Source organism: Rhinopithecus roxellana, chromosome 13, assembly GCF_007565055.1.
Source record: "Rhinopithecus roxellana isolate Shanxi Qingling chromosome 13, ASM756505v1, whole genome shotgun sequence".
NCBI lineage: Eukaryota > Metazoa > Chordata > Mammalia > Primates > Cercopithecidae > Rhinopithecus > Rhinopithecus roxellana.
Genome location: NC_044561.1, coordinates 70,568,505 through 70,710,226, shown reverse-complemented (window position 1 = coordinate 70,710,226; position 141,722 = coordinate 70,568,505). Strand labels below are relative to the sequence as shown.

General features: G+C 54.5%; 1 protein-coding gene across 1 annotated transcript; it reads right to left on the bottom strand.

The window, feature by feature from the left end:
- Positions 1 to 6,440: 6,440 nt before the first annotated feature.
- BHLHE23 (basic helix-loop-helix family member e23) lies at positions 6,441 to 7,530 on the bottom strand. Its single transcript, XM_030915869.1, has one exon. The coding sequence runs from the start codon at positions 7,280 to 7,282 to the stop codon at positions 6,557 to 6,559; it is 726 nt and encodes a 241-aa protein (XP_030771729.1). The 5' UTR covers positions 7,283 to 7,530; the 3' UTR covers positions 6,441 to 6,556.
- Between the last annotated feature and the right edge of the window lie 134,192 nt (positions 7,531 to 141,722).

Here is a 141,722-nt window from a genome sequence, read left to right as displayed (position 1 = left end):
CTCACTGGCTCGTGGTCGGTGGGTTTCGGAATCCCAGTCCCTAAAGCTGTGGGTGTGTTCATGTACGGAACACCCTTGCGACGAGTCTCTCGCCAGTTTGCATTACGTGGACCCACCGGGACGCACCTGCCCCAGGAGTCTGCTGGGCTGTGGAGGACGGTTTTTTCCGTGTAACTTTGGTAGCTTTGGTGTCATCTGTGGTCGGAAAGCAGGAAGTGCTGGGGGCCGGAAGCAGCTCCAGATGCCAAGAGCGCGTAGAGGCTCTGGACAACGGCGACAAAAATGCATCCTGTCAGATGCCTTGTGGCCATCAGAGAGCACCGTGGGTCCTGTCTGTGTCTCGGGGTTTGCAGCCACAGATCCGGACTGGCGGAGGCCTCATTAGGACAGCAAGGGCCGCCCACGTGCACGGGGAGATTGGCCTCACGTCAGGGCGAATCAGGGGGTCCCAGGGGAGCAACTGACTGTGGGCTCATTACTCTTGACAAAACCCAGCTTGGAGGCAAAACGAGGCTGGCTAGGAAGAGGTGCAGACATTCTCTGAGGCGCACTTTAGCCAAGATCACGGTCCCGTCCCCTGGGGTCCCAGGTGGGGCAGGCACGCTTGGTAGCCCTGTGTGTCTAGGGCAACAGAGACCACTGGCAGGCCCGTGTGCTGCTCTGCGCTGTTTCTGACCACCATGGCCCCCAGAAACACACGCAGAGGCAGCTTGCCTGCAAGGGTGGCTCTCGGAGGATGCCCACAGATGCCTGGGCAAAGACACGCCAGGGAAGGACAGAGACAGGAGAGTCCACATTGGTGTGCTCAGAGGGGCTCCTTCCATCTATGCCCCTCAGAGGGGCTCCTCCTCTTACGTTAGCTTCAAGGATAATTCTGACTATCTTCCCACTCAGCTACTACACAACAGCTTTTATACATTTATGTGAGTAAATATGCCTCAGGCACGTCAGGTTGGAAATAATACAGCATAAATCACTTTTTACAACAAGTAAAACAGTTGAATCAAAGGTGACTTTGCTAATTGTTTGAAAATTTCTGCATTCGGGGTAGCACAGGTTTTGTCCTTTTGGGATAAAATTTGCAAACACACATCAACTTTCTAATTTTACGAAACAGACTTTGGTTGGAGTATTGGAACACAGTATCCAGGGTTATGAGTTCAAAGAGGTAATTGTTGGAGAAATAATTTAATACATCACAAATCCCTCTATTTCCATCTCTTCAAATGGGATGCCAAAAGCGATTAAAGACTAAAAACATATCACAAGCAAATTCACATTAGAAAATTGCTGTAATCACTCTGCTGGATTAAGCAGGGTTGAGGAGCCTCTGACGGCTGGTTCCAACAGGAGGTCTTCGGAGAGCGATGGGGAAGCCAGAGTGGCTCTGGGGTCGGAGACCGTTTGTGCATTTCACCCATCCTTTCAGGAGAACGGTGTCTGTTCTTTACGAAGAGGTGCCTCTTCTCATGTTCCCATCCTGCAAGGGAAACAGACACGCTCATTTGGTAATGTGAGCATCTGTAAAGCAGGCGGCTGGTCATTGGCTTAACCATAAGGTAAAACAAAGTTCCCCAACAAGTCTAGTGACAGCTGCGCTCAAGAAAAAAAAAATCCCATCGTTGGGATGAAATTATCAGCTAAAGGAAGCTGTTGGAAGCCAGCGTGCCTGGTCGACCAGGGTCTGTGCATGAACTTCTGTGGGCTGGATGGACCCAGTAGCACCGGACAGGCCCTAGGGTGGAGCTGGAGCTGGGGCAGTTCTGCCCTGAGATAGGAGGCCAATTGCCTGTTACTGAAAACCAGGGATGCAGTTTCAGGTGAGTGAATTTCTTAACTGGGGGAAGCAAAGCTCTTTGTAACACACTGGGCACCATCGGAACCAAGAGTGCTAGGGCCATGGTGCCTCACCCAGGAGGTAGGAAAGTCCGTGGCAGCTTGGTTTCAGGCAAGAAACTGCATTTTAAGGGCTGCCTTGTCTGAAGTATGCTGACCACGGGGCATCCAAACGTGCGGAAATGCGGGAGAAGCGTCTGTCTCTTTAAGAAATGAAAGAAGGAGAGGCCCTGTGAACCCCTTGTTTGTTTTTTAACCTGCTGCGACCTCTATTTTTACCCAGCAAGCTGGAGAGTCCCTGGGGAGCAAGGGAGCAGGCATGGCCATCAGTGCATGAAGACATGAGTGGGACCTAGTCAGGCAACCTACGTCTCCTGACCCCAGCGAGGGACTCTTACAGAGCCACTGGGCTCAGAGAAGCCTGTCCCAAGCTTCCACAAATTAGGCTTCACAAAAGGACCCCTTTCCAAAGAGAGGCCAAGCCATCAAGAGAATTAGTCTTGGCCAGGTGCGGTGGCTCACGCCTGTAATCCCAGCACTTTGGGAGGCTGAGGCAGGTGGATCACTTGAGGTCAGGACTTCAAGACCAGCCTGGGCAACATGGCAAAATGACGTCTCTACTAAAAACACACAAATTAGCTGAGCGTGGTGGCACTCGTCTATAATCTCAGTTACTCAGGAGCTGAGGCAGAAGAATAGCTTGAACCCAGGAGGCAGAGGTTGCAGTGAGCAGAGATCACATCACTGCACTTCAGCCTGGGCAACACAGTGAGACTCCGTCTCAAAAAAAAAAAAAAGAAAAAAAAAGATCTGTGAGTCGCTCAAGCAGCAGCCAGCAGGGCCCATACCTTTACTCTGTGGCTACAGGAGGAAGAAGACAGCATGGCTCCCAGACAAACCCCTTGGCAGGGCTGGAGGACCCGAGGCAGTCACTACACTGGACTGACTTTGGGGAGTTCGCCTTGTAATCTGCTGTCTCCTGTTTCCTAGGCTTGGGTGTGGTTGGCATGTGTGAGGCTGGAGGGGTGTGTAGACTCAGTAACTCAGTGGGTACAGCCTCTGCCTTTCCTGCTGCCAGCCCGGGCCCCAGCCCCAGCCCCAGCCCCAGCCCGTACTTTGGAGAAAGGCTCTTTGGAGAAATGCTCGGTGAATCAGGATTGGAAGAAAAACAAGGATGGGGCATTTCCTATTTGCCCAGTTCTAGAATGTACTCCCTGAGTCCATGGCATTTCCCGGTTATTATTAAACAAAGAGAAAGAAGCAAGGAGCACTTTGTATGCTTGGCATTTTCACAGCCGAGAGCTGCAAAACCCGAGGCTGCCAAACCACGCGTGGTCACTGAACATTGAAACGCATTGAAACATGGCTGGTATGAACAGAGCTGGGCTTTAAGGGCAAAACACATGCTGGAACTTGAAGACTTAGTGCCAAGAAAGTAAAACATTGAATAATTTTAAATTTTGATGACACACTGGCATTGTATTTTGGATGTGTTGGGATAAGTATTAAGTTATCAATAAAAGTAATTTCACCTGCTTCTATTTCCTTTTTTAATGTGGTCACTTGAAAATGTAAAATTCGGCCGGGCGCGGTGGCTCAAGCCTGTAATCCCAGCACTTTGGGAGGCCTAGACGGGTGGATCACGAGGTCAGGAGATCGAGACCATCCTGGCTAACAGGGTGAAACCCCGTCTCTACTAAAAAAATACAAAAAACTAGCTGGGCGAGGTGGCGGGCGCCTGTAGTCCCAGCCACTCGGGAGGCTGAGGCAGGAGAATGGCGTAAACCCGGGAGGCGGAGCTTGCAGTGAGCTGAGATCCGGCCACTGTACTCCAGCCTGGGCGACAGAGCGAGACTCCATCTCAAAAAAAAAAAAAAAAAAAAAAAGAAAGAAAATGTAAAATTCTACACACGACCACATTCTCTACGTACAGCAACACTGGTCATAGGGGGTGGCGTGAACACCTTGGTTCTGGGGGCGTGGCCTTCTGCCTCCCACAGTCTGCACATCTCCAACTAGGAGGAATCTAAAGGGAAGCATTTTAGCTAGACCCGGTGGCTCAGCCTATAATCCCAGCACTTACTTGGGAGGCTGAGGCAGGCAGACCACTTGAGGTCAGGAGTTCAAGACCAGCCTGGCCAACATGGTGAAGCCCCATCTCTACGAAAAAATACAAAAATTAGCCAGGCGTGGTGGCACACATCTGTAGTCCCACCTACTAGGGAGGCTGAGGCAGGAGAATCACTTGAACCTGGGAGGCAGAGGCTGCAGTGAGACAAGCCAAGATTGTGCCACTGTACTCCAGCCTCCGTGATGGAGCGAAACTCCGTCTTAAAAACAAAACAAAACAAAACAAAAACAGGGTGAGTGTCTTGAAAAGCTTTCGTGTTTGATTCTTCCCTGAGTGTTGGGAGAAGGGTGGCTCCTGGTGGGTGGTGATGGTGAAGTTCTTTCTGGGTGATCCCCAGCCATTCTCAACACACCTGCAGGAGCATAGCCGTCAGAGAAAAGACGAGCAGACCCACATGTTTCTCGGGAGCCATGGGCTTGCACAGGCACCTGCGTGGGTTCTATTTTGCTGTTTGCCAGATGTGGGCACACGGGCCGTGGAGGGCTGTCTTGGAATGAGAAGATCCTTGGGCAAACCTGAGAAAGGCCAAATGGCACCGAGATAGCCCAGGTGGCTTCACGAGCAGCCACTGCAGAGAAGGCGAGCTAATTCTTCTGTGAAACACTACTCTCCGCTCAGGCCAGGTGAGAGGCATGCAGACTTTTGTAGAACAGTAGAAAAACAGCTTTGTCATGTACAGAAAAGTTTAAATGTAACTTGGATTTTTATTTAAGTTATCGGAATAATTTTTGATTAGTGAAGTGGTTCTTTCATAAACTTATTCTCCACCCAAAGAGGGAAAGAGATTTTTTTCCTCTACTCTTTTCCTTACGATTTCACACATTTGCTATAATAAGTGGTTGCTTTTGGATCAGTTTTAGCATCTCAGAGACTCTTCAGACTCTGGTTTAGAGTGGACACAATTCTCTGAAAAATGAAATTATGGTGAATTCAGCCACAAATGAACACTAAATATGAACACTTGATATTAAAATTTAACCATATTGTTTTTATAAAATAAATGGAAATAAAATGCTTTATTCTGAATATAAATGCCATACCAATGTCTCTGATTTTAACCAGAATAAATACCCCTGTTTCGAATTCCGACAAGCAGGTAATTTATTTAAGATCACGTTGAAATGTCCTAGAAGTGAAGGACATTTGAGTTTCCAGCTTTCCCACTTTATCTAAAAGGGGAAAAACGTTGTCTGGCACTCAGCTTTTCGAATGTGCAAAACTGATAAACTAGTCCGTTAGAGGGGGTAAAAAAGACAATGAAATAAAAGTGGAAATTAGCAGAAACCAGTATTAGGCATATGTCTTTATGAATAAGACTTAACCATACACTTCATTTTACAAGTACAGAAGGCCCTCTGGAATGTATTAATTAAAGTTAAACGCTGTAGACAGGCGCGTTGCAGGGCGGTGGCCCTCTCCCCTTGGCATTACCGACAGCCGAGGAAATTGGGTTAATAAAGCCGGATACCGCGGCGTGGCCGCGGGCACGGGACGCAAACAAACGCGGACAGCTGGGTCCCCGGGAGCGCTCTGCCCGGCTCCCTGGACCCCGATGGCGGCAGAGCTGGGAGCTGCGCAGCGCATCTCCGTTCGCATCGCAGCAGCTTACTCACCCGTAGCCCGGCCTCCTCCCTCCGAAGCGCGAGGGATCGGTGGGGAGGGGGCTTTGCTGGACACCAGGGCTAGACGACGGGGCCCTCCCCTGATCGTCCAGGGTTAGGTAGGGCGCGGGCTGTTAGGACCCTCCTCCACGCAGCCCTCCGAGGCAGAGGGCCCGCAAGGCGGTCTCCATCCAACTCCCCCGCGCGGACGTTCCGGGCAGGGGATGGCGGCGGTGGGGGAGGCCAGGGGACGTTTAGGGGACAAATCCCGCAGACTTCGAGGCAGCCGGCGCCAATGTCCACTTCCCAAATGAACAGAACAGACTCCTACTTGGAAAAGGCCGAAAGCTCTTCGCCCGGGGTCTTCCCGCGCCCGCGGTCCAGCTCCTCTGCAAACGGCCATCGCGGGCTCTCCTCAGGGCTGCGGAGTCTCGGAGTCACGGAGGTGGGAGGTGCGGGCCACGCGCGTCCTCGGGAACAGAGCACTGCCCTGCAGTTTAGCACGAAGGGCCGACTGGAGCGAGAGCGCGAGGCCCACTGCGAGAGGAGCACGAGCCACTAAGTCCGACTTTGCTTAGTCTCCACCCTCCGTGCGCCTCAGGCCAGGACCTCCTGTCCGGAATCTGACCAGTGCCCGTCCTCGCCGGCCCTGGGACGCTGCGGTGGTCTTCTTTTGGGGGCGAGCGGCAGTGCCCGAAGAATGCTGTACCCACCCCGTTCCTAGACTTGCTGGGTCCCGACAATGCCCAGTGGGTGCCGCGAGTTCCGGGGCGCAGAGTACAGCGCCCGGCTCTGGAGTTCAATCCCGCGTCCCGACGGCTTTGGCGCTTCCCGCTGCGCCAAACTGTTCACTGCGCACAGGCTGGAAGCGAGGTCGGGCCGCCTCCTCCCCGTCTGCAAGGTCCCTCCAGGCCTTTCCTGTCCGGGCAGAGCGACAGTCACAGGGGAGATCAGAGGACGCGTGCGGGAGGGGCGCGGGCCCGCGTGGTCACGGCTTCTCGTGACAGTGTTTGCAAAGGGCGGAGGGCGTCCCGGAGAAGGCGGCGCACTTGTCAGGGCAGGGCCCCAGCGCGGCGCCCGCCGAGAAGGGGCACACGGCGGCCTGGCCGAAGGGCGTCAAGGGCGCGGCGGCCACGGGCGCAGCCAGGCCCTGGCCCTGGTTGAGGAAGGCCACCAGGCGCCGCATCTCGTCCAGGGCCTGCGCCTGCATGAGGATGTAGTTCTTGGCGAGCAGCAGCGTGGCGATCTTGGAGAGCTTGCGCACCGACGGGCTGTGCGCGTAGGGGATGACTGCCCGCAGCCCGTCCAGCGCGTCGTTTAGGTCGTGCATGCGCCGCCGCTCGCGCGCGTTGATGCTGAGCCGCAGGGACCGCTGCTCTCGCGGCCGCCGCCGCCCATCCCCAGCGCCCCCCGGCCCGCGCCGCCGCCGCCGCTGCTCGAAGGCGTCATCCTCATCGCCGCTCTGTTCGCCGCTGCTCTCCGCCGCCGGAGCTGGGGCGCCAGGTGCGGGCGCCGTGGGTAGATCGCCGCCCGGGCCCGGAGCGCCGTAGCCGCGGGCCGCTTCGGGACCTCGCGCCGCCCCGTAGGCGAGACCCGCAGCCGCCGCCGCGTAGCCGTGGCTCAGTGCCAGGTACGCGTCCCCCGACAGCGACTTGAGCTCGGCCATGGCCGCGCCGCCTGGGCTCGGGGGCTCGCCGGGAGGGCGGATATTCATGCGGGTGAGCCACCCCCAGGCCCGCCCGAGCCCGCCGCTGCAGCTGCGATGCGGCTCCCGGCTCTGCGCGTCGGTCCGGCCTGCCTGCGAGTCCCAGAGCCTCGGAGCCCGCTGCCTCCTCCGCCTCTTCCTCCTCTCCCACCTCCTCTCCCTCCCAGCCGCGGTGCGCAGGGGGCGGGCTCTACCGCCCACTCGCCCCCGTTTCGGTTTTAAGCCGCGGAGGCGCCCGGTGGGACTTCGCTGCTGTCCAATCAGGGGGACCGGGTGAGCGCCTCTTCCCGGAGCCCGACTCCACCAGCGCCGCAGGCTGATAGGCCCTGGGTGGAGGCTCTGGAGAGGGGCGGCGCGGGGCGTCGGGGTGCTGGAGCGTTCGTACTTGCTTCTCGACGACCCGGCTGCCGCCTCCGGCCGCCCTGGGGATTCCGCACTAAACGCACGCGTCCCACATGGGCACCCGCCTCGGTCAGTCTTTGAGTCCGACCCTAGCGCAGGAGTCCCCGGCGACACTCAGGGGCCAGAGCAGGCGGCGGGCAGCAGTATCACCAGCGCCAGCGCCAGCGCCAACACCCTGTCCCGCTGAGGGGCCGCTTCGGGTCGGGGTCGGGGTCGTGGACGCTGTAGTCCAGCCGCGGCGCAGCGTGTATCCGGAGCCCGCGCACTCCCCACTCCGGGCGCCCTGTGGCCAGGCTTGAGGGGCGGAATAAGAGGGAGTTTCTAGAACCTGTTGAAAAACGCCACGAGCGTTGCAGGCCGGGGAGGGCAGGAAGGTGGAGGGCAGCGCAGCCTGGAGCTCCCCGGGTGTGTCGGGGTAGGGGGGCTCTGTGAGCTGCAGGACGGCCTCCTCCCTGCCAGTCGCTTCCTGGGCATCTATCAGCGAAACGCGTGGGGCTTGGTGGGCTTTCCCGGAGCCTCGGAACCCCTGGGGTCCAACCACACTGCATGGGAATGTGGCCAGCCTCGGACTCGCCTTTTCAGTCCTCTTCCAACCCCACATGAAGACCAGGACCCCAGCGCTTCTCCCAGGTGGGAACCTGCCTGCCGGCCCGGCCAAGTGCTGAGGCTGGAGTGTGCTGAGGGATAATGGTTTCTCCGCTCTTCGCTTGAGTGGGAGACTGGGCCACCCTGACCTCTGGCACGAGGTGGAGCGGCCCGTCGGGCCCTTCTGTGTGACCTGGGCAGAGCCGCATACCCTCTGTTCTCCAGGTTCTGCCCCAGGAGGAGCCACAGAGATGGGGCTGTGTGTGCAGCCCCGGGAGGGGAGTGCGCGCTGCATGTGTGTGGGGTGGATGTGCTGTCTGGAAGGTTCTGGGAACGCAGCAGTGACCGGCCTGCCCGGTGGTTCCCTGCCATGTGCGGGGTGTGAGGAGACAGATGCCTGGATAAGTCGCTGCGGGAAACTCAGGCTTTTGTCCTGGCGGAGGGGAACGGGCCTGAGGCAGCCTCTGCGGGGCCGGCGGCCTGTCTGGCTGCGCCTCCTGTGGCACCGGCCTCACCCCCGGCACACGCTGGCCAGGAGCGCAGGGGCCCCGGGGACGGAAGCGTCTGTCTGAGGCCCTCTCCTGGGCCCCACACCGCCTTCGGGGCTGATGCAGACCGGGGACTGGGGAGACCTGGTGTGGAGGAGGCCGCTGTGTTGGGGCCTGGGTCTGAAGGGTGAGCGGGTGTCCTTGTGGCCACGGGCCGGGGTCGGGGGAGCATTCAGGTGGCCAGAGGCGGCCTGGCACGGGGGAGGGCAGTGAGGGGCCCCGGTGGGTCCGGGACCAGGCCTGTGGGCCGTTTGGATCACTGGGGAGTTTGGTCTTTATGGGAAGAAAGGCGCCATTCGGAGAGCCACCCTGGCACTGCTGCCGGCGCCGTCCGGGGCTGCGGGGCCTCCTCCTGGGCCTGGACTGCAGGGCTGGCGGGGGCCGTGGGGGAAGGTGGCTGCACAGGTCCCCGGAGCGGGAGGATGGGGTTGACCAGGAGGGGAAGCTGTGGACCCAGAGAATGTCGGAGGCCCCCGAGGGGAGGTGCGGGCAGCGCTGGTGGGAGGCCTCGGAGGGGTACGCGGTAATGGGCATCACGAGCGTGGGTGAGAGCAGCTTTTAAAGCATCGGCTGGAGCAGGGTCCTCATTAAAGCCAGAGACGCGGACGCCGTGGGGCTGGGCCGGGGCTGGGCCGGGGCTTTGGGAGGTCCGAGCTCCCCAGCAGGGAGCCAGGGCTCTGGGCCAGTTCCCAGGCCCAGTTGATCAGGAACCTTCAGTAGGATCGACCTCGGTTTGCTCAGACGGTTGGAGGCAGGGATGGGCAGCGGGTAAGGGATGGGGCGCACGACACAGCACCGCGGGAGGCCCTGCTGCGGCCCCTGCAGGACCCGCCACCAATTCCGGGCTTCAGCCCAGCGAGCGTCAGAGGCGGCGTTTTCGGTGCGACGCTGCCACCCGCTGGCTGCCTGGGAGATTGCGGCTCAGAACCCGTGTTTCTCAGGGGGGCCGGGAGGGGTGAAAATGCGCGTTCCCAGGCCCTCCCGGATTCTGCTCGGGGGGACGCTGGGGGCTGTTTCACAGGCGCCCGCCCACATGTTAGGGGAGCTGGAGGAACCTGACGTCTCCGCCCTCGAGTGCCCCTCCGAGCTGGGGTTGGACGTTTGCACAGGAGCAGGTGAGCCTGGGGGATTGAGGGCTGAGCGGGGGTCCCAGCTGATGAAGCAGCCCCGCACCTTGGCCAGCTTCTCGAACCTCCTGTGGTCAGAGACTGTGGAGAGTGGGAAGCGGCTCGTAGGCGTTTACCAGGCCAGCTGCTCATACTTTCTGGCCTCAGTTTCCACATCTGTAAAGTGGGGTCTGTCCACAACCCGTGTGCTCTAGCAACGGCCCTGTGGAGTGGGTCTGCAACTGCGGACTCACTTGTCCCGGGCTGTTCTGAACCAGTGGTTCCGCCGTCCTCCCAGGAGACAGGACCTGTGGCAGGGCAGCAGTCCCTGCAGCGGACCCTGGCTCCCACCGCGCCCTGGCCCTGGGGGTGCCCAATGACCAGGGTGTGCTGTGGCCCCAGTGAGCACCCTGTGGGCGTCACTGCTGTCCGTGCTGCTGGGATTGGGTTGTCACCACTTGGGGAAGGGTGGTCTGGTGGGGCACAGTGGGGGCACCAGGTGGTCAGGCTGGGTGGGAGTTGAGCCCCCGCTGGGTGGCAGGAGAGGGAGGGAGCCCCTGCTGGGTGGGGGGAGCGGGAGGGAGCCCCCGCTGGGTGAGGGGAGTGGGAGAGAGCCCCTGCTGGGTGGTCTTGGGCCAGCCAGCTTCTTGCCTGCAGGGCATGGAGCTAGTAACTGGAACAACCCACCCTGCCCCTCCCAGAGACGGTGCCTCCTCAGTGCTCCCCTTTCAATGCTCCCCTTTCACAGGATGTAGGGTCTTCTAGAGATCAAAACAGGGAGGAGGAAAGAAATCCTACCTGAGGCGCCTGCCCCAACCCTTGGACCCGCACTGTTTGATTTTTAGGGACAAGGCCCAGGCCCTGGGATTTGAAGACTCCACTTTTGCTTTCGTGTTTATATGTGCTGTGTCATATGTTATCACATGAAGTTGATCACTGTGACCATTTTCAGGTGCACAGCCCCGGGGCATTGTACACATTCGCCGGGTTGTGCAGCCGACGCCCCCAACCATCCCCAGAACGTTTGTGTCTTCCCAAACTGAAACTGTCCCCAGTAACCCCTGCTCCCCTCCTACCCCACCCGCTGGAAACCACCACTCCGCCTCCCGCCTCTGCGTTTGACTGCTCCAAGTACCTCAGAAAATGGCCTCATGCGGTCTCTGCACGTTCACGTCCGGCTTATTCCCAGCGTTTGGCCCGTGGGAGCGATGAGCACACCTGTCCAGCTCCTGCTTTCATTTCTTTCAGGGAGTTCTCGCGTGGTCGTCAGAGGTTCCCACAGCAGCTGCACCACCTTACATTCCAACAGCAATGGACAACGGCTCTAATTCCTTCGTATTCTTGCAAACACTTATTATTTTATGTGGTTTTTTTTTTTGAAACGGAGTCTCGCTCTGTCCCCCAGGCTGGAGTGCGGTGGTGCCATCTCGGCTCACTGCAAGCTCCACCTCCCAGGTTCACGCCATTCTCCTGCCTCAGCCTCCCGAGTATCTGGGACTACACATGCCCACCACCACACCTGGCTAATTTTTTTGTATTTTTAGTAGAAACAGAGTTTCACCGTGTCAGCCAGGATAGTCTCAACCTCCTGACCTCGTGATCTGCCCGCCTCAGCCTCCCAAAGTCCTGGGATTACAGGTGTGAGCCACTGCGCCCGGCCTTTTTTTTTTTAAATAACAGTTATCCTGCTGGATGTGAAGGGGCATCTCACTGTGGTTTTGATGTTGCGTTTCCTTAATAATTAATGATGTTGAGCATCTTGCCTTCAGTGTATAACTCCTCCTTTTCATGGTGGTGATAAGTTTGTATTAGAGTTCCTGTGAGTGACACGGTGGTGTCATTCCTTCTGTCATTTATCATGTCTTAACAGTTTTCTTGTCAAGCATCACTAACAAATAGCATATTTTACATAAAATGCATCGATGGGCCAGGCGTGGCGGCTCACACATGTTATCCCAGCACTTTGGGAAACTGAGGCGGGAGGATCGCTTGAGCCCAGGAGTTGGACACCAGCCTGAGCAACATAGTGAAACCCTGTCTCTACAAAAACTAAGACAAAAATATCAGCCAGGCATGGTGTCGTATGCTTGTGGTCCCATCTACTTAGGAGGCTGAGGTGGGAGGATCACTTGAGCCCAGTAGGTCGAGGCTGCAGTGAGCCGTGATCGTGCCACTGCACTCCAGCCTGGGTGACAGAGCAAGACCCTGTCTCAAAAATTAATAAATGAAATGAAATATAAAATCATAAATAAAAATAAAAAGCTGTAATGGCCAGTGTTGGACATGGGACGGCTTCAGCGCGACACTGTCTGAAAGATGCCTGAAGAATATTTCCTTTCAGCCTCCTCACGCTTCTGCTGATTTGGTTTCACAGCCTCAAACATGGGTTTGGGTTGTGATTTTTTTCTGTGAAATGTGCTAAGGTGCGAAGTCCCTCAAAAAATGGAATCGTGCAATCTTTGTCCTTTTGTGCCTGGCTTATTTCACTGAGACTGCGGGTGACTCTGCCCCTACCCCCACTGTTGCTGTGGGTGTCAGGTGGTGAGGGGTGCCTGAGCAGGGACGGAGGCCCCGCCCTGGGGGCTGCTCAGCCTTCCCACACCTGACTCCTGGTGTCTCCTGCTGAGCATCTCTCGGTGGCACTGGAACGCCCCCTGTGCCCCCCACGCCCTCTGCGCCCCCCGCATTCTTACTGAGGAGATGATGTGGCTGTGCCCACCCAGTGCCACTCTGTGGACGTTCACTTCACCTGGGGAAGACGAAGAAGGGGCTGCTCTCACCCCTTTGTTCTCGTTCAAGTTGTTAGTAGAAGCTCCACCAAGCAAGTCACATCATCACAGCACCTGACAGTTTACAGACAGCTTCGTCTCCGACTCCCCTCGCCCCCACCACCGGCACCGCGACAAGCCATTCCAGGGCGACGAGAGGAAGATGTTTTGTTTTGTTCTTTCTTTTCTTTTCTTTTTTCTTTTTTTTTTTCTTTCTTTTTTTTTTGAGACTGCATCTTGCCCTGTTGCACAGGCTGGAGTGCAGTGGCTCAGTCTTGGCTCACTGCAACCTCCGCCACCTGGGCTCAAGGGATCCTCCCACCTCAGTCCCCTGAGTAGCTGGGACTACAGGCAGCCACCACTATGCCTGGCTAATTTTCGTATTTTTAATAGAGATGGGGTTTCACCATGTTGGCCAGGCTGGTCCCGAACTCCTGACCTCAGGTGATCCACCTGCCTCGGTCTCTCAAAGTGCTGAGATTACAGGCATGAGCGACCGCGCCCGGCGAAGAACAGCTTTATTTAGACATAATTCATGTACTGCACACTTCACCTGTTTAAAGCGTGCAGTTCAAAGATTATTAGTATATTCACAGCATTAGGCCGCCGTCACACAATCAATTTCAGGACATTTTCATCCCCCAGAAAAAGCACCCTGCATCCCTTAACCCTCATTCCAATCTCCCCTCCCCCAGCCCCTGGTAGCCACTGACCCGCTTCCTGGCTCTGTGGACTGGCTGTTGTGTACATTGCATGTAAATGGAATCGTGCATATGTGGCCCTTGGTGGCTGGCTCCTTTCACTCAGTATCATGCCTTTTAGGGCCATCCACGTTGTAGGAGAGGATGTTTTAATGCCATGTGGGGCACATATAGGACAGCCCCTTGGGATCCACCACCTGCCAATTCATGTCCCCCCACGGGACATTTAGTGTCCCCAGGGAGTGCTGCTTGGCAGGTCCCCAGGGAGGGTCCTGGCGGGCAGCACAGTGGGCGTCAACACGGAGTGGTTTCTCTCCCCAGACTGCGTCTGTGTTCTGTGTCACCACTGTTACTTGCAGTAATAACTGTCACCTAGAGAGACGACAGGACAGGATGCTGACAGGTGTGAAAACTCAGGAGAGAAACCCAGGTTCTGGTGCGGGCAGCTGGGGCCCTGGCGACGCTCCCTAATCTCCATCATTGACAGGCTCCTGGCCGACTGGGTTTCTTCCCAGTGGAAATGCCAGGAAGCTCCTGGTCACTGCAGGGCACGGGTCCCACTTCTTGCCCATCTCCCGCCATGAGGCAAATCCCCTGTGACCTCCACTCCTGGCAGTGAGGTGAGTCGCATTGATGCAGTGACAGCCGCTGTGCCCGGCCCTCGCCATCCCCACGCTGAGATAGCCCCAGGGCTGAGCACATCTCTGCCTCCAGGAAGCCTTGCCGGCATCCTCCCCCCACAAAGGACAAGACCTTGCTGAGCCTTGCTCTTCTCTACAGCAGTGACCGGAGCAGCCACAGGTTGGCAATTCTGTCTAGTCACATTGCTGTTGCCCGGCTGCTTCTAGGTGTGGAGCCTTCAAATTCGTTTAAAATGAAATGCTCTTAGCAGATTTTATTTTTATTTTTATTTTTTGAGATAGAGTCTCTCTCTGTCACCCGGCTGGAATGCAGTGGCACAATCTCGGCTCACTGCAACTTCCACCTCCTAGGTTCAAGTGATTCTCCTGCCTCAGCCTCTTGAGTAGCTGGAATTACAGGCACCCACCACCACACCCAGCTAATTTTTGTATTTTTCGTAGACATGGGGTTTCGCCATGTGGGCCAGGCTGGTCTCGAACTCCTGACCTCAAGAGATCCACCTGTGTCGACCTCCCAAAGTGCTGGGATTACAGGTGTGAGCCACCACGCTGGGCCTAGTAGATTTTGTTGTAAGAAAACAGTGCTACGTTTTGTTATTGTTTTCGTTTTAACTTTTATTTTAGGTTCCAGGGTTCACGCCAGGTTTGTTACGCAGGTAAACTTGTGTCGTGGGGGTTTGTTGTACAGACTATTTCATCACTCAGGTACTAAGCCTAGTGCCCATAATTATGTTTCGTGATTGTCTTCCTCCTCTTATCCTCCACCTTCCAGTAGGCCCCAGCGTGTGTTGTTCCCCTCTATGTGTCCATGTGTTCTCATCATTTAGCTCCCACTTATAAGTGAGAACATGCAGTATTTGCTTTTCTGTTCCTGGGTTAGTTTGCTAAGGATAATGGCTTCCAGCCCCATCCATGTTCCTGCAAGGGACAGGATCTTATTCTTTTTTATGGCTGTATAGTATTCTATGATATATATGTGTGCTTTTCTTTATCCATTCTATCACTGATGGGCATTTAGGTTGATTCCGTGTCTTTGCTATTGTGACTAGTGCTGTGAGGAACATACGTGTGTGTGAATCTTTATGGTAGAATGATTGACATTCCTTTGGGTACATACTCAGCAATGGGATTGCTGGGTCGAGTGGTCATTCTGTTCTCAGCTCTTTGAGGAATCACCACACGACTTTCCACACTGGTTGAACCCTCACGGGCAGTGTTTAAAGCTTCCCTTTTCTCTGCAACCTTGCCAGCATCTGTTATTATTATTATTATTTTTTTTTCACTTTTAAGTAACAGCCATTCTGACAGTGCTAAATTTTATAAATAAATGTTGGATAAATATGCGGGTGTGTGAATACCTTTTGGGCTTTCCTTTCTTGCTGTCTTCTTTTCTTTTTTTTTGAGACAGTCTCACTCTGTCACCCAGGCTGGAGCGCAACGGCACGTTCTGGGCTCACTGCAACCTCCGTCTCTTTGGTTCCAGTGATTCTTCTGCCTCAGCCTCCCGAATAGCTGGGATTACAGGTGCCTACCATGTCCAGCTAACTTTTGTATTTTTAGTAGAGATGGTGTTTCACCATGTTGGCCAGGCTGGTCTGGAACTCCTGACCTCAGGTGATCCACCCACCTCGGCCTCCCAAAGTGCTGGGATTACAGGTGTGAGCCACCGCGCCTGGCCTTTCTTGCTATTTTCTAATTTTTCATATTGTGCTCAGTCAGCATGGCTCTCATGATGGTCATTTTATTGGATGTAGTTGAAGTTTCCTTTCTGTTCTAATGTGGTTAATCTTTGAAAATGTTCCCTGTGTGTGTGTGTGTGTGTGTGTGTGTGTGTGTCTTAGACAATAACCACCCCAATCCAATGAAGGGTAGGTTCAAATCCTTAAGGCTCTTATTTTTCTGTGTATTTGTCTATCAGATGCTGAGAGATGTGACACAGTTCCTTACATATAACTGAACTGTAACTAAAGCTGAGGGACTGCAAGGAAAAACGGCCTGTCCCTGCAAAGCTATTCTGCTGAGTATATCGAGATTAATCTGGAAATTTTATTCCCTAAGGACATTAATATGATGGCTTCCTTTCTTTGTTAAGACCTACACTAGGCCCAGCATGTGGTCAATTAAAAACTATTAGTACACTTAATTTTTTTCAGAGCAGTTTTATGTTTACAGAAAAATTGATCAGAAAGTACAGGGAGTTCCCAGGCGGGACTCCTCACTGCCTCCCACTTTCCCCTATTATTAACATTCTGTGTTAGTTTGTTACATTTGTTACAATGTGTGAACCAGCATCGATACATGATATTTATTTATTTGTTTGTTTGTTTATTTATTTTGAGACAGAGTTTTGCTCTTGTCGCCCAGGCTGGAGTGCAATGGCACCATCTCGGCTTACTGCAACCTCTGTCTCCCGGGTTCAAGCAATTCTCCTGCTTCAGGCTCCCAAGTAGCTGAGATTACAGGTGCCCGCCACCATGCCGGCTAATTTTGTATTTTTAGTAGAGATGGGGTTTCACTGTGTTAGCCAGGATGGTCTCGATCTCCTGACCTTGTGATCCACCTGCCTCAGGCTCCCAAAGTGCTGGGATTACAGGCGTGAGCCACTGCAGCCAGCCCAGCCAGAGAAAGTTGTTAGTAAGATGGAAGATTTAAACCCAAAGACATCAAGAACTAAACAAAACATAAATGGAAAAAATGTCCCAATGGAAAAATGTCACCCAAGCTTACAGAGCTTGCAGTGAGCCGAGATGGCGCCACTGCACTCCAGCCTGGGCGAGAGTGTGAAACTCCATCTCAAAAAAAAAAAGGAACTTTCTCTGGTTCTATGGTCATTTTTCTTTCTTTCATGCCTTCATTTAAATTGCTTGGATATTGAATAGTTGTAATTATTCCGTTTCCCCCTCTGCTGGCTTGCAAGAAGGACATTGTTGTACAGGTTTTTAGTTGCTACCAGACATCCCAACACACAGACTTGGTGTCTTAAGTTCTTCTATTAATCAATACTTTTGTTCTTTTTGTTACTAATGCGAGAGACTTAGAACTCTTCATACAGGGTTGGAGGGCAAATGAGATTGTAAAAGTCAGGCGGGCGCGGTGGCTCACGCCTGAATCCCAGGACTTTGGGAGGCCGAATTTGGGTGAATCATTTGAGGTCAGGAGTTCGAGACCAGCCTGGCCACCATGGTGAAACGCTGTCTCTACTAAAAATACAAAATTAGCTGGGCATGGTGGCAGGCACCTGTAACCAGCTACTTAGGAGGCTGAGAATCACTTGAACCTGAGAGCAGAGGTTGTAGTGAGCTGGAATCTCGCCACTGCACTCCAGCCTGGGCAACAGAGAGAAACTCTATCTCAAAAAAAAAAGAAAAGAAAAGAAAAAAAAGAAGTCAAATACTTGACAACAATGACATATATTTTATTTATGTATTTATTTATGTATTTATTTATTTATTATTTCTTTGAGATAGAGTCTCACTCTGTTGCCCAGACTGGAGTGCAGTGGTGCAATCTCGGCTCACTGCAACCTCTGCCTCCTAGGCTCAAGCAATTCTCTTGTCTCAGTCTCCTGAGTAGCTGGGATTACAGGTGCATGACACTACTGCTTGGCTAATTTTTGTATTTTTAGTAGAGACAGCGTTTTGCCATGTTGGCTAGGCTGGTCTTGAACTCCTGACCTCAAATGATCTGTCTGCCTTGGCCTTCCAAAATGCTGGGATTACAGGCGTGAGCCTTGGCGCCTGGCCAATGACATATGTTTTAAATCCACCAAGATGTTACTGTTGTTTTGTCCAGATAATATGAATTTGTGTGTACCCACATTTTTATCATTTTTCTTGTTCTTTGCTCCTTTTTTTTTTGTTTTTTTGAGACGGAGTCTCGCTCTGTTGCCCAGGCTGGAGTGCAGTGGCGCGATCTCAGCTCACTGCAACCTCCGCCCCTCCAGGTTTAAGCAATTCTCTGCCTAAGCTGGGATTACAGGTGCGTGCCACCATGCCCGGCTAATTTTTTTTTGTATTTTTAGTAGAGACGGGGGTTTCACCATCTTGGGCAGGCTGGTCTTGAACTCCTGACCTCATGATCCACCTGCCTCAGCCTCCTAAAGTGCTGAGATTACAAGCAGGAGCCACCGCACCCGGCCATTAGTTCTTTGCTTCTTAAATCTCGATGCTTTGATCTTGCACAATCTCCCTTCTGCCTTGAGAGCACCTTTCATATTTCCTTTGCTGAGAAAATGGTGGTGACAAATTCTCTCAGTTTTTCTTTGTCTGAAAATGTTTTTTATTTTTCCTTCATTCTTGAAGGATATTTTTGGTGGACATTAAATTCTACATTGAGTCTTACTTTCGTTTAGATTTTAAAGATATTCTGTTGTCTTCTGGCTTTGTTGTTTTCCACTGAGAAGCCAGAATACCTTCAAAATATTATCAATTGGACTGAGCTGGCTTTTTCTTAAATAAACTTTTTTATTATAGAAAATTTTTGTCTACATAGAATTAGATAGAATAGTAAAAGAAGCCCTCAAACCCAGCAGCCCACAGCCCATTGGTCCTCTAGCCTCTTATTCATTTTTTTTTTCTTTTTGAGACAGGGTCTCGCTCTGTCTCCCAGGCTGGAATGCAGTGGCACAATCATGGGTCACTGCAGCCCCGACCTCCTGGGCTCAGGTGATCCTCCCACCTCTGCCTCCCTAGTTTCTGGGACAACAGGCGTCACCACGTCAGGCTAATTATTTTTTCATATTTTTTGTAGAGATGGGTTCGTTCTATGTTGCCCAGGCTGGTCTTGAACTCCTGGGCTCACGGGATCTGCCCACCTCAGCCTCCCAAAGTGCTGGGAATATAGGTGTGAACCACTGTGCCTGGCCTGTCATGTTCTTTCATCTGTAAATATTTCAGAATGGATCACAGAGTATAAGGACTTTTTTAAAAGCCTGCAGCCACAATACCATTAACATACCTAAAAATGAGCGATGAGTATGGATTTAACCATATTAAGGAATTACAATTCCTATTTCTATTGTCTCATGATGCAAATTATTTCCAGTTTTCAAAAAAGATCAGGATCCAAATGAGGTACACATGTTGTGATTGATTGACATTGTGATTGATTGACATTGTGATTGACTGACATTGTGATTGACTGACATTGTGATTGACATTGTGATTGATTGACATTGTGATTGATTGACGTGATTCTTTGACGTGATTAATTGACATTGTGATTGACGTGATTGATGTGATTGACGTGATTGATTGACATGATTGACGTGATTGACTGACATGATTGACATTGTGATTGACATTGTGATTGATTGACATTGTGATTGACATTGTGATTGATTGACATGATTGATGTTGTGATTGATTGACATTGTGATTGACGTGATTGATGTGATTGATTGACGTTGTGATTGACGTTGCGAGTGACTGACGTGATTGACATTGTGATTGATTGACATTGTGATTGACATTGTGACTGACTGACATTGTGATTGAATGACATTGTGATCAACTGCTGTGTCTTTACGTTTTCAAGAGCTCTGGGTGGTTGTCTGGGGTTCCCTCTCCACCTCATTGGTTTTGTTTTTGTTTTTTGGTTGGGGGTGGGATTTGTTGTTGAGAACCAGCTGATTGTCCTGAACAGCTCTGCCTCTTCTAGTTTTCCAGATTGAATCTCTGTGGTACATGGTAACTGGGGTTCTCTGGTTGCTTTTCATAGTTTCTCTTTGGCTTTCAGCAGTTTTACTAAGATGTGCCAAGGTATGTGTGTATTTACAAAATTAATAGATGATTTTTGAGTAGTTTTAGGTTTACAGAAGAGTTGAGCAGGAAGTTAGAGAGTTCTCACACACCCTATCACCTCCGCAGCTTTCCCCATTACTAACATCTTGCATTAGTGTGGCACTTTTGTTGTGATTGATGAGTCAGTATTGATACATTGCTACTAAGTACAGTCCGGAGTTTACACTGGGGTTCACTCTCTGTTGAACTCTAATGTGTTTTTTTTTTTTGACAATCGTATAATGTCCTGTATCCACCATTATAGTATCATACAAATAGTTTCACTGTCCTAAAAATCCTCTGCTCCTGGCCTGGATGAGGGAAGCTGAAAGGGGGGAAGCCCAAAGCTGGGCATCGGGGGCACTGTGCCTTGGGTGAGTCAGTGTGTTCACTGTAAGAAAACTGGCCTTTGAAAGAGGGATTGCCCAGCGTTCTGAAGGGAGCCATTGACACCCGAACCAATGATGGCCAAAATAGCCAGACAAGCCCAAGAGTGACAGGTCTGAGACCTGCGACGGTTCCTAGCCATATCTTTGGAGGAGCCTCAGGTAACCCTGGACATGGCCAGTAAGAATATTAACTTCCTTCTAGAATGCTTACTCTGTTTTGACCCATTATAATGGGCCTCTGTCACCCCAAAACTGTATGGTCAGGGAGACAGACGGGCAAGCCCACGGATGCCGTTTTCCCTGTCCCCTAAGTTGCTCTTCAGAGACTGGTTTTCCCACATACCTTTCGTATCATGCCTGGATGCCTCAGGGCTGTTGCAGCGACTGCTCTTTTAGGAGATGAAGCCAATAAACTGGCTTTAGGACAACATCTGGGGGTTTTAACCCCACACCAAGTACAAGGAGTCCTAGAAGCTAAAGGACACCAGTGGACGGCAGGGGGACGCATACTGACATATCAGGCTTTGTTGCTGGACGCTCTGGATATAACACTTAAAGTATGCCAGACGTTGAACCCAGACGTTGAACCCAGCTACCTAGTTGCCTGGACCCACAGGGCACCCTAGATCATTTCTGCTTACAAGTTATGAAGCAAGCTTACTCCAGCTGTCTGGATTTAAAGGATGAGCCTCTAGATAATCCCGAGGTAGAATGGTTTACAGGTGGAGGTAGCTTTGTGCACCAGGAAAACAGGAAGGCTATGTATGCTGTTGTCAGTCAACACGAGGTGATTGACTCTCAGGCCTTGCCAGCTTCTACCTCAGCTCAAAAGGCAGAATTACTAGCTCTTATCAGAGCCCTGCCACTGGGAAAGGACTTAAGAGTCAACATTTACACTGATTCGAAGTATACGCCTTTCTGGTGCTTCAGGCTCGTTCTGCTATGTGGAAGGGGCAAGGAGTCCTAACTGCTAAGGGTTCCCCATAAAACATCATTTATCGGCCGGGCGCGGCGGCTCAAGCCTGGAATCCCTGCACTTTGGGAGGCCGAGGCGGGCGGATCACGAGGTCAGGAGATCGAGACCATCCTGGCTAACACGGTGAAACCCCGTCTCTAGCCGGGCGCGGCGGCTCAAGCCTGTAATCCCAGCACTTTGGGAGGCCGAGGCGGGCGGATCACGAGGTCAGGAGATCGAGACCATCCTGGCTAACACGGTGAAACCCCGTCTCTAGCCGGGCGCGGCGGCTCAAGCCTGTAATCCCAGCACTTTGGGAGGCCGAGGCGGGCGGATCACGAGGTCAGGAGATCGAGACCATCCTGGCTAACACGGTGAAACCCCGTCTCTACTAAAAAATACAAAAACTAGCCGGGCGAGGTGGCGGCGCCTGTAGTCCCAGCTACTCGGGAGGCTGAGGCAGGAGAATGGCGTGAACCCGGGAGGCGGAGCTTGCAGTGAGCTGAGATCCATCTGGCCACTGCACTCCAGCCTGGGCGACAGAGCGGGACTCCGTCTCAACAACAACAACAAAAAAAATCATTTAGAAATTCTGAACCTATTAGATGCCACTTTGCTGCCCAAGGAAGTAGCTGTAATGCAGTGCAGAGGACATCAAAGAGGAGACTCTAGTGTGGCTGAGGGAAGCGCCTTTGCAGATGCAGCCGCTAAGGCCACAGTGTCACTAAGGCCACAGCGTGGTTAAGGCCACAGCGTCACTAAGGCCACAGCGTCGTTAAGGCCACAGCGTGATTAAGGCCACAGCGTCACTAAGGCCACAGCGTCGTTAAGGCCACAGCATCGCTAAGGCCACAGCGTTAAAGGAGCCACTTGGACCTGTTGTCATGTCAGTGCCCTCAGCCACGGCAGTGACAGAACCTAGGTATACTAAAGAGGAACAAGAATAGGCTGAAGGCCAGGGTTTAATTCAGGATCCTTCTGGCTGGCTTATCAATGACAACAAACTGTTAATACCAGGTGCTAATCCGTGAAAAATTGTTAAGCATTTGGATGACTCTACTCATTTGGGAAGAGATTCCCTGTTTCAATTAATGTCCCGGATTTTTATAGGAAAAGGCTTACTTAAAACAGTAAAGCAGGTAACTCGGGCCTGTGAATTATGTACCTGGATATATAGGAAAATGCTTACCTAAGACGGTAAGACAGGCAACTCGGGCCTGTGAATTATGCTCCTGAAAAAACCCAAATGACCAATCTTTACCTCCTCCTCTAGCAAGGCCTGTTCGGCACAGGGGAACATACCCTGGTGAAGACTGGCAAACAGACGATACTCAGATGCCCCCACGTAAAGTGTTTAAATATGTATTAGTATTCGCTGACACTTTTACCAGTTGGATCGAGGCTTTTCCTGCCCAGTTTGAAAAGGCAACTGAGGTTGCCTTTTGGCAACTATTTGGCAATTATTTCCTCCTAAAGGAAATAATTCCTAGATCTGGGCTGCCTAAGAGCTTACAGAGCGATGATGGCCCACCTTTCGCAGCGACAGTTACCCAAAACGTATCTTCAGCCCTAGGAATTCAGTACCGCCTGGACGCGTGTGGAGGCCACAGTCTTCGGGGAAAGTCGAAAGAGCTAATCAAACTCTAAAAAGGACTCTCGCTAAACTATGCCAAGAGACATCAGAAACCTGACCGTCTCTATTACCTGTAGCCTTATTACAGGTTCGAATGGCCCCTAAGGGAAATCCGCAGCTCAGCCCTTTTGAAATAATGTATGGAAGGCCTTTCTTAACTACAGACCACCTCATAGACATAGATACTTTCAAGCTACAGAATTATGTGATCAACTTAGGACAAGTGCAAAACACACTCCTTGAATATGGAAATCAAAGACTCCCTTCCCCGACTGAGGAAGAGAATCTGGTTCCAACCCAGCCGGGAGACTGGGTCCTATTAAAAACTTGGAAGGATGGATCCTCAGCAGATAACAGAGTGGAAGGGACTCTATCAAGTTCTCCTTAGTACCCCAACTGCAGTTAAACTTCTGGGAATAAACAGCTGGGTGCACTTATCTCAAATTCAACCTGTCTCTCATAAAGTCCCACAGGCCAACGGAACCCAAGAGACTGATGTTGTTTATTCCCGTGAGCCAGTCAGTGACCTCTGGTTCCTGTTCTGCAGAAATGAGAGGGATGGGTAGCTAAAAAACCTGGATTGGCATTCTACTTTTAGGCACAAGTTGGAATCATGCAGAGAGTGACTTATTTACTGAGTGGGCACAGACTTTAGCTTCCCTACATAATCACATAAACGGTTGAGTATGTGAAGAATTGCCACTTTCCTCCACCTCTGGGTTGCCCTGGCATAGTCAACCAGCCAACCTCAGTCTGTGGGGATTTTATTATGTTCCAGACCATTACCCAGGCTATGAAAGCTTTAGACGCTCACATCTCTGCCATTGATGAGCTGTCAGTCAATCCTTTGTTGGCTTGTTCCCAACAGCTGCCCAGTTCTTGGAAAGCCTTTCTGTTTAGTTTACTTGGAATGATTTTACTTATTTTGCTTTGCTATTGTAGAATATATTGTGGTTGTACTCTTTGTGTAGGAACGCATGACAAGTTCACTCAACATTTTCTTAAATTGGACACTTTTTTTTTTTGTTTTTTGAGACGGAGTCTTGCTCTGTAGCCCAGGCTGGAGTGTAGTGGCCGGATCTCGGCTCACTGCAACCTCCACCTTCTGGGTTCAAGTGATTCTCCTGCCTCAGCCTCATGAGTAGCTGGGATTACAGGTGCACAACACCACGCCTAGCTAATTTTGTATTTTTAGTAGAGACGGGGTTTCTTCATGTTGGTCAGGCTGGTCTCGAACTCCTGACCTCAGGTGATCCACCCGCCTCAGCCTCCCAAAGTGCTGAGATTACAGGTGTGAGCCACTGTGCCCGGCCTGTTTTTCCTTCTTAAATGAGATGAGAGGGATAGAGAATGGGGTTGTGTGTTTCCCTTCCCAACACAGAAGACTGGAGGGACCTAGAGTTGATACTTCCCTTCCTTCAGGTTGGTTAGACTCTGATTAAACTCTGGTAGGTTAAGCTGTGGTAATATAGTTTCTGTTGAGGGCAGAGGAAGAACAGAATGCTCTGGCATATTTCCAAAGTGCTACTGCTCCTCTCCCCTTGTCCAAAGCACAAGTGCATTTTTCTCTGGTGTTTACTTTGGGGATCTGGTGGAGTTTGTGCAGGTAAAACTCATAGAAATGTGGCCCGTACCCTAAGACTGGGCCCTGGAGTTTTTAACTGTCAAGCTTGGCCACACAGCCTCCAGCAATCTGCCAGTGACAGTTTAGGTTTTCCCAACCTGGCAGGCAGTGGTTCCCAGGGAGGTGTCTGCTCTGTGGAGTTGGGATGCTCTGCATCTGTCTGTCATCTCTACAACTTTTTTGGGCAGTGGTTTGCCCTGTGACCTCGTCATCTGTTGAATATAAGAAACATTATTGACTTTCGGTTTGCTCATGTTTTATTATTATGAAAAAATTGACTGTTTCCAACCTTCTCATGCACTAGACTAGAAATTGATTAATTTCATTTATCCTTTTTGGGTTTGTGGGGTTCTTGAATTTGTGACTTGATGATTTTGATTACTTTTAGAAATTTCCTGGCTATTAACTCTGAAATATTGCTTCAATATCAATATCCCTCTGGGATCCAGTTATGAATATATTGGTCCTTCTTCCTCAATCCTTTGTGTATCTTAACCTGTCATCTGTATTTTCCATTTGTATTATCCATACTTCATTTCAGATATTTTCTACTGACCTATTTTCCACGTCACTAATTCTCTCTTCAGCTGAATTTGCTATTAAAGCCACTAAGTTTATAATTTAGGTGCTAGAATTTTCATTTGTTTTTTGTACTTTTTTTCTTTTTGCTGAAATTCTAAATCCTGCTTGTATTTCTGCAAATGCTGTAAGCACAGTTATGTTCCAGTCCTTGTCTCATGACTCCAGTGTCTCAACTGGTAGATCTGCTGCCTATGGTCTCTGCTGCTTTCATTCTCGCTGATTTGTTTTTTCGATTGTCTAGAATTTTTATTGTGGACTGAACATTGTATTTGTAAAATTAATTCATAGAAATCATTTGAGGTCTATTTTATTTTCCTCCAGAGAGGGTTTATGTTTGCATCTGTGAGACATGAGGGCACTAGGGGTCCTGGATCATCTTACCATGGTTTCAGGAATTGAAATCATTTCAAGATGATGACAGTTTAGGTTTTCCTATCCTGGCAGTGGTGCAAGAGGCCCTGCAGTTGCTGCAAGAGCTGGTCTCCTTCTATCCACCCTCATGTCTAGGTTATTTGTTGTCCCAACTCAAAATGGTGGGGGTGGGAAGGATGTTCACCAACTTCCCACTCTCAGGTGGGCCGAATCTCTCCCTGTCTGGCTCCAGCAGGCTCTCAGAGCTCCTCAATGGGCTCTGAGCTATCTGAAGCAGCAAATGCTTTGGGGGAAAAGTGAGTGTCCCGAAGGCTCTTTTCTCTCTGGGTCTTTGTCTTTCCTGGGATTTTGTTAGCATTCCAAGTAAATATTTTTAACATTTTGCTCAGCTTTTGTAGTCACCCTCAGAAAAAGGATGGATCCAGATTAACTAGTCCCTCATGACCAGAAACTGGAAGTCTGATGGTTGTTTTCAGTCTTGAACAACATTGGTTCTGCAGTGACCAGTTTAGAGTTCATGCAATAGACCTTCCTCCCCCTTGTAAAATCATCACATTTCAGCTAATACTTAGAGTGAACTCCTGGCGACTCATCCTCAGCCCCCTTTGCCGATTCTTCTCTTCCCCGACATTTTCATTCTGGAGGGCTCGGGATTCAGTCCTTCGACCTTTTTTCTTTCTTTCTTTTTTTTTTTTTGAGACGGAGTCTCGCTCTGTCGCCCAGGCTGGAGTGCAGTGGCCAGATCTCAGCTCACTGCAAGCTCCGCCTCCCGGGTTCCCGCCATTCTCCTGCCTCAGCCTCCCGAGTAGCTGCGACTACAGGTGTCTGCAACCACGCCCGGCTAGTTTTTTGTATGTTTAGCAGAGACGGAGTTTCACCATGATAGCCAGGATGGTTCCGATCTCCTGACCTCGTGATCCACCCGCCTCGGCCTCCCAAAGTGCTGGGATGACAGGCTTGAGCCACCGCGCCCGCCTTTTTTCCAGCTGTGTCAGCCCTCTCGGGGATTTCAACCAATACCCTTCCCATGGCCTACCCCGACCCCAGTCCTGAACTCCAGACTCACGGATCCAGTGGGGCACAGGATGTCAGATGCGTGAGGGCCGCCTCCAATGCAGCGTGTTCCAGATGGAGCTGCGGTCTCCCCCAGACCCGCCCACCCACACCCCCAGATTCTGTTGATGGCAAATTGTGCTTCCTCGCAGCTCACATCCTGTTGGTTCTCCCTCCCACGTTCATCTGGAATGCGGCCACTCCCCACCTCTCCCCGCCAGCCCTCAGTTAGCACAGCAGCCTCCTAATAGCTTCTACCCTCTTGTCATCCGCAGACCCTCCCTTTCACACAGCAGCTGCGTGGTCCTCCTCAGGCCAGGTCAGGTCACGCCTCTCCCACTCAGAGTGCTGCCTCGGCCCCTCCCCTGTCATCAACAAAGACTAGACTGCGAGTGGCCCCATCTGCCTCCTGCCTCCCGAGCTCACAGCCTCTGAGGTCCTGGGTGGGAAATCTCAGCACACAGTCTGTGGACGCTGCACTGCAGGTGAGTGGAGTCTGTCTTTTCAAAGCTGATGCCCATGCCCAAAGAGGGTGTCTCCCGTGAGAGATGTGGCCTGGCAGCCGCTGCTCTGGGCCCTGGGTGCGGGTACACACCCGGCCCTCATTGAAGACAGGAGGCATCCCGCTGCGGGAGCCAGATGAGGCGTCCAGACCTACGTCACCTCCCTGTGCTCAGCCATGCTCAGTGAACAGCCTAGTGGGTTTCTGTGTGTGGAGTGCTGGGTGGGCTTCTAGGGTCTTGACTACGGGGCTGGATGTAGAGTATTCTAGAGAGGCTGGGGATGAGATGAGGCAGCTGCAGGTGGCCCCTCTTCGCCGCCTGAGGAGGCGGGACCACTCCAGGCTTTTCTGGGCAGGGTGCCCCTGGCTGTGTGGCAACAGACATGCACAGAAATGCCACATGGGCTCCTGAGGCACCCTCATGTCTCCACCGGTGGGCGGTGTGGGAGAGGGGACCTGAGATTTTGCCTGGCTCCTTGCTCTTTGGGGGACGAGTGTGCCTCTGGGGTCCCAGCTGTGAACTGGGTTGTTTCACCTGGGGTGGGGTTGGGCCTGGCTCTGTCCTCAGGTCCTGGGCTTTCCTGGGCTCTCACTTACTGTCCTCAGGGCAGCTGGGCCTCCCCACATCCCTGGCGTGCTGGGGCAGCCTCGCCTTCCTTTCTGCTGCTCAACCAAGAGCCTCGCCGCCACTCTGAGTGCCTCCGCTCACTCCCATCCAGTGCATTTGAAATCCCCGTGCTCCACCTTCCCCAGGCCCAGAGTCAGCCCCATCACAGGTCCCATCTGCACAGGGCTCCCTGCTCTCCCTGCCTCCACCTTCCCCTGCCCTGCCCAGGCCTGCAGCTCCTGTCACCGGTGCTGGGCTGCTCCACCCCGCGTCTGGGCTGCTGGGAACCCCGTGGCCATGACAGATGCAGCAGAGGGGTCACATCCTTTCTGGGTGTGGCGACCTCGGCTTCTGCTCGCTCACTGCCTGGAAACTCCTGTCCAGCTTCTCCTGCAGCATGGAGAGAGGCCACGTGGAGGGTGTGCCCAGCCCACGGCCCACCCCAGGTCCCCTGTGTATTAGTAACCCTGCTCGGACCTTGCCACCCAACCCAGCCCCATGGGATGTAGCCACAAGGTCAACCCAGCCACACCTCATGGAGCAGACACAGCCTCCCCAACCCTCTCCAATTCTGTACCCAGAGTTGTGGCTGTAAAGTGGGGATTGTTTTAAGCCACCAAGCTCTGGGGTGGTTTGCTCCAGGCAGCAGGTGACTGAGACACTGCCCCGTGAGTCTCCCCATTTCTGCACTCACTCCCCTGTACAGGGGCTCCTGGATCATGTCCGATAAACCCAATGTTAGTTGAAAGCCTCGAGATGAAATGCACTCAGTGCACTCGGCCTCCTGAACATCATTACTTGGCCTCCCTGCCTTCACCACGTGCAGACACTGACGCCAGTACACTCGACAAAGTCCCCAATTCCCTTGCTCTGTTTCTAAGTCCTGGCCACCCCCACCCTGTGGCTGTGCTTCCTTGTTCTCATCCTTGTCCACCTGTGTTCCTTCCAGGTGCCCTGAGTGGACCGGAGGGGCACAGGGCAGCCTGGCACCTGCTGAGCCCTTGCTGGGCCCATGCTGTCCTGGGCCCCTGCTGGGCATCTTATGGGGAAATGAGTGGGGGCTCAGTCTGGGCAGGGGGAGGGGAGGCCTGGGGAAATGGTCTGACTAGCTCTGCCCAGCCCCTCGGTCCTGTCTGGGGACAGGCTGGGGTCCAGGGCCTCCCCGGAGAATGGGACCAGTGTCTCCAGGGCGCCACGGGCTGGTCAGGGCGGCTGACCTGGGCATTTCTTCTTCTGGCCGCCAGGAGGCAGCAAGGCCCCAGGTTTGCATCTCAGTGGCCAAGTCTGGGGGAGGCTTTTGGGGGAGCACGGGTGCAGCGGCCAAGTATGTCTTTGGCCACTCTGGAGCCACACCATGGGTCCTGGGGTCCCTGAAGCAGCTGGAAGGCAGCCAGGAGGGTGCCAGAGCTGGGCTGTGCAGGGTGGGCTGGAAGAAGGAGGTGGTGCTTGGCGGTGATAGAGTTGGGCCTTTCCTGTCCCCCAGGCCGGCAGCCCTGCCTCAGGAGAGCCTCCGGGGGCTGCAGAGGGGCCTCCCACTGTGAGAGAGGACGGGGAGGGACCAGAGTATGGTTCATGTGGTGCCTGCTGGTGCAGGGCTGGGCTCCGCGTTGGCAGGGCCGGTGCAGGGCTGGGCTCCACAGTGACAGGGCTGGGTGGGGGGCCTGGGCTCCATGTTGGCAGGGCTGGTGCAGGGCTTGGCTCCATGTTGGCAGGGCTGGTGCAGGGCTTGGCTCCATGTTGGCAGGGCTGGTGCAGGGCTGGGCTCCCAGTGGCAGGGCTGGGTGGGGTCTGTGCCCACAAGGCCACATCAGGCACAGGGGACCAGCCCCCAGGACAGAGGTCAAGGCCCAGATTTTGTGGCCCACACTGGACCCCTAACTCTCTCCTCACCCCAAAGTGAGTAAACTGAGGCACAGTCATGGCGCCTGCCTCCTGCTGTGTGTTTAGGTGAATGAGATCAGGCCAGGTGCTCACCTGTGCATCCCCCTGCTGGGACCACAGCAGGTGCACCCATGGACCCCGGCCCCACTCCAACCGCCTGTGTCCTCACGCTCTGTGGGCTGACCCTTTCCCCTCCGGCCAGTGGAGGTGGGAAGGCTCTGAGGGCCCCTGAGCCCAGGTTCCCTCTCTGTGGTCCTTAGCCCTGGCCACAGCACTACTTGGAACTTCTGACCGAGCCCTGCCGCCATAGCGCACGGTCTGTGGCGCAGGCACCTGACACTGCACCAGGGGGTGACATCCAGAGGCAGGCCATGCCCGGCTCCACACAGTGGCCCCACACTGGGTGCCCCCCGCAGAGACAGCAGGCAGGACAGGCAGGCCATGCCCCAGCTTCATACGGCGGCCCCAGACTGGAGTGCCCCCAGCAAAGACAGCAGGCAGGAGGCCGTCCTTCAGGGCCACCACCGTGACCATGAGATGCACAGCCCTAGAGGGTCAACGGGTCCGTCTGAGCTGCCGGAGAGGTCCTCTGGGCTGAGCAGGGAGTGCGCAGGTGGTGGCCGACACCTGCTACTGGTGTTGATGTGTAAGCAGCTGAGCCCCGGGGCGTGGACTCCACCAGGGCCCTCACAGCCTGCGAGACTCAGAGTCAGGGACTGGGCGCTGCCATTGTGGTGGTCCTGCTGTCAGCTGCCGTCCCCGGCTCTGACCTGCAGAGTCTCACTGTCTCCTTTCGGCGTTTGCAGAGTTGGTGGGTGTGCCCTGGCCATGCTCGACAAGGGTTCCTCCTGGATAAGGTGGAGCCTGATTTGGGGCGCACTGGCACCACTGTGGCAATGATGCTGCGTCTTCCCATCTGGGAACAAGGCATCTTGCCATTGATTTAGGTCTTGAATTCTTCTCTTCAGTGGCTTGTGGTTTCAGAATACGGCTCTTCCACAAAGTTTGAGATTTTTCTATTTGTCCCACTTGTCCTTGCTGCCTCTTCTCTTGTGTGGTTTGGGATTAACAGGCCTTTCACATGACTCTGCTTACCGTCACTACCTGCTTGTTAGACATTCCCCTTTGCTTTACTTCTTTCTTTCTTTTTTTATTTTTATTATTATTTTTTTTTTTTTTTTTTTTTTTTTTTTTTTTTTTTTTTTTTTTTTTTGAGACGGAGTCTCGCTCTGTCGCCCAGGCTGGATTGCAGTGGTGCAATCTCAGCTCACTGCAACCTCTGCCTCCTGGGGTTAAAGCGATTCTCCTGCCTCAGGCTCCCGAGTAGCTGGGATTACAGGCGAGAGCCATCATGCCCGGCTAATTTTTGTATTTTTAGTAGAGACGGGGTTTCACCATGTTGGCCAGGCTGGTCTCGAACTCCCCATCTCAGGTGATCTAACTGCCTCGGCCTCCCAAAGTGCTGGGATTACAGGCATGAGCCACCACGCCCGGCCCTTCGGCTTACATCTTAGTGGCCATCTTCGTCAGTAGGTAGACTTCTGGCACGAGCTTCCAGAGCATCGAGACATAGCTCTAAAGAGCACCGTGTGTTCGTAACAGTGTATAAGATTCGCTCACCGCCCACCCACTCGCCGCCCACCCACTCACCCGCTCACCCACTCCCGCACCACCCGCTCGCAACTCACCCGCCCGCCCACCTGCCTGCTTGCCTTTTGTGCTATAGTTGCTAGACGTTTTACTAAATCCACACGTTATAAACCCCACAGTGTATTATGAATACATTTGCTTTCACAGGTGATTATCTTTCAAAATTTCAAAAGTAATAAAAACAGCATTTTTTTTTAAAGAGACAGCTCTCACCATGTTGCCTACACTGAACTCCAGGGCTTGAGTGATCCTCCCACCTCGGCCTCCCAAAGTGCTGGGATTACAGGTGTGAGCCACCGTTCCCAGCCAGTAAAACAGCATTTTGGTCTCCACATATTTTCCCTATCTAGCCGCTTTCTTTGTCTATGTAGACCCATCTGGTGTCATTTTCCTTCTGCCTGAATAACTTTGGGGTTTCTTATACTGCATGTCTGCTGGTGGTAAATTCTCTCAGCCTTTTGTTGAAACAAATCTTTATTTGCCTACATTTGTGAGGATATTTTTCCTGACGTAGTTTTAGCTTGACAGGTATTCTCTTCTTTCAGTCTTTTTTTTTTTTTTTTTTTTTTTTTTTTTAGTAGAGACGGAGTTTCACCGTGTTAGCCAGGATGGTCTCGATCTCCTGACCTCGTGATCCGCCCGTCTCGGCCTCCCAAAGTGCTGGGACTACAGGCTTTTAAACGTGCCAATACGCCATCCGTCTCCCAGCTCATGACGTTTCACACGATGTCGGCTGTAATTCCTGTCTCTCTCTGTGTTACATGCCTGTTTTCTTTGACTGCTTTTAAGATTTTTCTCTGTCACTTTTTTTCTACAGTTTTGTTACAGTGGCCTTGCCATGGTTTCTTTCTGTTTATTCTGCTTGGAGTTCATTGAGCTTGTCTGGATTTTTGTCCAGTTGAAAAACTTTATTAAAATTTTTTTCTTGAACCCTCCACCACATTAGCTTTCTGCAGCATATTGTTGATTTTTTTTTTTTTTTTTTTTTTAAGACAGAGTTCTGCTGTGTCTCCCAAGCTGGGATGCAGTGGTGTGATCTCAACTCACTGCAGCCTTCACCTCCTGGGTTCAAGTGATTCTCCTGCCTCAGCCTCTTGAGTAGCTGGGGCTACAGGGACTGCCACTACGCCTGGCTAATTTTTTTGTATTTTTAGTAGAGATGGGGTTTTGCCATGTTGACCAGCCTGATCTCGAACTCCTGACCTCAACTGATCTGCCCGCCTTGGCCTCCCAAAATGCTGGGATTATAGGCATGAGGTGCACGCTCCGCCATTGGTCTTCTAGTCTTTTTCCTCACTGGGCTTCATTTTGAATATTTGCTATGTCTTCAAATTCCTTAAACAATGTAATTTGATGTTATTCCCGTCTATCGTGTTTTCATTTCCGACGTATTTTTCACCTCTGAAATTGCATTTAGGTCCCTAAAGACCATTCATTGCACCCTTCACCACGTTTGTTTTCTTCTATGTCCTTGAAAATGTGGGGGCCTAGTTGTAACTGCGGCTTTAATGTCCTCATCTGCCGATGCCATCATCGCTGTCGTCTCTGGGTCTGTTTCTGTTGATTCTTCTTTCTCCTGATCCTGGGTCCCCCTTCATTGCATCCTTGATAATTTTTGACTGCACGCGGCCTCCTGAATGTTACATTGTTGGGTGCTAGGTTTTGTTGTAAACCTTTAGAGAGTGTTGGGCTTAGTCCTGGTATGCAGTGAAGCTGCTGGGAACCCGATCACCCTTTCCAGGCTGGCCTTGGGTGCTGGCAGGCTGGATGCAGGTTATCTCAGTGCCATAGCAGCTCCCTTTGGAGGGCTCTCCCCAGCGACGCTCCCTCCTGGTGGGGATGCAGCTTATTCCTGGCCTGCATGAGTTCCAGGTGCTGTCCCCGTTCTGTTCTCCAGGGCTGAGCTTTCTCCCTTCTTGCAGTCTCACCCCAGGCATGTGCAAGTTGGCACCTGTCTAAGGCTTTCAGGGAGCCCTCTGTGGACCTCGGGCCTACCTCTCTGTGCAGCCCTCTGTCTCTGGTCCTCTGTGCCGTGGCTGTGCCTTCTGTCTTCTCAGTTCAGAGAGATGTCTGGGTTCTGTTCACAGCCCCCTCTGAGTTGCAGCATGGGAGGTGTCTTCAGGTGGTGAGCTGGGCAAGTATGGGTGCCCCTCACTTGCTGTTTTAGGGGTCATGGTCCTGCACCCCAGACCCCAAGTCTGAAGGCTGCTGTCCACGTGTGTGGACACAGTTTCTAGTTGTTTATGGGGGAGGAGCCCCTTTCCTAGATGGGCGCCGGACTCTGGCTGTGTCTGTCCCTGTTCTCTCCACTGGCTGGGGACCATGAGAGGCTCTGCTGGGGCCGGTGATGTTTACTGAGCAGTGGAGAGGACCGGCTCTGTCATGCCTCAGCTCTGTGCAAGCACTCAGCGGCCTCCTTCCCTCCTGTCCTATAGACGGGGACCTGGGCCTGGAGAGCACTGCAGGCTGCCAGGTCACTTGGCCCTCTGAGGCAGAACCTGAGTTTGTGCTGCCGTCTGTCTGTCTGCAGAGCTTGGGAACTGGTGTGAGATGGGGTGTCCAGAGTCCTGGGCGGTGGGTGCTGCACTCTCCTACGTGCGGAAGACCTCGGGGCACCAAGCGTGGGGCTCCCTGACGTCCACCTGGGCCCTGCCCATCCCCCACCCCATCACTGAGTGCAGAGTCTCCCTCTGGGTTCCCGGAGGGTCCAGACAACGTGGGTGCAGGTGATGGGTCCCTCTGCAGTGCGGATGGCTCCAGACGACGTGGGTGCAGGTGGGGAGGAGTGAGAGGAGCACGGAGCAGGGCCATGCTTTCTGAGCCCTGACTGGACACAGCACTGGACGGGGCAGAGACCCGGATGTTGAGCTGGATCTCACCTACTTCCCCTTCCACACATCCCAAGCTGCACAGGAGGCTGGCCCGGTCCCGAGGGCCCCCAGAAGCTGCCCCGGCCGTGTTGCTGTCTGGCAGGGCGTCCTGGCTGCAGCGGGGGGCCTGTGCGGCCTGCGGTGTCTGAGAAGGTGTGAATGCCCGGAGAAGCCCAAGGACACAGAGACTGCGCTGGGAGCAGAGTGAATGTGTCTGTTACTGATTTTCTCCACGTGGCTCCCACGTTATTGCACACATGATTTTGTACTTGGCTGAGATTAAATATTAATACATTGAAAATTTAAAAAGAGTTTTCAGCCCTTTAAACAATTGCTTATGGCACAATTAAAAGGCAAATGAATGATGTTTTTAGGAGCAAGTTTGTTGACCCGAGTCTTACTTGTGAGGGCTGGAGCTGAGGGGAGGCCCCTCGAGGGGCGCGGGGAGGGAAGCCATGTGGCACGGCCACTGTGCAGTGGGCAGGCATCTGCTGTTTATCGAGGCAAGATGAGGGGCGGGCTGCCCTGGTGCCCCTGCTCTAGACCCGCAAATACCAGGCGCAGCCCCTGACGAGAGACCCTAGCCCATCCACCGTTTCGATGTAAACCAGGTTTCCATGCGTCTCCCTCGCGGCTGCGGGGGATAGGGGAGGTCGATCAGCAGAGAGCGAGCCGGGTGGGTGGATGGGGTGTGGGCCGTGGCTGTGTGCAGGACGCTCCCCTCTCCCTGGTGAATGGAGCCGGCTCCTCGTGTCTGACTTCTCTTGTGCTGTGACCTACACGGTCAGGACTACACGGCCTTTCCTCTGAGCTGGGGTTCAGTCACTCGCAACTGAAGGATCCTGACTGAGCCCAACTAAAGTAGGAAAAGGGCCTCTGGAGTTTTCAGTTATAGGAACCGAGGACGGCTTCAGGCACAGTGGGGTCCAGGTGCCACTGTTGGTACAAAGCCTGGATCTCCTTCTGTCCCTCAGCTGTGATGTGTCCTGGGCTGACTTGACTCTGAGGCAGTGGAACCCTCAAAGTGGCAGGAGCTGCTGGCAGCCCCAGAGGAAAACAAGCACCTCTTCCCTCCAGCATCTGATCTCTCTTGGCCTGGAAATTCTGTCCTAAGGCTCCTTCCCCGGTCTCAGTCCTGGTGGTTTGAGTGGCTGATCAGAATCTCCCGCGCCACCCACAGGAGACCCAGCTGGGTCCGGCTGGTCAATGCCAAGCCCTGGACCTGCGTGGTGGCGCCCCCGAAGGCTGCTCAGAGCCGGACCCTGCAGATGGAACCTCTGTCTGTTGGTTCCCTCTTCCCCCTTCACACCCTTTAGATGCTTCCTGCAAGTCTGGAAGGAGGCGCAGCCTGGCCCAGGGGAGGTTTGCGGGGTGAAGAGTCACTTAATCCAGGGTAGTTCCAGGAGGGCTTCCTGGAGGGGGCTGCATTTGGGTGGTGTCCTGAGGGAGCAGACGTTGTCTTTCCAGGGGACCAGGTCCCATGTAGAGGCTGTGAGCTGCCCACACTCTTCACCCTATGCCTCTCCTTTCTGTCCCCTGCCGCTCCCTGGACCAGAGCTGGGCAGATTCTTCCTGAGCACCTGGTCCAACACGGCTGAGGCCGGATAGTGGCGTGGTTAACTTGGGGCTGCACGGGGGGCTCCTGCCATGTCAGGATCCCCGGCGTGGACCCCTTCCCTGCCTGCCTCCTTCACTCCTTGTTGCCTGCTCTGAAGGGAGGGATTTGGGCTTAGCATGTCCACCGATGCCACTTCTTTTAATTGTCAATACGGTCGGCATCTGCCAACCTTTCCCACAGTGACTGGCCTCTCCTTGGGCCACTGTAGGCAGAGTGATGGGGTCAACTTGACAATTGCTTTCGCTGTCAATCCAAGTTCTGCTTAATTAGGAGGAACGGCAGCATGGCTGAGAAAATGAGGGTGTGTGTGTTTGAGCATACATAAGGCCTTCCAACCTGAAACAGATGCGCCTGCAGCCTTGGAGCCTGGGGGGTTGTGCAGCCTCAGGTCCCTGACCCGGCCCCACCCCCCACAGCCCTGGGGTCTTGTGGTCGCCCACCATGGTAGTACCACCTTGCGGTGACAGCACAGTACACGGGCTTCTCAGAGCCAGAGTTTTGAAATTAGGCAGATTTGAGTGATTTTTAAGAACGGGGTGGGAGATCAGAACTATTTCACATTTTCCAAATATGGTGAGGCTCTAGAGTGACGTGAAAATTAGATGGTACAGCATAGCAATGTCAGTTATGTGAACAGCCGCCACCCTCATGCGGGCAAAAGCGGCTGATGGGAAGGACTGGATCTGTAGCTGCCACTTTGCTGCTCCCTGGCGGGGGCGGGGTGGCCGCCCAGTCCACTCTGCAGGGCAGGAGCTGGGTTCCGCGAACTCCTGGCCCCCACGCCACTGGACACTGACCAGCCCATGTCGAGGTGGATCTGAGGTGTGGCGGACAGAGGGCTGGAGCCTCTGGGCCTCCTGTGGGAGGCAAACCCTCACTTCTCCGTAGCTGGAAGATCAGCAAGCGAGAGGTTTTACGAGGCTGTCAACAAGATTTCATCTTTGTTCTGATGCCGTGGTGCCTGCGTGATAATTTAAAACCACTGAGCCCGACATGCTCACGGGCCAGGCCTCATTGTGAAGGCACAAGGCTCTGTCACTTAATCATACATCGTGACTGGGAAGCTCTGATGGGATGAAGCTTCCCTTCTCCCTTATTCCTCTCAGAGGGGGCCTGTGAGGCCAAGAGCTTCACAATCCTGCTGCCTTTGGGGACCTCGTTAAGGCTCCTGGTCTCTGCACCTCTGCTGTGAAGGGCTCCCTGGGACAGCCGTCCACCCCTGACTGGGCACTGGGAGTCTTGGGACCATCCTACTCCAGCTATGTCTGCTCAGGGTGAACCCTGAGTGTTTGTGCTGTGACTGGGAACCCGGGCGTTGGCAGGTGACGTGCTTCCGGCCACAGCTTCCCATGGTCCTTGGGAAGGTGGCTTCGGGGACGGTGTGTTGTAAATCGTCAGCATCACCCCTGGGAAGGGCTCCGAAGCAGAAGGACGGGGGTGTCTGTCTCCAGGACCCAGATTGTCCTATCGGGAAGGGTTGAGCGAGGGTGGGGAGGGTCTCCTAGGGGGACACCAGAGCCCAGCCGGAAGGTGAGCAGGGCCTTCGCCGTGGGCGAGTTCTGTCCTGGCTGAGCAGTTTCTCTGCGGCCCAAGGGACTTGCGTTGGTTTTTTGGGTTTGGGGCAGAGAAGGGGAGTGATGGGGCTGTGGGGGGTGGAGGTGGGACTTCGTTTCACTTAGTTTTGTACCCTCCAAGATGTTCTTTCCTATCAAGGACGGGAACACACCACCCACAGAATGACCTTGGAGAGAGTTTTGTTATTTTTTGGATAGAAAAAACCAAAAAAACAAAAAAAGCCCAAGTAACCATTTGAGCTATTTTGACGGTGGAGGCAGCGAATCCTGGGGAAAGCCAGACTCCTAAGCCCCAGACGCCCCTGCCTGCTGAATTAGGTCCCTGCCCAGCGCTGGGACGGTCATGGGCTCTGGTATCCTGTGGGATTTGGAGGGTCCCCGCCCAGTGCTCGGACAGTCACAGGCTCTGGGATCCTGCGGGATTTGGAGGAAGCAGCTGTGCTGTGTCCAAGCTGACTCTGCCCACGCCCGGGCAGGTGATGCTGACTTCATACTCACCTCTGTGAGGATCACAGGATTTAAGCTGTCAGCGTGGGACAGGCATCTGCTTGAAGGATGATTGCGCCAACAAAGCCACCTCCCTGAGCCATGCTTGATGCGAGGCTCCTCCTGCCTCTGAGCAAATGCTGGCTGCCCAGCCCGGGAGCTTCTGGAAGCTGTTTGCTTCCTGTGTGCAGGAGGAAATATGTGTCTGCAGCCATGTGTGGGCCACTGTCTCCTGCTGTACCCGGCCTTCCTCACGGCGAGAGCTCTGTGCTCTGTGGGCTCTGGAAGGACGTTCCGGGCCTGGTGGGTCTTGAGAGTGTTGGGCAGCGGCCGCCCTGGGGGAAGGACCCTCACCAGGCTGGCCTGGGGCAGAAGCGGGAAGGATACGGCTCAGCTGCCGCCCAGCTCTGTGTGCCAAGTCCCTGCAGGGACCCTGGAAGCTGAGAGGGGCGGCTGGGTGGCCATGCAGTGGGGTGGGAGGTGAGGGGCCTGAGGAACGTGTGAGGTGCCTCGTTCCCCGGGCAGCATCGCTTACATGCAGGGAGGCTCATTCGTGCTCACTCAACACGGCCGTGTCAAGGCACCGGAGGACTCGTAGCACTGACACGCGGCCTGCGGCGAGAAGGATGGTGGGGTCCTGGGACCACCCAACACAGGGCCGCAGACTGGGGGCTTCAACAACAGAAATTCAGTCTCACTATGCTGGAGCTGGAAGTGGGAGACCTGGGTGCTGGAGGTTTGCTGCGACCCTGGTGTTCCTTGGCTCGAGAAAGCATCACTTGGCCTCTGTCTTCATCTTCCCGTCACCTTCACATGCCTCTCCCGTGCGTGTCTGTGTCCACGTTTCCCCTAAGGGCACAGTCACATTGAATTAGGGCCCACCCTGCTCTAGCCTGACCTTGTCTTAACTAATGACCTCTGCAATGACCTTCTTCCCAAATAAGGTCACATCTCAGGCACCGAGATGAGGCCTTTGACACTGGAATTCTTAAGAGACTCAACTCAACCCCTAGGAGGGAAGCCTGAGCCGAGATGTCGTGGACGGGCTGGAGCTCTGTTCCCTGGGCCTCTCTCCTGCCTGGTGCCTCCATTTAAGGAGCAGCTTGAAGGAGCTGAGACCTCCAGGCCGAAACCCCGCCTTGGGCATTGAGCGCTCCTGCCTCAGACACAGGCTTCCCCTCTGCTGCTGCCTCCCTCCCTGACCTCAGCCTGCTTCCCTGCGCTGAGCCTCACCTTTGAGCGTCCTTCCTTCCCCAGCGCCGTGGAACCCTGCGCAACTGGGGCAGCTCAGACAGCCAAGTGCAGGCGGTGGCAGCTCCCGGGGGCTGGTGTCTTGGGTGGTGGCTGGTGTCTTGGGTGGGGCCTGGCGTCTGAGGCCTGCACATCAGCCCTGCTAGCCCTGCCCCATGCCCAGGCTGCCCCCTTGCCTGGTTGGGGGCTGGTGGAGCAGGGAGCCTGGCGGGCTTCACTCTGGGCCTACCAGGAAGGTGGCACTAGGTTAACCTTTATGCCCCCGACCCCTTCCATATGGAGGGGCAGGACCAGCTCAGAATTTTTTTTTTTTTTTTTGAGACGGAGTCTCACTCTGTCACCCAGGCTGGAGTCAATGGCGGGATCTCGGCTCACTGCAAGCTCCGCCTCCCGGGTTTACGCCGTTCTCCTGCCTCGGCCTCCTGAGTAGCTGGGACTACAGGCGCCCACCACCATGCCCGGCTAGTTTTTTGTATTTTTTAGTAGAGACGGGGTTTCACAGTGTTAGCCAGGATGCCAGCTCAGAATTTTTACAGTACCATGCAAAATAAGAACACTGGGCTTCTTGCTCAAAAATGAAGAATTCTGGGACAGCAGTGGTGGGGCATGAAGCTTTCTGAGCGCAGGCGCGGGGACACCAGGGACGCTGGCCGGGGCGAGGACAGGGCGTTACTGAGGAACGGGTTTCCTCCTCCAGCCTTGTTCTGGCGATCACGCCTGTGGAATATTTTAAAATACAGAACAGAAAAAAATGCCAGCCCCCCGCAACCTGATCACGAGAAAGCCAGGACCTCAGGGCACCTGCTGGCTGACCTTCGCTGAGCTAGAATTCACACACTGCTCACGCTCCCATCTCAAAGGGGTGTTCCGCAGCCTTCAGCACATTCACAACCTCGCACAACCATTGCCACGAATTCCAGAACATTCCGCCACCCCAAAAGGAGCCCATCACAGTCTCCTCGCTGTCCCTGCCAGCCTCTTGCTGTCCCTGTGGACTTGCTGGTTCTGGACACTTCATGGAAACAGAATTGTTGCAATACTGGGCCTTGTGGTATGGACTACAGCCCTCTGAGCGGTCTTGACCTATTCACCTAAAACCAGACGCTGAAATTAACCAGGCCCACCTCTCCAGGCCAGGGCAGGTGAATTCCAGGGGACCTAGCGTTTGCCTGCACCAGGAGAGTAAGTGGTTTATTAATAGGGTAACTTATGTGGGCGAACTGTGGACTGGGACAGACCAGCATCTATCGTGGCTTCCCTGTAAGGCAGAAGGGCCGAGGCCGTGGAGAGCTGGGCTGGCTCTTTTGCGTTTCCTGATTTCACGATGTCTGTTGTGTGCTTAGGCCCGTCCTCTCCAGGGTCCCAGCCGTCCTCGCCCTGTTCCCTGTGAAGAGTGAAGAACCAAAGTGGGGCGGGGAGAGGGCTGGTGGAGAGAGGGCCGGTGGGGAGGCAGCTGGTGGGGAGGGGGCTGGTAGGGGGAGGCCGGTTTGGGGAGAGAGCCTGTGGGGAGGGGGCCGGTGGGGTTGGGGCTGGTGGGAAGGGGGCTGGTGAAGCAGCATCAGGTGCTGGCCTGGCCGCGGCAAGTCAAGTCGAACTGATCCAGGGCCTGCCTTCTGTGGCTTCATCAGGTTCACAATTAGCGGAGGGCACTGGCGGTGGAGGAGGGCATTAGCCACGCCTGCTCTCGGGCTCTGCCTGTCAGAGTGCCCTCATGTGGCACGAAATTAAGGCTCAGCCTTTCCTGACAGCAGATTTTCCATTTTTCTTCTCCTTCCTCCTCTCTTGGCAACAAAGTCCTTCGCTGGGCAGGGGCTGGGCAGTGGGGTCTCCACTCTGATCCACTTCCTGCCTCCCGCCCATGCCCTGGAAACCCCGGCCCATGACTCTTTTCGTGAGGGGGCCTCCTGCAGCCTCTCCCCAGTGGGCGCTTTGCTCTGGGCACCGCCTTCCCCCCGGGGCGGGTGGGGCAGCGGCTGGGACTCAGGAAGATGGCCATCCAGTGGGGCTCTCTCCGTGGGTGTGGGACTCAGGAGGATGGCGGTCCAGTGGGGCTCCCTCCTTGGGTGTGGGACTCGGGAAGATGGCATCCAGTGGGGCTCTCTCCGTGGGTGTGTGGGAGCTGAGTCCCCTCACTCCTCTGGGACAGAACACTCCGCTGAGCTCCCCAAACTGTTCCCATGTCGAGTTCTGGGGGAGGGAGTCTGTTCAGAGAGGGTGCAGTCCTTCCTTTTAGGAGGCACGCCTGCCATTTAAAGAAGCTCGGCTCTTACAAAGCGCAGGTGGCTTGAGCAGAAGAGCTGCTCCTGCTGGGAGGCGCAGGAGGCTGAGCGGGGCCTGCCCTGCAGGCTCGAGGCCACAGCTGGTGCCATTTCCCATGATGGCTCCAAAGTCCCCTGGCACCCGAGTCCCCTGGGTCTCCGCGTCTCTGGGTGCGGGTCCCCGGGGCCTCCGCGTCTCTCGGTGCGGGTCCCCCAGGCCTCCGCGTCTCTGCGTGCAGGCTCAAGTTTGCCAACGTCCATGCACGTCTCAGCCTCTCAGGCTGGACTGGACAACTGGGCTTTGGGAATTCATGTAAATTCCACCCCCTACACGCCTTCCCTGGATTCAGGGCGGTGTCCCGTGCATTCGTCACACGTGTGCTGCCATGAAGGTGTGGGGACCCCCCCCAAAGGCTTCCTTCCCTGTCCTGCGTCCTGCCCACAGGTGAAGCTGCTGGCACTGGGCCTGACCTGGCATTGCCAGTGCTCCCCTGTTTTGAGTTATTGACCAACAGTTCACTGTTGGGCCCCGCGGGGAACTGGCCTGAGGCCACTCAAGCAGAGGCGCGATGAGGAAAGATAAATATTTCATGGTCTGGGCCGGTGAGAGAGGAAAATAAATAGCGTATGCCATCCTCAGTGAGGCGCAGGCCTCCCACCCAAGGCAGCGAGTTGCACTTCCAGGCTTGTTCTCTTCCTCCCTTTAAGGCAAGGCACCAAACTGCCAGGCCAAAGGCTGTGCCGGGAGCAGGCAGGTATCCTGACTCCGCCCGGGTGTGAGGCCTCCCAGCAGGTGAAGCAGAGCCCTGAGATTCACCAAGGGCCCCCTGTCCGGGCTGTGGAGGCAAAGCCTGGGACTGGGAGAGCCCTTCAGGGCCCTGTGGGAGCCAGACGCAGGCCTGGGGGTGTCAGAGGTGGGAGTGCGCCCAGGCCCCTTGTGTGGCTGGGAGGCTGCTTCAGCCCTGCTCCAGGCTCTGGAGACAGAGGAACGGCGTGGGCGTTTCACAAATGGTGTGGACAGTCCTTAGGTCACGCCAGGGGACAAGAGTGGCCACTTTTAGTTAAAAACAGGTGACTCCAGGCCGGGCGCGGCGGCTCAAGCCTGTAATCCCAGCACTTTGGGAGGCCGAGACGGGCGGATCACGAGGTCAGGAGATCGAGACCATCCTGGCGAACACGGTGAAACCCCGTCTCTACTAAAAATACAAAAAACTAGCCGGGCGAGGTGGCGGGCGCCTGTAGTCCCAGCTACTCCGGAGGCTGAGGCAGGAGAATGGCGTGAACCCGGGAGGCGGAGCTTGCAGTGAGCTGAGATCCGGCCACTGCACTCCAGCCTGGGCGACAGAGTGAGACTCCGTCTCAAAACAAACAAACAAACAAACAAACAAAAACAGGTGACTCCGGGACTGGCATGGTGGCTCACGCCTGTAATCCCAGCACTTTGGGAGGCTGAGGCAGGTGGATCACGAGGTCAGGAGGTCGCGACCCTCCTGGCTAACACAGTGAAACCCCGTCTCTACTAAAAATACAAAAAAATTAGCTGGGCGCAGTGGTGGGCGCCTGTAGTCCCAGCTACTCGGGAGGCTGAGGCAGGAGAATGGCATGAACCCAGGAGGTGGAGCTTGCAGTGAGCCGAGATCATGCCACTGCACTCCAGCCTGGGTGACAGAGTGAGACTCCGTCTTAAAAAAACAAAAACAAAAACAGGTGACTCCGTCCGAGGACCAGCACAACGCTGTGTTAGATCCCGTTAGTCCCCGTGGAAAGCTGTTGGCTTTCCCTGGAGAGGACCTGTTCTGTCCACGGCGCTTCCTGAGCTGAGGCTGGTGCCGGCTGCCGGCTCCACCCACTGCCCTGCGAGTGAACAAGAGGGGGTGCAAGCAGGGCGTCCACACGCTCCCATGGGGGACCTGGGGCTTCCCGATTTTCCTTCAGCGCTGCTTGTGGCGTGTCCTTCCAGCAGCAGGACGAGTGTGCCGCCCACACTTTGGGAAACACGGCCTTGCAGCAAGAACCGCTTCCGCATTGGGGTGGCAGAGCCCAGTGCCTGCTGGGGCATCGCCAGGCATTGTGGAGCTGGACCCGGAGCCAGGGGTCCCAGCTGCTGCCCCTCAAGGACGCTGTGGCTCAGGAAAGCCCTCCTGTTGCTAACGTGTCACCCGAAGGGCTTGGGGACCTCCACACCGGATGGGCTTCCAAAGTCAGCTCAGGCAGTGCCCTGGCCTCGGGTGCGCAGGGAGACCACCGGCCTCCCTCATGCCAGCTCTGTGCTGATTGTCTCATGGTTCCCTGGCAGCCCTTCTAGAATGTTCTAGAATGTTCTGTTCATGTTTCTGAAGCAACCATCAGCCCATCCTCAGTAACACCGTCTCCAGGACCACAGCCAACTTGTAGCAGCAAGAGTCAGTGCTGGGACTCGAGGCACCGGCAACATGGCCAGTGCTGCAGCTGGAGGCGGGCAGGGCTGACCTGTCCAGGGGCCAGCAGGGCTCGGGCAGGAGGTGACTCTGGGTGGAGGGGAGAGGGGGGTGTGGGAGCCTGGGGCTGGGAGGGGAGGGAGGATGCCACTGTGGATGAGGCTGGTTCCCAGCCCCAGAAGCCAGGCCTAGGCCCCTCCAGCTCCACCTGTGCTCACCTGGGCAGGTGGTGCCCCACCCTGAGCCTCTGCTCTCTGGTCCTTAGGGTGGGGGTACAGTTCATGCCCCGTGGGCTGGGTGGAAGAATAAACCCCCCACCTAGTGGGCACGTGCAGCGGGAGCCCAGAGTGCTCAAAGTTTCCTTGTGTGACTGCTGCTGACTCTGGGGAGGGACGGGGCTGTTGGAGCGGGGCCCCCTGGCTTGGCCTGTTGCCCTTGGCAGCAGGAATACAGCTGCCCTGGGGGCTCCTCTGCTACTTGGGCACTCAGGGGTGCTGGTCGTTGGGTCCAGGCAGGGTGGGGGCAAGAGTCACTGAGGGGCCCTAGGTTTGCTCTTAGGTGATGCTGCAGACATGAGTGGCCGGGGCGTCCAGAGCTTCCCTGAGTACCTGGGCCGTGAAGATGAGGACGTCAGGGCTGCAACCTCCTGGGCCTACCCCGGCCAAGTTTCCAGGATATCCTTTGCTTCTCTTTCAGGGAAGGAGCAGCCCTACTCCCTCTGACGGGGCTGCCTGGGAGGGTTGGATTTGTTGTTTGTAGGGAAAGACTGGGACGGAGAGTAGGGTGCTGTGGCCCCTCTCATTGCTTTCTGGTTCCTGAGACTGGGATGGAGAGTAGGGTGCTGTGGCCCCTCTTGTCCCTTTCTGGTTCCTGAGGCTGGGATGGAGAGTAGGGTGCTGTGGCCCCTCTCATTGCTTTCTGGTTCCTGAGGCTGTCTGCACAGAGCAGGTGGGCACACCCTGGCTGGATTTCATCTGGATCAGAGGAGGGTGAGAGGATGATCTCCTGGTGGGCAGTGCAAAGCCTCCGCTCTGGAGTGTGGAGAAGGATCCACACTTCACTGACCACTGGTGTGTGGTCAGAAGTGGGGACTTCAGGGCCTCAGATCTGGCTTCTGATCCCAGCTCTGTTTCCCTCGGAACCACCCCTCCCTCACCCATCAGGAGCCAGTAGCAGCCCCGGCACAGCTGCTGTGGGATAAAGAAAAGAAGCCGCCCTCAGGAGCTGCCTGCTGTGTGTCTGTGGAACATGGCGTCTCCCCAGCGCTCAGCGGGTCCTGATGGGCCTCCTTTCCGCCGCCCTCCTCAGAGTGTGGGGAGCTCAACCCCTGACTCGGTGTCCCGGGATATTCAGTTTTGTATGTGATCAGGGGAGGCAGCACCTGACTCACAGAAAGCGCCTGCTACTGGTGGGATCTCAGATCTGTGCACACGTGTGTCCCAGGCTTCTCACTGTCCAGGTGGCCGCACTGTCCCTGTGCTGCTGGACTTGGGGGCTTGGGTGCACCCAGCCTTGTGCTCCTCGGCCTCCCTGGCATGGGGGGAATGTCCGTCTGCGTGGCAGGGGCAAGGCCGTCTTCAGCGGGGCGACCTGGAGGCCACACGGTCTGCTCAGAAGTACCTGCATGCGGTTTGATGCCCTGCTGCAGCAATCTTGAAATGCTTAGTCATTTTATCTTTGAGTGCTCGCTTTGTAAGTGCAATCTAAGGATGGTGGCATGAGCATGATGGAGGCTGGAGACAGTCAGTGTGCGAGCGCACTGCAGAGCCAGTGGTTCAAGAGGCCACGGCTTTCCCTTGGCTCAGAGCTGGTCCCAAATGCAGAAAGGAGGTGACGTTGCTCTCAGATGCACACACAACCAAGGACACATCGGTCTCCCTGGGACTCCTGTGTGAGCTGGCCACCTGCACTGCAGATGAGGATGTGGAAGGAGAGAGAAAGACAGGAGACCGTGGCTCTTGCCTTCAGTCCTTCGTACCCAACAGCAACCAAGAGGGCATCCCGGCAGGGTGTGAATGACCAGCAGGACCACCGAGGCTGCGCGGCGTTTCCACCACGCTGCAGGAACAAGATGCCCATGGCGCAGAGCCGCAGAGCACGCGTGCGGAGGTTTCGGTGGGTCTGCACTGAAGTTAACGTGTGCATGTGTGCCTTTACTTACATTTGCATTACTTAGAATGACATTCAATAGCAAATGAAAGACAGCCGGCAAGTCAAAAGAGAGAAAATGCAAAAGGAAGAAGGCTTTGTTTGTGCCTCTGAGGGCTCTTTCCCTCTTGCATTTGCATTTTGCACTGTGCAGATTTGCACCATGCAGCCACCCTGGCCTCCTTGGGTCTGGGGCTCCTTTTCCAGCACCCCCACCCAGCGGCTGTGAGCCCCTCCCCCACATGCCTCCCCCACTTTGATGGTGACAGTTGGGTGTGGAGGAACAAGCGTCAGCGATGGGTGAACCAGCTGTGTTTCACGTGGCCTCCTCACCACTCTGCCGAGCCCCTGGGGCAGGCACATTTCGGCTGCCAACGACTCTAGAATGTTCTCTGGTGTCTCCAGAGGGCTGTGCAGAGCTAGTCCCTCCCAGCGAGGAGCTCTGCTCACGGGTTCACACCCCCTGCCATGTTCTCCAAGATAGGAATGTCTGATGAGAGACAACCCCAGAGAAGAATCAGCCGCTGGGGGTGGGGAAGGTGTTGGTCTCTCTTGAAACAAAGGAGGCCCGAGCCTGGGGTCAGGGGCTGCGGGTGGGGGTGGGATGGAAGGGGCTGGGCACTGTGACCTGAGACCAAGAAGGGAGGTGGAGGTCTCAGGTCATGGGTGATGGATGATGGAGGAACGGGCCCAGGAGGCCCTGTTTGCTGGGAGCTTCTTTCCTTTTGTGTGGTCACCCTGTGGGGGCTCTCAAACTCACGGAGTTTGGCTGTAGGGAAGTGCAGGGTGGCCTGGGAGGCTGCAGGCTCTGGGACAGCCTGGCTTACACAGGGGATGGGAGGAGAGGAGACCCCGGGGCGGGGAGGGCACTGCCTGCCTCATCTGTGTTGGACTTAATTGGAGGTGGCTTTGACTCCTGGTCTCCAGGGGCCAGCAGAGGAGCTGAGGACCCCGGGAATGGTTCTGTCTTCAGTCATCTCATTTGTCCAGAGTCTCTGGCTATAAGGAGCAGCCACTCACTCTGACACCCGATGGGGAAATGCTGCATTATTATTATGAAGTGTTTAATAATCACAGCACCGTCATTGCAGGCCGCATAGCAGAAAGTGCTAATATAGTTTAAAAGCAGTACCTTTGAATCTGGACACTGGCAAGAAAATAAGCAAAATAAATACTTTTGTCCACGCCTCCCTACCCTCTTTTGGTGACTTGGGGTGGCCTGGGTCAGTGCTCAGCCCAGTGTCCTGCAGCCAGAGCCAACCACGGCACTCCTGGTCTCCTCCAGATAAATGCACGGCCCATGTCTCCGCTGGCCTTTGGAATCAGCTCAATACTCGTTCAGATGCAGAGTGCGTGTGCCCTGCTAGGACAGACGTCATTGTTGTGCGGTGCTTGAGTGGCACCAATAAGCCACAGAAGAGAAATCCAGAAACACGGGATGTGCCATGTCATTCCATGCCATGGCGTCAGGAGCGGTGTGTGAGAGTAAAATTCCACAATCAGAAATGATATCTGAGCCAAGAAGCAAAGCGCACAGAGGCTGGAGACGCTAAAGCATCCAGTCCCAGGCAGGATCCCACCAGGTGGGCAGGCAGAGGCCTGTGTGTGGGCAGACAGTGTGCCCGTGAGCAGCACATGCATGCAGGGTTACAGGTCAGCCACGAGCAGGACACGCACGCAGGGTCATGGGTCAGCCATGAGCAGGACACACATGCAGGGTCACGGGTCAGCCACCAGCAGGACACGCACACTCACGTGTGTACATGGGCAGGTGTGCTGGACCCATGTGTCGTGGCGTCAGCCCTTCCTTGTCCCTGGGGAAAGGGCTGTTGGCTGTCGTGACAGGGAGCCTCTCAGCTTTGACCAGGCCCCAGGAGCCATGGTGTCTTCTGGCCGCCTCTCCTGGCCACCGGCCAGGAACCCCAGACCCCAGGGCCATGGTTGCGTCTGCTGTGCCATCTTGTGGACAAATGGACGATCTAATCCAGACGGCATTGCAGAGACTGACCGGGGCTCCAAAACCTGGCCGGAGCCGCCCTCAGGCCGCCCTCCTCACTTTGAGCCATTAGCCTGCTCTGTCACCTGTGTCAGGCCTGGGTGCCGTCCAGAGGCCTCCTTCCAGCCCTCTGCAAACTGGCCCCGTGTTCACGGGCGTCCAGCGGGATCCACCACGGAAAGAGAGCTTTCTCAGAGGCATCTCAGCGCGTGGGCCCAGCCAGAACCTCGAGGGCTTCTGTCCCTGGAGGGCAGGACAGAGCAGGAGGACATAGGGACACAGAAAAGGTGGCAGCTGGCTCGGCGGGAGTGGAAGGTGCAGCTTTCTTCGGCCCCCCACCCTTTGCAGCTCACCCTTCTCCCTCTATGGCCCCCTTATCCCCAAACCCCCTCGGCCGTCTGTCTGAGTAAAGGACAGGCCAGAGCCGAGCGGGTATGTCCCCTGCCAGGGTCTCCCGCACGCCTGGGTCTTCTGGGCTGGGGAGTAGCGGAAGGATCTGCAGGGCTCTCGAAGTCGTCTGGGAGGAGCCTCAGTGACGAGAGGAAGGAACAAGGGGTTCGGCTGGGATTGGCCAATTCCCTGGGTCATCTCAGAACCATGAGCTCGTCTTCCTGGGTTACAGTGTCCTGAGCTTGGTCGAAAAGGGACGAACGAAGCGCCGGTTGTGATGACCCCGCATAGGTTTGACAGCTCCGTGTCCTTCTAAATCAAGTGTGGGTCTGGGTCCCTGGCCCCCTCCAGCCCAGGGTCCAAGCTTCCCTCAGGCAGAGTCAGCCTCTCGCTCCAGTGCCATCAGCTGTAACCTATGCGGGTAAAACGCCAGGAGAGGCTGGTCCCCCAGCTCACCGGCCTGTGGCTCGGGCCTCCTGCACTTGCAGAGGAAGGGCTGAGGGTGGTAACTAGGAGCAGGGGCTGTGAGCCGGGGAGGGAACATGGCCAGAGGGGGACGAAGGCCACGGGGAGCACCGCGGGAGCCCTGCCGTCTGCGCAGGGTTCGGCCTTCCAGCCTCGGCATGGGAAGTCTCTCCATCTGTTCAGGTTTTCTTTGGGTCTTTTTTCCAACCATGTTTTGCAGTTTGCAGTGTATGAATCTCACACTTCCCTTGTGAAATTATTCCTAAGTAGCTTATTCTTTCTGATGCTATTTGACCAGGACACTTTCTGCATTTCATCTTGGGGTGTTCCCTGTCAGTGCAGAAATACCGCCACCTCTGTGTTTGATCCCACACCCCATGGCCTTGTTAAACTCCTTCGTTCATCTTACCAGGTTTTACTTCATTTTATTTTATCTTTGTAGATTCCTCAGGCGAGTCCACCTACTGTGTGAGGCGTAGTTCTACGTCTTTTTTGCTAATCCCGGTGATTTGAGGTCCATGTTATTGCCTTACTGCCCTGGCTGGAACTCGCTGTGCAGTGTGGGAGGAGCGGGAGGGGAGGGTCCCCTTGGCTTGCTCCCTGCCGTGGGAGAGACGGTAAGGCTTTCCCCAGGAAACGTGCCATAGGTTTCCATAGATTCCATTACTAGGTCAAGGAGGTTCACTCTCATTTCTGGTTTGTTGAAAGTTTTTTTTTTTTTAATTACAAATTGGTGTTAGATTTTGTCAAATGGAGTTTCTGTATCAATTGGGATGATTATGTGGCTTTTGTCCTTTATTTTATTAATATGATTTATTACATTAATTGAGTTCTGGCTGTTAAACCAATCTTTCAGTCCTGGGAAATATCCCACTTGATCATGGTGTACAGTATTATCTTGTATTATCTTTTTAAAATAAATTGTTGGATTTGGCCAGGCACAGTAGCTCATGCCTGTAATCCCAGCACTTTGGGAGGCCAAGGTGGGAGGATGGCTTGAGCCCAGGAGGTCCAGGCTGCAGTGAGCCGAGATTGTCATTGCCTGGGTGACAGAGTGAGACCCTGTCTCAAAATAAATAAATAAATAGTTGAATTTGATTTGCTAAGTTAAAAAGATTAAGTAAGTGTCCAGTTCAGCAGCATTAATTACATTCACAATGTTGTGTCACCGTCACCACTAACTACATCCCCAACTCATCACGCCAAACAGAAACCCTGTCTTCATGAATAATAACTCCCCATTCCCCTCCCACCCCCAGCCTCTCTTAACCTCGAATCTGCTTTTTGTGTTTGTGAATTTGGCTGGTCCAGATATTTGATGCAAATAGAATTATACAACATTTTTCCTTTTGTTTCTGGCTTACGTCACTTAGCTCAGGGCTTCCAAGGTCACTCAGCGTAGGGCTTCCAAGGTCACTCAGCGTAGCGCTTCCGAGGTCACTCAGCACAGGGCTTCCAAGGTCACTCAGCACAGAGCTTCCAAGGTCACTCAGCACAGGGCTTCCAAGGTCACTCAGCGTAGAGCTTCCAAGGTCACTCAGCACAGGGCTTCCAAGGTCACTCAGCAGAGAGCTTCCAAGGTCACTCAGCACAGGGCTTCCAAGGTCACTCAGCGTAGCGCTTCCAAGGTCACTCAGCACAGGGCTTCCAAGGTCACTCAGCACAGAGCTTCCAAGGTCACTCAGCACAGGGCTTCCAAGGTCACTCAGCGTAGAGCTTCCAAGGTCACTCAGCACAGGGCTTCCAAGGTCACTCAGCAGAGAGCTTCTAAGGTCACTCAGCACAGGGCTTCCAAGGTCACTCAGCAGAGAGCTTCCAAGGTCACTCAGCACAGAGCTTCCAAGATCACTCAGCGTAGCGCTTCCAAGGTCACTCAGGGTAGTGCTTCCAAGGTCACTCAGCGTAGAGCTTCCAAGGTCACTCAGGGTAGTGCTTCCAAGGTCACTCAGGGTAGTGCTTCCAAGGTCACTCAGGGTAGTGCTTCCAAGGTCACTCAGCACAGGGCTTCCAAGGTCACTCAGCACAGAGCTTCCAAGGTCACTCAGCACAGGGCTTCCAAGGTCACTCAGCGTAGAGCTTCCAAGGTCACTCAGCACAGGGCTTCCAAGGTCACTCAGCACAGAGCTTCCAAGGTCACTCAGCACAGAGCTTCCAAGATCACTCAGCGTAGCGCTTCCAAGGTCACTCAGCACAGGGCTTCCAAGGTCACTCAGCACAGGGCTTCCAAGGTCACTCAGCGTAGCGCTTCCAAGGTCACTCAGCACAGGGCTTCCAAGGTCACTCAGCACAGAGCTTCCAAGGTCACTCAGCACAGGGCTTCCAAGGTCACTCAGCGTAGAGCTTCCAAGGTCACTCAGCACAGGGCTTCCAAGGTCACTCAGCAGAGAGCTTCCAAGGTCACTCAGCACAGGGCTTCCAAGGTCACTCAGCGTAGCGCTTCCAAGGTCACTCAGCACAGGGCTTCCAAGGTCACTCAGCACAGAGCTTCCAAGATCACTCAGCGTAGCGCTTCCAAGGTCACTCAGGGTAGTGCTTCCAAGGTCACTCAGCGTAGAGCTTCCAAGGTCACTCAGGGTAGTGCTTCCAAGGTCACTCAGGGTAGTGCTTCCAAGGTCACTCAGGGTAGTGCTTCCAAGGTCACTCAGCACAGGGCTTCCAAGGTCACTTAGCGTAGAGCTTCCAAGGTCACTCAGCACAGGGCTTCCAAGGTCACTCAGCGTAGAGCTTCCAAGGTCACTCAGCACAGGGCTTCCAAGGTCACTCAGCAGAGAGCTTCCAAGGTCACTCAGCACAGAGCTTCCAAGATCACTCAGCGTAGCGTTTCCAAGGTCACTCAGGGTAGTGCTTCCAAGGTCACTCAGCACAGCACTTCCAAGGTCACTCAGGGTAGTGCTTCCAAGGTCACTCAGCACAGCGCTTCCAAGGTCACTCAGGGTAGTGCTTCCAAGGTCACTCAGCACAGCGCTTCCAAGGTCACTCAGGGTAGTGCTTCCAAGGTCACTCAGCACAGGGCTTCCAAGGTCACTCAGGGTAGTGCTTCCAAGGTCACTCAGCACAGGGCTTCCAAGGTCACTCAGCGTAGCGCTTCTAAGGTCCCTCAGCACAGCGCTTCTAAGGTCACTCAGCATAGGGCTTCCAAGGTCACTCAGCACAGCGCTTCCAAGGTTATTTACCTGATAGCAAGTGTCAGACTTCCTTCATTTTTCTGGCTGAATCATATTCCCATGGGTGGATGGACTACATTTTGTCCTCCATTCATCTGTTGGGAGCAACTGTGCTGTTTCCACCTTTCAACCATTGTGAATAACACTGCTGTGGGAGCATAAGTGTCTGCTTGGGTGCTTTGTCTTCATTCCTCCGGACATACCCTTGGGAGTGGAATTGCTGGATCATAAGGTAATTCTGTGTTCCACTTTTTGAGGAGCTACCAAATTGTCTCCTACAGCGGCTGCTCCATTTTACATTCCCACCATCGATTCCAACTTCTCCACATCCTCTCCATGGCTTGTTATTTTACTTTTATTTATTTATTTTTTTGAGACAGGGTCTCATTCTGTCGCCCAGGCTGGAGTGCCGTGGTCCGATCTCGGCTCACTGCAACCTCCGCCTCCCGAGTTCAAGTGATTCTCCTGCTTTAGCCTCTCGAGTAGCTGGGATTACAGACACACGCCACCACACCCAGCTAGTTTTTTGTTTTTTGGAGAGCGGCCGTCCTATTGCATGTGATGGAGTGTCTCTGTGTTTTGATTCACATTTCCCTAGTGACCAGAGAGGGCTGTTGAGCATCTTTTCATGTGCTCATTGGCCATTTTATATCTTACTTGGAGACACATGTATTTGAGTCCTTTGCCTATTTTTAAATGGAATTTTGTTGTTGAACTGTAGCAGTTCTTTATATATCCTGAATATTAAAACCCTTACCAGATATATGATTTGCAAATATTTTCTCCCAATCTGTGGCTGACGTTTCACTCTCTTGATAGTGTCCTTTGATGCATAATAGTTTTTAATTTTGATGAACTCCAATTTATCTGTTTTCTGTTAAAAAAAATTTATTTTTTGAGACAGAGTCTCGATCTGTTCCCCAGGCTGGAGTGCAGTGGCGCAATCCTGGCTCACTACAACCTTTGCCTCCTGGGTTCAAGCGATTCTCCTGCCTCAGCCTCCCGAGTAGCTGGGATTGCAGGTGCCCACTATCATGCCTGGCTAGTTTTTGTATTTTTAGTGGAGACAGGGTTTTGCCACATTGGCCAGGCTGGTCTTGAACGCCTGATCTCAGGTGAGCCTCCTGCCTCAGCCTCCCAAAGTGCTGGGATTACAGGCGTGAGCCACCATGCTTGGCCCTGTCTCTTTTCTTGTGTTGCCTGTGCTTTCTGTGCCATTTACCATTGCCATGTTGAAAGTCTTGATAATTTGTCCCTATGTTTTCTTCTGAGAGTTTTATAGTTTTAGCTCTTACATGTAGGTCTTTGATCCATTTTGTGTTAATTTTTGTATATGTTGTAAGATAAAGGTCCAACTTCATTGTTTTGCATGTGTAAATACCTTTTTCCCAGCATCGTTTGTTGAAGAGGCTGCCCTCTCCCCACTGGTATTGGTCCCTTATTGAAAATCAATGATCCATGTATATGGGGGTTCATATGGGGGTCCATCTGGGGGTTCTCTGTTCTACTCCATTGGCCTCTATGTCCATCCTCTTGCCAGCAGCACATTATCTTGATGACTGTAGCTTTATGAGTAAGTTTTGAAATCAGAAAGTGTGAATTCTCCAAGTTTGTTCTTCGTTTTCATGATTGTTTGGGCTATTTAGGGTTCCTGAAGTTCTATATGAATTTTAGGAGGAAGGTTCAATTTCTGCAAAAATTGCTGTCGGGATTTTGAGAAGGATAACATTGAATCTGTGGATTGTTTTGAGTAGTACTGTCATCTTAACAACAGTAAGTCCTCTAGTCTGTGAACACGGATGACTTTCCATTTATTTGTGTCTTCTTAATTTCTTTCATCAATGTCTTGTAGTTTTCGACATACAAGTCTTTTTCCTCCTTGGTTAAACTTATGCCTAAGCATCTGATTCGTTTCAACGCTATCGTAAGTGGGCTTCTTTTGTTTTCGGATTGCTCATTGCTAGTGTCCAGTTGATTTCTGAGTAATGATTTTGTACCCTGAATCTTTGCTGAGTTCACTTATTAGGTTTAACAGTTTTTTTTTTTTTTTTTTTTTTTTTTTTTTTTTTTTTTTTTTTGAGACGGAGTCTCGCTCTGTCGCCCGGGCTGGAGTGCAGTGGCTGGATCTCAGCTCACTGCAAGCTCCGCCTCCCGGGTTTACCCCATTCTCCTGCCTCAGCCTCCCGAGTAGCTGGGACTACAGGCGCCGCCACCTCGCCCGGCTAGTTTTTTGTGTTTTTTTAGTAGAGACGGGGTTTCACCATGTTAGCCAGGATGGTCTCGACCTCCTGACCTCGTGATCCGCCCGTCTCGGCCTCCCAAAGTGCTGGGATTACAGGCGTGAGCCACCGCGCCCGGCCAACAGTTTTTTTTTTTATGGTTCTCTGTGCTTTTCTGCGTGGTGTGTGTCATCTGCAAATTGAGACCATGTTAGTTCTTCCTTTCCAACTTGGATGCCTTTTGTTCCTTTTTCTTGCCTAATTGCTCTGGCTAAAACTTCCAGTATTGTGTTGAATAGAACTGGCAAAAGCAGGCTTCCTTGTCTTTTTCCTGATCCTGGGGAGAAGCTTTCAGTCTTGTACCGTTGACCTTAATGTCAGTTGTGGGTTTTTCATAGATGACTTGATTTTCTAAATTTTACTAAAGATATTTTGGTTTATGTTCATGAGGGATAATATCTTATAGTCTGTTCATGTCTTTCTCTGGCTTTGATACCAGAGTAATTCTGATTTCATAGAATGAATTAGAAAGTGTTTCCTCATCCTTTACCTTCTGAGGATTTTGTGTGAGATTGCCATTATTTCTTCTGAAAATATTTGATGGAGTTTGCTAGCAAAGCCAGTGCTGCTTGGGCTTTAATTTCTTTACTTGTTATGGGTATCTTCAGGCTTTCTCTTTCTTTCTAACTCATTTTGGTAACTTGTGTCTTTCTAGGAATTTCTCAACTTCATCTAAGTTGTCAAATGGTTGGCATAAAATGGTTCATAATACTCCTTTATAATTCTTTTAATTTCTATAGGATCAGTAGCAGTGTTCTCTCTTTTATTTCTGATTTTAGTAATTTGTGTCTTCTCTCTTTTTTATGGGCATTCTTGCTAAACATTTATCCATTTTGTTGATTTTTTCAGAAAATCAAGTTTTGATGCCACTGATTTTTTGTATTGACTTTCTGTTTTCTGTTGCATCGCTGTTCACTCTGGTCTTTTTTCTTCTCTTCCTTCTGCTTGGTTGGGGTTGGATTTATTCTTCTTTTTCTAGTTTCTTTTGGTGGAAGACTATATTATTGATTATATTATTGATATAATATGATTATATTATTGACCTTTTTGCCTTTGAAATACAGGTGTTTAAAGTTGTGAATTTCCTGCCTTAGCTGTATCTCATGCATTCTGGTATGTTGTGGTTTTGTTTTCATTAAGTTCAAATTGTTTTCTAATTTTAATTTTCTTTTTTGTGATTACTTTTTTGACTCATGGGTTATTTAGAAATGTGTTGTTTAGCTTTCAAATATTGACTTATTTTTCCAGTTCATTTTTTATTTTATTTTATTTTTTTGAAATGGAGTCTCACTCTGTTGCCCAGGCTGGAGTGCAGTGGTGTGATCTTGGCTCACTGCAACCTCTGCCTCCCGGGTTCAAGTGATTTTCCTGGCTCAGCCTCCCATGTAGCTGGGATTACAGGCACATGCCATGATGCCCAGCTAAGTTTTGTATTTTTAGTAGAGACAGGGTTTCATCATGTTGGCCAGGCTGATCTCCCACTCCTGACCTCAGGTGATCCACATACCTTGGCCTCCCGCAGTGCTAGAATGACAGGCACGAGCCACCACACCTGGCTATTTCTGTTCTTGATTTCTAATTTAATTCCATTGTGTTAGAGAACATACCTTGTAGATTTAAATTCTTTTAAATTAGTGAAACTTGCTCTGAGTCTAGCCTACAGGCTCTCCTGGAAAGTGTGACACTGCGGCTGACTGTTGCCATCATAGGGAGTGATTTATGAATAGGAGTTTGGGTAAGTTGGTTGACAGTGCTGTTAAAGTCTTCTGTGTCCTTACTGGTATTCTGTGTAGATGCTTTATTAGTTATGGAGAATGGGTATTGCAGTCTCTCGTGATAATTATTGAATAATATATTTCTCTTTTCCGTTCTGTCCCATTTTGCTTCATGCATTTTGGAGTTCTCCTGTTAGGTATGTATACACATTTATGTCTTTCTGTCAGTATTGACCCTTTTATCCTTATAAAATGTCCTTTGTCTCTAGTGTTTTCTTCCTTAAAGTCTGTTTTGTCAGATGGAATATCTGTGTTCCACCTCTGTTGCAATTATTATTTGCCTCGTGTGTATTTTTCTGTCCTTTTGCTTTCGATCTATTTGCATCTTGAAACTTAAAGCATGTCTCATAGACGGCATGCAGTTGGGCCTGGCGTATTTTATCCAGTCCGATAATTTCTCCACCTGATGTTGTCGTGGGTGCAGTGGCATTTTCGTCTCTGACATTTGTTCCTTGCTTTCCACGTGTCTTCTGTCTTTTTTGTTTCTGTTCCTCCTTTACTGCCTTCTTTTGTGTTAAGCAAATATGTCTTAGTTACCCTGTTAGTTGATTCCGCTGTCGATTGTGTTAATTGTTAAACACATTTTGAGTTATGTTCTTAGTGATTGTCCGGGAAATCAGTATACATCTTAATGTATTACAATCTACGTCAGGTGAATACTGACTTAATTCCAGTAAAATGTCACCTCTGATCCAGGACAGAGCCGTTCCCGCCCTGAATTGTGACTGCACACCCCGCTTTGTCCCTGTGTCCCTCTAGCCTGAGGGTGGTGTTGGCTTCCTGTAGTTGAGACTTTCCGAGTTGCTCCTCATCCCCATGGGGACCTTCTCACACCTCTTCAACCAGCATCCCATAGCGAACCCCTAGGTATGGGCTGTTTTCTCCCACAGACTCCACTGGCTACAGGCATCTCCACCTGCTGTGGCCCTGACCCTCCCCTTCCTCCCCTTCCTCTCGATGTTCATGGGGCATTTAGGGGCTTCATTTGGGGATGGATTAAAGGCCTGGGCACCTCTTCCCACTGCTCATTCCTGGGGAGGAGCTCCCCTGTTCTCCCAGGCTTTCCTCAGTCTCCCCCTCCCCTCACCCTTTGTCGATTTTCCTGGGGAATTTTACTTTATTAAAAGTTCATTAACAGATATTGTGCTGCCAGGAGAGAAAAGCAATGACCGGAGATTTGGCTGTGAAAAAAAATCGATGGGTAGGGACACCGTATCATTCATAGGACCCCTTCTGTCCAAAGCTCAGCGTTGGGCTGAGGCCACAGGTGGAAAGCAATGGAGACGTGGAGCGCGGGGACCGAGTGCAGCTTGGCCGGGTCCCTGCCGGTGGCCACAGCACCTGCAAAGCCACAGGGACCCCATGTGGGGAATTCATGGGCCTCTGTCATGAACTGCAGCCAGGGACCCTGGTGTGCTTGGGCAGCTGGGGTGCTCTCCGGTTCCGCTGCGCTCCTGGCTGCTGCCTGAGCAGCTCTGCAGATGTGCATCATGGACGGGGCCGTTTTGGGGCCGTTTTCCACACCAGCAGCACCCTGGCTCCAGAGCAAGGCTTCCTGAAGGAAGAAGTGGCTTTGCAACATAGTTTGAGTCAGGCTGTGTTTCTTTCCATCCCAAACACATAGAGACGACCAAGGCCCTGATCCCAAAAGAAGAGCCCAGGCTGCCGGCGATTCTGGGGACAACGATGCTAACTCAGGGACAGGCGCAGCCTCTGGACCAGGCTGGGTCGTGGTGCACACACTCGCTGTCTGCGGCGTTTTCCACGTGGGCACTGCCGACCGGGAATGTCAGGGGAAGAGGGAAGTTGTTTGCTGGCTTGTCATATGTTATAGCTAATTATTTAATTACCCTAATTTAAAGTTTCACCGGATTTAGCATCAAAACAAAAATCTTGTGATTGCAGCATCAGAAAGCAATAATGTAATTAACTTGTTTAGTGTAACATACTAACTTGGCTGATTGCAAAGTGTGAGGCCTGGGGGCACCACACTCGAGGTGGTGTGGGCGTTTGTCAGGCCCAGACTCCTGGCCTCAGCAGCGGTGCCCGGCTCCCGGTGCACAGGGCTCCCAGGCCCAGGCGAGGATCAGGCCACTCTGCCACCTCAGGGAGTGGGTGCCGGCCTCACCCCCAGGGCTGGGGCTCTCTCTCAGGCTGAGGGCAGGCAGCGCCCTGGCCCAGAGGCTCTGGCCTTGGCCACAGCTGGGTTTTGAGCACTCAGCCCAGCAGAAATGCCGTTCCCAAGGCCGTGCAGGCTGTGCAAGCTGGGACACCCTGCTAACCAGGAGTGGAATTGAGGGTTTCTCTACACCACGAGTTCTTCCCAGAACCCCTTAACAGATTCCAGTGTTGTCTGCAAAGTTACCAAACCCCTGTTTGGTCAGCATGCTTTGCTGAGAGAGCAGCTTTCTCTCTTCCCCCTTTCCTCCTCCCTCTCCCACCTCAGCTTCCACAGAGGTGGCGAGCATGGCAGGAACCCTCTGTCCTTTTGGAGCCTGGAGACCCCAGATCCTTCCCTTCAGAAATCCCTGCCATCTGGTTTTGAGACTGGCTTTGGGGGACAGTAGCCCTGGTGGGGATTCGGGCATGAAAGGCCCCCTGTTGAGGTCGAGCCTGGCAGCGTGGGGGGACTCGCTCGTCTTCGTGGCGGGCCTCACACACACGGCCGTCTGGGCACACAAGAGCATTTCGGTCACGCGTGTGTGCAAATGAGAACTGTGTGCTTCAGAGACAGACTGGAGTGTGTGGGGATGGACGGGAACTTGCACACACGTGAGCCGTCCCAGCCCAGCAGAGCCTGAACGTGAGGTGGCCTGCTGCAGCCAGTGGGCAGAAGGGGCAGGTTTTGGTGTTGGGAACCCAGTCCCCGCAGCTGAGAAACTGCCCACACGCCTCCCGCTGTTCTTTGAAGTGAGGGGTTCATTTTGCTTGGAACCTGGAGCACAGAGCAGGTCCCATACCACCAGGCAAAGGCCACCTGGCTCACCTGCTCCCCAGCCCCGAGATGGTTTCAGGATGAGCCAGTGTAGCCAATTTGGGGAAAAATCATAAAACCAGTTCAAGCCTGGCTGCCCAAGTTTTGGGATCCACCAACTGAGCCACTTTTTCTCAATTTCAGCCACATCACCCTGAGTTCAAGGAAGTTCTTCCCGTGAGCTTGTGCTATGGCGCAAATGTTTGTGTCCCTCCAAAATTCACATTGAAGCGTAATCCCCACTGCCATAGTCTGAAGCCTTCGGGAGGTCAGTAGGCCTGGAAGGCTCTGCCCTCACCAATGGATCAAGGGCGGGAGGGATGAGTCCATTCCTTCCCTCCCTTCTGCCACGTGAGGACACAGCGCCGCTCCCCTCCAGAGGCCCCTCCTCGCAGAAGCCGGGAGCTGCTGTCCCCAGACGCGAGGCTGCAGTGCCTTGTCTTGCACTTCCCGGCTTCCAGAGCTGCGTGAAATACATTTCAATGCTTTACAAATGACCCAATCACAGGTGTTCTGTGACAGCAGCACAAACACACTAAGACAGCTTGATAGAATTTTCTAGAAGCTATCAATATGCTGATCAAACAACGGGGAAAAGGTGGAGTCTGAGAGGGAGTGGTGTGCTAAAGGAGCCCTGCTGGGAGGGGTTTTGGGAATCTGTGGGCGGCTTTATAGTTCTGGGCACTTTCATTTCTTAGGGGTCAGTTTGGTCTGGGTTCCCCCAAGGCCAACTCTGACCTAATCGGGGCTGGGTTTATCTGAGAGGTGATTGCAGGAGGAGAGGGGATGGAGGAAAACAGTGCCCAGGCTGGGACAAAAGGGGGTCGGCCCCACCGGCATTTATCTGCCATCCCATCTCCCGGTGCGTTGATGCCCTGGGGAGCTCACCCCCAGGCAGAAGAGCGCAGGTGCTGGGTGTGTTCATGAAGCATCCTCTCAACCTGGGGAAGTGTCTAGGGTCCTTGGAACCTGGTGGGGGGGGGGTGTCTAGGGTCCTCGGAACCTGGGGGGGGCGGGTGTCTAGAGTCCTCGGAACCTGGGGAGGGTGTCTAGTGTCCTTGGAACCTGGTGGGGGGTGTCTAGGGTCCTCAGAACCGAGGGGACATGTGTCTCGGGTCCTTGGAACCAGGGGGAGCGGGTGTCTGAGGTCCTAGTAACCTGGCAGGGGAAGTTTCTAGGGTCCTCGGAACCTGGCGGGGGCGGGTGTCCGGGGTCCTCAGAACCTGTGTGGGTTGTCTGGGGTCCTCAGAACCTTAGGGGGGGCCGGTGTCTAGGGTGGGCTAAGAGGCATGCGCAGAGGCTCCCTTTAGGAGGAGGAAGCACCTGCCATCCAGAGACCTGCCATGAGCACCGCACTGCACAGCCCTTCCTCACCTCTCCGAGGACAGACTCTCCAACTGAGGAGCCGGATGTCTGCCTTTTCTTACATTCTACGTCTACTTCCTTTCTGAGTGGTGTTAGAATCCTCGGCTTGGGAAGACAATGCAGGCTGTGGTTTCTCACAGACAGCTCTTCATGGTGACACATTTGCTCGGCACCTGCTGTGTCCCCAGATCTGTGCCAGTGACCTGGGGTCAGAGGGCAGGGGCACAATTTAGGTCGAGTTTTTCCCAGTGGGTCATATGTGGATCTGGGGTGAGAACCACCACCCAAGAGGACGCTGCTGGCATGCAGCCCCGAGCGTTTTTGTTTTTCTTTCTCAGCTTCACATGTTCAGGGTGTAGTCAGATTGCTGTGTGCAGCTGCAGTTCACTTTCAAAGCTGTGAATCCACTTTCTGAGTGTGCTGCCGTTTCTTTACCTGCTCATTGGCTGGTTTTGTGGATGTGCCACCATCTCATTGGTCGGTTTGGTGAGTGTGCCACTATTTACCTGCTCATTGGTCAGTTTTGTGGATGTGTCACTGTTTCTTTACCTGCTCATTAGTCAGTTTTGTGGATGTGCCGCTGTCTACCTGCTTATTGGTCGGTTTTGTGGATGTGCGTCCCTTTACCTGCTCATTGGTCAGTTTTGTGGATGTGCCGCGTCTCATTGGTCAGTTTTGTGGATGTGCCGCCATCTCATTGGTGGGGTTTGTGGATGTGCCGCCGTCTCATTGGTGGGTTTTGTGGATGTGCCGCCATCTCATTGGTGGGGTTTGTGGATGTGCCGCCGTCTCATTGGTGGGTTTTGTGGATGTGCTGCCGTCTCATTGGTGGGTTTTGTGGATGTGCCACCGTCTCATTGGTCGGTGGCATTTGAGTGGTCCTCAGCTTTGGGGTGTTTTAGGCTCAGCTTCCTGAACACTCTTGTCCAGGTGTCTTGTCTTTCACTTCAGCTGTTCGATGGGTGCGTGATGCGTCTCATTGTTTGATGACTGAGCTGCTATTATGATAGCATGAAGGGGCAGCTCACGAGTGGCTCCAGTGGGATGTTGGCCTCGCGGAGTCTTGGCATCTCCATGGCTTCCCATGAGCCTGCGAGAATGCTGGGCCTGCGATGGTGACCGCATCTTTCCTGTCCTTCATCCTTGGAAACATCATTTGTTCCCCTGTTTGGGTTCAAGTCAGGTTCAATGACTCACTAGAAGGACAGACCTCGGAAACGCAATTCCAGTCCCGGTTATGGTTTATTAAAACAAAAGGACACGTTAAACTCTCTGAAGAGGGGACACTCGTGGAGCAGTCATGGGTGGCAGTTGTGAGCTGCTGGGAGTGCTCTCCCGTGGCGCTGTATGCACAGTGCGGTTTCTCCCAGCAGCCACGTGTGACAGCACACTTGGAACTTGCCAGCCCCAGAGGCTGGCCTGAGCTTTGGAGGCCATGGTTTTTACTGGGGCTCGGTCATGTAGACTTGAAGTCCCTGTGTGGCTGACCCTAATTAGTCTCAAGCTGACCCTGTATGGCCCCAACCTGAAATCCCATCATTTCCTTAGCCTACCCAACCTGGCCCAAAGCCCCCAAAATACAATGTTCCAGTGGCTCAGAGTGGCTTTCCAGGTGCTTGTTAGTTGCTGGACTTTTATTTGGAATGTGTGAGGTGTGGACAGCCCAGGCCTGCTGAGCTCACCCTCACTGCATGCCCTGGCATGGCTCCAGGCTATTGGCAATCTGACCCTCACTCCTGGGGTTTCCACAACTGTGAACTCCCTGGTGGGTGCCTGAGGGATGTTCTGGAGAAGAAAGAGGAACACAGGATCAGCCTCAGGCTCTGGGAGGAGACCTGGACCCCACTGTTTGGGCTTGTACAGCTGTCCAATTGCTCAGGGCCTGGGCACTCGTCAGCAAGTGTCCTGACTCCATGGATGGAGGGACCTCACGCTGCCCACCCCAGCGGCAGCCTCAGAGTGAGCACGGGCCTCCCACCCTCCATGCGTGTATAAACAACATGGCTGGTGGGTGCCTAGGTCCCCAAGGAGGCCCCTGGTATGAGGCCAGCAGAGGGGGCAGGTAAGGAGGAGCCCTCTCTCTTGCACTTAGGGCTCTGGAGTGACAGAGATAGCCCTTCCCCCGACCCAGGCATTCACCTCAGAGAGTGTGCAGGGAGGTGAAAAGCTTGTTTGGACCCGAAGACCAGCCTGAGCAAGGAATCTTGTGCAGATGGCTTATCCAGGAGGAGCCCGGGAGAGGGGTGTGGGAAAAGCCACAGTTTTGGAGGTCAGCAAGCTCATGCAGGAGGCAGCCTCCTCCTTCTCTTCCTCTTCCTCCTCCTCTTCCTCCTTCTACCAGAACCCTTCTTCCAGGACCTCCGAGAAGCACATGGAATAGCATCCAGGACTGTCTGCCCCAGGCACACTGACCACTGGCTCCACTCCCCTGGGCAAGGGTTGCCCCTGGGTTGCTGCCTTCTGGTGACACAGGCAGGACTCAGAAGCCTGGTAGAAAGTGACCATGTGTGGCAGGTATGGGAGGCAGGGTGTGGTCAGCTTGAAGGGACAGGAAGCCTGTAGGCAGTGACCACCCTCTAGGCTGGGCTCAGAGGAGAGACCAAGGGGACACAGGCACCAGGGGTGTGGGACACACCTGGGCTACCCCTGCTCCTACTAGGCGAGCGCCTGGAGCCTCACAGTGGAGGGGAGACTGTGGCCACTGGGGCGGGGGTGACACAGGGATACCAGCTGGAGAGGGGAACCCAGGGCTGGCTCATCCACAGTGGCCATAAAACTTCAGCTTTTCCTGGATAGTCACTGTGCTTGGCCAGAGGTCACCGGTGGGACCGGACTCTGGCCAGGCTTCGAGACATCCATGCCTTTCCATGTGGTAGGCCTGACCTTGGATGGGGAGGCCAGGACCCCTACCCCACCCCTCAGCCCTGGCCTGTGCTGTTGGGAAGTGGATTTGGAGGCTCTGTTACTCTCTGCACAGTCCCTTAGGGCACCAAGGGGTGCCAGGCAGGGCTTGGGCTTCGCAGGCCCACAATGACGGGCCCTCCCTCGGGATCCTGTGGGGCAGGCCAGGGGCAGGGGCAGGTGGCCTCATAAGCACTTAAGGAAGGCGGGGGTGGGAATTGCTCCCACTCCATGGCTGGGGGACAAGGGGAATTGCATTTCCAAGGGGCTGAGCCAAACCTCCTCAAAGGTGGCAGTTTTAGAGCGAGTTGGCACCATAAGCACAGAAGACGGCAAACGTCAGACCCGCTCCCAGCTGTGGCGGCCTGGAAGGAGTTCATGTCACCTCTTCTCGAAGGGAGCGCCCTATGACCTCCTCAGGTGAAAAGACTGAGGGCAGTGCTGGCAAGGGCACCACGGACCACCCCCACCGCAGGTCGGGGAGACGCTGCAGGTGCCTACAGAACACTCAGCCTGGAGTCATGGGAGGTCACCCCCACCCGCCTGCAGGGCCTCCTGAGGACCGAGGCCAACAGAGCGCCCTGCATGCCCAGAAATGCAACAAGCTCTCCCTTCCTTCCCCTGCAAGATCCCTCTTCAGTCGCTCATTTTGGGGCAATGGAAGCCTTTATTTGGAAAAGACATAAACCAAATTTCCTCAGCTGAGCATATTTTTAAGCGGCAAATTATTATCAACCTGAGCAGGGAGGCCAAGTCGTCTGTAGACCCTGTGAGGAGCTGGGAGGTCACTTCCCTTTCCTCTGGGTGGAAGGGGACGCCTGGGAGCCAGGGGCAGAGGAGGAGGCAGAAAGGAGGGAGGGGGCAGGGAGGCAAACTGCAGGTGGACAGACAGGCAGGGCCTGGAGTTCTGGAGCTCAGAGGGGACAGAAGCCCACCCACAGGGACAGCCCAACTCCGTCTTGTCTTTTTGCAGAATGCTCAAGCTCAAAGCCCGACTGAGGCTGCTTTAAATTAGATGCTGCCTCAGCGGGTCCCTCTGGAGTTGATGGAAATCGAATTAGCCAGGCAGCCTGACACAAATGTCCTAGTTTCCCCGATGCTGGGGGACGCGAGTGTCTCTTTGCTGCTGGGCTTCCCGGCCTCAGCCTGGCCTTTGCACTCTGCTTGTTTTCCAAGAAGATGCCTATCAGAAACCTAATTGTTTTTTCAGAAGCTGCTAATTAATTAGGCTCAGCCTCTTGAAAGGCACTTAAAATACTAACGACTTGCTAAAAAAAGAGCAGGACATGACGGAGCCAGGGCCCAAAGTGCCTACCAGGGTGAGGGGTCTGCTGCCTCCCTGGGGGGAAACCCTGGTGGAGACCTTCGCTCTGCTGCTCAGAGGCCGGGACATGAGAGCCCAGCCCATGCACCAGTGACTCACGCCCCGGCACGGATGAGCCCAGAGCCCGGAACAGAGGCCGTAGCAAGACCCGGGAGCCCAGTCGCCCCCACCCCTCCAGCCCCACTCTGGACCCCAGGAGGCTGACCTCCATGGACGTCCCAGCTCTCTGTCTCTGTTTCTGGGTGGGTTTGGCCAATGAAGTCATCCGGGACACGGAGGTGGGAAGGGAGTGGGCCCTCCCCACCAGGTCTGAGGGTCAGGGGCCCTACATCTGCTTGTCCCTGTCCTCAGGACCAGGCTCAGCCCATCCCCTGCCCCTTGTCAGAGCTCCTTCTTTGATGCTCCCCAGGGGTCCAGCTCACTTGTTTGTGAGTGACCTCATCACAGACAAGTTCTCAGCCCTCCCATGGGGCGGTCGGTGCTTCAGGCACTGGAAATACAGCAGTGGACACAGTGGTGGAGCTCCCGGTATGTCCCCTGTTAGACTGAACATGTCAGGACGTGGGCCCTCCAGGAGCTCTGTGAGCCCGCGCACAGGTACGCACGACAGAAGTGCTCTGCGGACGCCCACTCCTTTCACTGAGCTCTCGGTTCAGTCATCGCCAAGCAACTGAGAGCCTTTGTAAAGAGAAGGCTTCCTGTCCTCTTCATCTTGCACAGACACGCTCTTCTTTCTTAAGCCCAGGCACACACAGACACAGGGCATGCACACACAAAGACACACACCAGTGTGCACACCACTCTCGAATCCACAGGTTCTAGAAGCCACCCCAGAAATGATATCCGAAAGTGCACTGTTATGTGCACTGGTCTGTGGTGGTTATGGTGATGGAGATTCCTCCTTCCAGAGGATGGTGCGACTGTGGCCAGAGGCACCCAGAGGAGATTAGGTGGCTGAGGCTTCGATGACCATTTGCATTTTATGAGTACTTATTTTGAGTGTGTATTTGGAAAAATTAAATTTGTATGTGAAGCCCATGATTTCACAGATATTTTTGCTTAGGTCAAAGGCTAAAACAGGTATTTAAATCCATTTGTTTATTTAACCTAAAGAAAAATATGATGGTTTTAGGTTGAGCTTCTCCAGAAGTAGATCCCGAAGCAGGAATGGGAGGTGTCCTAGCGTGGCGGCAAGTTACTCCAAACTGGGTGGCTTTAAACAATAAGGATTCATTCCGTCTCCGTTCTGGAGCTGGATGTCTGAAAGCAAGTTCTGGGCAGGGCTGGCTCCTGCAGGGCCTCTGGAAGGGGGTTTGGTTTCTTCCTGGTCTCTTCCAGCTTATGGTGGCTTCAGGCCTTCCTTGGTGTCCCCGGCTTGAGGCCACATCGCTCTGATCTCTACCTCTGTCTTCCATGGCATTTTTCTCCAAATCTGTCTGTCTCAGCTTCTCCGTCTCTCATGAGGGCACCCTTCATGGGATTTGAGGTCCACCCTAATCCATAATCCTTACCCTGGTTACATCTGCAAAGACCTTATTCCAAATAAGGCCACATTCTGTGGTTCTGGGTGGACGTATCTGGGGGGCCCTGTTCATCCTACTTCAGGAGGGAAAGTTGTTTATTTTGGAGGTGACTCTGAGAGCACACCAGCAGGTGAGTGGGAGGTGAAATGCCCCGTGACCAGGGCGGCCATCAGGCAGGCCACGGCCAGCCTTCTGGGCTCTGTCTCGCCAGGTCCTCAGCTGCCCAGGGCTGTCTCACCCAGGACCTGGCTGGAGACTGCTCTGGGGACATCAAATTCCCAGCATGTCAGCCCGCCCTGGCCAGAAACAGCCTGGCCAAGGGGCACAGGGCTGTGGAGCCGGGGTGCCCAGGAAGGGGAGCACCAGCGGGGTCCATGGGCAAGGAGAGTCCAGCCTTGAAGATGGGGTTGTGAACTGCACAGTCCCGGTCTCAAAGGCATGGAGCTTTGAAAGCAAGGTAGTAGCTCCTCAAGTCCTCTGGGCAGGCCCCACCAGGGTTTGTGTGTGGAGTTAATAAGGGGAAGTTCCAGGAGCACACTGGAGGGGCTGGGGCAGCCAGAGGGGCCGGGGCAGCGGGAGGGCTGGGCAGCCGGGGCAGGCCCAACCCCAGTGGGGATTGAGAGGCCTCGTGGCTGCTGCCTCAGCACCACCTCTGAAAGGTGGGAAGCCTGAGCTCTCCCTGTCCCCCACAAACCAGGGCTGGGGTGCAGCTCGGGGGTGTGGAGTGAGGCTGGTGAGAGGTGCCCGAGGGGAGAAGGGCCCTGGTCCAGCAGCTTTCCCTGATCAACCCAGGGGGATCTATGTTGTTTGTAAAAAGCTGATTATCATAGATAAATGTATCTAATTAGTCTCATTTGCTGACACACAAGCCTTTAATTGCAAGTTGAATAATTAGACATATCTGCATATGCAAATGATACAGTTATACCCTGTGTCAGTCTTTAACATGATTCCTCCAGAGACAAATAATTCTATTTCAGGAGAGAATATGAGATATTAATTTACACAGACAAGTCACTTTATGTAGAACCAGCAACTCTTGTGTTTGTTTACATAAAGTAATAACTCGAGAAATGGGAACGATTGATGTTGCAGAAACATCTGGGGGCTCCTAACCTGCAGGGGAGTCCCTGGCAGCCTCCCACGGGGGCTGGGTCTTCCTCTGCCCTCCTGGGGCTCCAGTCCTGCTCCCATGTGGACAGCAGCTCTGGGCCTGGGGGTGGGCTGGGGCCCAGGCCATGGGGTCTCCCTCCCCTCTGTCCCCCCCATCCTCCCTCACGCCATGCTTCCTCCTTTGCCCCTTGTCCTCACTGGGTGGCAGGAAGGGTGAGATGCCCAGTGGCCCTGCAGGCCTGCAGCTGGCCCAGTGCTTGTGGTTGTCCCCTCCCCATGGCTGTGCCCTGCATGCTGGCAGAGCTGCCAGGGGCTGCTTGGAACAGGAGCGGCTGCAGCTTGGGTCCTGATTCAGGCAGTGCTACAGCCGGCTCCGGGCCAGGCCCTGGGTCTGCTGCCCAGTGGGCGTCATGCTCAGCAGCCTCAGGACAGGGCTGGGGGGCTGGCTGGGGCTGCCTGCCTCTGTCGGCCCCCGGCCTCTGCTCTGGCTCAGTACATCCTCTCCGCTGTGGGCTGGGTAGGGCAGCCCCTGGCGACCCCTGTCATCCTCCGAGGCTCACTGGCGGGGACATGGCTGCGAGAGCATTTGGAGGCCTGACCTGGGAGGAAGAACGAGGGGCCAGCTGAGGGCGTCCCAGGCAGAGACAGGCTTGCGGTGGCCAGGGTGCCCTGGGCAGAGGGTGGCCCAGCCGCTCCCACACCCCTTCCCCCTTCACTGGGCCCGTGGCCACATGAGTTTCGCCGGGAGGCAGAGCGTGAGGAATTTGGCTCTGGTGGAATGAGGACGGCTGCACTCCCTGCTTTGCAGAGGGCCCGCACAGCAGCCCGTCACCGTGGCAACCGGCTCCGTGATGCTGGCAGGAGCTGACATCGTCCCAATTCACCCCTGTGGTCCCTTTTGGTCCCCTCCCCTCGCCTGCCAGGAGCGCTGTGGGTCGGGTTGGCCAGCAGAGAGCAGCAGAGGGCTGGCCGCTGGCGGCGCTGGAGGCGCCGGCCCGGACGCCACACTTTGGGGTCTCCAGGCCCCCCAAGTCTTCTGGGGAAAGCAGCAGACAGGCGACAGCCACACGAATGAGGAGGCGCCATCACCACGGCAACCCCTGGGGGTAGCCCTTGGCCCGTCTGGGGGCGTTTCATCTTTGGCAGAGCTGAGGGGTCCAGCACGTGGGCTGCTAAGGACAAGGTCTCCAGCCACCGCCCCCAGTGCTACTGTGACCGCGGGGGCTCGGCCCCGCCTGCACTCCCAGGTTCTCACTCACTCATTCACTCGTTCACTCATTCATTCACTCATTCACCCACACACATTTGTTCACTCATTCCTTCATTCACTCATTCACTCACACACTCATTTGTTCACTCATTCATTCACATACACATTTGTTCAGTCGCTCATTCCTTTGTTCACTCATTCACACACACTCATTTGTTCACTCACTCTATTCACTCATTCACACATGCACTCACTCGTTTGTTCACTCACTCATTCCTTTTTTCATTCATTCATTCGCACACACTCATTTGTTCACTCATGCATTCATTCATTCACATACATTCACTCATTTGTTCAGTCACTCATTCCTTCCTTCCCTCATTCACACACTCCTCATTTGTTCACTTGCCCATTCACACACACTCATTTGTACACTCACTCATTCCTTCACTCATTCACACACACAATCATTTGTTTACTCATAACTTTATTTACTCACTCACACACATCCACTCATTCATGCACACACTTACTGATTCATACACACACTCATTTATTCACTCATTCATTTCTTTCACTCACACACAGTCACTCATTCAGGTACACACTCACTGATTCATACACACATTTGTTCACTCATTCATTTCTTTCACTCATTCACTCACACACATTCACTCATTCATGCACACACTGATTCATACACACACTCAATTGTTCACTCACTCATTTTTTCCTTCACTCTTTCACTCACACATTCATTCACACACTCATTTGTTCACTCATTCCTTCACTCATTCACACACTCATTTGTTTACTCACTCAGTTGTTCACCCACTCATTCCTTTAGTCACTCATTCATTCACACACTCATTTGATTGCTCACTCATTCATTCATTCATACACTCACTTGTTCACTCACTCATCCACACACTCATCGATTTATTTACAGTCTCTCACTCATTTGTTCACTCATTCACTCCTTTGTACACAGGGAAAGAGTAAGGTACGTTTTCCTCCTGTTCAGCTGCTGCCAGAAGCAGTGTCCAGTTCTCCTGGTCTAAGCAGGATTCAAGGTCCTGCAGCAGCTCAGCAGCCCCTGGAGCTGCAGCGTCTCCTTTGTTCTCTCTGAAAGGGGCATGCCTTGGCCCCAACATTCTTGTCCTTCATTTTTTGAAGTTTCTTCCCTCTCTTTCATGGCTAATCTCATATCTTAACTACCAATATAAGACAAAATACTTCTGTGACTTTCTTTCCAATTCAAGAAATCCATCTGGTGAGAAGAGGAAAAAATGCAAGAAGAGGCAACGCCGCACCCCAAACCCTGTCAGTCACTCACACTGAGAACATTTTCGTGAGGCGTGTGTAATGGGTGATGTTTGAATTGTGGTTGCCAGCACAGATCAGGGCAGAGCTCTTGTAAATCTCTATTAGAGTCTGTGGATCCAGCTGAGACACAGGGCTGGGAAACAAAGTTAACTGTCCTCCCTCCTGAGAGGCTTGTGGTTCAGAAAACACCCCCCACGCCCCTGCCTTGGGGGATGTGGTGGGTGAGAGGGAAGCAGATTTGGATACAGTTTCAAGAAAGAGGGCTGACTGCTTTGTGTGTACACATGTGTGTGGATTGTCCTCTGTGCACCAGCTCTGCGTGCGTGCCTGCATGCGGGTGTGCATACGTGTACACGCACCTGTGCTCTGTGTGTGTGTGCATGTACATGCGTGTGCATCCTCAAACACACCACACAACAGGGTCCTGGCGTTGCCTCCCCGTGGTGCTTACGGTGAAGTCCTAGGACTCAAAGCCCCTTTTCTGCGCCAGCAGTGACCAGGCTGTGGTCAGCATGGCCTGTTGGTGGCCTTGGATTTCCCCTGTTGGCAGATGGCTTGAGATCCCCCAGTCCGGGGCCACAGGTGACCTCCCCCTTTCCCAGGTGGTGGGGCCCAGCAGGCTTGACCAGCCCCAGGCTCCAGAGGGCACAGAGGAGGCCGTCCACAGAGTGCGGGAGGCCTGGGAGGGTGCGCATCCCTGTTCAGTGAGGGAGACGGATCCTGTCCTGTTCCCTCCTCCCAGCTGTTTGTGGCTTCCCTCCTCAGGCTGCCTGGGAAGCTGTTTCAGAACCTTCCAGTCCCCTCCTGGCTGGCCCTGGGGCTCTGTGGAAGTCCTGCTTCCCCCAATAGTGCCTGGCCCTTTGTCCCCGATCGGGAAAAGGTGAAGTGGGGGGACATCCCGTGCATGACACCCCCTCCTCCCTTCTCCCAGCCTCCTGCCTCGGGGCCCTGGCAAGAACAAGGGCCTAAGCTGCAGGAGAACGGCTTCCTTGAGCAGGAAGAAGCCCTGGCCCAGGGCAGGCGGAAGGATCCCAGCCCGAGCCACAACCCCACCAGGTGGGTGGGGGCCTTCATCACAAGAAAGATCAGAGAGTTGCTCTCTGAAGCCCTTGAGGTGGCCCTGACACAGGCTGCCAGGGATCCATCACTCATGGGAAGTCCCTGGGGGTAGGGGTCTCTGGCAGGGGGCGACCACAGTGGTTAGGGGCCTGGGTAAGAAAAGGGACCCCTGATGTCCCATCAGGGCTGGGAGGGGACCTGGAGGACCTCCTGGCACTCCCTGGCCCCTCCTCTGGCACCCAGCATCTTCCAGCGCTTTTCCCAAGAGGGAGGAAGAGGCTGGTTTCCTTACTAAGCCCTCCGTGTCCTGTCCGTGTCCGTGTCCCGTCCGTGTCCATGTCTGTGTCCCGTCCATGTCTTGTCCGTGTCCTGTCCATGTATGTGTCTGTATCCGTGTCCGTGTCTGTGTCCATGTCCATGTCCATGTCCTGTCCATGTCCGTGTCCTGTCCATGGTCTGTCTGTGTCCTGTCCGTGTCCCGTCCGTGTTCTGTGTCTGTCCATGTCCTGTCCGTGTCCTGTCCATGTCCCGTCTGTGTCCATGTCCGTGTCCTGTCCATGTTCTGTCTGTGTCCTGTCCGTGTCCCGTCCGTGTTCTGTGTCTGTCCATGTCCTGTCCGTGTCCTGTCCATGTCCCGTCTGTGTCCTGTCCGTGTCCTGTCCATGTCCTGTCTGTGTCCTGTCCGTGTCCTGTCCATGTCTGTGTCCTGTCCGTGTTCTTCTTCGCCCTGATGTGTGGGGAGCTCTCTCAGTCTTTGCTTTACTGCAGCCTGAAAAGGAAAAATGAGAGGAAAAAGCAGGCACATCTCTTGACCAGAAAAAATAAACAAAAACAAAAGCCCCTTGTGCTCCATGGGGGAGAGCATGAAGCCCCCGAACATCACTGCCCCAGGTCCCCAGAGGCTCAAGGCCCTGTCTGCCCAGAGAGCCAGGAGAGCTTGGCCCCACACTGTCCTGCCTCCCCAGCCACTTAGTATTTACTTGTACAGCTGGACCCTGAGGGGAGCCCTGTCCTAAGCCCGATAGTACATTCTGGGGCGTTTTAAAGAAGATAAGAAAGTAGCTCAGAGGTTTGCCAGGCTGTCTCATTCCTGGGATTTTTTTGTGTGAGCCTTGGAGCTGGTGGGCTTGAATTTGGGGTTCTTGCAATTGGGTGCCCCTTGACGCCTCTGGCCCTTCCCTGTCACTCCGGGGTGTAATTGGGAGTGTCATCCAGGGTTGAGGGATTGTGGTCTTGAGCTGCTTGGACTCAGGGTTGTTCTACTTTTTTCTCCAAGTTTTGTTTATTGTGGTAAAATACACATAAAATGTTATCATCTTAGCTGTTTTTAATGAACAGTTCAGTGGCACTAAGGACATTCCCATGGTTTTGCCGTCACCCTGTGCATCTCCAGAAGGTTTTTCACCTTCCCAAACCCAAGCTCTGTCCCCATTAAACAGCTCCCCATGCCTCCTCCCCATGCCTCCTCCCCATGCCTCCTCCCCCATGCCTCCTCCCCATGCCTCCTCCCCATGCCTCCTCCCCCGTGCCTGGCAATAAGCATACACACGGTGCTTATTGGCCGTGTGTATGTCTTTTTGGAGAAACACTTAGCCATGCCCTCTGTGCATTTTTGAGTCGGGATTTTTGTTCTTGTTGAGTTTTGGGAGTTCTCTGTGCATTTTGGATATTCATTCCTTATCAGAGAGATGATTTGCAAATACTTTCTCCTGTTCTCTGTAGAGAAAGGACTTTTCTACTTTCTGTCTCTACGAATGTGGCAGCTCTGGGACCGGCTGTGACTGGACACCCACAGCATTGTCCTCTGCGACTGGTTGATTTTATTAGCATGTCCTCAAGCTTCATCCATGTTGCAGTGTCTGTCACAATTTCCCTCCTTTTTAAAGGCTGAATAATATTCCATTGTATGGATAGACCACATTCTGTCTATTCATTCATATCTCAATGGATGCGGTTACTTCCGTGTTTTAGCTGTTATGAACAATGCTGCTGCAAATGTGGGTATGAAGTGTCTCTTTAAGACTCTGCTTTTAATTCTTTTGGGGGTGCGCTCAGCCGTGGAATGGCCGGATCACATGGTCATTCTGAGTTTTTTTTTTTTTTTTTTTTTTTTTTTTTTTTTTTTTTTTTTGAGACAGAGTCTTGCTTTGTCACCCCGGCTGGAGCACAGTGCCACAATCTCAGCTCACTGCAACCTCTATCTCTTGGGTTCAAGTGATTCTCCTCCCTCAGCCTCCCCGGTAGCTGGGATTACAGGCACCCGCCACCATGCCTGGCTAATTTTTGTATTTTTAGTAGAGACAGGGTTTCACCATGTTGGCCGGGCTGGTCTCATACTCTTGACCTTGTGATCCGCCCACCTCAGCCTCCCAAAGTGCTGGGATTACAGGGGTGAACCACTGTGTCGGGCCCATTCTGAGTTTTTTGAGGGAGAGCCATCCTGTTTTCCACAGTGGCGGCACCATTTTACATCCCCACCAGCCGTGCACAAGAGGTCCAGCTCTCCACATCTTCAACAACATCTCTTATTTTCAGCTTTTTCTTACGGTAGCCATCCCAGCAGGTGTGAGGCACATCTCACTGTGGTTCTGATTTGCATTTTCCTCGTGGTTAACGATGTTTCACGTGCTTATTGGCCGTGTGTATGTCTTTTTGGAGAAACACTTAGCCATGCCCTCTGTGCATTTTTGAGTTGGGATTTTTCTTCTTGTTGAGTTTTGGGAGTTCTCTGTGCATTTTGGATATTCATTCCTTATCAGAGAGATGATTTGCAAATACTTTCTCCTGTTCTCTGTGTTGCCTTTGATTCTGCTGAGATGGTCTGTCAAGGCGCAGAATTGAAAGCTTTCCTGAAGTCCGGCGTGTCTGTTTTCTCTTTTATTGCCTGTGCCTCTGGTGTCCTATCCAGGAAACCGGTGTCCAATCCAGGGTCATGAAGCTTCGCGAGGCTGTTCTACTTTATTTCCAGGGAGCTGCACAACCTGGGGTCTTCTCTGGGGCCATGGGCTCTGAGGGCCAAAGGTCACATTCCCTGAGTGTAGGTGTGGACCCCGGCACAGCCCCCACTGACCTGAGTGGGCCGGGATCCTGCAGGAGAACGGGCTCCATTTGCATCCGAGGGCCAGGATGCCTGCACTGGGGATCACGCCGTGCCTCAGACGGAGCCTCCAATCTTGGGGATGCCGTTTTACCCCGGAGGCCACCAGACTTCATACTTCACGGGTGTGGTATCGGCTTCCATGTGGCCCCGAGAGCAGGGCAATCCGAGGGCAAGGCCAGGGGAGTGGTGAGCATGGCACGCAGGGTGGTGTCAGGAGGAGGGGTGGGGTGGGGCTGGAGGCCACCTGGGCCCTGGGTGGTGGGCAGGGGCAGGAAGCCGCTGGCACCTCGACAGAGCACAGGGCTGATGTCAGGGGTGGCGCCCAGTCAAGTCCCAGCAAGCTGGGTGCTTTCAGCTTCTCTTTGCCCTTCAGCTGCTATGAGGGCCTAAGCACCCCCCGTGGCTTCCTGCTGGGACAGAGACACCCTCTGAGAGGCAGATGCCGACACTGAGCAGGCCCCTGAGGTCCCCTCCCATTCTCCCGGTACCAGGGCTGGGCAGGCAGGGTTCCGGCCGATGGCACTCAGGCTGGTGATGTCAGAATGCGATGCGGGTTCCCTGGACTCCTCTCCAGTTCCCTGAGTGGTCATGAGAGACGGCTCTTCACGCTCACTTCCATGTGCCTTCTCCAAACACAGAGCTGCCTCCTGGTGCAGCCTGAGGCATTTTCTCATCAGTCTCTCCAGAAAAGTTTCTGGGTCAGATTCAGTTTTTAGAAGCAGAACGCACAGCATTCGTCCTCGGCTCCGTACACACGCGGCACCCACCCTAAGGAGGCGGCACAGCCTGGCGCCAGCCGCAGGGCTCGGCAGAGAGAGGGGACTTAAACAGCCACTGGCTGGGAAAGGATGTTTCAAGGTCGTACCACACGGCCAAGTCAACGAAAAACCAAATTGCAAGTGGGAATGTGCATCAGAACCAGTCCGGAGCCAGCAGGTGTTGCCAGAGTGGGGTGATGGGAGGTGGCGTTCGAGGCCTGGTTGCGCTCCAGTTTGTCCTTCAGGTGCGTGAGGCCGCCTCTGTCATGGCTCTAGGCGCGTCCCTGCCGGTCAGGGCTCCGGCATAATCCCTCGTACTGCAGACACAGCATCCCCCCCTCCCCGCAGGAAGTGTTGCATCTGGCTGCCTGGGCCGTGGTGCCCCTGGGGGCAGGGACATCGCAGGTGCGGAGGCCGTGCTCGGTGCCAGGCTCCGAGAGGTGACATTGCCTCACCTGGGTCTAGCTCCGGCTATCGAGGATGATGGAACAACCTGAGTGTCTTCCGGGAGCCATTTGATTGTCTCTGGAGAATCAGCCGAGGCTGGTGCCGCCTTGGAGAAAAACAGGGGAAATGAGACTCCGCACCTTCTGCCAAGACTTTAATTCTCTTCCAAGCTTCAGAACTGAAGTAATTTTAGAAGTCATTGTTCAACAGCTAGCTCTGTTTTCCACAGCTTAAAAATGTCCTAAATGGTCGTCAGAGTCACAGTGCTAAAATAACAATGCAAACCAGGAGGCCGGGATGCAGACAGAAACAGAGGACCCAGCCTGAACCAAGCACTGGCTGCAGAGGCTCGTGGCAGCGCTGAAGGGAGGACAGTAGCCTCCTGCCTGTGGCCGCTAGGGCTCACATCTGAGCTCCACTGGCTGACCGGGGCTAAGACTGGGCTCGCCAGGCAGTGGCCCTTGGGAACCAGGGACATCCAGGCAGCCATGGCCTTGCCCTCAGCCATGCATGCCACTGGCCCTCGACAGGCTTTCCTTAGGTCGGCATTTTAAACAGAGACCCCAGAGTGGGTTCTGGTGAAGATGCTGTGTTCTCTGCGCTGTCCTCTAACTGTAGGGACATTGGGTCTGCAGTATCCATGGGCTGGGCGGCTCTGGTTTGGGCAGGGGTGGATCCTGGTTGTGCATTCGTGGACATCAGCTTCTCTAGGGTTTGGGATGGAGGCTGGTTTAGCTCAAACCCCCAACCCCTCACTGGGACCTCAGGCCTGCTGCAAAGCAGAGGCTAGGGTCGGCTTTCCCTTGCTGCCCCGTGCAGGCTGCAGACACTCCAGGAGGTGCTCCGTTTTCCCGTCCAGCAGTCACCATCACGGAGACAGAGGCCTGAGGCTCAATCTTTTTCCCCTGCTTCTCTTCCTCTTGTGGGAATTCCTGCAAACGAGACCACAGCTGCCTGGGCCTTGCCAGCAGCAGATGCTCAGTGGCAGAGCCAGGCGGCCCTTTGCTCCTGAAAGCCTTGTCCTGGGTCAGGCCCAGGAAGGAAAGGACGAGGCTGCGACTGCTGTCCCCAGGGCAGCCGTGCCTGGGCAGCCCCCGGACAGAGCCTGTCTCAGCCCTCAGACTTCACGGGGCAAGATCACAGCCGTCTCACCTGGTTTCACATGGCAGTGCCCCAGAGGCCCCTCCCAGACCCCTCCCTGACTTCTCCGGGGATCTTGTGGGGACCCACAGGCCATATGACATTCCGAGGGCCTGGAACGGCGAGTTCCCTGACACTTATCTGTTATTTTAAGTAAAATAATACATGCTCACCACCAAGGCCATTTTTAGTTGAAATTTTTTTGGCTCAGATTAGATAACGCTAAGTTTTATTCTAATTTAAAGTGTCAAAGAAGAGGCCAAGTCGCGGTTCTCCATGGTCCCCTGCTGCACCAGGTTATGTAACTGTGTTTCTCTTGCTCATTTGCCTGGCACCTCCCAGGCTCGTGCCTTTTCTATTTTGGGTGTAGACGGAGGTCCTTCTGTCTCCGCTTTGGAGCACAAGGGCCTGGGTGCCCTTCAGTTAGGGGAAGGTCTTTGATCCCAGAGTGCCTGTGACCTTGTGGGCACAGCATGATCATGAAATATGGAATTCAAAGGTTCCCAGGTTTGAGATGTTGATACGTGAATTCTTTGGCTTCACCAGTCCTGGAAAGACCTGGTGGGGGAAGAGGACAATGACAAAGTTGCCGTGTGAATGGGCAGTGCGTGCAGGAGGCGGGGCCTCGGGCTGCAGGGGGATGTGCCCGTGTCCCCTTCCTGCCTCGAGTGGTCAGGCCGGTGCTGAGACTTCACCCACTTGCCCCACCCCGACCCGGATGGACAGTCCTTGTGCCGGGCCCTTCTCACGGGAGCATCTATGAGATAGAGAGCCCGCCAGCACTGGCCCGTCCACCTGGGGTCACTCAGCATTTTGATTTTGATGTCAAGGTGAATGCCCCTGTGTAGGTTCAGCACAATGAGGGACTGGATATTAAGCATGTTACACACACACGAATGAATGCCTGGCCTTGTAGAATGAGGAAACTTACCAAGCACCTACAAGGACCTGGAGAAAGAGAGAAAGAGGTGGGAGGGAGGAGGGGTGGGCCGAGACCCCAGCCCGTGGAGCTCATGGTGGATGAGGGGAGAGGAGAGATGCTCGAGAGAAAAAAAGTTGGCCTGGCTGGTGGTGAGGTCATGGCCAGGGGAGCACCCAGTGGAAGGGGAGAACAGCTGTAAACAGGGAGGACCAGGAAGGGCTCCCTGCAAAGGGGCAGTGTGATCAGGCAGGCAGGGGCATTGAGACCCCATGTGCCTGAGCACAGCCTATGCCTGCCCCATGGTTCCAGTGAGAAACATCCCACGTGGGCCACCGGGGGACGAATCGCCAGCGCTTGCGATCTCCTGACATCACTCTCCGTCGAGGCTCACTCTTCTTCACTCAGAGTTGCTCACGGATTCGCCTATTCCCTCATTTACTCATTCAGCTGCCAAATTACTCATTCGTTCACTCATTCACTCATTCATGCGTTGAACACCTGGCTGACATTTTGGGGGCCAGGGCTGGGGCGTACAGCACCGCACAGCACTTTGTGGAGCACTGATGGCCACACACCCCTTGACCACCGAGCACCAGCCCCTGGGCCGCGTGCCAGCCAGGCTGTTGCCGTGTGTGAGGCCCAGAGGCAGAGGTGGAAACAGGGCCTCACGCGGAATTCATGGCCTTTGTCTGCCTCTGCCCACCCGTGTCTGTTTATTCACCTATCCCCTCCCTGCACCCCAGTCCCCACTCCCACAGCAGCAAAGGCAGCCCCAGCATTGGCACCCAGGAGTGGGGGCTGAACAGACCCCAGACAAGGAGGGGCCACCAGGAAGCCTCTGCCAGCAACAGCCCCACTAGGCCTCCCACTTCCTCACTGCCCTGACAGCCCTGGTCAGGATGGCATTGAGGGTGAGGGCATCAGGGGCTGTGGCCAAGATGGGAGGAAGCAGCACTGCCACCCACCACCCCCGGCTCTGGGGATCTGGACTCGGTGCCCACCCCACTGAAACCACCTGTGGTCCTGGAGCCCAGAGATGCCCGGGCCTGCCAAGGTGGGCAGCAAGAAGGCGCGATGAAGTGTTTCTACAGAAGTAGCAGGCTGGCCATCCCGCAGACAGCACAGGGACCTTCACCCTTTCCTCCCAGAGCGGAATCTGCACATCTCCTCCCTCCCAGAGAAAACAGGAGCTCCTTGTCCACGTCATTCAAGGATTTTTCCAAGGGAGAGGGAGGTTTTTGCTGTTGTTGTTGTTTTGGTTTGCTTGTTTTCAGAGTCTCGCTCTGTTGCCCAGGCTGGAGTGGAGTGCAGTGGCATGATCTCAGCTCACTGCAACCTCTGCCTCCCTAGTTCAAGCGATTTTTCTGTTCAGCCTCCTGAGTAGCTGGGATTACAGGCACGCACCACCACATGTGGCTAATTTTTGTATTTTTAGTAGAGATAGGGTTTCACCATATTGGTCAGTCTGGTCTCAAACTCCTGACCTCAGGTGATCAGCTTACCTTGGCCTCCCAAAGTGCTGGGATTGCAGGTGTGAGCCACTGCGCCTGGCTGAGAGGGAGTTTTTAAAGAGGTCAGACCTCTTCCTGCTTTTGGGGTGCAGAGTCAACACCATCCAAGGAGATGCTGCGGGGTTGGGAGGGAGAGCCAGGTCCCTGCTCCCCTGTGGAGGTGCCGGCTCTGGGAAACACAAGGCCCCTCGCCCTGCATGCATGCACATGCGACTTCTCAGGGCAGCTGGACTTGCTCTGTTCATGAGCTCTTGGCCTTCTGAAACTGCTGGTTAGAGGCCAGTTAGAATGCTTGGCCCAGAGAGGCTCCTGTTCCCCCATCAGAGCTGAGCTGCCATCTCTCATCAGAGCTGGTGTCAGAAAGCCCTGGTGGAGGAAAGCCAACGCGGGAAGCACAGGCAGGCAGGCTGGGACCGGCGTGCGTGCCGGGCTGTTGGCAACACTGTCTGGAGAGGGACCGGGCCCTGTGCCCGCCAGTCTCCAGGGCGGGGCGGCCTGAGCTGGCCTGGTCTGCTGTCCTTGGGATCAGCTCTGCGCCTAGGGGCCCTCTCCAAGGTGCTCATGACACCATGTTCCAGCCTTCACTCCTGCCAGCCTGGAGGCCTTCGAGCGGCTTTAACAAGCCCCAGCATAATTGGGCTCACCTTGAACACAGCCCTGGACAATGGCTCTGCCTGGGTGTCTTTGGGAACACATGTCTTTCTACTAACTTCAGCCAGACCTTCAGCCTTCCTTGATCCAGTCTCTCTGTTCTTTCCCCCGCTCCTTCTCCTCCCCACCCTACTCTCCCTCCCACAACAATTCCCCAAAGGAGCAGAGGCAGAGGGAGAGCCTTCCCCTGCTTGTCCCTTGAGAAGAGGATATGGAAACATCAGAGATTCTCCTGAGAGTTGTAGTTCAGGCAGGCAGGCAGGACAGACATACTCGGGACGCCTCCTGGTGTGATTCCGAACTCTGCTGACACAAGGAGGAGGTCTGCATGCCCCGGGCTGTTGACTGTGTTTATGCTGAAATATGGAGTCCCAGGAGGCTGGGCCATTTCCCTCTGTTTCCTTTTTTTTTTTTTTTTTTTTTAACATAGGGTCTCACTATATTGCCTAGGCTGGTCTTGAACTCCTGGGCTCAAGTGATCCTCCTGCCTCGGCCTCCCACAGTGTTGGAATTACAGGTGTCAGCCACTGTTCCTGGTCCCTAAATCCTGTCCCACTTAATGAAACAAAATATTTAGCTGAATAACAATTCTTTCACTTTTTGAAATCAACACAAGTCTATTTGCAAATACCTGGAATTCATTCTAGTACCAGGAAGCAAAACTGTGAGCCCGTGTTGGTCAACGTGGCTCTGCTACTCAGCTTTTCATGCCACATTAGATGAGCATGTGCCCAGTACTATGTCTCCTTTGCCCAGCACTATGTCTCCTTTGCCCAGCATTCAGCTCTTGTCATTGAGAGGGGACAGATGCAGGTGGGGGATGAGAGCAGGCTGCCAGGGCTGAGTGTGGGCAGGGGTGGAGGCAACCTGAAGTAGACACTCTGCTGGGTGCTCAAGCTGCCAAACCCTGCTGGTAAAACAGAGATGGCCAAAGGATTTGGAGCCAGACAGGGAGGCTGGGTGGGGGAAAACAGCCCAGCATGGTGGGCTAGGGCGTGGACCCTGGACAGCTCCTGTCTGGCGGAGTGCTGGCTCTGCACTGTGGGTGTGACCTTGGGGAGCTGGGAGGACTGAAAAGCTCATTTTTGAACCTTCATTCCTTTCTTGGTTTCCTCATCTGTAAAGGGGTCCTGTTACTAGGGTCTCATGTAAACTCTGGCCCCTGGGTTGGCATTCATCTTCACAGGTGTTGTCTCAGTCCCCAGCTCTCAGGTGCCTGGGCTGGTGAGCGGGCCCTTCGCCAGACGCAGCAGCTCTGCGAGGGCGGTGACCCAGGACACCTCCCCTTCTCTGCAGCTCAGCCCGTGAATTCGCACCATAAATTTCAATGAAGTCATCCTAAGAAGATCTCACTTGGTTCCTTCTCCTTCCAGAGGGGGGTGGGTGGGAGGCCCAGCTCCCCTTTCAGAGAGGGCCTTCCTCGCATGCTACCCTGTCCAGCCCCACGCCATTTTCGGTGACAGGGGCCTGGACAGATCCCTGGGTTCAGAACCTACCCCACTGGAAGGACAGGAGACTGAGTCAGAGGCCAGGCAGGCGGGATGAGATCAACAGTGATTTGCCTCCAAGCCCTGATTCCTCCCTGCAGAATGCTCCTGAGAAAACGCTGGGGCCCCCTCACAGCTGGAGCCTTAAAGGTTGGTCTAGCGCTGACCATGTGGACCCACGTGCTCCGGTCTGGAAAAGCCCACAAGCCCCGCCCACAAGCCCCCGCCCCCTCTTAGCTCCGCCCACAAAGCACCCTCCCAGCTCCGCCCCTCCCGCGTCTGTACCCTACAGGCCCTGCCTCTTTCCACCCCGCCGCTTGTCCCCACCCACTCCGAGGACCCGCTCCTCCCCGCCGCCGCCCCCAAAGCCGCTGCTCTCAGGGCCCCCGACCCCGCAGGCGCCGACTCTTTTCAGCCCCGCCCACCCAGGCCCCGCCCCTCGAGGCCCCGCCCCGCGGCTTCCCGCCCGGGGTTGCGGACGCGCCTCGGACCCTCTGATCCGGGCTCCGGCGCGGGTCCCACCCCGCCCCCGCCCCCAGGCCCCGCCGTCCCCCAGAGTCCGCAGCGGGCGCCGCACGGAACGCCGGGCTGCTCCGGGTGGGCCGGGTCCGGGCGTGGGGAGCCGCGCGCCCACCGAGCCCTCCCGCGGGCGGCGGGGAGAGAGCCCGCCCAGAGGCGCCGCGGGGCCGGGGGTGTTTCCCGCCCTCCCAGGGGACCGCAGGCCGCGGGTAGCAGCGGGGCGGAGGGAGGCCCGGCGGAAACGGGCGCCCCCTGCCCACCCACAGCCGTGGAACGCCGGGGTCTCAGCTCCGCCACGGCGCGCGCCCCGAGATCCCGCAAGGGCAGTGCTGGGGACGCGGGGCGGAGACTCGAGGGCGCCCGAGGCCGAGACGGGGTGCGGGGGCGGCCCCCAGGCTCCCGTTCCCAGTGCCGGGGCTCGCGGTTGGGAAGCTGGGTGATGAGTGAAGGGGAAAAGCGCGGTTCTAGCTGCCGCTCAGGCTTGGGGCGATGTGAACGTCGGGGTCTGCCCCTCGACCCCCACCAGAACGCAGCTACTGCTCAGCTAAGAGGAGCTGGGGGCAGCGCACTCCCACAGAGGAAGGGAGGCGCCCGCTCCACGGAGGGCCTGCGGGGCTGCAGGAACGGGCACCCCCATGCCAGGCGGGACCCAAGGGGTCGGTACAGCAGGGCACGGGGAGAGGGGCCTGGGGAAGCTGTTGACCCCATGATCCGTTTTACAAACCTGTAAATCAGAGAGAAATTAATTCAGATGCTGCCATTTTTTCTGATAAACCTCGAAACATGTAAATATCAGATCCTCTTCCTTCAGTCACTAAAACAAATGGAAAACACATTTATTAGCATAGAGATGAGTTTAATCAAATCAGCCTGAGTGCAAATTAGCCACAGGAAATGCAATGAGCTGGGAATTAATTAGCAGCATAATGATGATAAGGTGGCGTGCTGACTGCCTGGAGGCCGTTTCTCCCCACGGTCGCCGGGCTCCTGGCAGCCCTGCTTTTCCTTTGCAAGAGGCCCTGAGCGGGGACCACTGGGCAGCCCCCTGGACCCCTTGGGAGCTGCAGGGGAGAGGCTTCAGGGGGATGTCTCCCTTGGGGGGCAAGTCTGTGTTTTCTAGGGAAACAGCCTACCCTTTCCTGGGGTGCTCGCGGTTTCCTCTCTAGGGGTACAGGGATGGGGAATGAGGCCCTGGGATGGTTTAAGGCCTTCGGGACCCCAGGAGAGGGCCTGGTCCCAGGGCAGCCCAGCCCAGAGAGTGCTGGCCTGCTCTGAAAGAGGGTACCTCCCAATGTAGAGGTCCCAGTGGCCCTGGGTCCCAGCTGGGGGTGGACTTTGGTGACATGCAGCCCCCACCTGAATTGGAGGGGCCTCATCGAGGGTCCTAAACGATACTACCAATGAGATGTGCATTTCAAATCTAAGGGCAAGGCTCGGACCCTGGGCCCTGGCACGTGGGAGTCTGGCATCTGCCTGGCATCTGCCTGAGTGCCCATTCCTGCAGGAATTCCTGAGATCTCTTGGCACTTCATGGGGTGTGGCTGGTACTGAGGTGGGCGGTTGAAATGTCCCTCAGGACTAGTCAGCCACCCTCCCAGTTGGGCTGGGTCCCCGTGTTCACAGGACTCTCTGGAGGACCTGGGTGGCCTTGTGCACCCTGGGGGCTGTTGGTCCAAGGGTGCAGGGGCTCCCTGCGGGTCGGGGGCTCTCTCTGGGGCCAGCTGCAGCCCCACGATGTGCCCTCCCCTCCCTGCACAGGCTGGACACACAGGGACACTTCCTCCCCGGAGGCTTCTCCAGTCCCCAGGAATCTGTCCCACACCTATCATCAGGAAGCTTTAGAAGATCAGGACTTTTTATCTGGAGCTGCAGTTTGCACAGTTTCCTCTTTTTAAAGGGGGAGACTCGGAGTCTCTGGTCACCACATCCGATTTCCCTGAAGCCTCCCCGGGGGCCACCCCCACAGAGTTTTATATGCTAACAGTCTTTAAATTCGGAGTCCTGTGGGAAGGTGGGAAAATTAGGTATATACACCTTTTTAATGTTTTTGTTTTCGTTTTTCTGGTCTACTCAAAAAGTCATTGGTACCTAGGTAACACATTTAAAGAAAGGCACACTTTGTGTCTGGGCACGGTGGCTTGCACCTGCAATCCTGGCATTTTGGGAGGCCGAGGTGGACCAATCTCACTTGAGCCCAGGAATTTGAGACCAGACTGAGTAACATAGTGAGACCGCATCTCTACAAAGAAAACAAAAAAGTTAGCCAGGCGTGGTGGTGTGCACCTGTGGACCTAGCTACTCCGGAGGCTCAGGTGGGAGGATCACTTGTACCCAGGTGGTTGAGGCTGCAGTGAGCCGTGATCACGCCACTGCTCTCCAGCCTGGGTGACAGAGTGAGACCCCGTCTCAAAATAATAACAATAAAATAAAGGCACACTTTGAGAACAGAAGATGTTTTTGAGTGTCACATTTTGCCATTTCCTGTGGCACAGCTTATAGTGGGACCACAGGGCAGATATTGAAGTTTGATGTAACTTGTGAATGGCTTAAAAAGTGGTGATTTCTTGGTATCAGAACGCTGATTAAGGCAAGGCTCGGAGGAGTCAGCGTGCCTCTCTTCCACAGTGTCCGCTGGGGCAGGTCAGCTCTGTCTGTGGGACCCATCTCCAAGATGGTGAGTTGACACAGCCATCAATTCCTCTCCATGGATGTCTTCACAGGCAACCTGAGCTCCCACGTGGCATGGTGATGGTTCTGAAAGTGAGTGCCCCAGGAGACAGGAAGTGCCAGTTCCTTAAGGCCTGGGCCTGTGGTGAAATATGCATAACACAATTTACCTTATTAGCCCTTTTAAGTGGTATTGAGTCTGTTCATAGTGTTGTGCGGTCCTCACCACTGTCCATTTCCGGAACTCTCTTCATCTTGTAAAACTGAAATTCTGTCCACATTAAACAACTCCCATCCCCCTCCCTCCAGCCTCAGCACCCGTCATTCTACTTTCTGTCTATGAATCTAAGTACCTCATCCCAGCGGAATCATGTAGTATTTGCCTTTTTGCAACTGTCTTATTTCACTTAGTATCAAGCCCTCAAATTTCATCCACATTGTAGCATGGGTAAAGTTCCTTCCTTTTTAAAGGCAGAATAATATTCCATTGCGTGGATAGACCACATTTTGTCTAGCCACTAATCCTTCAAGGGATATGGGGTTCATACTAGCTGTTATGAACATGGGTTCACAGCATGCACATCTGCTGTGGGTTATCTTTGAGACCCTGCTTTCAATTCTTTTGGGGGTGCACTCAGAAGTGGAATGGCTGGATCACATGGTCATTCTATTTTGAGTTTTTTGAGGGAGTGCCATCCTGTTTTCCACAGCAGTGGCACCATTTTACACCCCCACCAGCCGTGCACAAGGGTTCCAGTTCCTCCACATCCTCACCAACATTTATTATTTTCAGTTTTTTCTCACAGTAGCCATCCCAGTGGCGTGAAGCACATCACACTGTGGTTCTGATTTGCATTTTCCTTGCAGTGAGCGATGTTTCACGTGCTTATTGGCCATGTGTATGTGTTCTTTGGAGAAATGTTTATCCAAGTCTTTTACCCATTTCTGAGTTAGTTTTCTTTTGTTGAGTTTTAGAAGTCCTCTGTATATTATGGGTATTAATTCCTTATCAGATATATGATTTGCAAATCTTTTCTCCCATTTTCTGGGTTACCTTTTTTCCCTGTTAATATTGTCTTTTGTCTGGGCATGGTCACTCTGCCTGTAATCCCAGCACTTTGGGAGGCTGAGGCAGGAGGATCAATTGAGAGTCAACAACCTGGGCAACATAGTGAGACCCTGTCTCTACAAAAACATAAAATAAAAAACAACCTGGCACAGTGCTCCATGCCTGTATTCCTAGCTTCTTGGGAGGCTGAGGCATGAGGATCACTTGAGCCTAGGAGTTCAAGGTTGCAATGAGCTGTAATCGTGCCACTGCACTCCAACTTGGGCAACAGAGCAAGACCCTGGTTCTTAAAAAAAAAATAGTCTTTTAGTACACAAAATATTTACTTTTTGTGAAGTCCAATTTGTCTGATTTTTCTTTTGTTGCCTGTGCCTTTGGTGCTGTATCCAAGAAATCACTGACAAATCCAATATTATGAAGCTTTTGCCCTGCGTTTGTCTTTGTTCATTTGTGTTGCTATAAAGGAAGACCTGGGGCTGGGTCACTTGTAGAGAAGAGAGGTCTGTTTGGCTCACGGTTCTGCAGGCTACACAGGAAGCATGGCACCAGCATCTGCTTTTGGCAAGGGCCTCAGGAAGCTTCCACTCATGGTGGAAGGTGAAGGGGAGGCAAGGGAGCCAGTGCACAGAGATCAGACAGCGAGAGCATGGGAGCAAGAGAGGGGAGCAGGTGTCAGGCTCTTTTCAACAATCAGTTCCTGTGGGAACTAAGAGTAAGAACTCACTCCCCCAAGAATGGCACCAAAATGTTCGTGAATGATCCACCCCACAACCCTTCAACCAGTCCCCACCTCCGACACTGGGGATCAGATCCACATGATGCTTGGTGGGGCCAAACCAAGCAAATCCAACCACAGCATTTTCTTTTAAAAGTTTATGTTGAATATTTAGGCCTTTGATCCATTTTAGGTAGTTTTTGTGTATCTTGTTGGGTAAGGGCCCAACTTCATTCTTTTGCTTGTGGATGTCCAGTTTTCTCAGAAACACTTATTGAGAGGACTGTCCTTTCCCCATCAAATGGTCTTGGCACCATTGTAAAAAAAGCATTTAACCATGTATGTGAGTGTTTATTTCTGGGCTCTCCATTCTATTTTATTTGGTCTATATGTCTAATTTTATGCCAGTGCCATATTATTTTGATTACTGTAGCTTTGTTGCAAGTTTTGAAATCAGGAAGTATGAGTTCTCCAGCTCTTTTTTTTTCCTTTTTCAAGGTTGCTTTGGTTATTTGGTGTTTCTTGAGATGCCATAGAAATTTTAGGATGGGTTTTTCTATTTCTGCAAAATATGTCACTGAGATTTTGATAGGGATTACATCAAAATCTGTAGATTGCTTTGCGTAGTATTGCCATTCTCACAATATTAAGTCAATAAATGAACATGAGATATGTTTCAATTTATTTATCTCTTCTTTAATTTCTTTCAGCAATATTTTGTAGTTTTCATTGTATGTCTTTCATCTCTTTGGTTAGCTTAGGCTAATTCCTAGTATTCTTTTTTATGCTGTTACGTATGGAATTGTTTTCTTTTCTTTTTTTTTTTTTTGATACAGAGTCTCGCTCTGCCCCCAGGCTGGAGTGCAGTGGCCGGATCTCAGCTCACTGCAAGCTCCGCCTCCCGGGTTCACGCCATTCTCCTGCCTCAGCCTCCCGAGTAGCTGGGACTACAGGCGCCCACCACCTTGCCCAGCTAATTTTTTTGTATTTTTAGTAGAGACGGGGTTTCACCGTGTTAGCCAGGATGGTTTCGATCTCCTGACCTCGTGATTCGCCCGTCTCGGCCTCCCAAAGTGCTGGGATTACAGGCTTGAGCCACCGCGCCCGGCCTCGTATGGAATTGTTTTCTTAATTTCCTTTTCAGATTGCTTATTAGTGTATAAAAATGCAATTGATTTTTATCTGTTGACTTTGCATCTTGTTACTTCACTAAATTCATTTATTAGTTCCTGCAGTTTTGTATGTGTCATCTGTAGTGTATTTTACATCTGCAAACAGAGACTTTTTTTTTGTTTGTTCTTTCTAATTTGGATGCCATTTATTTTTCTTGTCTAATTGCTCTGGATAGGACTTCTAGTACTATGTTGAATAGAAGTGGTGGAAGCAGGCATCCTTCTCTTGTTCCTGATATTAGACAAAAAGCTTTTATTATTTCACCACTGAATATGATGTTCATTGTGGGTTTCTGATATATGTATTTCATTATGTTGACATAGTTTCATTCATTCATTCATAGTTTCATTATGTTGACATAGTTTCATAGTTTGTTGAATGGTTTTTATCATAAAAGGATATTGGCTTTTGTCAAATGCTTTTTCTGTATCAATTAAGATGATTATGTGGTTTTTTTCCTTCAGTCTGTTAATGTGTATTACATTGATTGATTTTCATATGTTGAACCATCCTTGCATTCCAGGAATAAATTCCACTTGGTCCCGGAGCATAATCCTTTTAATATACTGCTGTATTTGATTTGCTAGTATTTTATTGAGGATTTTTGTATCAATGTTTATTTAAAATACTGGTCTGTATTTCATACCATTTTGATCAGAGAAGTTATTTTGTATGATATCTGTCTTTTTAAGATCTATTGAAATTTAATTTGTAAACTAACATAGTCTATCCTAGAAATTGTTTCATGTGCACTTAAGGATGTGTAAGCTGTTGCTGTTGAGTAGAGTTTTCTGTATATATCTGTTATATCTAGTAGGTTTATTGTGTTAACTCTTCTGTTTCCTTATTTATCTTTTGTATGATTATTCTCTCTATTATAGAGAGAGGATATTGAGGTCTGCAACTGTTACTGTATTAATAGAACTGTCTGTTTCTTCCTTCAACTCTGTCAGTTTTTTGCTTCATACATTTTGATTATCTGTTGTTAGGTGCATAAATGTTTATAATCATATCTTCTTGCTGTGTTGAACCTTTTATTAATATAGGATGCCCTTTTCTTTGCTCTTCTTTGTCTCTTTTTAAATTTTAAATTCCATTTTGTCTGGTATTAGTATAGCCACCCCTACTCTGGTTACTATTTGCATGGAATATCTTTTCCATCTTTTTACTTTCAATCTATTTGTGTCTTTGGATCTAGAGTGAGTCTTTTGAAGATAGCATATAGTTGGATCATATGTTTTTATTCATTCTTTCAATCTCTGTCTTTTGACTGAAGTTGAACCCATTTACACTTAAAGTAATTACTGATGAGGAAGGACTGGCTTCTGTCATTTTGCTATGTTTTCTATATGCCTTAGAGCATATAGTGTATATAGAGCATATAGCATATAGTGTTATGCATATAGCATAAGCATATATGCCTTAGACCTACATTAGTGTCTTTTGTGTTTAGTTCATATTTTAGTGAAATGTTTAAATTTCTCATTTCTTTTTGTATACTGTCTATAGCTATTTTCCTTGTGGTTACCATGGCATTACACTTAGTACATTTAATTTCTAATTTGGATTCATAGCAGCTTAACTTTGATAACATACACAAACTCTGCTTCTTTATAGCTCTGTCCCTACCCTTTTCAGTTATTAATGTCACAAAATTACATCTAAGCTAATAATTATTTTAAGTGCATTAGTCTCTTAAATTATGTAGAAAACAAAATGTGGAATTACAAACCAAATTTACAGTAGTGCTAGTTTTAGACTAATAACTTTTTAAAAAGATATTAGTGTATTAAATCATGTAGGAAACAAAAGTGCAGTTACAAAGCATTGTGGCAATAATGCTAACTTTTATAATTGACCATGTGTTTGTCTTTATTGAGATCTTTATTTCTTCGTACAGCTTCTAGTTACTGTCTAGTATCCTTTCATTTCATCTTGCAGGACTCCCTTTAGCATTTCTTACATGGAAGGTCTAGTGATAACAAACTCCCTCAGCTTTTGTTTATCTGGGAATGTCTTAGTTTCTCCCTCACTCTTGAAAGACAGTTTTGCCAGGTATAGGATTCTTGTTTGTTTGTTTTTTTGTTTGTTTTAAATTTTATTTTAGCACTTGGAATAGATTGTCCCACTGCTGTCTGGCCTCCAAAGTTTCTGATGAGAAACTGGCTTGCAATCTCATAGATTTTGTATGTGACAAATTGCTTCTCTCTTGGTGCTTTCAAAATTCTTGCTCTTTGTCTTTTGAAAATTTGATTATAATGTGTCCTTAACTATTATAAAATTTGATAATAACTGTGTGTCTCATTGAGTTGATCTTACTTGCAGTTTGTTGAACTTCTTAGATGTTTATATTCCTGTCTTTCATCAAACTGGGGAAGTTTTCAGCCATTATTTCTTCAAATAATCTTCTCTTTTTCTCTCTCTCTTTTTCTGGGATTTCCACAATGCATAGGTTGGCCCATTTGATGGTGTAAGTAGTAGCCTATATTTGTAGCTGGGTAGTTTTCTCAGCCTGATTCCTGCCTGTTTCCATTTTGGACAGTTTCTGTTTTTGTTGTTGTTGTTTGTTTGTTTGTATTTTAGTTCAAGCCAGTAATGCTTCCACCAGAATTATTTTAAAATGTTGTGGGTTTTCTATGAATCTTACTGGGATTCATTCCATTAAACAGAGATAAACCATAGACCTCTAGGAGATGGGCTCTTCTCTATCATGGGCCCCATGAGGTGGGGACAATACTCTTGAGATCCTTTAGTTGACTGGATCTGTGAGCCACATCTAAAGATCCTTAGAGGGCCCTTTGTCTATGAAGCACCACTTTAAACCTGTCTGAGGTCTTGACAATAGGTTTTATAGTCTTACACTGAATCTGATTTTGTCATGAAGCCATTTCTTAATTTGATGTGAAGGAGAAAGCTATGTCTCCAGGCAGAGGGATTAGTGAGAGTGACAAAGAATGAATGTTATCAAGTGATTCTGTTCCCCCTCAAAACACAGGAATGGGTAAAACCTGATACTTCCAGGGCTTGCTCTGATCCCAATTTTTGCTGCGTGTGGGCTCTCTGGGGAACGGAGAGGAGCCTTCTTCTGCTGTGTGTCTAATGAATGGCTTCAGTAGCTGGGTTTCCTGAAGACACTAACACCGTGCCCTGGACACGGTCCCCAGATGGGTCAGTTGCCCACAGATCCATGGGGGAGAGGAGAGAGAAGGCTGTTGTCACCCAGCCTCTTTGGGGGGAAGAACCGCAGTGGGGACCCTGCCACTTTCCACAAACTTCCTCCAACCCCTGGTGTTTCTGAGGGCAGAAGAGAGGTCTTTTTGATGAAAGGTGCACAGTGCTTGCTTGCCAAGACTGAAGCGGGGTTCCGCCTATGCGCCTCTGGGTCTCCACATCCCAGTGACATGGTCGTCTGGTCCCTTCTCCAAGGATGGCCAGTTAACAACGGCTGCTCTCCCACCTGCACACATGCCACAGGGCCTGCAGTTGAACATTTGGCCTCCCCTCCTGAGCCCTCTGTCTACAACCAACTCCAAATGATTTGCCTCCAGCCCTGGGCAACCTGACACTGGATCTTGGAGCTTTGGGGTCTAAGCCCTGAGATCCTTCAGCATTTGCAGGTCCAGGAAATGGGGAGGAACTACTCAGAAGACCTCAGAATGGCAGACAGAGGCTGCACAGGTAGGAGCACGGTCTTGGGAGCTTTGTGAAGATGTTTTGAAGCAGGACGACCAGCTGTGAGAGACCACCTGCAGAGAGACTGAGGCAGAGCGGCCTGAGACTTGACCACTGGATTCAGCAGCTGGAGGTCAGTGAGACCAGGCACGGGCTGCTTCCATGCACTGTAGCTTCCAGAGTCCACCTGGAGGTGAAGTGTGGAGGGCACACACGGGTGGACACAGTGGGCCGCCCAGACCCCTCTCAGCACAGAGGTTTGCTAGCAGCTCACAGCTGAGTCCCTTTCCCGGGGCCATCTCTCCTCAGGGTCAGCCTCCATCCCAGGACATGGAGCCCTGCCTCCTACCTCAGCTGGGACAACCCTCTCCCCTGTCACGCCCTCCAACAAAGGGTAGTGCCAGAAAGAACCTGCCTACCCTGGATTGAATGGTGTCCACCAAAACTGATGAGCCTCCCGGAACTTCGGAATGTGACCTTATTAGGAAATAGGGCCTTTGAAGATGTACTTAGTTAAGATGTTGTACTGAAATGGAGTTGTACTGAAGTGGATGGGCCCTGATCCAACCCCTGGTGTCCTCATAGGGAGAGAAGAGAGACACAGCCACAGAGGAGAAGGCCATATGAGATGGAGGCAGAGACTGGAGAGGTGCAGCCACAAGCCAAGGGTGTGTGGGGCCACCGGGAACCAGGGGAGGTGAGGAACAGATTCTCTGGAGAGCCTGTGGAGGGAACCAGCCTGCCGACACCTTGGTCCTGGGCTTCTGGCCTCAGAACTCAGACTGTGAATCTGTTGTCTGAAGCCTCCTGGTTTGGTCCTTGGTTACAACAACCCCAGGACAGTCAGTCCTCAGCAGCTCCTGCAGCAAATCTCAGCGTCTTTCCCCCTTGTTTGCAGGGGCAAACTATGAACAAATGCAGACAACTCTTCCTGGAGTTTTGCAGTAAAGACAAGAAGCTAGGGGCACAGTGAGGGACACATGATGTCAAGGGGCTGCTGCTTTGTTAGGTAGGAGAGATTGAGCACGTTTGTATCCTGATGGGAATGGACAAGCAGCAGGAGCAGCTGATGGCACAGCAACCAGGGGGCCACTCCTTAAGGACAGATGGGCCGGTTTGCCTTGGAGTGTGGGCGCTTGCTCACAGGCTGGGGGCAAGGCACAGATGCGGGAGGCACAGACGCGGTGGTGGGAGCTGCTGGGTCCATCTTCACCCAGCTCTGGGCACAGGTGGGAGGCGCGGTGCGTGCTTTCCCTGCAGGCTTCCTGTGCTTCGCCCCAAACCATCTCCCCAGGTCGGAGTTCCTCTGCTGGTCCAGGCGGGTCTCAGTGCGGTGGGACAAACTCGTCCCATTGGTGGATGGAGACACACCCAGCGTGGACAGAGGCTGCAAGCATCAGAAGGTGTGTTCACATGGCAGTGTCGGTGTCATGGCCATAAGCTTGGCATTTCCTACAGACTCCGGCCTTGCATTTTCAGCAGCTAGAGCTGTTCACAGCGTCCTTCTCACAGGAGTTTTGGGAGCACAACCAGGTGGGGTGTGCTTGAAACCCTGAGGTGAGGACCAGCACGCCCACCCTCCTGGTGTCCCATGCAAAGCTGCTGGAGGGGCTGCTGTGGCTGAAATCTGAGCTCTGAGTGGTGCCTGCAGGAGCCGGAGCAGCTCCGAGAGGGAGCCCATTCCACTTGACCCCTTTTCCTTACAACAGATTCAGCTTCCTTGGGGTGAAATCGAGGGGCATTTCCCAGCTCTCTCCAGGAGTACAACATTCCCCTCTTGTTTCTGCCCACCTAAGGGGCTGCACTTGGACCCTGCCATGGGAAGAGGTCTGCTCCTGTCTGCCTCCTGGGGGACCCTCCTTGTGTGAGTCCCCTCTGAAGCCCTGCAAAACCTGGTCTGGGTCCTGAACAGTCCTGCCGAGGCCTAGCCTGTTGGACACAGTTGTTCAAAATCTACTCAGCGCACGCTGGCCCCTGTGGAGTGATTCCTGTTCCTGGGGGGCTAAAGCGAATGAGGGTGAGTGATTCCTTTAAGCATTCTTTTTGTGCTGGGCACAGGGCCAGGGGCTCAGGAACCAGGCATGGGAAGCATATGCGTGGTCATGGCCTCAAAGGCCGAGCTCACCATATGTAGACACACATGGACAAGGGGGTCACTGACCTGGGAAGGCTGTGAGGGGCACTGGTCAGGGCAGGAAGTCCTTCCTAGAGGAAGTGATGTAGCTGAGGGCCAGGTGAGAAGAAGGTAGGGAGCGCTGTTCCTCTTCTTGGGACCTTGAGTGTGGCTCTGTCCCCAGCTATAGCAGAACAAGGTGCAATCTATGGATGTGCTGTGTGGTCTCATGTAGCCCCATCCACGGCCTGACCTTCCTGAAACCCACATACGCTGAACCACAGATATCACTTGTGTCTAAGATCACTGGACAGAATTTGCCTCAATGGAAATGAACTACGTCCCCCAGCAATGGCACCATTGCAGTTAAACTTATGCAACTTCAGCAATAATGGCAGATAAAGGGCTAGAGACGTAGAAACCATGGCTGGCACGAGGGAGGAGCTTAGTGAGCCGTGGGATGAAGGGATGTGGTGCCTGCAGGAGCCCGAGTGGCCAGGAGCCCTGCTCTTCCCACCGTGGGACTCCTGTGGCCTCCCCACCACTCCAGCCTCCTCCTGGGGCTCCTCCAGCCCCTCTAGTTGGGAGAGGTCATCGCCCGGCAGAGACACAGTGTCAAAAAGCCAAGTGTGCTTTTGTTTCCTGTTTCCATCAGGTGTTTCTCTGATCCATAAGAGCCTCCTGCCCGTTCACCCATCAATAGCCTCTGGGGACATCTTCAATAGTAGGAATCACTAGTGTTGGGTACTGAGCTTGAATTTGTGTACCCACCTCTGCGCTGGCATGAAGGGGCTGGCTATGTGGAAGCAGAATGTGGGGCCCTTGCTTTAAAGACCTCAGAGGCTGGTCGAAGGGCTAAAACTCACACCCCCAAAGTTGAGAGAAAACATCAAGGGAGCTGCTTGTGTGTGCACCGCAGCACAACCTCTCTCTCTGGGCTTCAGCACCAGGGAGGCGGACAGCTCCATGCACTGTGGCCGCCGCCACCCTTCCAGGACTCCAGCCCTCCATGGGTGCTCTCTCTTCCTGTCTCACTGTGCGCTCCGTCCCTCACTTCAGCTTCCTGGTCTCACATCCCAAACACACTACCTTCGTCCAAGTCCTTGTCTCCACCAGGGCTTCCATTTGGGGTTCATAGACAAGGAGAGAGCGTATAATCAATGCCAGGGTGAGTGGGGGGGCACCCAGGGCCGTGAGGTCCCAAGGAGGGGGCAATGGCAGGGTGGCCTGTAAGGCAGGTGGTCTGGGCCCAAACCTTGGCTCAGGATGGACAGAAGGCAGGAGCAGGCTCTGCCGGGGCTGGTGATGGTGTGAGCTGGCCCGGCAGTGGGTGGGCTTGGCTCCAAGGGTGCCACAGGGACCATGAAGCAGGCATGGCTGGAGAGGGTGGCGAGCGGGGCTCCAGTGGGAAAACCAGGCATGGCACTGAGGCGGGTGGGGGAGGTGACCCCGACGCTCCTCCTCCCGGCCGGACTCTCAGACTCCTTCTGGCGGTGCAGGTTGGATCTATGAACACGAGACACAGAAACACCAGCTGGAGGAGCCCAGGAGGCCCAGGAGGGTGAGGTTATCTACAGAACAGGCACGTCGCCCTAGTCTGTGGGTCACTGAGTGCCCGGACCAGGGCTTCAGGGGGTTCCGGCCGAGGCTTTGTGAACTGGATCCTGGGTCACCGAGTTCCCAGACTGGGCTCAGGGGGTTCTGGCTGAGGTTTTGTGAACTGGATCCTCCTCTTTGCATTTCAAACAGCAGAAACCATCTTAGTCCACGGGCCACTGAGTACCCGGACCAGGGCCCAGGGGGTTCCTGATAGCAGGAACAACAGGAGTCATTCAAACCCTGGAGCCCAGAGGGCAGGATGGGAGCGGCCTTTGCTCCCCGACAGGCAGGCCAGGGAGGTGGGCAGGTCAGGGAGGTGGACAGGCTGGGAGCCTGAAGCCTGAGCAGCCCGGGGCTCGCTCATTCTCCCGTGGTCACTCTGTTCCCGGATCCTCAACATGAGGTCAATTGTCCCGTGGGGTGGGTGCCTGGTGCGTGTGGTGTCTTGGTGGCAGTCACTGCCCAGCTGGTCTTGGTGGCAGCCACCGCCTGGCTGTTCTCAGGACCCCAGTCCCAGGTGAGAGCTGCAGTCCTCTTGCTCTGTGTGTGGGCCATTCAGCTCCATGGGTGGCCACCTTGCCACGGGGCCACAGCAGCCGTTCCAGAGGTTCCCCCAGTGCCCTCCTCGCCCAGGGTGGGGGTGCTCCGGGGCGTGGCCTGGCTGAGGAGTCTCACTCGCAGGAAAGGTGGTGTGTGATGGGCTGGAGCCGGCCTGTGAAGTCTCTCTGGTGGCCAGGGCTCACGGGCCTGTGTCTCCTGGACGCCCCCAGCGGGGTCTCTCTTGAGGGATTTTGTGCTCCTGCCAGGAGAAAACAGCCCTAACAGCTGCCTCCTGGGCGTTTCCAAACATTCGTGTGCCAGGCCAGAGAGCGCCAGTTCCTGGCCCTTTTGGGTGGTTCCCAACATGTGGGGTTGGAGTCCTGGCAGCTTTGGACCCCCAGCCGAGGGGTCCCTTCACTGTGGCGTTCCTCATCACCAAGCCTCAGCCAGAGATGTTAAACGGGAAAAACAATCACAAACCCCCGTGGGGGAAGCAGCTTCTGGTCTGGGGATAGTCATGAGCTCTGCATGCAGCTGCTCATGTCCCTTCTCGGTGCCTGGCAGGTATCAGGGCTCAACCTTGGCCTGGCCACACCCACTGCCTCTCAGGCCCATGCCCCTTCCCGGAAGACACCTGCAGGCTCTGACGCTGGCCCACACTCCTTGCGGAAGACACCTGGAGGCTTGGACGCCAGCCCACACCCCTTCCCGGAAGACACCTGCAGGCTCTGACGCTGGCCCACACTCCTTGCGGAAGACACCTGCAGGCTCTGACGCTGGCCCACACTCCTTGCGGAAGACACCTGGAGGCTTGGACGCCGGCCCACACCCCTTCCCGGAAGACACCTGCAGGCTCTGACGCTGGCCCACACTCCTTGCGGAAGACACCTGGAGGCTTGGACGCCGGCCCACACCCCTTCCCGGAAGACACCTGGAGGCTTGGACGCCGGCCCACACCCATTTTTGGACACCAGAGGCTTCAACATCTGCAGCATCAGTTCCTCGGCTCTCTCTTCCCTCAGCATCCCTCTGACCCGAAATTCCAGGAGATCCCAAGATGGGCCAAAAACAAAACAGGAAAACAGCAAAAAATACCTTTTCCAGAAAGTAGAGAGAGGAGGCCCGGAGTGAAGGTGTGAAGTGCTGTGTCCGGCACAAAGCCCATCCAGACGGAGCGGCTCCTTCCCATCTGAAGCTCCCATTTTCCTACAGAAATGAGTTCTGATGTGCGCTCCACAGCTGCTCTCTCTCTGCTTTGCAAAGCAGGAACTCATGGTGTCTGATGAGAATCCACTCCGCGCTGGTCTGAGCTGGGACAAACCTTCATTTGTCCTCGGCCTGTCCAACCCAGCCCTCGTCCGCAGGGCATCTCAGAGCCCAGCACCTTCCCGGATGCTCTGCTGAGCCTGCAGTCACTTGGATCTCAGGAACAGCAGAGGGAGTGTGGCCATGGGGGTCTCAGCATGGAGCCAGCAAGTCCGAGGCTGGACAGGACATCTGAGCAGCAGGGGATTGACAGTGTCCATGGGCAGACCCCGCGGGCAGAGGACTGGGGTCTCTGCCTCAACCACTTCCACCGCCCTTGGGTGCACCTGGCCAAGGCCATCAGCAAACTGAGCCAGGCCTGTGTCCTGGTTCCCTCATGGGCTCATGGTCCTCCTGCGACCCTGCGATAGCACCCCCATGCGTGCTGCCTGCAGCCCCCAGCCGCGAATGGCGCAGCCCAGCCCCGTGGTCACACCCTCATCCCGCCTGGATTTGCAGCGACGTCACCTTTGCATGGTAACATTCAGGCGGCAGTGCTGCTCAGGCCTGCTGATTCCATCATTTAAAGATGCCCATTTCTTCCAAGCCAGGGATTTTATGACTCTAAGGATTAGAAGCTGTTATCCCAACCAACCCTGGAGCACTCTATTCTGATTTTATGGTAAGCTTCACTAATAAACTGTTTAAAACGTATGCTAATTGTGTTTATTGTATTCTTTAATTATCATATGTATCATTAAGGATGTGCTTCTCCTGGAATCCGAGGGCCTTGCAGCCTCTCCCTGCCTTGTGTGTGTGTGTGTGCGCGCACCCGTGCGCGTATCTGCGTCTCTATGCATGCCTGTGTGTGTGTGTGCGCGCGTGTGTGCACCCGTGCGCGTGTCTGCGTCTCCATGCATGCCTGTGTGTGTGTGTGTGTGCGTGTGTGCATCTGCATCTTCATGCATGCCTGTGTGTGTGTGTGTGCGTGTGTGCACCCGTGCACGTGTCTGCGTCTCCATGCATGCCTGTGTGTGTGCGTGTGCGTGTGTGCACCCGTGCGCGTGTCTGCGTCTCCATGCATGCCTGTGTGTGTGTGCACGCGTGCACGTGTCTGCATCTCCATGCATGCCTGTGTGTGTGTGCACGTGTGTGCACCCGTGCACGTGTCTGCGTCTCCATGCATGCCTGTGTGTGTGTGTGCGCGTGTGCACCCGTGCACATGTCTGCGTCTCCATGCATGCCTGTGTGTGTGCGTGTGCGTGTGTGCACCCGTGCGCGTGTCTGCGTCTCCATGCATGCCTGTGTGTGTGTGTGTGCACGCGTGCACATGTCTGCATCTCCATGCATGCCTGTGTGTGTGTGTGCACGCGTGCACGTGTCTGCATCTCCATGCATGCCTGTGTGTGTGTGCACGTGTGTGCACCCGTGCACGTGTCTGCGTCTCCATGCATGCCTGTGTGTGTGTGTGCGCGTGTGTGCACCCGTGCACATGTCTGCGTCTCCATGCATGCCTGTGTGTGTGCGTGTGCGTGTGTGCACCCGTGCGCGTGTCTGCGTCTCCATGCATGCCTGTGTGTGTGTGTGTGTGCACGCGTGCACATGTCTGCATCTCCATGCATGCCTGTGTGTGTGTGTGCACGCGTGCACGTGTCTGCGTCTCCATGCATGCCTGTGTGTGTGTGTGTGCGTGTGTGCACCCGTGCGCGTGTCTGCGTCTCCATGCATGCCTGTGCGTGCGTGTGTGCGTGTGTGCATCTGCGTCTCCATGCATGCCTGTGCATGTGTGTGTTCCTACTGCACAGAACATTTACCTTTTACAAATTAGAAGAAACATCTGAGGGGGCCTGTGGTCAGTTCGGCCTTCAGTTAAAGTGAGGATTTAGACAATCTCTGAGCTTTGCCGCCCTGGAAGCAGAGGCAGGAAACCACCGGATGAAACAGAACAACGCGGAGTTTCATCCTGTCATTTATTTTGAGTCTGACTACAGATCATTTTTTCTCATTTTGGATTTCAGGTGGTTTGAAATGCAAGTCTAGCTGCTCAACCAGGGGGCTCTAGAAAGAGGTGCCCAGCTATCACTTGAGGGGCTGTGGGAGCCCAGGACGGTCGAAGCCGCTAGGAGCTCTGGGATTGCCTGTGAGGCTGCATGGAGACAGGGGTTTAAGATGAATGAAACACCCTAGCCTTCCCCTCTGGGAGTGTGCTGTGTTTAAGGCTCCCCGGTCCTCTCCCGGGTGCCCCGGGCCCTTCCCAAAGCCTGCTCTCCCTCTCACCGAGAGCCCCCTTGCCTCTGCCCGCACCCCCATGGTACCTGGTCACCTGCGTTCACGTCTGCAGGTTGGAGGTTGGACTCTCTAGGGGGACCCACACAGCGTCCTGCCTCACTTCAGCCCAGTGTTTCCATTCAGACCAGATGTCCAGCCAAGGGTGTTCTGCTCCCAGATAAGACATGTGCACCGGCCTCAACACCGTGGACCAGTGCAGGGCCTGGCAGGAGCTAGGGGTCCTGGCACTGCTCAGGGAGGGTCCCCGGGCCCTGCAGCCCACGTGGTCCTTACCAGAATCAGGCCCTGTCTCTGTGGACCGGCCAAAAACAGGGCCCAAGCCAAGCCGCGTTTCCGTGGGTGGACATCCACCTATTAAGAAGGCCTGTGTCCACAGGAGGCACGATTCTGGGCGTGTGTGCACACGTGTGTGTGTGTGCGTGAATCTGACACAGAACACCTCAGCTGTTCTAACAGCCTGCAGTGGGCGCCGGGGTCTTTCTAGAGGAGACCTGAGCCAGCAGAGTGCTCCCTCCCCTGCCCCAGCTGCACGTGGAAAAAGAGGGGCTGAGGGACGTGAGGGGGTGATGCTGTCGGCCGGGGTGAACGCAGCTCCGGCTGCACCAGGTGCATGACCCTGTCTGTGGCATCCGGAGCTCACTCTGATTGCCAAGTGCGAACACCGGGCTGAGTGAGGCACTGATTCCTAAGGGCAGAAAAAATCGGGCCGAGAGCTCAGCAAGGGTGTGCAGACGCATCTGGGCCTACTAGGTGAAGAGACGCAGGACCCATGTGAGTCCGGGGTTGACCCTGCTGGGCCCAGGAAGCAGCGAGCAGGAAAACAAGCCTCATCTCCGTGTTTGAAGTGGGCTTCCTGGTGGGGGGGTCCCCACTCCCCACCCTGCGGCCCCTCCTCATGTCTCTGCTCCTCCGGCTGGCTGCCACCAGGCTCCCGGGACGGGGCCTTTCTTCCTTCTGAGTTGTTTTCCAGGGACTGCGCCAGGGTCCCACGGACACCTCTCCGGAATCAGCTGGGTTCCCGTGGAAGGGGAAGTGCCGCTCCTGCGTCCCTGCACCCTTGCCCTCTGTGTGGTGTGGTGTGACTATCCCGACTGGCGAGGCCGTGAGCCCACAGTTCACTGCTGCTCCTTCACCCTCCATTATCATTCCTCAGCCTGGTACAGCCCAACCCCCTCCCACCTTTGTGTGGTTCCAGGCCTGTGCATGACACGCATGTTCCATTTCCATGTGCTACCGGCCCCAGAGCCCATTCTGTACCATTCGATTTTTAAATCAGTGAAGGGTGGAAAGGAGGCGACTCTGTGCTCACAGCCTCTTGTAGCCGCCTTTCCCAGGCTTTGTCCGCATGGGCTCCAGTCACCATCGGGGCCCTGTGCCTGACCCCTGGGCAGCGTCCTCTTCCATTTCCTACAAGGTGGCTCCATGCCAGGGCAGCCGAATGCCCTGGAGAAATGGGCAAAGGTGTGCAGAGGTTACCCTTGCCCAACAGGAGGGAGCACAGCCCCAGGTTTACCTGCTGTGCCTTTCAGGGAACTCCTTGCAACCTCAGCCTGCAGAGGCCCAGGGTGTGGGTTCTGGATTTAGACAGGCATGGGCCTCCTCGCGTCAGCCATGTAGACTTGGGAGACGTGTGCATATCTGGACGCAGTTTCTTCACCTCCATATGAGAATGGCTGCAGCTCTGTGATCACAGGTCAGCGAGGATGAAGCAGCCCCTGCAGGGGAAGCCTTTCCTTATAGGACTAGGCACGTGGAGGCCCCAAGCAGAGGTTGCCGTTGTTCCTTGTGCTGCAATGACAAGCGTCTCCAGCACCTGGGCTGCAGCTGTGGTGTAATAGGTGAGATCGGAGCACCTGCCCAGCACCGGGCTCAGGCTTGGAGCTTCCTGAGAGCGGGAGGGGTGGCGAGGCCAGCGGCGGTGTGGGTGAGGCGGCAGCACCTGCAGGCTGGGGGCTCAGGCAGCCCCCAGAGCTTGCCGGGAGACGGTCCCGAGCCGGGGACCCAGAGCTGATTTGGGCTTTGCTGGCGACAGACACAGCTCATCATGCAGTTGTCACCCAGGCACCTGAGAACATGGTACTCAGGGAAGGGCACATGGGCATTAGCCAGTCTGTAAACACGCCGCAAACTCTATAGAAGTAATTGATTAGTAACTATCATGTAATTGCAGGGTAATCACATGGTTATTTTTGCTTTGCAAATTAAAGTGTTACTATGAGATTGAACAATTAGGCAGGATAATTATACCCTGATTCACATGCTAACTCCGAGTAGAATCATCAGGTAAACCCTAGGATGGGTAGTTACCATACAAATGTGGAGCCGTTGTGACCACACAGTTATACATTAGTGGGAGAGTAGCTGGCCTCCTGTGGGATAAGCCTCCCACCACAGTTGACCCTGACTTCCCTACCGAGCACAGCCAGACCCCGAGAGCAACACTGGAAGCCCAGAGGGAGGGCGCCCGGAGACCTCGCACCAGGGGACCTGCTTGATGGGGCCCGTTTTTGAGCATGAAGCACATTCTGAGAAAGTTGGTTCTTTTCACACTCTGGGATTTCAGCAGGGCTGGCTGCAGGCACATTAGGGTGAGAACTAGCTGCAGAGACTGCCTCTGTCACAACCTGGCCTGCAGGCTGGGCCACCTGCAGCACACCTGTGCCCCAGGCTGTTCAACTCACCTGTGACTTCGGTCCCATGGCAACCCCACAGGTAACCCCAAGAGCGAGAGGCACCTGTGTGTCGGTCATGCCGCCCCCAGGCCCGGGAAAGTATCGGCATCTGGCAGGCAGGCCCCCATCCTCCTGGAACTTAGTCACCCACACCTGCCCAAGATGCCGTCTGTGTCCCTGGGTGCAGGCGACCAGACAGAGGCTGGGGAGGTCGTCCCTGGGTGCAGGTGACCAGACAGAGGCTGGGGAGATTTACCCAAAGCCCCTGTTGTTTTGCAGCATAACACTCAGCTCCCAGCTCAGTGTGCCCTCAGGACTGCAGGCCAGGCTCTCAGCCGTGCGCTGCCGGTATCTGGGACAGGGGGTCTTGGTGGGGGCTGCTCTGACTGTGGCACCGTGGCAGCTTCTCCGGCCTCACCCACGGGATGGCAGTAGCATCCTCTCCCTATAATATTTAATTATAGCAATTAACAATATCTCCAGACACTGTCAAATGTCCCCTGGGGACAAACATTGACTGGTGATCTGGCTTTCACAGGAAAAGGTTGCCCATGCTGGGTCACGACTGGAGTATTGGCTCAAACCAAGTAGCTTCAGGAAATTGAAAAAGGGGATTGTGAGTGACTCAGGGATCTGATAAGTTTAACTATTTCCAGTATACACTGGGTGCTATGAATTCATTACATACATTAAACGCCAAGACCAGGAGTGCTCTGTAAGCCATCAGTGAGCTGCCAAGGTGGCGGGGGCCACATCTGGAAGCCCTCAATCACATGTTCTGCTTGGGAAATGCCTGGGGGTTGAGGGGCTGCACACAGTAGGTGCTCAGGCATGTAGTAGGTGCTCAGACACACAGTAGGCGCTCAGGCTAGGAGGTGCTCTGGCACACAGTAGGCACTCAGGCACAGAGTAGGCGCTCAGGCACAAAGTAGGTGCTCAGGCACAAAGTAGGTGCTCAGGCATGTAGTAGGTGCTCAGGCACACAGTAGGCGCTCAGGCTAGTAGGTGCTCAGGCGCACAGTAGGCGCTCAGGCACAGAGTAGGCGCTCAGGCACACAGTAGGTGCTCAGAATGCTCAGGCACGTAGTAGATGCTGATGCCGGGCCACTGAGACTCATAGGTCCTGTCATGAGCTGAGCATGTTTCTTAGGCTGCCCCGCCCCGCCTTGCTTTTTTTTTTTTTTTTTTTTTTTTTTTTGAGACAGAGTCGCTCTATCACCCAGGCTGGAGTGCAGGCGCGATCTTGGCTCACTGCAACCTCCGCCTCCCGGGTTCAAGCAATTCTCCTGCCTCAGCCTCCTGAGTAGCTGGGACTACAGGAGTGTGCCACCAGCACACCTGGCTAATTTTTTTGTATTTTTAGTAGAGACGAGGCTTCACTGTGTTAGCCAGGATGGTCTCGATCTCCTGACCTCGTGATCCGCCCGCCTCGGCCTCCCAAGGTGCTGGGATTATAGGCATGAGCCACTGCACCCAGCCCCCTGCCTTACTTTTACATTTCCACTGGACCCTTGGAGGAGGCATTGGCTGGGCCGCCCTCCAGGACACTCCGTTTCCTCTGCTCAGGGCGTTCTCAAGGCCTGAGCGACACTTGGGCCATCCTTCCCTTCCCCAGGACACTTGCCCGTTCCCATCCCTAGATGTCCCAGGCCCCAGGAACCCCTCTGCCAGCCATCCTGGCAGCCCAAGCTGCCCACCTGACGCCCTCCCCACACAGCCTGGGATCCACGGAAAGGCGTGGACGTGTCACCCTTGGGGGCCAAGGCTGCACTGACATCAGGGCCTGTTGTGAATTCAGCTTAAGGGGAGCAAAGCTGTGAGCCAGGTGAGGCTCCTTGGACAGCTGGGGGCTCTCCTGGGACACGGCGGGGAGTTATCGGGGAGGGCCCAGCATCCCCCTGAAATGGAGTGTTGGGACCTGAAGTAAGAGTCAGGGATACCACCAGGCTGGCTGACGGCCCCGAGGCCGGCCTGAGTGCTGCCCTGAGGGGCTGGGTGATCCCTGCAGCCTCCACCCCTCTCGGGGCCTTCGTTGGGAGAGGGCCACGAAGGTCCTCCCAGCCGCGGCATTTGTGTCTGCCTGTGGACAGAGGCAGGGGCAGGCCTCGCCCCTGGCCCGCCTTCCCTGCAACCTTGACCCCGCGAGAGACCCTGGGTCGGGACGTTGGTGGACGGTGCCCTGCCCTGCATCGCCAGCAGCAGCGCTCTCCTTGATTAAGCAGCACAGCAAGGTGGGTGCTGACTCGGGGTCACTCACAGACCAGAAGGCGAATTGCAGAGCCGCACCCTGTAATTTAGTCAAAATGAAAAGGACAGGAAGGAAAGGTCGATACTGTTTTACATTAGTCTAACTGCTCCTTTATATAGAGGACACTCTCGCTCCGAAGGACTGGCAATTTAGCAGTTGGGGATAAAAGGTCAAGCTTCTCGGCCCTAAGGCAGGTAATAAAAGCCAGTGAAAATGTTGGAACTCACACTTGCAGGTTGTCAGTTCTGGCTTTTTTGTACGAATTAGTCGACTCAAAGGCTTGAAGAGAAGGCCGTGCAAACCTCACTGGCAAGCCAGGTGGGCTGGGTGGGATCACCCATACAGGCACGGGGAGAGGAAGGCCTAGGGCTGTGGTTGGGGAGATGGCCAGGTCCTGGCCCGCTCCATCCAGTTTCCTGCAGACTGGACCCCAGGCCCTCCTCACAGAGCACCCCACAGAAGGGCTGCCCCACAGGGAGGCACTGTGGAGGGTGCCCCAGGTGTCCCCTTGCACGCGGGGTGTGCAAGTCTGATCCTTGGCTGCATGAGCGGATAGAGACCGAATGACACTGTTCAATGTGCAGCACCCACTCCTGGCCACCCACACCGGACGCCTTCACCCCCAGTCTGGGATTTCTGGAGAAGGGGAGCCAGGGGCAGCTCCCTTCTCCCTGCAGGCTTGCAGGGCCCCTCCCGACCTGTGCTGCAGCTCCTGGCTCCTGTGGGCGCCCAGGTTCCTGGGGCTGTGTGGGAGACACAGAAGTGGGGGCACCTCCGCAGCACCCACATCCTGCTGACGCCATGTACGTGAGTGTGCATGTGGGGTGGGGCTACACCAGGAAGGCAAAAATCCCAAATGTCAGCGCCCCGTGATTTGAGGAGTTCAGACAAAGCCTTCCCTGGCGCTGTCCTCGGCCCACTTCCCCATCGTCCCAATGTCCCTGCAGCTTTGAAATGGCTCGGATGTGGGGCAGGAGGGCTGGGCGGATGCTGATCTGAGGCCGAGGTTGAGGGACTCTGGTGCCCCCAATGCTGATCTGGCTGCTGCCCCAGGTGGGGTTTCGAGGCTGCGGCAACGGAGCCGGTGGGACGCGCTCCTGATGCCAGACCCAGGGGGAAGAGTTGCCCCTGCTCCAAGGTCTGAGCCACGATGGCTGCCAAAGCGAAAATGTGAAGAAGAGAAGAGCTCTCGGGGCCTCCCAGGGAGGGTCGGCAGCGCGTGGCTTGCTAAGCACCCTCCTTTCTGATCCTGCCCCGAGCAGCTCCCTGGGACTTCTGTTGGTCAAAGCTTCAGCTGTGGTCAGAGGATCAGACGCTGCCATCAATGTGCAGCTGCTGCCCTATGGCTGCAGAGGTGGTTTCTGGAACAGACGGACCCAGCCCTGCAAGGTGGGCTGGCTCTTTGGCTCCCGAGAGCACCATGGCGCAGTGCTGACCTGCGTCCACACAGCCCAGCCACCCAGTCGGCTTGCCTGGTTCTTACATTGCGGACCCACAAATAGAACCCAGACCCAGATCTGTTTCCTCCGCCTCCTGCCCTCCTCGCCCCCTGCATTTCTGGTCCCACAGAAGCTGTCATGGGTGCCGTGTACCCCATAGGGTGGGAGAGAAAGGTGTGTTCAGAAGCAATCCTGGGAAACCGGGAACAGAGGATGTGGTGCAGAGCTGAGCTCCGGACCACCAGAGCCCCCGTCTGACTGCATCCTTATGGCACGAGGTCGGTAGATGGGAGGCCACACTCTTTACCTAACATCCAGGACACAGGAAAAGGATGGAAACAGAAAAAAATACATAAATAAATTCAAGATGCATTTTAAAGAACATGAAAAAATTTTAAAGGACTGCTAATTGTCTAATGTTTTGTTAATTCAATCAGACTTGCAATTTAAAAATAGCTTTGCCTTTTACTGAAAAAGAAATTAATTATAATTTCTTACTGAATCAGGGGAGAGAGTTCGGGACTAGGTGGTTCCCTGAGAAGGTCTTACAGTTACACTCCAATGCCTGTGGCCAAAGGAGCTTCAACCCCCCTCTTTATGAGGGCTGTGGTGGCCGGAGAACTCAGATGCCTCTAAAAAACTGCAAGCTGGCTGGGCACGGTGACTCACCCCTGTATTCCAGCAATTTAGGAGGCTGAGGCAGGCAGATCACCTGAGCTCAGGAGTTTGAAATCATCCTGTCCAACACAGTGAAACCCCATCTGTACTAAAAATACAAAAATTAGCTGGGCATGGTGGCATGGGCCTGTAATCCCAGCTACCTGGGAGGCTGAGGCAGGAGAATCACTTGAACTTGGGAGGTGGAGGTTTCAGTGAGCCAAGATGGTGCCATTGCACTCCAGCCTGGGAGACAGAGCAAGACTTTGTCTCAAAAAAATAAAAAAATCAAAAAATCGCAAGCTGCACCCAGGTGTGAATCTGGAGGGAGCCTCCTTAGAAAATTTGGCTGGTGACTACACCCTCGGTTCAAGCTCCCAGCCGTCCTTCCCTGTGCACACACAGGAGCTCTCCAGAAATGTTTGGAATATCCCAGGGCTGCTGTCTCCTGGCTGCCTGGCCTCTGTGAGCCGCACTCCAGCCTGGAGGCCAAGACGGCCGCTCTGGAGACAAGAACTTCTCCTGGTCTGAGGTTCCGAAGGAGATCCCCGTAGGCGTGGGGAGGGGAGGGTGCCTCACGCCCAAGGCTGCGCTGCTCTGAGGCCTGGCTGGCACCAGCACACACCGGCTTCTCTAGGAAATAAGTCCACACTCAATGTGGCAGCAGCAAAGTGCTTTTCTCAGCTTCCTGCTTTCCTCCAGAGAGCAAACTAGTGCCTGACTGTCTGGTTCTCCCTGAATCAACACTCACCGAAAGGAGCTGGTGGAGAGGCCCGTGGGTGACAAACAGTCACAAACCAGACCCCAGAGTCTCGGGAGCTGGGGGCTCTGGGTGGCCCAGGGGTTGTTAATGGGTACCGTTTCCAGTCCAGTCCAGGCCAGCTATGGTGGGGCTCCGACCCATCCAGACACTGGGAGCCAGTCACCCCCAGAATAATGAGCTGGACCTCGAGTTCCAAGTCATCTCTGAGCAGCCGTGTGTCAGCACCGCCGTCCCTGACTACGCCGCGCCAGCCTACCTCCATCTCCTTCTTGCCGCACCCCAGGTCAGGGGCTAAAGGACAATTCAGAGCCCGCTGCCTGCAGGGAAAGCATCTCCCTAGTGCCGCAAGTCTCTGAGCAATTCGAGGCCCAGAAACCCCCCAGACATAGCTTCTGCTTTTCGAAATCTGTTCATTCGTTTAGCCCCAGGGGACCTCATCCCTGCATGTCCACACTGGGCATCCTGAGGGAGTTGTAGGGGAACCGCACCTCCGTTCCTCCAACTCAGAAACCCTCTTCTGCACCGGCAGCTCTGGGCCCACACTAACAGTGCAGCGTGGCAATCCTGCGGCTGAGACACGGTGTCCGGCAGCATTTGGATGGATTCTGCTATATTTGGGACAGACTTACACTAAAAAATCAGTCACCGCTTCTCCAAACTTCCTGTTGAGCTGGGCACCCTGTGTTTTTGTTTGCTGCGTTTTTGTTTTTTGCGTCTGGGCACCCTAAGCATAATCTCAAGTTACAAAGTCAGGCCCTGCAGACCCATGGGAGGCAGAAGGGGGGCCCCTAAACATGCCCACCTCCCAGTGCACAGAAACTGAACACATGGGCTCCCTGGCCATGGGGGTCTGAGGGTGGCAGGTGGAATTGAGGCTGCCAGTCAGCCATCTGTCATGGAGAGGTGACCCTGGATTATTTGGGGGGACCCAGTGGAATCTCGGGACCCTTCAACATAGAGGCGGAGGGCAGAGCAGGTCTCAGCGACAAGACACCGCTGGCTCTGAAGACGGAGGATGGGCCTGAGGGCCAAGGGATTTGGGCACCTCAGGAAGCTGGAAAGGAGGAAACGGCTTCTCCTCTGGAGGCTCCAGAAGGAACCAACCGTCCCGAGACCTGATGTAGCCCAGGGAGACCATTTTAGACGTCTGACCTGCACAACTGGAAAGCGTACGTGTTCTCTTTATAAAAAAGTGTCATGAGTACATAGAGGGTGTAGCTATTTATGGGGTCCATGAGATATTTTGATATAGGCATCCAATGTGTAATAATCACATCAGGGGAAATGGGGTGAAGCCACTATGTTTGTGATAATTTTTTAGAGCAGCCATAAAAATACATGTAAATAGGACCCAGTTAGATAACATATATTTTTGGCTTCTGCTCTGTAGAAACTTACACATGATTTGGGGAGTTGTGAAGGCCTGATTTGATTTTGTTTGTTGTTTGCTTACTTTTGGGCCTGGTGCTCTGGGCGGGCAGGTGTTTAATTGAACCTGGCCCCTTGCTTGTTCAAGTGTTGAGAGAAGGCAGCCTCCAGGTTCTGGGAGCTTCCGAGTGAGCATCACGCCTCACGGTTGCAGGCCAGAGAGCGATTTGAGGCCCAGAGACCCCTCGGACGAAGCTTCTGCTTTTCAGAATGTGTTCATTCATTTAGCCGCAGGAGACCTCATCCCTGCATGTCCACACCAGACATCAGACCTGGTTGCAGACCCGGTGGTTCTAGGACGCAGCAGTGTAGACGGGTGAAGGAGCGGCCAGGGCCTAAGTGAAACTGGGGCAGAAGAAGGAGCTTTTGATATTTATTTTCTGCTGAGTCTTGCCAGCTTTTAGTTTAGAAGTTCCTTCTTGAGGAAGAAAGTGGTCACTTCAATGGCATAAAAAATAATGCACCAGGCAGGGGACCCCTGAGACCCTGAGGCTGGGCTCTGGTTGGGGGCCTCACGCGGAGGAGGAGGAATGAGACTCTCAAGGAGGCCAAGGTCCCAGGTCTTGGGCTACCGGAGGCTCTGGGGCCTCTGCCTTTCCCCAGGAGCAAGGAAGGAAGGAATGTACAGCAGCAGGGCCGTGGACGCAGGGCGGCCCCAGGAACAATGGGATGGTCTCGCAGCCCCGGCCTCCACTTTGCTGGAGCTCCTCCACCTTGCTGGAGCTCCCAGGGCAAGCCCAGCCTGCTGCCCGCTGCCTGCTTCTCCTGCATTAGAGGCCTCCAGGTCCAGAATAGTTGCTTGGCGCCAGCATTTGCATCCACATCTCCTCCACACGTTAGAAAACTTGGGCTTTGTTTTGTAACCTGCTGGTTCCGCTCAGCAAATAGAATTGTACATAACTGTGGAGGGGCCCTACACGGAGGCCCAGCCCGGGAGACCCACGAGGGGCTCAGGAACACGGCTTCTCCCTCCACTCCTGGGTTCTGTCTCCGACCATGTCTCTCCAAGCCAGTCAGTCCTGCGTGGCCACAGTGGGGACCGGGCTGCACCAGGGGCCTGCCCTGCTGCGCTCGCCTCCGCCCGTGCTGGGCTCTGCCTGAGAAGGAGCCCGGGGTTGGGCTCCGTGGTGCCCACTCTCAGGTGGGGTTGCGCGAGGCCTGCTGGGCTCCACTGGGATGGGTGTGATGAGCGTGACTGGCGGATGTGCGGGTCTAGGATGAGCAGAGGGACCCGGCAGAGCCACGACCCCATGCCCAGGGCCCCTGTTGGCCCCAAAGCCAGTGCGGCGGCCGTCGCTGGGACCCTGACAGGGGGCGGCACTGGCGTGGGGTCTGACACCTGCCAAGTTCCCGCGAGATGCCCCTCGATGACGCTCGCGCTCTAATTCTGTCCCAGGGAACCCAGAGGTCAGGATGGGCATCGCCCCTGCTTAAGGGGCAGCTGAGGCCAGGCTTGGGGTCCACACTCCCCAGACACAGATGGCAGCACGTTCCCCTCAGACCGTCCACCTGTTCTTTGGCCAAGCCAGGCCCTCACAGCAGAGGCTGCTGAGTTCATGGCCGCCCCTGGGCAGCCAGGCTGGGACCCTCGCCCGCTCCGGAGGCACATCCGCCCACCGCCAGGGTTCACGGGGGAGGGATTAGAAACCACTCAACGGAACGTCGAGAAGGCGAGCGGGGTGGGGAAGGGGTGGGAAGGGGACAGGCCCTTCCCGACACGTGGGGACACGCGTGGCCGTGAGGTGACGCCTCGGCCTCTGAGGCTGGCGACGGGCTGGATTGGGACACAGCTGGAGTCACTCACTCACCGTGTCAGGCTTGAGAGGTGGGGGGGCGGGCCTGCTAAATCCCAGCTGATGATAGGCTGGATTTGGACACAGCTGGAGTCACTCACTCACCAGGTCAGGCTTGAGAGGTGGGGGGCGGGGCCTGCTAAATCCCGGCTGATGATAGGCTGGATTCAGACACAGCTCGAGTCACTCACCGCGTCAGGCTTGAGAGGTGGGGGGCGGGGCCTGCTAAATCCCGGCTGATGATAGGCTGGATTCAGACACAGCTCGAATCACTCACCGCGTCAGGCTTGAGAGGTGGGGGGCGGGGCCTGCTAAATCCCGGCTGATGATAGGCTGGATTTGGACACAGCTGGAGTCACTCACTCACCGCGTCAGGCTTGAGAGGTGGGGGGGCGGGGCCTGCTAAATCCCGGCTGATGATAGGCTGGATTTGGACACAGCTCGAGCCACTCACCATGCACGTCGGGCTTGGGGGGGTGGGGGGGGGGGGAGGCGGGGCCTGCTAAATCCCAGCTGATGATAGGCTGGATTTGGACACAGCTTGAGCCACTCACCATGCACGTCCCCCTTAGGAGGGGGCGGGGCCTGCTAAATCCCCAGTGACCAGGTCCCAGGGGCATCCCATCCACAGCTTCAAGGTCCCTGGCTTCCTCTGGGGATGGGGCTGTGCACCTGTGTCCTCCCAGTTCCCAGGTCCCGTTGATACACACGCCGGGGTACCTGGGGGAGTTTCCTAACTCCCCTTCCTCTGAAGGCCAGGCCTGGGAGAATGAATTCTCCAAGCACCTACCCTTGCTGTACCATGGCAGGTTAGAGAATGTGGACCGAGCTGGTTGGCTGCACACCTTGGGGGGGGTGTCACTCTCTTTTTAGCCTCAGTTTCCCCATCTGTGCAGTGAGTACCAGAGGGGACCTTGCACAGAGGCTGTGCATCCCTTTTTTTTTTTTTTTTGAGTCAGAGTCTCCCTCTATCGCCCAGGCTGGAGTGTGGTGGTGCGATCGCGGCTCACTGCAACCTCCGCTCACGGGTTCAAGCAATTCTCCTGCCTCAGCCTCCTGAGTAGCTGGGATTACAGGCGCCTGCCACCATGCCTGGCTAATTTTTTGTATTTTTAGTAGAGACGGTTTCCCTATGTTGGCCAGGCTGGTCTCGAACTCCTGACTTCGTGATCCGCCTGCCTCGGCCTCCCAAAGTGCTGGGATTACAGGCGTGAGCCACCGCGCCCGGCCTGAGTCTGTGCATTCCCTAACAGAGGGAGGACGTCTGGCTGTCCCACTAAACACAGCAGCTCTGAGCATGTCTAAGGTCAGCCTCTCCCTGCTTTCCTTTTCTCCCTGATCCAATTCATGTGGCTTCCACTCAGCCCCTTCTCCGGGCTCTTACTTAGGAATGCACATCTACCCCCAATCCCAACACACACTGGAACCCCCAGGGTCCCACCCAACTGAAAGCCATGTGGCTGGTGTGGTGAGCGCTGGATAGATGGATGATGATGGATGATGGATGGCTGATGGGCAAATGGAGGAATGCATGATGGATGAATGAAATAAATAGATTAATGGATGAATTGAGTGGATAGATGAATTGATGGATGATGGATGGATAAATGAATGAATGATGGATGAATAGATTAATAGATGAATGAATGAGTGGGTGGATGGATAGATGAGTGAATGCATGGATGAATCATGGATGATGGATAAATGGATGACAGATGGATGGATGACAGATGAATGATGGATAGATGGATGAATGAATGAATGGGTGAATGAATGAATGGATGGATGATAGGCTCTCCATGAGCTGCTCTGCTCTCCTCCAGGGCCTCCTGCTCACTGGCCCCTATATCTCACATCCTACTTCCAGCTTCATGGAGACAAGAGTGTCTTCCCTAACCCAAGTTCTCACCCCCATCCCTTCCTCTCTCAGACCCACTTGGAAGAGCTGCTTCTCTTGTAGAAGTCCCCCATCCCAGGGAGATACCTGGTCTTTCCCGTCAGGAAGGCACCTAGTCCTTCCCCTTCCCTTCCCTCCTGGGAGACACCTGGCCCTTCACCTCCCCCTCACCCTTCACCTCACATCAAGGCAGCTCCCTTAGTATTTTCCGCAGACCTTGGTTCTCTCCCATGACGTTCATTCCCTCCCATTCCCACAGACATTCTTCCGTGTCCAGCCCAGACAGAAGGAGGTGCCCCCCTGCCAATGGATGATTGAGGCTGCCTGTGTGTACACGTATGACCGAGAAATGGACGGAGGTGTCTGTGTGCAGCAGGCACGTGGCACGACCTCGGAAGAGGGAACAGGATGGGATGTCCCCCAAGGTGCCCATGAGGACCCTCCCTGGGCAGCTGGACTCCCGGCCACCTTGGGTTGCAGTGTTCTTTGGGGGTGGGGCCAAAGACCCCTCCACATAGAGAAGGCAGCCAAAGGGAAGAGGGAGCCGTCAGAAAAGGTTGTCTCAGCCGGGGAGCGACTCCACCCTCTCCTGAGGATGCCTGACCTCAGACGTCAGCTCCTGTTAGAGACCCCCGCACACCCCCTTCCCAAAGCCAAATCAGACGTCAGCTCCTGTTAGAGACCCCTGCACACCCCCTCCCCAAAGCCAAATCAGACGTCAGCTCCTGTTAGAGACCCCTGTGCACCCGCTTCCCAAAGCCAAACTCTGAGAGTCTCTGGACGGACTGAGGGGTGGGACAAGGAAAGAAAGGAAGGAGGGAGGGAGGGAAGCAGCAAGGTGGGGTCGCCTGGCCTGGCTCCCCCAGTGAGGAAAGGGGCTGTGGCACAGAGACTCCATCTGCAGGGCCAGGGGCAGCCGAGAATGGCACCTCCAACGCCCACCGCAGGGGCCCACCCGCCTGCCTCCTCTGGGACCACCCGGCCTGGCTCCTCTCACAGACTCTTTGAAAGCATATTTGTTAAACGTAGCATATTGTGGATGATTAGATTTAAATTTCAATACACTTTGTTAAAAATAGATTGGCTCTCACCAAGAGGAGGGCCGCAGGAGGGGCTTTCAACGGCTCATCTTTGGAATATTAATAGCATGGAAATGTTATTAGAATAATTTTTCATCATGAATAATAAATTAATGGAATAATTCGGCGGCGCCATGTGACATACCCTGGTAAGAGGAGCTTTGTTTTAACAGCGTGGGGAAGGTGGGTTTGGGGTGTGGGGGAGGGCAGAGCTGGAGGAGGGTCCGCCCAGAGCAGGCAGGGTTGGGTGGAAGTGGGTAAGGTGCCTGAAGGGATGAAGGCTCCGGAGGCATTTGGGGCGGAGGACAGGGACCTGGGACCAAATCCTGAAGCACTTTTAGCTTCATGTCTGAGCCAGGGGTCTGGCCCTGGCCAGCTCCTTCCCATAGAAAAGCGGGGAAGAGATCTTGGCAGGCGTTCGGCCCCACACACCATCCTGCCGGGGGTGGCTGGGTGGGACTACACCATCCTCACAGCCCTGCAGCTTCCCCTCCTTTGTCTTTCTCCTTGGTAAATGCCAGGAACCTCGAAAGGACCCAGAGGGCCAGAGAAATTGAGCACACGGGGATGGGGATTCAAGAGCAGTAGCTGTTTCTGGGGTCCCAGGGGCAGGGCCAGGGTCTCCTGGCCACTTCTGTGCTTGAGACCGCTGCTGCACCTGAGCCAACTGTGGAAACTGCCTGAGGGGGCCACACGGAGCTGGTGGGGACAAGCACACAGGGTGGGCACCCTTGTGGGCTCAGCTTGGTCCAGGGTGTCCACTCAGGGACGGGGAGGGAGATGGGACACCAGGGAAGGAGGGTCTGTTCACAGGGTCAGCGCCCCCTCCTTCTCGCCACTCCCTCCTTTTGCCTCCCTTCCTACTCCTGCCTGCACAGTGAGAACAGAGAGAACAGAGATGAGATGGCCCCTGCCCTGGAGCAGTCAGCTGTGGGAGGACCCTCCAAGGCCAGCCCAGCTTCTGACAGAGGGGCAGGGAGGCAGCCTGGGGCTGGCGCACTAGGAGCAGCACCACAGGGAGCCTAGTCAGCCTCGTCCAGGGCGCTGAAGCCAGTGGGGGCCCCTGGGGAGGTTTGGGGGGAGTGCCAAGGGGGCCTGAGGGGTTCTGCTCCTCCCAGCCAGGGAGCCACCATGCCACTAGCAGGCTGTCCTGGAGACTCGGGGAGAAAGCACACAGGCTGCAGGGAAAGGTGGGCCGCAGGCGGGCAGGGCAGCCCCGCTGTACTGATGGGCAGGCACTGGGTGAGTAGAAGGCAAAGCCGTCAGATATCCCCACTTCTGTCCCTACATGGGACCAACCAGGTGTGTCAGGAGGATGTTTGACCATTTCTGAGAGGCCCTCTCTCTCTCTCTCTCTCTCTCTCTCTCTCTCTCTCTCTGTACCCCCCTCCCCCTCTCTCCCCGCTCTCCCTCTCTCTTTCCCTCTCTCTCTATCTCTCTTTCTCTCCCCCCTCTCCCTCTCTCTCTCCCTCTCCTCTCTCCCTCTCTCTCTCTCCCTCTCTCTCTCTCCCTGTCTCTCTCTCCCTGTCTCTCTCTCCCTGTCTCTCTCTCTCCCTGTCTCTCTCTCCCTGTCTCTCTCTCTCTCTCTCCCTACTTCTCTCTCTCCCTCTCCCTCTCTCCCTGTCTCTCTCCTTCTCTCTCTCTCCCTGTCTCTCTCTCTCTCTCCCCACTTCTCTCTCTCCCTCTCTCTCTCTCTCCCCCTCTCTCTCCCTCCCTCTCTCTCCCTCTCTCTTTCCCTCTCTCTCTCTCCCCCTCTCTCTCCCTCTCCCTCTCTCTCTGTCTCTCTCTCCCTCTCTCTCTCCCTGTCTCTCTCTCTCCCCCTTCTCTCTCTCCCTCTCTCCCCCCCTCTCTCTCCCCCCTCTCTCCCCCCCTCTCTCTCCTTCTCTCCCTGTCTCTCTCTCTCCCTCTCTCTCTCCCCCTCTCTCTCTCCTTCCCTCTCTCTCCCTCTCTCTCTCCATCTCTCTCTCTTCCCCTCCTTCTCTCTCCCTCCCTCTCTCTCTTTCCCTCTCTCTCTCTGTCTCTCTCTCCCTCCTCTCTCTCCTTCTCTCTCTCCCTCTCCCTCTCTCTCCCTCTCTCCCCCTCTCTCCCTCCCCCTCTCTCTCCCTCACTCTCTCCCTGTCTCTCTCCCTCTCTCTCCCTCTCTCTCCCTCTCTCTCTCCTTCCCCCTCTCTCTCTCCCTCTCCCTCTGTCTCTCCCTCTCCCTCTCTGTCTCCCTCTCCCTCTCTCTCCCGCTCTCCCACCCTCTCTCCTCTCCCTCCCTCTCTCCCCCTCTCCCTCTCTCTCCCCCTGCTCCCTCTGTCCCTCTCCCTCTCCCTCTCTCTATTCCTGTCTCTCTCTCCCCCTCTCCCTCTCTCTCCCTCTCTCTCTCTCCCTCTCCCTCTCTTTCTCCCCCCCTCCCCTCTCTCTTTCTCTGTTGCACACATGTGCACATACTCCAGTGTGAATGAATGTGTGTGGTAGGTGACAGCTGTGTGTATGTGTCTGAGTGTGTGTGTGTGTATATGTGAGCGGGTGTGAACATGGGTTAGAACATGGGTGTGCCCGTGTGTGACTTAGTGTGTGCACCTGCCCAGTGATCTCCGTCTTGTGAGTCTGGGCTGCTGCTCCGCAGGCCTCAGGGGCCGAGGGCGCACCCCATGAGCCTTACCTCTCCGCTGCCTGTGTGAGCTGCGTAATCAGCCGCTAAGACACTGGCGACACTCGGCTGGGGCCCTGTTCTCCCCCTGTCTTTTCTACAGCCTTACCCTGAAACTGACAATTAATGTTCGAAAGAACATGAAATGGAGGAGAAATTACAGCAATTTATCAGCTGAAATTATAGGTGTAGACACATGTCAGCAGTGGAAATAGTTTCTATCAAAATTAAAGTATTTAGAGATTTTCCTCAAATTTCAAATTATGCGAATCCCATTTTCGGCGATGCTGCAGCACGGGGATTTTAATTGCAGGATCACCCAGAATATGCCACGCCGTGGGGTTGTGCCTCAGGGTCTCTCCTCCCAGCTGCTCCCTCCGGTCTACACCACAGGAAGACCCTCAGTTTGCCAAGATCAGCAGCACTGAGCAACCAGGCAAGACAGTCACTGAGGCCTGCCCCAAGTTCACCCGTGTCAGGATGCCAGGAGGCCCTCAGCAGAGCGCGGGGATTTGCTGCCTCAAGGATGGCTGAGAAGAAATGGAACAGGAGCCTGGGGCGCCCTGGGGAGCCCCCATCACGCGGGCCGAGGGTGGCCGCCCTTAGAGCTCAGATGGGCCCCGTCTTTTTCTAGGAGACCCGGCTCCCCAGAGCGGGGCTTCCAACTCCCGTGCCCAGGAGCCCCTGGAGACAGCGTGAGGGTGCAGATGCTGGGCAGGTCTGGTCCTGCGTTTCTAACAAGCCCCCAGGCGATGCGGCTGCTGCCTCCGTGGCACAGTGGGCACAAGGGCCATGGGCTGGGGCTGCCCGGGCTTTCAGGGCGAGGGCTTTCCCCGCTGACCCGACACCGACCAGGCCGTCCTTGCTCAACGCCCCTCACGCTGCAGCCTGGGAACCTGAGCCAGGAGCTGCGGGCCGCTTTCTGGGAAGCTGGACTGACCTCCCCACCGTCGCCCCTGCAGTGAGATCCTGCCTGCCTGGGAGCATGGACCTGCGGTTGGGCTCTGGGAGGCAGAAGTGGCCCCACAGCTCGGGCCCCACGCAGTGGACACTGCCACTTAATTTCGGTGTAATTCATGTCAAGTTGGGTACCCTGGCCCCCAGTGAAATGCCTAGTGAATTCGCTGTGATTAACGGTGCTCCACGCCGTAGACAGTGGCGGATCAGAGCTGCCCCTCCTGATAGAGGCTGAGCCGCCTGCGGGTGGGCAGAGCAGAACTGGCTGGGGAGGCGTCTTGGCCATGAACCAGCCCCAGCCTCTCTCAGGGCCCCAACCCACAGGTCATGTAATTAAGCTGCGTTCTGCAGCCAGGGCAAGGTGTGGAGGAGCCTGTTTCTAGCACTGGGGAGGAAGGAGTGAGGAGGAGGGAGTGGGGAGCAGAGGAGCAGAGCGGGAGGGAGGCTCGCTGCACAGGGGCCTTTGTGGATGAGGCTGGGATGCCCCCGCCCCTCCGTTCCCTCCAGAGTCTCAGCTCTGAACATCTCCCTGCTCCTCTGAGGAGCCAGGCCTGGAGAGCCCTTAAAACAGGATTTTCTGCCTCAAGACAGAAACTGGGCATTCCAGGGAGAGAAGAGCTGCCCAGTCACGTGCCCTGCCCACCAGCTCCGAGACCCTTGGTCTGTAGAAGACACTGAGGGCGTGGATGGTGGACCTGGCCACCCAGCTGTAGCTTTTTGGGTTCCTGTGGTCCCATTTCTGGGGTCAATCTCCTCACACCTGTCCGCTCTCAGGAAGACCCCCCCCGGGCGCCTCACCCTCCTGGGGGCAGCAGGAATTGGCTTCAGTGCGGGACGAGGGGCCCCACTGGGTGTTTGGAATCCCTGATCTGGGACAGGCACTGGCAGCAGGGTCCCAGCCTGGCCCGGACTCGGGTGTATCCTGTTTGAAGAAACCCCACCCTGTGAAAGTTCAAATTTAGCATCCAATGACCCGTTTAAGAGGTTTGCTGAGCCACGTTGCAGGAGGGTCAGGGTGCAAACGGAGGTGGCAACACACAGAGTGAGCCTTGAGCACCCAGGTTGTCCCCAGGGCCTCCAGTCCGACCTGGGGGAGCTCCTGCCGTCCTGTGGGGCAGCCCCCTGGGATCAGGGACGGGGCTGAGCTGGGGAGTGTGCAGGATTGACTAATGATGTCTGCCACGGTCGGGCCAGCTGCTGTGTTTCTGGGGCCCACAAGCTAAAAATGGTTGGAAAAAAATCAAAAATTAATATTTCTAACATATGAGAATGCTATGAAAGTCAACTTTGCTGTCCACAAATAAAGTTTTATTGACACAGCTGTGCTCACTCTTTCTCATATCATCCGTGGCTGCCCATGTGTCCAGGCATATACCAGGAGGCTGCAGACGGAGCTGGATTCTTTCTGGCCCTTTGCTGGAGGCATTGCTGACCCCTGCTCTGCGGCTCCCCACGGCTCTCAGGATCCAGACCCCAGGCTTCCTGGGACAATGGGGACCAATGGCTCCCTGGGCTGCCCTCCTTCCCAGCTCTCCTCCCACCCCTGCCCATCTATGAGCCCCCACCACATGCCACTCGCTGCCCACACAGTCTGACCTGTGAAGGGCAGACAGAGGAGCAACCCTGCCTGAAAAAGAGGACTCTGACTTTGCCGCTTCGCTGCCCTGCCTGGCCCTGCTGTGGTGTCACCAGGAAAGCCCATGGCAGAGGGACACGCCCACAAGCTGCCCCAGGAGAAAGCGGCTGGGGCAGGGAGGGCAGCACTGCCCTCAGGAAGCCCCACGGTCGTGCACCCACCTCCCCTGGGTTCCAGGAGTGTGGACAGACCCTGCTGGGAGCAGATGGTACTTCCGCAGCTGAGGCCCCCTGGACACTGGGCCATGCCTGGGACCTGAGCCTGGGGCCACACACGCCTCCCGGCCAATGTCAGCGGGCTTCTTCCAACAGTCTTGGCCCCGGGGTTGGGCCCGCTTCCCGCCCACTCTCCGTGTGGACAGATCATTGCTGCTGCACTCTGTTCCTCCCTCCCAGGACTCAGAAGAGGGGCCTGGTGTGAACAGGAGGTAACAGTTGACCCCTGTTGAAGACCGCAGGAAGTGCCCACACAGAGGTGACTCCCCAGTCTGGTCTCTCTGGGCCGGCCCCTGGAGTGTGCAAAATTGAAAAATAGAAATTCCTGGAAAGTGCTGAGTCTCCTGCAGCGCTCAGAGTTTCGCCAGGCCTGTGCCTGTCTCGGGCTGGCCCACGGCTCTCAATGTGGCGGCCGCCATCCCGCCAGCCTTGGCCGCCCAGCAGCTGTGGGCCGTGTGCCTCTGATGTGGCATGGGAGCTCAGGCCCCACATCTGTGGACTGAGGCTTCTCAGCCTGGTGGCCGCTAGACCCAAATAAAGTGCGGACCCGGCTCGGCCGGGTCGGACCCCATCGAACACTCGGGGATTCCTGCCAGTCACAGACCCTGTGTCTTGCCCGGTGCCTCAGCGCCCACAGGGTCAGCCTGTTCTACCCCCTGACACCCAACTCGGCACGGGGCCAGCCTCGCAACCCCCTCCCCGACAACGTAACCCCGGATCCGACCCACCCCCACCCTCCCGCAGAACGCCACTGCGCTCCCGCCCCAAGTCAGTGTTACAGGAGGAGCACAGCAGAAGGTGCAGGAAGCCAAGTCTGGCCAACACTCTCCGGAAACTCATTCCTGCAACCCCCTGGGAGGCCTGGACCGGGACCTGGGCACAGGGAGGACCTCTGTGCTCTGGGGCATGGGGGTGGGTACAGTCAGCCAGGGACATGGCAGGAAACACGCATAGCCTCTCTCCGAATCTGCAGGAGGCACCCGCCATGCAGCTCGGACCTCCCTGGGCTTCGGGGCTTGGTGACCACAAGGTTGGACTGAGGGTGGGGGCAGTTGGCCCAGTAGGGGCGGCGCAGGTGACCCAGCACGGGGGCTGTGGGAGGTTGAGGGCTTGCTGGAGGCAGCTTTCTGGGGCCTCTGGAGGAGGGAAGACCCAGGAAGACCCGGTCCCAGAGGGCCCTGGCCCCGTGGGCTCTCCGTCTTTCTTCCTAAGGAACGACCGCACCTCTCATTCAGCCCGAGCTTTTCTTAAGAGGCCAAGGAGGCTGAACAAGAAGCATATTTTATGAATCAGAAGCATATTTTACGCATTGCTTTTGCTCTCCTGATGGGAGGGGATGATGGCCTGCGCTTGCTGGCGGTTTTGGAGGCATGCCCAGAAGTTTGTGTATCTGTGGATGCTGGGCCAGGCGTGGGTGGCACCATGTGGGGAGGGGCCTTGGTGCTGGTGTCGAGGGAATGAGCTACTTACAGGCCTCTGGACAGTGGCCCCAGGGCACCCAGCCCCTTCTTATCCTAATCGAGATCCCCAGAGGACACCCTGTGTCCCCTGAGCTCTCCAGGGCTGAGGCTATCTCTGCCCCACGTCTCAAGCTTCAAGAGGCTCCCCTCTTTCTTACCCAAAGAACCTGTGGTTGACAGTCCCCCAGACGTGTCCACGCCCCAATCCCAGGACCCTGTGACTCTGTCCCTAAGTGGCACAGGAACTCTGCAGGTGGGACTGAGTTGAAGACCCCTTGACTCTGTCCCCACGTGGCACAGGGACCCTGCAGATGGACTGAGTTAAGGACCCCGTGACCCTGTCCCCACATGGCACAGGGACCCTGCAGATGGGACTGAGTTAAGGACCCTGTGACTCTGTCCCCACGTGGCACAGGGACCTTGCAGGTGGGACTGAGATAAGGACCCTGTGACCCTGTCCGCACATGGCACAGAGACCCTGCAGATGGGACTGAGTTAAGGACCCTGTGACTCTGTCCCCACGTGGCACAGGGACCTTGCAGGTGGGACTGAGTTAAGGATCTTGAGCCAGGAGGTCATCCCTGTGTAATTATATTCTATGCCATAATCTCTTTACATGTAAAATAAACCTAATTGTACGTAATCTGTATTTATATATTTTATTTATGTTCCATCCTCCTTATAGAGGGAGGCAGGGGGTGAGGCCGTGGGAGCAGAGGTCAGCGAGCTGCAGTGGAGGATGGAGGAGGGGCCACAAGCCAAGGGATGTGGATGGCTCCAGAGGATGAGGAGGCAGGAAGCAGGAAGCTGGCTCTGGAAGGAGCAGACAGCAAGATGTTAGCCCAGTGAGACCTGCTCTGACCTCCAGGACGGGAAGACGACACATCGTACTGTTTTAAGGGCTCATTTTGTGGCTTGTGGAGGCAGCCACTGGTTCTGATACCAATCGACCCCGATTCCTCCAGTGAGTCCGAGAGCACAGAACGGACTCCCACTCTGGCCGAGGACACGGTGAGGGAACTGTGGTGACCCCGGCCCTGTTCTTGTGTCTCCCACTCAAGGAGGATGGCTCTAGAGCAGGGAGGGGCCAAAGAAGGCAAAACAGACAATGGGTAGCCCAGGCTGGGAGGGGCTGCATGTGTGGCAGCCACCTCTGAAGGGGGGGATACCTGAGCTAGGACCTGTGCAGGCATCTGGGAGCCGAGAACTCCGGGGACCATGTCAGAGGAAGCCATCCAGCAGGAGCGACCTCAGACCCAGAAGGCAGTGGTGAGGCTGGACTGGGGACAGCTGGGGAGATGGCGACACAGGGGCCAGGGGTGATGGGGACAGGATGCTATGTGAGGCATCCCTGGTGATGCCTGGCAAGGTTTCCAGCAGAGGATGGGCAGAGTTTGCTTTGTGCTTTCAGAGAAGCTCTCCGGTGCCTGGAAGGGCAGGGGTGGCCCAGCTTCAGTGCCAGGTGCTGGGATCAGATAAGGTGGCTCCCTCCACTCCAGGTGGGGAAGGGTTACCCCACGGACCCTCCTCGATTCTCTGGCCCAGAAGGGTCATGTCAGGAGGGTGGGCGTGGGAACTGCACTCCCTGGAGCCCCTACTTCCCTGTTTCTCAGACTGAGCCTCTCCAGGGGAGCAGAGCAGCTGGTGGCTCATTAATTGTGATCAACTGTGGACCCTGAGGAAGTGTTTTACTCTACAGAGGGTGGGGCAGAGAGGTGAGGAGGGAGGGAGGCTTCTGGGGAGAACCCCATTTCCCAGATGACCCCCAATGGCACCCCTGACCCTGGGACATGGAGACCACTGCCCACGCAGGGAGCCTCCCTGCAGCTGGAGGGGCTGCTCCCTGCTCCAGTCCCCTCAGGCTGGACTGAGGCTCAGCTTTAAAAGGGCCCTTGGGCAGGAGCCACATGCCAGGGAGAGTCACCTCGCCTCCAACGGTGGGACCCAGAGGGCAAGACGCGTCTCTTCCCTGGGTTGCAGGGACCTCTAGCCAAGCAACTCCACTCATTTCTGCATAATTCCTTATTCATAATGTGTGAGTGAGGTGGCAAGCTGCCATAAAATTAGCTAATAATACAAAATCTTGTAGTCTTGTTTTGCAGTTCTTTCCCTGGGCTTCTTACATTAAGATCTTTCACAAATTTTGAGTTAATTTTTGTATATTGTGTGGGGTAGATAATCTAACCTTTTTTTTTTTTTTTTTTTTTTTTTTGCTTGTGAATATGTAGTTGTCTCAGCACCATTTGTTGAGGAGATTATTCTTTCTCTGTTGAATTGTCTTGGCACATTTGTTGAAAATCAGTTGGCCATAGATATATAGGCTTATCTATGAAATAGATTCTGTGCTGTTCATCTATATGTCTATCTTGATGACCATATCATACTTTTTTTTTTTTTTTTTGAGACGGAGTCTTGCTCTGTCGCCCAGGCTGGAGTGCAGTGGCGCAATCTCGGCTCACTGCAAGCTCCACCTCCTGGGTTCACGCCATTCTCCTGCCTCAGCCTCCCGAGTAGCTGGGACTACAGGTGCCGCCACCACGCCCGGCTAGTTTTTCGTATTTTTTAGTAGAGACGGGGTTTCTCCATATTAGCCAGGATGGTCTCGATCTCCTGACCTCATGATCCACCCGCCTCAGCCTCCCAAAGTGCTGGGATTACAGGCGTGAGCCACCACTCCCGGCCCATATCATACTATTTTGACTACTGTGGTTTTGTGCTAAGTTTTGAAATTAGGAAATATCAGTCCTCCATTTTTTTCTTCTCTTTCAAGATTGTTTTGGCTACTTGAATCTCCTTGAAATTTCATATAACTTTGAGGATTGGGTTTTCATTTTCTGCAAAAGGTCCTTGGAATTTGGGTAGAGGTTGCATTGGATCTGTAGATCATTATGGATGATATTGCCATCTTAATATTAAGGCTCCCAATCCATGAACATGAGATGTCTTTCCTCTCCATTCCTAGGTATTTTATTCTTTTGGATGAGATTGTAAATGAAATTGCTTTCTACTTTCTTTTCAGATTGTTCATGGAAGGTATATAGAAACACAGCTGATTTGTGTGTGCTGATCTTGCACTCTACAAATTTGTTGAATTCATTCATTTACTCTAAAGGGTTTTTTTGTAAATTTTTTGGAGATGTCTGTATTTAGGATAATGCCATCTGCAAATAGAGATGTTTTTTCTTCTTTCTTCCCCAATTTAAATGCCTTTTATTTCTTTTCCTTGCCTCATTTTACTGGCTAGAACTTCCAGTATGACAATGAATATTAGTGGTGAAAGTGGGCATCCTTGCCTTGTTCCTGGTCTTAGAGGAAAGCTTTCAGTCTTTCACCACTGGATATAATGTTAGACGTGGGTTTTCCATAAATGTCCTTTATCATTGTATTAGGCCATTCTTGCCTTGCCATAAAGAAATACCTGAGACTAGGTAATTTATAAAGAAAAGAGTTTAATTGGTTCATGGTTTTGCAGGCTGTACAGGAAGTGTGGTGCTGGCATCTGCTCAGCTTCTGGGGAGGCCTCAGGAAGCTTCTAATCATGGCAGAAGATGAAGGAGGAGTAGGCAAGTCACATGATAAGAGCAGGAGCAAGAGCGGCTGGGGAGGTGCCACACTTTTAAACAACTAGGTCTCACAAGAACTCACTCACCATCTCGAGGACAGCACCAAGGCATGAGAGATCCACCCTCATGACTCAAACACCTCTTACCAGGCCCCACCTCCAACACTGGGGATCGCAGTTCAACAGGAGATTTGGGCAGGGACATATATTCAAACCAGATCAGTCATATTGAGGAGATGCCCTTGCATTCCTACTTTTCCAAGTGTTTTGTCATGTAAGGGTGTTGGAGTTTTCAAATGCTTTTTCTGCCTCAGTTGAGATGACCATATGGATTTCTCAACTTTGTTTTATTAATGTGGCCTATTTTGCTGGTTGAGTTTCATACGTGGAACCATCCTTGCATTCCTGGGATAAATGAAACTTGGTCATGGTGTGTAACCTTTCTTATATGCTCCTGGGAGGCTGTGGAGGCTCAGTTCTCCACTAGGCCCTGTTGGCCCCATCCCATAAGGGATTGGGGCACAATCGGTTTCCACCAGGCAGGGGATAAATGATCCGCTCTCTGTTCAGCCTGTCAACACCACTGAGTGAGGACATCAGAGAACTGCCACCTGCCTTTGCAGGGTAGGGGTGAGGTGGGGTGGCCCCTCTGAATCCACATTAATGTCTGGCTAGAGTAGGGCTGACAATGCCAAAAAGGGGCTCTGTTGTTCGACCACCCCCTCTTCATGCTTTGGCTGGGAGGAAAGCTCCAGGCTTTTCCTGGAGCTTTTTACTCTGTCGGTGATGACTGCAGGTTGGAGGCCACTGCAGTGTCCTGTCTATGATGTGTGGGAGGCAATGAGAAAATCCAGAGCACTCAGAGCCACGTCATCCTGAGTCTGAAGGCTCCCAGGCAGTGGCCTTCTAGGCTCCTTGGTTGTGTTATGTGCAGGACTTTTGGGTTTTAGTGGGAAGATCCAGGAGGATTGGGCAACTCTAGTTCGGTGGAACCAGAAGTCTCCAATTCACCCCCTTTTGAGTGTCCTTTGGGGTTTTGATGGGAACGTGATGACTTCAGAGGCAAATCAGAGGAGTGCTGGCACCTGCGTGCTGTATGTCTTCCTACATCCATGGCACACATTTCCACATGAGCAGGCCATCCTCAGTGGCCTTCACAAAGATCACACGTGTCTTTGGCGGGTGACTCTTCATACTTTTCTTCCCCATTGCAAAGGGAATTACTTTTATTTGCTCTTTAGGTATTATTTTTTATAGGCATGATATTGACTTTTGTACATGAATCCTATGCTTCGCTGATTAGTTCTCATAGTTTAACTGCATATTTCCCTGAGCTTCTGTGCAATTATAATCTACACAAGGAAGGACTATTTGTCTCTCCCTCAATTCCTAGTCCTCGTTTTTTGTTTTGTCTTGTGATATTGGCTAGGACCTCTAACACAAACTAAATATAAGTGTAATAATGGGCCTTTTTGACTTGTGTGATAATATTTCCAAAGTTCTATTATTATGTTATGATGTTTGTTGTATTTTTGTTTTGTTTTGCTTTTTTTGTTTGTTTGTTTTTGCCTTGCATCCCTAGCTTGCTGAGAATTGATCTGAGTAATGCTGCAATTTGTGGACTGCATTTTCTTGCCTCTGTTGAGGTGATCACATGGCTGTTCTCCTTCCAGTGGTTCATGTGATTTAAAACAAAGTGTTTCTGAGATTGAGCCAGCTTTGCATTCCTCCTCATGACATACTGTTTTATACACTGATGGGCTTGATTTGCTAGTGTTTCTTTAGTCCTTGTCCTGTTTTGATATCAATATTATACTAGTCTTACACACTGCATAGTTTCCTTACATGAAAAACTTTTAAAGACAGATATTTACTATTCCTAGAAAGTTTGGTGAAACTTGCCTATAAAAGCTAGATCCAGAGGGGTGTGTGTGCATGAGAGAGAGAGGGAAAGAGGTTCAGTTACCATTTTGATGTGTTCAGTGGTAATTAATTTGTTCACTTCTTTTGCATTTTTGAGTTAATTTTACCATAGTTTTTCTGTAAAATTATTTATTTTATCAATATTTTCCAATTTACTAACATAAAGTGCTCCATGTGATTTACAGGTTTTAAAATCTATACTGTGTCAATAGACATACAATATTCTATTTTTTCCATCCTAATTTAAAAATTTGTTCCCACCCACATGTGTCTCACATGCACACACACAGCACTGATGGAAACAGCATGCGTGCAGTAAGTATGTAATCTTGGCATCTGCACAGACCCCGTGGTAGAGGAGAACAGTAGGCAAAGCAGCTGTTGATCCAGGAGCTTTTGATGCAAAGTTCGTCTTAGGACCTAAACACAGACACAGGTGGGAACAGTGGGTTAGGCCTGTGCTGTGCCTGGCCACTCTGGACCATGCTAGGGAGTGCTATCACTGGTGCCCCATGGCCACCTCTGCGGCCCACACAGCCCAAGGAAGGACTCTCTCTGTGCCAGCTTTTCCCAACACTGCCATGGCTGTGAATAAAACTGGACAGAAACAGTGTCTTTGCCACAAGTTCACGCCTGCTTGGGAGATTTTATGGCTCCTGCCTGGGAGTTTCTCAAGCTTTGGTGGATCACAGTCTCCCTATAACTTGAGGGAGGCTGTGGAGCCTCCCAGGCGGGCCTGTGGGGACTGGGCCTGTGGGACCCTCCCAGGTGGGCCTGCGGGACTCTGGGTATGTCTGGAGTTGGGGGGTGGTCAAGGAGTGACCTCAAAAGTAACGAGTGAGATCTCTGAACTGAGCCCAACTTTGAGTCTTCAGTGCTCCAGGCCACGTGACAGGGGTTTGAAGGGCAGGTGGAGAAGAGGGAGGGGTCCCAAAATAAGGAGGCACAGGAGAGTGCAAGGGGTCACATAGAGAAGGCCCAGGGCAGCCTGGGATGCCACAGAAGACCCCAGGAGGAAGGAAGCTGTGGAGCCTCATGGAGCCCAATGGGCGAGAGAACTGAGGCATATGGAGTCCCTGATGCAAGGATGGTGCAGGGCATGGACTGCAGGAAGGTAACTTGAAGGGAAGACCAGTAGGGGTAGGGCCACAGAAGGAGAGGCCTGAGAGGCATTTGTGGCCAAGAGTGACAAGGGCTCCCCACTTGGACTTTACTCACTTCTCGTGGGCACTCCACAGTGGGTCCTCGGGCCCTGGGATATGGCCTGCTGACCCATTTTCCAGATGGAGGGACTGAGGCTGAGGGTCAGGCAGGGTGTCTGATGTCACCTGCAGCACCAGAATTCAGACTCCAACTCCTGTCTTGTTCAGCCCCTCCTCTTCTGGCCATGCAGGGAAGGAGGCCTCATCTGAATGGCCCTTCCCAAGGGAGCCAGGCTCAAGGTGACGTTGTGCCTCAGGTGCTGTGAGTCCAGGTGAATCCAGCTCGGCGTAAGGGCCCCCAGTACGGCTAGAATCAGACAGAATGATGGGGCCCAGGACGTCCCTGCCAGCCTTGCTTCCTGCAGAACTTGGACAGGCCAGGTCTGTACCAGAGTTCCTATCAGACTGGGGGCTTGTGAGGAGACCTCACAGACTCTCCTCACAATTGCCCAAATCTCTGCCTCCCTCTGCATGCAAATGGCCCTCAGTGACCTTGGCAGGGGCCCTTCCCCAGAACCACTCTCTTTGTCTCATTTCGCGCAACCCAGATGCCTGCCACCCATGTTTCACAGATGCTTTGAAAGTAAAATTAGCCGAGCACGGGAGCTCATGCCTGTAATCCCAGCACTTTGGGAGGCCAAGGCAGATGGATCACATGAGGTCAGGAGTTTGAGATCAGCTGGGCCAACATGGTGAAACCCTGTCTTTACCAAAAATACAAAAATTAGCCAGGCATGGTGGTGTGCACCTGTAATCCCAGCTACTCAGGAGGCTGAGGCACAAGAATCGCTTGACCCCAGGAGGTGGATATTGCAGTGAGCCAGGATTGTGCCATTGCACTCCAGCCTGGGTGCAGAGTGAAACTCTGTCTCAAAAAAAAAAAAAAAAAAAAAAAAAAAAAAAAAAGGAAAAGAAAAAAGAAAGCAAAACTACTCTTTAAAAGTCTATTTAAAAAAAAAGTAATTGCATGCAATGTAGATTTGGGAATTTAATGTAATCAACGAGTTGGCAGTTTCCGGGTGCACTTCCACATCTATTTCCAGTGTTGGCAGTTTCCGGGTGCACTTCCACATCTATTTCCAGTGTTGGCAGTTTCCGGGTGCACTTCCACATCTATTTCCAGTGGAATTTTTCTTTTCTTGGTCTTTCTTTTATAGCAGGTAAAGGGAGGTGTCATGATCATCTTGGAGAAATGTTTGTTTAGGGCATCCAGGACCTTTAAGTGGGAATAATGATACTTGGGAACACAAAATTGCTTCTGAATAAACATCTGGCTCACAAGGCAGCAGCACTCAGAGAGGCTGAGAGTGCATCTTTAGGAACGAATGAGCACTGGGAACAAAACAGGCTGGGTAACCCTGAGCCCACGCACTGGCTGCTGCAGGAAGCCCTGTCTTCAGGGAGCCGCGTGGGGACGGCCGGGTGCTGGGGTTTCCAGGTGCTCGGATTCTGCTCCCGCCAGGGAGTCAGGCTGTCACTATGCTCAGAATTGACACCTGAGACCTGCATGTTGGTCTGGGTCCCCCAGAGACACACTGGAGAGCAAGTTGTTTGTGTAGGGGATGATCTTAGGAAATCCGGGAGGGTGTGGGGAAGGAAAGGCGTGTGGCCGATAAAGGTTGCAGCAGGATCGGCTGTGGCTGTGGGGATGTCCGGGGAGCCAGGACGGACCACGCATCTCAGCTTTCCCACCGGAGGGGTGACGGAGCCACATGTTTTTGCCCTGATGCCCCCAGGGCATCATGGGTTAAGGCTGCTCCAGGCGTCAGGCAGAGGCTCTGGGCAGGTGCACATCCGCTGAGGTGGGTGAGGTGGTGAAGCCTGAGGGAGGTGGCTGGAGCTGATGGCACCTGCTCCTTAGATTTAAACCAGCAGCGACGTTTCCAAAATTCGTGGTTTTCAAAGCACTTTCCCATTTGTAAACGTGGTCATCAAAAGAGGACAGAGGCCCCTCCTTTCTCAGCAAATACTTGCTGAGCTTCTGGGGAGTGCTGCCAGTTGATGGCCACGAGACTCTTCCAGATCCTGGCCTCTTGCAGATGCTGGTCTCTTCTGTCTGGCACGCCTGACTTTTGTGGTAACACCCCAGGATTCTTGTCATAGAGCTCCGAGGAGTGGGGAGGCGACGGCTCTAATGTTTGCATAAGTGTGACTTTTCTGAATGTATTGGTGTAGTGAGAAGCAAATAATCTGTTTTGGTTTTGCACATTCTAGTGAATTCTGCAAGCGAGACTCCCAAACAGCTGCCTGAGAGTCCAGGGTAAAGCTGTGAGTGACAGTTCCAGGTAGCAACATCTCATTCAGCATCATTGACAGCACCAGATGGAAAGAGTCCCCTGCCCTTCCATACACAGATGCTCATGCACCACAAACACACACACACCCACTCATCCACAGAAACACAGACATGGAAATTCGCATGCATGCAAACCTGCATGTGCACACACAGACACACACGCACCACACACCACACACGGATACACACAGACACGTGCACACACACATGAACACACACACAGACACACACAGTCACACATGCACACACAGACACACACATGTGCACACAGAGACACACATGCATCACACACACACCACACACATGGACACACACGTGCACCACACACCACACACATAGATACACACAGACACGCATGCACACACACGGACACACACGGACACACACACCACACACCACACACATATACACACACCACACACATAGGCAAACGCATACACACACGCACCACACACCACACATACGGGTACACACATGTGCACAGAGTCTGTGTCTGTGGTTACTGACCAGGAGGGAGAGTGTGGTTGGGAGCTTAAGGGTAGGGAAACCTGGTTTGGTCTCCCCCCTCAAACCAGCTCTGGGGCCTCCCTAAGACTCAGTTTCCTCATCTGTCACATGGCAGTGAAGGCTCCTGCCCCACCACCTCCCAAGGAGGTGACAGATGGGGAGGCAGCCTAAGGGGGAGGAGATGTGATGAGCGGGTGCCGTGAGCTGGGGACGGTGCCGTGCTGTGGCCCACCTAGGTGTACTTTGGACGAGCAGAGCTAGGGCAGTCGGTAGGGACGTGCCCCCCACCTGGCACTGGAAGGGTTCACTTGAGGCTGGATGCATGAGACATCCTCACTGGGGCAAGGCAAAAGCCTTCTGCACCCCAGGTCCAGCCTCCACAGAGCTGCCAGAGGCGCTGCTTAGAAGCAGAACCCAGAGGCAGCAGCCAGGGGCGGGCCAGGCTGGAAACTGTGAAAGAGGTGGGAGGACCACAGAGATCCCTTCTCAGGTGAGGGCTGCCTCCCCCGCTCCTGCTGTCACTGATTCACTGATCACTTGAATTAGTGCTGGACAAAGGACCATCTCATGGAAAAGCCTCAGCAAGTACCTCCAACCAATCTTCCATCTTTGGCTCAAATGCCCCCTGCTCATGGAGACCTTCCCTGGTACCCACACTAGGCCAGTGCCCCAGTTTTATGCCATCATAACACAACACATTTCCTATTTGTGGCTCTTAAGTCAGATGTGATCATATGCCCATTCCGGCAACAGCATGGGAAGTCTCTCCCCCAGACTGTGCTCCAGGGGTTGGACGCAGGCCTTGTGCTGTTTTTATTTATATCCCCCATGGAGCCCAGAGCCAGGCACAAAGTACAGCAGCACCCCAACTTTCAGCCGGTTATCCATAGGTCTCTTATGTCATTAAGTACAATGAAACTACAGCACACACACATTCCAGAGGGAAAAAAATAATTTTCAAAGTTCCCTGGAGTTCGTTGCAGTGGAATCAATGGCCTGGGTAAGCACAGCTGCAGGGAGCCAGACGACCGCGCGGGGGGAGCCACAGAGCTGGGCAGTTGCAGGTTAAGTCGCGGTGACCACCGAGGCTCTGGCAGGCGGAGGGCGGGGTGTGGAGGGGCCATTCAGCACCTCGGACAGCGCCACGGCTCATCCTTCCAGCCGGAAGCTGGTTTTGATCTGTTTTCTTAGGGACTCCGGGATTATGGAGTAATGCCATGATAGGGGCAAGAGTGCTTTATCCCCCAAAACACCACCCCAAGACGCGGCACGAGTGCAGGCTCCGGCCTCAACACCCACTGCCTTGCCGTGTGATCTGGGGTGGAGCTTCCTCACGCCTCGGGCTCAGTTTCCCACAGGAGGATGAGGTTTAGTTCAGCCTGGAACGAGGGCATCCCGTCTGAGCCGAGACCTCTCTGAGGGTCCTTGCATGTCACCTGCTGTCTGTCACTGGTTCGCCTTCTGGCATCTTCGATACTTCCCCAGTCAGAGACCTCTGTTTGTGCCAAGAAGTCATCTGCTATGTCTCCAAACAAGACCACAGGAGGCAGAGCCTCTGGCGCTGGTGCATCGCAGAAGCTAATACCTCATCGCCAACCGAGTGAAGAGACCACGGCTTTCTCCTTTCCTTCCTGTATTCCAGCTTGCATGGATGCCAGCAGAATTCAATCTAAAGTGAAAAGAGAAAAGTAAAGAAACCTGCGAATTGTCTGGATGTCCGCAGAGCTGGGCACTTTGCCAGTACAGGTTTTATTGGAGGGAAGTAGTGGGTCTCTTCCTCATGTTCCCATCGCACAGGCTGGAGTAAACTAGCTGGGTAAGCAGGCTCACCTTTGGCCGACAGATGACAGCATGTCTGCACATAGACGTCGACTTTACAAAGGGCTAGAGATGGCTGGTAGTTCTCATGGGGAGATGGCCCTGAGGCCGATCAGTGTCATTCCAGCCAAAGGGCTCCCTGTTGTTAGGAGGCACAAGACATCCCCCAGCACCTGACCTTCCCGGACAACCAGCCACCAGGCAGTCAGGACCAAGGGGGTGAATGCGGCGTGGACTGAATCCACAGCCTGCCTGGACAACCTCATCACAAAGATGGGAACGAGGGGGTGAACGAAGTGTGGACCAAATCTACAGCCTACCCAGACAACCACACCACGCAGACAGGACCGAGGGGGTGAACGCAGTGTGGACAGAATCCATAGCCTGCACCCCTGGCACCTGCATGGGTCTCCAGTGGCTGCTGTCACGAAGCATCACAGACTGGTCGCTCAAAACAGCAGAAATGTGTCCTTGCACAATGCTGGAGGCCAGGCTCTGAAACCAGGGTGTGGGCTGGACCGTGCTTCCTCTGCAGCCTCTGGGGGACGGGTCTTCACTTGCTTCTTCTGACTTCGGGGGTCTCCAGCATGTGTGGCTGCGTCACATAACTACAGTGTCTTCACACAACCATCTCCCCTTGATCATCAGTGTCTCTTCTCTTCTTACGAAAACACCGGTCATATTGGATGATGGGCCCACCCTTCTCTAGCATGACCCCTTCTCTAGCATGACCACATCTTAACCACTTACATCTGCGATGATCTTGCTTCACAAGAAGGTCACAGGCTGAGGCTCCCAGAAGGCACACATCCTTGGGGCTGTGCTCCGCAGAGCTGGAGCTGGTGAGGTGTACCGCTGGCCCGTTCCGGGGCTTGGGAGGCGACTCTCAGGGAGACCCCAGACCTGTCAGGCAGTGGGCATGGAACATTCCTCCCCTCCTGCAAACAGCACTGCAGGGCACCCAGGTCGTCCTCACTGGCTTCCCTGCATCCCTCGCGCCCTACTGGGTCAGCCTTGCATGGATGTGGCAGCAGAAGGTGGCCCTGACTATGCTCTCCTCAGCTGGAAGAAAGCGTGGGGTGGGCACACCATGCACCCTGTCCACCCCCGATGAATGCACGGACTTCCACGCACCCCATCCTCCCCGATGACAGACTTCCTTCCGCTTTCCAGCCAAGGCGGGACAGCAGGGACCGGATTTCTCCTCTCATCTGAAACCATCGGAAATGGGCAAAATGCATGAAAGAACAGTTTGCAACACTGTGCATCGGGCGATGCAGACGCGATTCCTGCAAGACAGAAGGCGAGCCCTGCCGTGGCCCCAGCTTACGGCTCACTTCTGGGTGCAGCGCCCACGGAATACCAGAGCTGAGGGGCTGGAGCTGAAAGTCCAGGAATATTCAAGCAGTTAGAGTTCACAGAACAGAGCCCTGAGGAGGAGAGAGCTGCATGGGGGACCCCAGAAACTCACACAGGGTTCCCCGGGTATGCTCCGTCAAGGGCTGCTCAGAGCATGCATATGCAGGATTCACCGAGCCTGCGAAGGAGCCATCAAGGAGGTCAGACGGAGCGCAGGCCAGTGCCATCCAGGGCTGGGAATGGCGCCTGTTTCCACAGCTACAATGGAGGGCTTGTAAGTCAGGGGGTGTCAGGGAAGGTGCTCAGGAAGGTCCTGCCTCAGGGTGGAGAATAGTTAGCCCTACACAGCATGCTCAGTTCCTTCCCAATTTTAAAAGCAAGGCCCTAAACATCAATCTGCCTCCAAGTAACTTAACTGCTTCCCACAACAAAGCTGTGATTTATAGATCACAAATATCATTAGTCCTGGAGAAAGAAAAATTCATAATGTGTGACATCCAACCAAAAATTATCAGACATGCAAGCCAGCACGGTGGCTCGTGCCTATAATCCCAGCACTTTGGGAGGCCGAGGCGGGCAGATCACCTGAAGTCAGGAGTTTGAGACCAGCCTGGCCAACACGGGGAAACCCCATCTCTACTAAATATACAGAAATCAGCTGAGCATGGTGGCAGGTGCCTATAGTCCTGTCTACTCAGGAGGCTGAGGCAGGAGAATCACTTGAACGTGGAGGCAGAGGTTGCAGTGAGCCAAGATCACGCCACTGCATTCCAGCCTGGGTGAGACTCCCTCTCAAAAAAAAGAAAAAAAGAAAAAAATTACCAGACATGCAAAGAAAGCAGGAAAAACAAGCCATAAAGAGAAGGAGGGTCAATCAATTGAAACCAACGCAGAACTGATGTGAATGTGAGGTAATACAGGAGACAGGAAAAGTTACAAACATAATCCATGTGTTGGAAAAATTGAGTGGGGACATAAGACATAGGAACGGACCCACTTGAATGGCAGAAATGAAAATTAATTGTCCCTACTTGCACATGTGTATCTCCAAGTGAGGGGCTTAGCTGCTCCCGCACTCACGCCCCCTCCCCACAAATCCCAGTGCCCTCGGCACTCTCTGAGCTGTGGAGCCCAGGGTAGGGCCAGCCCAGCCCCTTTCTCTAGCTTGGCACCTCGGGGCAGCCCACCAAGTCTGAGGACACCGTGTCTGTGTCGTGGCACTGGGCACGGCTGATGAGCATGGGTTGGGTCCTGGCAGAGAAGAGCACATTCCAGAGACAACACCCTCCATCCCTGCATCCCAGGTCAGCTCAAGGGGCTTGAGAACAAGGGCTCCCGGGTGTGACTCCAAGGAGCTCAGTTTCCCCTCTTGAGGGGCTACAACAGCCCCCGCTGCCCTAACAAAGCCCCACAGGCCGGACACTGAAACAGGAAGTTCCCGAGGCTGCAAGTCTGAGGCTGGGGTGTGGCAGGGCCTCCCGGAGCCTCCCTCCTTCCCGCATCCTTTCAGAGCTGTGCCTCTGTGGGTGCCTGTGATCTGACCTCCTTTTCCTATGAGGACACCAGATGAAGGCCCACCCCAGTGACCTCGTTCACCTTCATCAGCCCCCACAAACCCTGCCTCCACATACAGCCACATTCCGGGGATATGAAATTCTCAGGGCACCCCCAGGGCGTTTTCCAGGATGAAAGCTCCCTCGAGGGCTGAGCAACCTGGAAGGTGCCAGGGCAAAGCCAGGGGCCTGGGCAGAGTCTCTGGCCTAGGGTATCACGCCTCCTGTGGAGGTTTCTCTGCAGGGTGACCTCGGAGCTCTCCTTTCTGGGGGGCTCTGGACGTTGGCATGAGGGGCACCCCAGCAGAGCCAGCCCAGGACACACTCCTGCTCCTCTAGTCTCACCTTGGAGAGCTGGTGACTTAGGCAAAGGGCAAGGACTTGATGTGGCAGAAATGGGGAGATCCCAAAGGTGTCAGAGCCGTCCCCACCTACGTTGCTCCTCTGTCCCCGCCCACGTCGCTCTGCCTCCAGAGCTCACCCTGGATGGATTTGTCCCTGGAGCCTATAATTCCTGGAGAAATTTGGGTGAAGGTGACGGAAAGAGGCAGCCAGATGTTGTCCACCTTCTGTGGAAATGGGAAGCTCAAGAACCCAATAGTTACCCGAATAGGTTCCCCCTCCCTTCATTCGAGAGACCACGCCGAGAGTGAGACTGTGCCAGGCCCCACTGCATGCATTGTGTGATCCAGGCGTCCCTCCACCTCTTGGCTCTCACAAGGCAGAGGAGCAGACTCCTGAACCAAGCACAGCCGGAGGGAGCTGGGAAGAGCTGTGGGCACAGGACCAGGGCCACTCCGTCCCTCCTGGAGGCCCTGGGCAGGTGTCCTGGGGGCAGGGAGGCCCTGGGCAGGGGGCTGGGCACCTGGGGAGGCCCTGGGCAGGGGGTGGGCACCTGGGGAGGCCCTGGGCAGGGGGTGGGCACCTGGACTGCTGCTCTGTAGTTTGCTGGGTTGGTTGGGGCAGGGTGGGTGCAGAGAAGAGCACATTCCAGAGACAACACCCTCCATCCCCGCATCCCAGGCCAGCTCAAGAGGCCTGAGAACAAGCGCTCCCAGGTGTGGCCCGATGCCAGCACGCCACCCGATGATGCCAGCACACTGCCTGTCCCCATTCCTCACGTGTTCTTTATAGACTTGTAAAGAGTCCTGCTCTGACCCAGGATGGCCTCCACCCACTGCCCTCCTGGGAGACGCATCCTGGCAGCTGCAGCAGAGCCCAGGAGGGAATGCCCGCCACACACCTATTGGCTTAACCCTCAAAACGCCACATGAGACTGGACTTTGAAAGCCCTTGCACTGCCAGAGGCTGTTTGGCAGTGAGGGCAAGCCCACCGCCCTCTGCCTTCACACCACGGTGGCCTTCCAGGGACCTCCCTGCCAACTTGACATCCACCTGAACCCATCACCACTGGTCAGTGACTCATAACCTCAGAACTCTGTGTGGCACCTGAACCCGTTACCACTGGTCAGTGACTCACAACCTTGGCATCCCGTGTGGTGTCTCTTTCCAGCATTACGGCTGCCACCAGCAGGAGCCTCCAAAATGTAGACACTTTGGATTTTGAGAATGTTAATGTCAGAGTCTCAGCTTGTGCCAGGTACAGAATGGCTCCTTTCCTTCCAAAGTTGCTCACGAAGGCAGGCATGTCTCACAAGGAAATCTCTAAAAGCCATCCACAGCACCCCCACCATGGATTCAGGGTAAGGGTTCCAACCCCAAACCCCTGTGCCAACGGGGAAGGACAGCAGCTTCAGAACTTTATAGCTCTGGACCTGGACAAAACCGATCCACAGCAGACAGACCTGAGAATTTACCCAAGTGGGTGAAGTGAGAGGTGATGGGGGGCCATTAGACCCAAACCTTTTGCTTAAGGAGAGGAGGCTGTGGGGTCAGACAGCCAGGGCAACCCAGCTCTTGTGCCATCCCCACCAGGCACCCATATTGCATCAGAGGGGCTGATCCCTGCGGTGTAGGTGGGCCTGTGGTGGGCTCACGTGCACCCTGGTGGGCTCTGGTGAGCCATCATGGGCCCTGACGGACTCTTCTGGGCCCCAGTGGATTCTTGTGGAGTGTAGTGGGCCCTCATGGACTCTGTGGACCCTAGTGGGCCCTGGTGTGATCTCACAGACCCTAGTAGACACTGGCGGGTTCTGATGGACCCTGGTGGGCCCTCATGGGCTCTGATGGAACCTGGTAGGCACTGGGCATCCTCACACAGTAGAATCCCGCATGGTCCTACCATGCTGTTGGCTCCTCACCACTGGCCCCACTGGTGTGAAGATGGGAGTAACCTTGCAGGAGGCCCTGCTACCTCCGTTCACTTATGTTCTGGGGAGACGGGAGGAGGTGGTGGAGGCACCTGGTGGGAAATTTGACTGAAGCCCTGGATGGATGCTTGCACACTGGGGGGCTGTGGGGTAAGACTGGGGTGCTTGTTGAAGCCCTGGATGGATGCTTGCACACTGGCTGCAGACAGGCCACTGAGGGCCGCCCTCCGTGTGAGATGATGGACCACACCCTACTCAGAACTCAGGGAGAGCTTCTCGGAAGAGGGGACACCTAAGCTGACGCCTGGAGAGACACAGAAGGTTCCAGTCAGATTTTTGCTTGAAGCTCAGTCTGGCTGCTGGGGGCGGGAGAAGATCGAAGGGAATGAGACGGAAACAAGGAGGGAGGCTGTGCGGGGAGCAGGGATGGGGGTGAGGGCCGTCGGGGGAGCAGGGATGGGGGTGAGGTCTGTGAAGTGGCAGGGATGGAGATGGGGGGCTGTGGGGGGAGCAAGGATGGGAGTGACGGCTGTGGGGGGAGCAGGGATGGGGTGAGGTTTGTGAAGTGGCAGGGATGGGGGTGATGGCTGTGGGGGGAGCAGGGACGGAGGTGAGGGCTATGGGGGGAGCAGAGACGGGGGTGAAGGCTATGGGGGGAGCAGAGACGGGGGTGAAGGCTATGAAGTGGCAGGGATGGGGGGCGGTGGAGCAGGGACGGGGGTGGGGAGTCGGGGGGAGCAGCAGATTCAGAGCTGCTGGGAGCAGGGAGATAGTTGGGAATTAGGCCTGGAGAGTGAGTGGGATTTAGGAGGTGGGGGGTGGGAAGGATGTGGACGTAGCCGGTGGAGTCGGACAGGCTTAGGGTGCAGGGCAGAGGGTTCTGGCTGGCCCAGAGCAAGGGTGGGTGTTGGGGTACAGCAAGGCTGCAAATGACAAGGCCCCCACCGGGTGGTCTGTGCCCTGGAAGCTGCCTCAGAGAGACTTGGGCCCCAATGCCCTGATGGGGGTCCACACCCTGCACAGCCCACATCGGAGGGAGCGCTGCCCTCACTGCACGGCTGAATCTTCACAATTTTCTATTTTTTAAAGACACAGTCTCCCTCTGTCGCCCAGGCTGGAGTGCAGGGGTGCTATCATGGCTCACTGCAGCCTCAGCCTCCTGGGCTCCAGTGATCCTCCTGCCTCAGCCTGCCAAAGCACTGAGACGCACACACACACAGGCACACATGCACACTGACTGTGAAGTGTGTCTCCAAGTGGCTCCGGGCCCCTGCAGGGCTGCAGCCCTGGGGCTCTGCTCTTCAGGGCCATGTCAGGGTAGCAGTAGCAGGAGCCCCATGTGACCCCCAGATCCAGACAGAGACCACTTCCAGCCCCCAGGAGGCCCACACTCCCCTCCACTCCACAGCGCCCCCAAAGGTGCCCGCGCCTCTGACCCCCACCCCGGGTGAGTAGGAGCAAATAGCAGGTGCCCCTCACGTGCAGCTCTCTCACCCACACATACTCACACGTGCTCACACAGAAGAGTGCACGCCCGCCGTGTCCCCCTGCATTGCTGGGCAGCGTCCGCCGCAGGTCGCTCGCTGCACTGCTGGGCAGGGTCTGCTGCGTGGCCGGCCTCACGTGCTCCTGTGCTCATGGATGCTCAGGCTGCTTCCCGCTGGACGCAATTGTGACACCGCTGCAAGCCTCCAGGTACCGCCCTTGGAGCCAACAAACGCTTTCATTTCTCTCATGCAACATCTGGGGCTGGAATTTCTGGGTCATATGGTGGGTGTATTTGACTGTATTAGAAAGTGTCAAGCAGTCCTGAAGTGGCCGCACCATGCAGGTCCCAAACAGTGTGAGCATCTGCTGCCTGCAGCCCCCCAGCACTGCCCGGCCAGTCTTTCCAGTTTGGGCCATTCTGGTGGGGGTGAGGGGTCTTATTTCCATCTCCCGAAGCACACGTGTGTTCTCTCTGGAGGACGGGGACTCAGGGCGCCCTCCCCACCCCCTCCTGCCTTGTCCATAAATCTCTCCCTCTGAAAAGCACAATCAATAAGCCACAGAGCCCAACATGCAACTGCAAAGCCGCTCCATTATTAAGTCTGTAATTGCCGAGAATTAATTTGCTAATTGCATGCAACTAATCTGCGTCCTTTCTGTTTTATATCAATTAACAGAGTAATTAAAAAAAGCAATCTTCGTGACGGCTCCTCCCTGGCAGACTTAGCCTGCCAGAGCTAATGAGACAGGCCACCCTTCAGCCAACCTCGTTAGTGACGACCGTGCGGCCAGGAAGTCCTTGATGTGCAGCAGCTAACGAGGCCCCATGGCTGCGAAGCAGCAACTCGCTGGGCGCGGAGCAGGGGCCCACGGGTCCCCAGCATTGCCTCCGCGCTGGTGGGACCCACAACTGTGCCAACACAGGGGCTTTGCTGGGCAAGGGCAGGGGGCCCCAGCCGGGCAGTTTCAGAAGAGCAGGCGTGACGCCGCGGCCTAGGAAGGAGGCCACCGAGGCCCGAGCAGCCCAGGGGGTCTTCGCTGGGATCTGGTATAGGGTGCCTCTCCCGCGATGCGGGGATGGAGGGAGACACCAAGAGTCCTGGGGTTGATGAAGAGCTTGAGCTCGGAGCCTGACCACCCACAGACAGCAGAGCGACGGAGGCCTCCACCACACAGAACGCGGCCTCCCCACCCACAGACAGCAGAGCGACGGAGGCCTCCACCACACAGAACGCGGCCTCCCCACCCACAGACAGCAGAGCGACGGAGGCCTCCACCACACAGAACGCGGCCTCCCCACCCACAGACAGCAGAGCGACGGAGGCCTCCACCACACAGAACGCGGCCTCCCCACCCACAGACAGCAGAGCGACGGAGGCCTCCACCACACAGAACGCGGCCTCCCCACCCACAGACAGCAGAGCGACGGAGGCCTCCACCACACAGAACGCGGCCTCCCCACCCACAGACAGCAGAGCGACGGAGGCCTCCACCACACAGAACGCGGCCTCCCCACCCACAGACAGCAGAGCGACGGAGGCCTCCACGACACAGAACGCGGCCTCCCCACCCACAGACAGCAGAGCGACGGAGGCCTCCACGACACAGAACGCGGCCTCCCCACCCACAGACAGCAGAGCGACGGAGGCCTCCACCACACAGAACGCGGCCTCCCCACCCACAGACAGCAGAGCGACGGAGGCCTCCACCACACAGAACGCGGCCTCCCCACCCCAGACAGCAGAGCGACGGAGGCCTCCACCACACAGAACGCGGCCTCCCCACCCAGACAGCAGAGCGACGGAGGCCTCCACCACACAGAACGCGGCCTCCCCACCCAGACAGCAGAGCGACGGAGGCCTCCACGACACAGAACGCGGCCTCCCCACCCACAGACAGCAGAGCGACGGAGGCCTCCACGACACAGAACGCGGCCTCCCCACCCACAGACAGCAGAGCGACGGAGGCCTCCACCACACAGAACGCGGCCTCCCCACCCAGACAGCAGAGCGACGGAGGCCTCCACCACACAGAACGCGGCCTCCCCACCCACAGACAGCAGAGCGACGGAGGCCTCCACCACACAGAATGCGGCCTCCCCTGCCTCCAGCCCACAAAGCCTCCTCCTCCACAGCCCAATAAGGGCCAGTGCTGGGCCAACTGCTGGAGGACAGACAGCCACACCAGGGGACACCACAGCTCCCAGTTCCCTCCTGCACCTCCCGGCCACCATGAGGGTGGAAGACAGCACCAAGGACGAAGAGAGCCCGAGCAGAGGCCAGGACCCGGGACGGACTGGGGGACCAGGCAAGCACACCCTGCCGCCTCGCCGGTCCCCTCCGCCGAGCGGGACTATTGCTGGCGCTGGCCCCCTCCACAGCACCCAAGCCAGCCTTGGACAAAAGGTGCTTTCATCCCAGCTGACTCCTGGTGCCAGCCTGGTGCACACCAGTGAGAGGATTGCCAAGGAGGCCACCACGCAGACTGACCTCTTTGGGTTCTGGGGGAGGGGCTGCCACTGTAGACGCTCTCCGCTGGGAACCTTCCCCAGAGCGAGCTGCTGGATGTGCAGGGGTCCCGGGCATGCTGTCCAGCAGGTCAGGTCCTCCCAGGCTCCCAGCTGCCCCCACCCACAGCCTTCCGACACAGCCACCAGCCGCTGACCGACATCAGGTGCCTGTACATTGCTGGGCCCATCCCCCAGCACTGACGTGTTCATCTTAGCAACGGCTCGTGAGGTTGGATGGCTCCTGCCCGTGCTTGGCCAAGGATCTGCTCAGAGCAGTTAAGTGGCCTTCCCCTGGCTGCAGAGTAGAGCAGGATGGAGTTGGACCTGGACGCAGGTTGCCCCCAACCTGTGCTCCCGGTTACTGCTCAGCCTGCCCCTGCTGCCCACAGGGTATGAATGACCATTGTGTATCCCACACCCCTCCATGAGCATCCTCTCCTCTCACCAGGGTGGGAAGGGGCCCAGAAGCTCGTGGGTGCCAGGCTCAGCACCTCGAGAACCTCGGTCTGATCGCTCGATGCCAGGAAGCCCAGGAAGCGCCCGTGTCCCCCTCATCCCCTGCATGGTCACCCCAACATGAGTCCCTGCGCCCCCTTTCCTGAACTCCCTCACCCTGCACTCTCTCCTGTGCCCTTCAGGTCCTGGCCCCTCTCCTTGCCCAGAACGGCCTCTTCAATTTCTCACCCAACTAAAGCCTGGCCCTGCCCTGAGGCCCCCTTCAAGGGGCTGGGGCTGCTTCCACTCTCCTGTCAACGCAACTCCATTCCGGGGTCATTCTCCCTCCTCCTCCCGGAAGTCCTTGCCTCCCAGGCCCAGGCTCTGCCACCAGCCCAGCCCCCTGCCCTCCATCTCCCCTTGCCCACCGTAGGGTGGGACCCCTGACATGTGCTCTTGTCCCTCTGGCCTGTCTGGCCACCCCACATGCACACTGGGTGAAGTGGGGCAGGGAAGCTGGGCCTTGGGCATCCAGCCCTGGGGAAGAGCCAGGCCAGGGTGAGGCTGAGGGTACTCAGCTGCCAGGTGCTCAGGAAAGCAGGGAGCAGGAAACTCCTGGAATTCGGAATTAAGTGCAAGGAGAGGGGATGTGTGGGGCTGGCAGCATTCTGCCAAATCCTCCCCCAGAGGGCTGGCTGTGCTGGAGCCCACACGCACAGAACCCGGGTGTGGCACTCGTGCACACGCTTGTGTCTGCCCACACTTGTGTTTGTGAGTGTGGAATGTGCACACGCATGCTTGTGTGTGCTTGTGCACATTTGAGTGTGCATCTGTGGATGCGGTGCCCAGGTGCATGTATGTATGCTTGCATGCAAGCACATATGTGTGTGTGTTGGGAGGCTGGAACCATGATGACTGCACGCCCCAGCAGGGCGCGCCCACCGTCACCCGCCCTCAAATGAGGGGGATCCCCAGGTCACCCAGGCTGGAGGGTTTCCAGTTGCTCCCCTCGGGGTCACTTACAGAGTCAGGTGAGTCCACAAGACTCGCTACTGCAAAACCACAGCCTGCAGCTCCTCAGGGTCCGTCCTCCAACCTGGCCCATTGTCATTCTGCATAAAAGCAAAAAGAGAAAAAAAAAAAAAGGCACCAAACTGCCCCAAGTGTACAACGGATGCAGCTCAAACAAACTCATGTACGACACGGAAGAGACAGAAGCGTTGCTGGAAACTTGTTTGGGAGGCACCTGATACAGAAAGGTGATGAAATGTCACAGGTCTGTGGGAGAGGAACCAAACTGCAGACTGAAGAATGGGCTTGGGCGGACCACTCACAGAAGAAATCCCAAAAGCCAGTAAATGATGTGAAACTCTCCAGTGTCACCATCAAAGAAATGCAGATGTAAACAAAGTTTGACTTTCAAACCAGCAAAAACTGAATGAAACTATGAAGCCCGACGTGCATGATCATCAGCAGAGCGACGCTGCAGGCAGGGCCAAAGCTTCTGACCCTGGCCCCCAGGGAGGAACCCAGAGGCCAGTCAGGGAGGGGCAGCGAGCTTGCGGCCAGGCAGCGCCACAGCACTGGTGATCCTCAGGGAGAACAGGCACCACCCAGGGCTGGATGTGTAACTGGTATCCCGGCCACACTCCACCGCCCACCAGAGCCACAGCTCCCGAGAACGCATCCGGAGGCAAAGGCCAAAGTCAGCCACGGCACAAATATTTGTGCATCAAGGTCCTGCTGCCCTGCAACAACTCACCACA

Excerpts from the sequence above, each read along its gene's own strand:
- BHLHE23 (XM_030915869.1), bottom strand. The coding sequence starts at position 7,282 with ATGAATATCCGCCCTCCCGGCGAGCCCCCGAGCCCAGGCGGCGCGGCC.